General features: G+C 48.8%; 1 protein-coding gene across 1 annotated transcript; it reads left to right on the forward strand.

Moving 5' to 3' along the window:
• Positions 1-32,864: 32,864 nt before the first annotated feature.
• Positions 32,865-115,016, forward strand: LOC134413705 (olfactory receptor 14J1-like; the record flags this gene model as incomplete). The annotated part of the gene is made up of 4 exons (XM_063147745.1): positions 32,865-33,326; positions 35,434-35,458; positions 114,714-114,767; positions 114,943-115,016. Coding segments are annotated over 4 exons (615 nt in total), but the record flags the coding sequence as incomplete, so codon positions are not given.
• Positions 115,017-144,179: the final 29,163 nt, after the last annotated feature.

Genomic DNA, 144,179 nt, shown 5'->3' on the forward strand with positions numbered 1-144,179 from the left:
CCCACTCTGTGACCTCATGCTACCAGATGATCAATTGTCTACACCAGGTGAGCACACACAATGCTGATTCTCCAAAACGCCAGGCCTATGGAAACCACACAACGCCCATTGTGTGAGAAGGGGAACTGAAATTCACCAGCCTCAGTGTCCTGCCAGCTCAGCCAGGCCCACTGGAACATTGGGGTCCATGAGCACCAGGGACCACCAGAGAGACCCCCAGGACAGGAGAATGCATGGGTAAATGCGAGAGGAAATATATTAATGACTTTGGGGAATTGATTATCATATGTGTGTTTAGCCCAGGACAATCAATGAATTTGTATGCAAAATACAGAATATAAATATAAACTTTCCTGTACTCAGCATGTACAGCTTTGGGAGGAGCTATCCCCCCATGCCTCTGGCCAAATAAAGAATGTTGCTTCTTAATGCTACATTGGGGTTATGGAGTTTTATTATTTTGCCAAATTTCTGGTAACACTCCCACTCCCTAGCAAAGCTCTGTCTGCTGCTGGTCACAAACAGAGAAGGGCTGGTGGGAGATGTGGTGGTTGGAGGCTGCCGGGGCACAGTGACCATGAAATAATCAAGATTCCAATATTCTGTGAAAGAAGGAGGGGCAGAAACAAAACTTCACCACTGGAATTATGCAGGGCAGACCTTGGATTCAGGATGCAGGTTTGGAGAGTACCGAATCAGGTACTGATTTTTTAAGGGAAAAAAACTTAAAAACAAAGGTGTCCAGGAAAGATGGACATACCCCAAGAAAGGAATCTTAAGGTGGAAGAAGCTGTCTGTCCGTTTGTGCCAAAGTTGAGCCTAGGAGGAAAACAACTGTCCTGGCTGGGCATGAGCTTTTGTGGGAACTCAGAAAAAAAGAGAGTGCGTCACCATTGGACAGTAGGTCGGGCATCTCAGGAAGTGTTTAAGGATGTTGTTAGGTTGTGCAGAAGGAAAAGTAGAGTGGTGAAAGGTCAATTAGATCTTAACCTGACCACTTCTGTTAAAAATAATAATAAATGTTTTTAAAAATAAAATAATAGCAAAAGGACAGATAAGTAGAACATCTACTCTTTATTGGATGAAGTGAGGAATAGAGTAACTAAAGATAAGGAAAAGTGGAGCTGCTTAACACCTTCTTTGCCCCAGTTTTCAACATTAGGACAGGTTGTCCTCAGGACAAGTGTTCTCCTGAGCTGGTGGATGGGGACAGGGAGCAGAACAGCCCCCCTACAATACAGGAGGAAGCAGCTGGGGACCTGCTGAGCCAGGTGGGCAAGAAAGCCAATGGCACCTGGACTGGATCAGGAATTATGTGGCCAGCAGGAGTACGGCAGTGAGTCTTCCCCTGCACTCGGCACTGGTGAGGCCACACCTTGAGTGCTGTGTCCAGTTCTGTGCCCCCAGTTTAGGAAGGACATGGAGGGGCTGGAGCATGTCCAGAGAAGGGCAACAAGGCTGGGGAGGGGTCTGGAACACAAGTCCTGTGAGAAGTGGCTGAGGGAGCTGGGGTTGTTTATCCTGGAGAAGAGGAGGCTCAGAGGAGACCTCATCACTCTCTGCAACTCCCTGACAGGAGGGTGCAGCCAGGTAGCGGTCGGGCTCTTCTCCCAGGGAACAGTGACAGGACAAGAGGACAAAGCCATAAGCTACAGTAGGGGACATTAATGCTGGAAATGAAAAATATTCTTTACAGAAAGAGTGATTGGGAACTGGAAGGGGCTGCCCAGGGAGGTGGTGACGTCTCCGTCCCTGGAGGTGTTTCAGGAAAGACTGGATCTGGCACTGAGTGCCATGGTATGGGTGACAAGCTGGTGTTGGGTCACAGGTTGGAGTTGCTGATCTCCAAGGCCTTTTCCAGCCTGGTTAATTCTGTGATTCTGAAGCTCTAAAGCAGATAGCCTTCCAGAAGTAATGGGTTAAAACATGGAATGAGAGGCATGGAAAGAAGGGCCTAGCACTAGAACACATGGAGAAAGCACAGCACTAGGAAAACAGAGCAACAAATTAGATAAGAGGTAGAGCATCATGACAGGGGAAGAGATAGGTATAGGAGAAACTAATGGGCTAAGCAGGTGTAGAGCCAGCAATGTCGAAACGACCCTAAGGGTTTTGCCAAAGCCACGGGATCTAAGCCAAATACACCGGGAATTGACCAAATTAGGAAAGGAGTTCAAAAGTTTAAAGAGGAAGACTCATCGGAAAGACCCCGTCTAGGATGAAGGCAACAGGAACGACCACCTGAAAATTCCCCAAAAGAGATGTCTCCACCTACGCTCCGCCCACGCTCCGCCTACATCACGCCCCATATGAATATGCATGATTATGTATCTGATCTGATGTAATCCTATACCCAAAAATGTATATAAGGCTTGCTTTTGCTATGTGAACTCAGAAATCCATTTTGTGATTTCTCCGACGCGTCGCTAATAAAAATACCTCCTGCTTAATTGACTTAAGTTGAGTCTGATTAGGCAGTCACTCTGCCTGTTTGGGGCAAAATTCGGCATCATTTCTGGCGAGCCAGCCAGGAGATATGGCACCAGACAGGAGATCCAAGCCTTAAGGGTCCTCTCCCGAGCCGGGTCCGGGGCCGGGGTCTTCTGGGCGCCCCTGACGGCTTTTCGTCGGGAGAAGCTCCTTCCCTGGACCAGTGCTCTCGGATGGACGCTGGCTGCATCTCCTGCTCAATTAAAGAGGTATTTTAATTGCCTATTGGCTTTAAGAGGTATTTAAATTGTTTGTTGGTTTTGGGATAAAGCGCTTTGTTTGGAAAACGAGGGTCAGACGTGACCGCTCGCAGGGTAAGCCGGAGGGACGCCTCGGTAAAAATCCCTGATTATACGGGTTAAAGTCCCGTAAATACGGGTTAAAGTCCCGTAAACGCGGGTTAAAGTCCCGTAAATACGGGTTAAAGTCCCGTAGACGCAGGTTAAAGTCCTGCTACTGGGTTAGAGTCCCAGAAATAAAGACGCAGGTTAAAATCCTGCTACTGGGTTAGAGTCCCAGCTACTGGGTTAGAGTCCCAGCATTTGGTTTTGTGAACGTAAAAAAAAAAAAAAAAAAAAAAAAAAAAAGAAAAAAAAAAGAAAAAAAGCAAGGAAAAGAGAAAAACGCAGGTTAAAGTCCTGCTGGAAGGAGTATTTGTTTATCTTGGTATCTTTGGTCTGTTTTTACTGTGTGGGCAACTGTTTTCAATATTGTATTTAATGTTATAATACTGTGGATTAAGGGTTGAAAACTAAGATTGCTTTCTGAGAGGTCTGTCAGCCGGTGATCCTTTTGCGTCTGTTCTATGTGTCCGTTGTAAAATCTTATAGGGGACGCTTTTATTACTTTCTATGTAAACAGATTGGAAATGTATGTGCATGAACTTGGGAACCCGGTATTTCACGGTCTATCGGCGACCTCTTGTGACCAAACCCGGTAAAACAGCCTGTTCTGACATAAGACCATAAGGTAGGAACCTTTCACTGTACGGGTGTGTGTGTGGAGTGAGTGAGACGCAGCATCGCTGCGAAACGAGAGCGGAGTCCCGATCCGCATTTCTTGGACGAAGCGAACGGAAATTGTGTGAATGAAGTGTTAAGGTATATTGGCATATAGTACTTGTGGAAAAGAGCACGAATACAGAGAATAGCCATGGGAAGCCAACAGAGTAAAGATATAAATATGAAAACCCCTTTAGGATGTATCCTAAGACACTGGAAGGACCTGGGAGGGATTCCAGGGGGAAACATAAGTAAAAAGACACTTTTTAAGTATTGTACACAATGGTGGCCCCTGTACCGTCTTGATGACGGAGAAAAATGGCCACCAGAGGGAACAACTAATTATAACACTATTTTGCAACTAATACTCCTCCTCCGCCGGCTCAATAAATGGGATGAAATAATGTACGCAGACATGTTCTTCACCCTAAGGAATAAACCTGAGTGGCAAAAAGAATGTGAAATTAACGTAGCCCCTCAGGATCCCCTAGTACTAGCCCTGGAAAGGGATAAGAAGGGTCCAAAGCCCAAGGAACGTTGCTGTGATGCATGTAGTGGAAATGAGAAAAAGAAGGGTGTGGGACCTACCTGTTTTTATTGTCATAAAAAGGGGCACCTGCAAAGAAATTGCAAAAAGAAACAGCAAGATGAGAAAACTTCTCAGGAGAGTCAGAAAGGGCAAGGGTTTTGTCTAACGAAAAAGATCGAATTACACCCAGAAGAGCCCTTGATAATAAAGCTAAGAGTAGGTCCTCAGAGTGAAGAATTTGTATTTTTAGTAAACACAGGAGTTTCTCGGTCAACAGTGACAAAATTACCCCAGGGATGTGAAGTGAGTTGTGAGCAAGTTTCAGTAGTCGGAATTACAGGAGAAGCTTTCCCTGTTCCTATAATAAAAGGGGTGAAGATTGAAACAAATAACAAATTTGGAGTAAATGATTTATTGTTGGTACCAGAGGCCGAGGAGAATATGCTAGGCAGAGATCTAATAGTAGCCCTAAATTTACAGATAAAACCCTGTGAAGGAAAACTTGAAATTTATTCTTTACCTAAAGAAGATGATCTAGAAATTGATGACATGGGTTGGCTTTCAAGTGAAGTAGAAAAGTTTAGAGTGAAGGAGTCTAGTCCCTTTAGTCCCTCCTGGTCAGCGCAAGCTTGTGAATTTTAAAAGGGGACTAATTATACAGACTCCAAACATGCTTTTAGTGTAGTACATACTTTTAGAGAAATTTAGAAGGAAAAGGAGACTTATAAACACTCAAAGGAAAAGGTTAATATATGGGGGGATAGTTCATATAAAGGAACACCAGAGGGGGAGGGATATTAAAGTCAGAGAAATAATTTGGCTAGTAAAGAAACAAAAAGCAACCTTAAGAAAGAGAGATATTGAAATCATGACCTCACAAAAAATAGAAATTCAGCAAGAGACTCTTTCCCTTCCGCTAGTAGAATTGGCAGCTATAAGGAAATTAGGAGCAACATTTAAGGAGGAGAAGTGAGTTTTTTTTCCTGATGATAGAATTATGATGCCAAAACCAGTGGCACATTAAATCTTAGATAACTTGTATAGACGGACATATTGGGAAGCAAGAGCCTTTGTGATAATTTTTTTTAATTTTTTGGATATATGAAGATATTTGAAATTTAAAAAAAAAAAAAAAAAAAAAAAAAAAAAAGCAAATTACCCAGGGGTGTCTCACCTGTTAAAAGGTAAATAAGAAAGTGCTTAAGAGCCCTCCCTCTGGAGAATGCAAAACAGCCTAGCGGCTATTTCAAAAGATCCAGGTTGATTTTGTTGATTTGTTTAAAGTAGGTCGGTGGAAATATTTGTTATTTATAGTAGATCAATTAACTCAGTGGGATAAAGCACAGTTTAAACAGTACTTTTGATTAACACGGGAGCAACTGTTTCAGTTTTAAATCAGGAATTGGTACCTAAAAGTGATGGATTTATACAATTTGTGGGAGCTGGTACCTAAAAGTGATGGATTTATACAATTTGTGGGAGCAACAGGCCAACCAGAAAAGCCTTACTTTCTGAAACCCATTAAATACAGTATTAGGAAACAGATGAAATTCATCAGTTCTTATATTTACCAAATTTACCAAAGCCCTTATTGAGAAGAAACCTATTGGAGAACTTAGGAGCCATAATAAAATTCAATAAGGACAAATTGGAATTTCAAGTAAACGAGGAACAACTGATTACAGCTCTAAGCCTAACAATCAGTTGTGTGGAACCTTTACCTGAGAATCACAATTATTACAATTTCAAGCAAATCCCGAGCGAGACTTACCCATTAGTCTGAGCTGAAACAGCTGTTAATTTAGCAGTAACCTAGAACTCGCTCTTTGGAGTTTTAAAGGAATAGAGAATAGAGAGAGAAACGGAGCAAAATGCAGACAAAAAGTCAAGGCTGATACCTAACGGGGGCTGAAGTAGAAGGGGGCTCTGATGGGGAACTCAGTGAAGAAAGTTCGGATGCCATGGGAGTTACCTGGCGTGCTGCCAAGGCTTCTGGGAAAGCTGCCAAGGCCTTGGGGAAAGCTCCTTATCAGTCTCTTCTTCTTACTTCTCACTCCTTTAGCTAACAGGCCCACTGCTAGCCCCTTTCACAATCCCCCCCTGAAATCAAATAAGCAGCACCGATTGTTGTTGAACTTAAAATTGGAGCAGAATCAGTGGTAAGAAGACAATACCCTCTGAAGATAGGAGAAAGGAGGGGATTGAGCCCATAATCAAAAGGTTTTTAGAACTGGGGTTATTGATAGAATGCGAATTGGATTTTAATACACCAATCCTGCCAGTAAAGAAACCCAATGGAATGTATAGGCTCGTTCAGGATCTGAGGGCAGTAAACGAAATAACCAAGACATTACACCCGGTGGTTGCTAATCCATATACGCTTTTAACTAGGCTAAAAGATAGCCTGGCCTGGTTCACCATTTTAGATTTGAAATACGCATTCTTCTGCCTTCCCTTAGCCCCCGAGAGTCAAAAGATTTTTGCCTTTGAGTGGGAATCAGTAGATAGGGGGAGAAAGACCCAACTTACCTGGACGCGGTCGCCCCAAGGCTGGTCTAACTCGCCCACGATCTTTGGGAATCAGTTAGCCAAAGAATTAGAACAATGGGAAGGGCCGCCGGGAGATGGCGCCCTCCTGCAATACGTAGACGACCTCCTAATAGCGACAGTGACGGAGGAAGAATGCATTGAATGGACTATTTCCTTGTTGAATTTCCTGGGTTTAAGTAGATATCGAGTCTCTCAACAGAAAACACAACTGGTACAAAAGGAAGTGGTGTACCTGAGATACGAAATCTCCAGAGGACAGCGATCCCTGGGAGCAGCTAGAAAAGAGGCCATCTGCCAGATGCCCAAACCAGAGACGGTGAGAGATCTGCGCGCCTTTCTGGGGATGACAGGTTGGTGTCGGCTATGGATCTACCAGTATGGGATACTCGCTAAACCATTGTATGATTTGCTAAAGGAAACCAAGAATATCCTAGTTTGGACTCCCGAGGCGGAAGGGGCCTTTAAGAGGCTGAAGGGGGAGCTGATGAGAGCACCAGCCTTAGGTCTCCCAGATGTGTCAAAACCATTCTGGCTATTTTCCCATGAGCGGCAAGGGATGGCCCTAGGAGTACTAGCACAGCAGCTGGGACCACACAAGAGAGCTGTGGCCTACTTCTCCAAGCGATTGGATGAAGTAAGTAAAGGATGGCCAGGCTGTCTGAGGGCAGTGGCCGCAGTGATAATTAACATAGAAGAGGCCAGGAAGCTCACGCTGGGCCAAAAGGTGACTGTGTTAGTATCCCACACTGTGTCAGCCGTGCTGGAACAGAAAGGCAACCATTGGTTGTGGCCTTCCAGATTCTTAAAATACCAGGCCATCCTGGCTGAATCAGATGATATAACCATTCAGGTAATTAATATTGTGAACCCAGCTTCATTCTTAGAAGGAAGAGCCCCAGCAGAACCCATCGAACATGACTGCCTGGAAACAATTGAAGCCGTCTACTCCAGTCGCCCAGATCTCAAAGAAGAGCCATTCGAAGACGCGGACAACTGGTTCTCAGATGGCAGCAGCTTCGTGAAGCAAGGAGTAAGAATAGCTGGCTATGCAGTCACCACTACAGAGAGGGTAATTGAGTCAAACCCCCTGCCTGCAGGGACTTCAGCTCAAAAGGCAGAGCTGATAGCTCTGACCCCAGCCTTGGAATTAGCAGAGAACATGCAAATTAATATATGGACAGACTCTAAATATGCCTTTTCTGTTGTACATGCTCATGGAGCCATCTGGAAAGAAAGAGGACTGTTGACTACACAAAGAAAAGCAGTCAAACATACAGAGGAGGTTCTGCGACTGCTGGAAGCGGTCCAACTCCCAACACAGGTGGCCATAATGCATTGCAAGGGGCATTTGAAAGGCAATACTATTCCAGAAATAGGGAACAGGAAGGCAGATACAGAAGCTAAATTGGCGGCCACAAGAAATAGGGAAGCGGAAATAGCGGCCCTAATACCAGGGGAGCTGGATATCAATATCCAGCCAGATTACCAAGAATCAGATCATAGGTGGATTCAAAGGAATAAGGGCAAAATACTAGAAAATGGTTGGGGTCGATTAGAAACAGGACAGTTAGTGATACCAGGAAACGTGATGTGGCAGTTTGTGAAGGCAGAACATGAGAAGGCCCATTGGGGCCTAGATTCGCTTTACCAATATTTGCAGACCAGAATAGCAGGACCAAAATTATTTACTACTATAAAACACGTTACGTCCCAGTGTGAACGGTGTCTGAAGAACAACCCGAATACAGGAACCAAAGTACACCAAGGAGCCATAAACCGAGGTAAATTCCCAGGTGAGGTATGGCAAATTGATTTTTCTGAACTCCCAAGAAAAGGGGGGTTTCGGTACTTGTTGGTATTAACTGACACATTTTCTGGGTGGCCTGAAGCATTCCCCTGTAGGACAAATAAGGAAAGAGAGGTAACTAGAGTACTGTTGAATGAAATTATTCCACGGTTTGGGGTACCGAAGAGCATTTCTTCGGATAGAGGTACACATTTCTGCGCAAAAGTAGTGAGAGCAATAAGCAAAGCATTACAAATCAAATGGCAATTGCACACGCCCTACCGTCCACAGGCCAGTGGGCAAGTGGAAAAGATGAATCATCTTATCAAACAGCAAATTGCTAAAATATGCCAAGAGACTAATTTGCAGTGGTATCAAGCTTTGCCTATTGCTCTGCTGAGACTGAGAGTCAAGCCAAGATCGAAGGAAAAGTTAAGTCCTTTTGAAATTCTGTATGGTAGACCTTATTCAAGTTGTAAATGGGGACGTCATAGACCAGATTGGTAATCAATACATTTACGATTATGTAATTGCGGTGGGGAAACAGTTTGATAAGAATGCTACTGTGATGATCAAGCACCAACCTAAACAACCTGATTGTAAATTGCATCTGTTTAACCCCGGTGATTGGGTGTATGTTAAGAACCTTTTAGGAAAACCCCTACAAGAAAAGTAGGAAGGACCTTTCCAAGTGCTGCTGACTACCTTCACCGCGGTTCGGAGTCGATGTCCCTGGATCCCTGGCTGGCCCGTGATCCGCGGATGCACAAGGTCAGCGAAGGCGCCCATCCCGGCCCCTCCCTGGCTGGGGCCAAGCTGGATTTGCACCACGCCCACGCCGGAGTGAAGGTCAAGCAGAAAGGGCTGGATGATGATAAAGAGGACTCGGAGAGGGAGCTAAGGGAACGAGCCTTCCTCATTCCCTTGGAGCCTCTGCCGGGCGTCACGTTACGGGATCCCCGCTCCCAGCTGCGGCAGTTTAGCCACATTAAGATAGATGTGACCCTGATGAAACCCAACTTTGCCAAGCACATTGTGTGGGACTAATTGGATTTCTTTGTGGAGGTTGTGATAGAAAATTTTGGAACGTACAAAGTTGTTTACTAGACCTCCAATGTTATGAGTGTAGCTACAAAGAAACAAGGGAAAACGACCACTATTTGGCCTTAGAGAAATTCGCCAACAGACCCATTTTAGAGGCTAGGGAATTGTTTGAAGCTCCTGAACAAATTGTATTAGGGTGGTGCCATTGGAAAGTACACCGCTGGTTACAATATTGTTTGAAACTTGTTAGTGGATGTCTAAGGTTTTATCAACCTGTTGCTATTCTTCTGTCCCACGACATCCACTAACAAGTGACCAAATTGGACCCTTAGAGATTTAGACACTGAACTAGAAAAGGTTATTTTACGGGTAGAACAAATTCACATCAAGCAACGAGAGCGCCAAAAGAAACAAAATTGACAGCTAGACATCATGACCCCGACTCCACCTCAAACCTTTACAAATAGGGATGGACGTCAAGATTCTCAAAGCAATGCTTGCACACCCTGAAGTAAAGAAATTAGTGCAAAAGGTGAATCAAACAACTAAACGAATGGTATGGCAGATAGAACACAATTCAGAAAGAATAAAGAATGTCCTGACTGAAGTAGAACAAGTAGGCCAGCATCACTGGTGGGACATCTTTACAGGATATTCCCCAACAGCTACACAGGTCTTCCATTACCTGGTGCACCCAATGCTAATAGTAATTGTAGCTTTGTTATTACTAACTCTTACAAACATTTGTTTGTGGTGGAGACTAAGGAGCATAATGAAAAAGACCCAAATGATTTGGGCAATGGTACGAGCCTATCAGCGTCCTGTAGGACCCGAACTTGACGAAAGAATTCGTAAGTTACAAGAAAAAGGGGGGAAATGAAGCTCTAAAGCAGATAGCCTTCCAGAAGTAATGGGTTAAAACATGGAATGAGAGGCATGGAAAGAAGGGCCTAGCACTAGAACACACGGAGAAAGCACAGCACTAGGAAAACAGAGCAACAAATTAGATAAGAGGTAGAGCATCATGACAGGGGAAGAGATAGGTATAGGAGAAACTAATGGGCTAAGCAGGTGTAGAGCCAGCAATGTCGAAACGACCCTAAGGGTTTTGCCAAAGCCACGGGATCTAAGCCAAATACACCGGGAATTGACCAAATTAGGAAAGGAGTTCAAAAGTTTAAAGAGGAAGACTCATCGGAAAGACCCCGTCTAGGATGAAGGCAACAGGAACGACCACCTGAAAATTCCCCAAAAGAGATGTCTCCACCTACGCTCCGCCCACGCTCCGCCTACATCACGCCCCATATGAATATGCATGATTATGTATCTGATCTGATGTAATCCTATACCCAAAAATGTATATAAGGCTTGCTTTTGCTATGTGAACTCAGAAATCCATTTTGTGATTTCTCCGATGTGTCGCTAATAAAAATACCTCCTGCTTAATTGACTTAAGTTGAGTCTGATTAGGCAGTCACTCTGCCTGTTTGGGGCAAAATTCGGCATCAATTCTATGATGACTGTGACACTGCAGGGCCCTGGGGAAGCAAGGGGCCATTGTGACACTGCAGGGCCTCGTGGAACTAAGAGGATCACAGTGACACTGCGTGCTGAAGGCTCCACAGAACCAAGGCCCCATTGTGACACTGTGGGCCTGAATGGAAGCAAGGAGTCCAGTGTGACACTCTGGGTCCTCGTGGAACCATGGAGGCCACTGTGACTCTGCAGGGACTTGTTGAACTGAGGGGCCATTGTGAAACTATGGAACCAAGGAGACCCTTGTGAGACCCTGGGGCCCAATGGAAGCAGGGGGCTGTCACAGACATCTTTTGTGGAAAATCTTTTCTTTAGGAGTTTTTCCTCTTCTGGGAAGCTGAGGCCCTAGAAGAAAAATGTAAGCAATTATTATCTGCTGCTGTGGAATGTAACAGGTGCATCTGTGATTGGTCTTCTGTGAGTGTTTGGATTTGCTGACCACTCATGGGAGAGTTTGTCCTTGCTTTCTACCTGGACACAGAATGTTGTTATTGATTCATTTCTATTCTTAGCTTAGCAGCTTCTGCAACTCTTTTCTCTCTATTCCTTTTAGTATAGTCATAATGTATTACATATCATAAATTAATAAATCCAGCCTTCTGGTCATGAAGCCAAGATTCTCCTCTATCTCTCTCACCCTGAGGAACCCTTGCAAAGCCATGTAACATCTGGTGGACCCCTCGTGTAAGGACAAAAATTAATTTGATAAGACCAGAGGAGCAGATTGCTGTACTGGGTAAATCCTGTATGTGCAGCATTTGATGGTTGCTTTAGAAGTGACCACGGAAGTGGATTCAAGCCAGGAGCTGAAGAACTGAAGATCCTGATTTAGGCAGAGTTCACAGCCAAGGCTGACCACAAGCGAACCTGCAAACCCTTCAGGAAGATGATTGAAAAGAGCAGCAGAACCGTGGAGCGGGCCAGAGCATGCTGGACTTTTTCAAAAGGTACTGTTGGCTTTTCCCTTCCTGATGAACCAGACTTTCGTAGTTTCTGGCTGTTCATATGGGGAACATCCCCTTTGGACAATGAGGTTTCTTTTTCTCCTTCAGAGGAGAAAATTATTGCCCTCTGGCAAAAATGGAATGAAGAGGATGGACTTTTCCTGTCAGAAACAGATCTCTATGAGTTCTTTCGATGGGCAAAGCTTTTTGGATTCTTTACTGATGTGCTATAGGCCCTCGATGTTTTCGTGTGGGAGTACATGGACTCTATTTTCCAATTTATTTGGGGCCAGGGGTGCAACTTCCCTAGCATTTACCCAGCATTTAGAAAGCTCTTTCCAGTTTTGAAGCAGAGAGCAGCTGTTTATCCAATGATTGCTAATTGCATTGGGCAAGCTTCGTTCTCCCCAAATTCAGCGAGAGAAGACCTTTTGGGGGATGAGTTGCTGCTTCCCAGCCCCCCCTGCTTCCTGGCGGGGGCGGGGGTGAAACTTCGCCACGAGAAGAATTTTTTTTCACTCTGTGTCAGGAGCACAGATGGAGCAGTGCACAGATGGAGCAGTCTCTTCCCCCCCTTCTCTCTCTCCAGGGTAATGGGAGTGGGCGGTGTCTCCCCAGTTGGCCTCTCAGACCCTGCCCCGCTCAGAGATTGGGGTGGTACTGGTCCCCGAGGGCTCCCTGCCCCTACCAGCACAGCGGCTGCCTCTCTGGGCGATCCCACCTCCGCCTCTGCTGGCTTCCCCGCCTGCACCGATGTTGCTGAGCAACAGCAATCCACCGCCGCCCCTCCCAGCTGTTTTACCACCACTGCCCCTCCTGGCTGTTTTGCCGCTGTCCGTGTGCACTCCGCCGGCGACTGCATCTCCGCAGCTGACCTCCGAGTCAGCGGCAGAAGACGGCGCCAACCCCGCGCCATGCCTGCCGCCGCTTTCAGAGGCAAGGGTCAAAGCAGCGGCATGTTCCCGCACATCCCCGCCGTTTCCTGCAGCTGAGCCACTGTTGCTAGGCGACGAAGATGCGTCTGCAGCTTCCGGCTCAGCGGAGGAGGGATTCTCTCTGGCTCCGCCTCCCCCACTGCCTGCACTGGCTGCCCCAGCAGTTCTGCCGCTGTCGGAGATTCTGTCCTCCATGTCTGCGTCAGAGGCTGCCCTGGAACCAGCAGCTTGTTCGAGCTCGGAGCGCCCCGGGCCGGTTGCCTTTGCAGCAGCGGGCCCGGCAGCTGGTCTCCCCTTCTGTGGAGCAGGAAGTGCTCACCAGCTGACGGCGGGAGCAGCTCGTCTGCCTGCTTTCAAGATCAGCATTCTTGGCGGGTTGGGGGGTGTTTTTTCGGGGATTGCCCTGTGGAGGTTGCCATCTCTGCCGCCCCACTTGTGCCCAAGTGGGAGGGGGCAGGTGCATTCAGAGAGCTCTGTCTCTGGTCCCCGGCCCAGAGGGGGTGGGGTGGTGCCGGGAGGCAGATGGGAGACACGCCTGATGCATTTGCATTGCAGAGGGAGGCAGAGGGAGGGGGCACAGCTGGAGGAGACCATGGCTTGTTTGCTGTGGGGAGCAAACATTTCCAGATCCGAGATGAGGATTTTTGGGGCTGCTTCTATTCCCTCACTGCTGGCATGCCTCAGTGGTTTTGGGGAAAGGAAGCGTCTCACCACCTGTGCTGCCATTGTACTGGCAGCAGGGTGCGGGCCTGTGGGAATGCAGAGCCTGCTTCGTGGGTTTGGCCTGGATTGTTGGGCCAAAGTTTCTGGGCCAGGGCCATTGCCTGGCCTCCTGATGTCTCTGGGGGTTGTGATTTCTGCTACCAGTCCTGGCCTGCCCTTTTGTGGGCCAGCTTTGGGGTCCGTCATGGGCCGGGACCCCCAGGGCCTTTCTTTCTCTGGCTCTGCTCTGCTCTGCTGCTGCTGCTGCTCTTTTCGATCAGAAAAAAAGAAAAAAAAAAAAAAAGAAATAGCTGGTAGCAGCTCTGAAGCACTGAAGCATTGAACGGCCAGAAGAAAAGGACATTCCAAAATTGTTCAAATTGTTTGAAATTCTTTGAAATTGTTTTACAGCAAGTCTGTTTCAGGACCAAAAAGGACTCTCAGATATGTCCAGGAAGAAGGTCTTCAGCCCATGGACTGTTCCTGAAACTCAGCTGCTTGGACTTGAATTTTCTTTGCATTGTTTTTTGCATTTTCTTAGATTGTAAGATTGTTTCAGTGATATGTTAGTATTGTATGTTATACAGGTGAAGAAATTTCCTGTTCATTTCACATCAGCATTTTTTCTTTTCAATTTATTACAGTGAAAAGGGTGTAATGTCACAGACATCTTTTGTGGAAAATCTTTTCTTTAGGAGTTTTTCCTCTTCTGGGAAGCTGAGGCCCTAGAAGAAAAATGTAAGCAATTATTATCTGCTGCTGTGGAATGTAACAGGTGCATCTGTGGTTGGTCTTCTGTGAGTGTTCGGATTTGCTGACCATTCACGGGAGAGTTTGTCCTTGCTTTCTACCTGGACACAGAACGTTGTTATTGATTCATTTCTATTCTTAGCTTAGCAGCTTCTGCAACTCTTTTCTCTCTATTCCTTTTAGTATAGTCATAATGTATTATATATCATAAATTAATAAATCCAGCCTTCTGGTCATGAAGCCAAGATTCTCCTCTATCTCTCTCACCCTGAGGAACCCTTGCAAAGCCATGTAACAAGGGGCCATTGTGACACTGCAGGGACTGGTGGAACTAAGGTGTGGTGGCTTCAGTGCTGGCTAAATGCCAGTGCCCCCAAAAGAACATACTTACTCCTTTGCTGGTGTGAGATAGGATTAGCAAGAACGCAAAGCAGGCTTAGACTTTAAAAGGGTATAAAGAAAATTTTATTGACAGTAACTAAAAAAAAAAAAAAGAGAATCAGAAGAAAACTTTTAAAACACTTGTCCTCCCTCCTACACCTTTCTCACTAACAATGTCCAGAAACAATTCAGTCAGTTTATCACCTCTAGAATAGTCTTCAGTTCACTTAGGGAGCCGAGTGCCTCTTGTCATTTTATGGAGACTTCTCCACAAGAAAACTGTTCTCTCATGGCCTTTAATTTCCATGAATAGAAATTGCCTAGGATTCTGCAATTGTGAAATGTCTCCCATCTTTTGCAGCCTTTCCACAGCTGTGTTTATGGGCTATGTCAAATTATGGTGTATTAATTTAAGGAAGAGATGTTCAAGAGCAAAAATTCTCTTTATCTGTCTCTGACATTATCTTCATCTCCAGGAACAGAGATATTTTTCTTCTTTCCCTGAGGGCAAAGGATCTTCATCACTCTACTCCCTCTCTCTCTCTGTTAAAACTTCTCATGGGATCACAGCTACTTCACCATTTGCTTGCGTTAGCATAAATGCCTTTGCTCATATCTACAATTTGAACACTTCATCCTCGCATACTTTCAATGAGTTTCAGGGAAAAAAGAGCCTGATGTATCAATTATATTTTCTCCGTAGCCTTACAAGAGAATTTCAGCCCAGGACTGAGGCATCTCCTCAACCCTTCCATCTGGGACTTGACTTCTTCTTACTGACCTTCATGTCTCATCTTGTTCTCCTAGGTGTCTTCACTCTGTCCTTTTCTCTCACCCAAGGGAGGACTGAAGGTCTGTAAGCCTTATCTATGCACTGAAAGAGTCAATATCTGCCCCAGGGCCTGCAGATGCTCATGTGATTCCTGCCATGTGGTGGCCGAAGCAATCACGGTGATAGATTTTTCAGGCTGCCCTGGTGGTTGTGTCAGGATCAGCCCCATGGCTGGTCTCTGGCCCCTGCTGTGTTCAATTCCAGGCACAGGGCCACTCTCTGTGTGGGCTACAAGGCCGCCTCTGGCCTCAGCCACATGATCTCGCCCAGCAGCCACACTGGGGGGAAATGGCTGAGATCTCAGCTGGAACACGCCATGGGCTGATGGCCTCCCCTGCCCCTGCCTGGCAGCTGCTGGTGCCCGGCTCTGCTGGGACAGGGCTTGGCAGGGTCCCTGAGAAGGGGCCTGGCCCCACGGCAGTGCCCATCCAGCCTGGCTTGGCTGAGACAGGAGCCAGGCTGGCCTTCTTACTTGTTCCAAGGCTGGAAGGGAGAGAGCTTTTCCTGGTGTTTGTTCATTTTTAACATGCGTGTTCATGGAGGTGTGTTCACCTTTCTAGTGGTTTAACAAGGTGTCAGTATTCAAAACCAGTCACTGATTGGTGCTGTTAGGCACAGAGGAAGCTCTCAGCAGCTCTTCTCAGAATAATCATTTCCATTGGTGGCTTCTTCTCTCCTCACAAAGTTTCAATTAATGAAAAACCAGCATATAAGGGAACAGTTGTGACACTCTTGTGTCATAAAACCAAGGGTGCCTCGTGACACTGCAAGATCTTGTACAAGCAGGGGTCCATTGTGACACTGCACCACCATGAAATCCATTGGGGCACTCTGGGGCCTCATGGGACCAAGGGACCACTGTGACATTGTGTGATCTTGTGGAACCATGGAGGCCATTGCGACACTGCAGGACCTTGTGCAATGATGGGGCCATGGTGACACTGCAGGGCCCCATGGAACCAATGGGCCAGGGTCGCTCTGCAGGGACTTATGGAATGAAGGAACATCTGTGACACCATGGTGCCCCTTGGGACCAAAGGACATTGTGACACTGTGGGACGCAAGGATCCAAGGGAGTTCCTGACACTACTAGCTGCCATAGACCAAAAAGGCTGTTGTGAACCTTTATGGACTCATGGAATCATGGAGGCCACTGTGACACTCTAGGGCATCATGGAACTGTGGTGACCAAATTGACTGCAAGTGTGGATCTCCTGGAGGATAGGAGAGCTCGAGTGCTGTGTCCAGTTCTGGGCCCCCAAATTAGGAAGGTCATGGAGGGGCTGCAGCGTGCCCAGAGAAGGGCAACAAGGCTGGTGAGGGGTCTGGTGCACATGTCCTGTGAGGAGTGACTGAGGAAGCTGGGGTTGTTTATCCTGGAGAAGAAGAGGCTCGGGGGAGAGAAGGCAGTGTCAAGGCACAGGTTGGACTCGATGATCTCCAAGGACTTTTCCACCCTTACTGATTCTGTGATTCTCTGAAGCTACCCTTGGAGCAGTTGCAGGAGGAGCCCTGGGCCTCCTCTTCAGGAGCTCCAGCAGCCCAGGTCCCTCAGCTTCTCCTGCCAGCCCCAAAGCCCATCCTGTCAGTCCTGCAGAGCCTCTGCAGCTCCTCCTCACTGCCCAGAACAGGGAGCCCCAGAGCCAGACACAGCAGCCCAGATGTGCCCCCCTGGCCTGGGGTGCCTCTGGCAAGGGAGCAGCACCAGGCACTGCAGCAGCCTGCAGACAATTCCTGCAGCACTTGTAGGATGATCCTGTGCCCAAGGGACGTTCCCATGGGGCCAAGTCAGGAACTGCAATGGGGTGTGGGGCCAGAGAGGAAAGGTCAAACAGGGATGGGCTGTTTGCAGGGTAAGGGACAGCAATGGCAATAGGAAGAAATCTGGACCAGGAAAGAGGAAAGAAAGCAAAGGTGAAGCCAAGGAATTGCTCAGGGCAGTTTGGGGGTGGCTGCCAGGCAGCCCTGGCTCTGAGCAACAGCGTCTGCAGTGGTACAGGAAACACCCAGCTCATGGGAACAAACTTTTTGTCTGACTGCAGAGGCCAGGACAAATCTGAGTGATTTCCATGCTGTCCCCCAGCCCTTGCTGGCCCCAGGGGCTGATGGCATTTGTGCTCCCTCAGGTTCATGTGCCCACACAAACAGCATGGGGGTGCTCCCCCTGCTGTGTGCAATGCAAACAGGGGCTCCTGAGCCAGTGCTGCTGTGTCTGTGCCTGCAAGGATGGGGCACCTGTGTGAGCTGGGGGAGAGGCCAGGGCTGCAGAGGGGGAATGTTGTTGGCAGCTCCATGAGGACACTCTGGGACGCTGCCCTGTCCTGTGCAGCACACTGGGGATGGATCAGCCCCTGCTCTGCTGCTCCTTCCCGTCTGCCCAAGGGCCCTTGCAGAGCCCCAGCCCTGCTGTTTGCCCCCAGCCTGCCCACAGCCAGCCTGGGGCTGCTCACGGGGCTTTTCTGTGCTGAGCATTGGCCTGAGCATGTTCTTGAGAGAGCCTGGGCAAGGAGCCCCAGCAGCCCCCCGGCCCTGGGCTGAGGCGTCAGGGCTGTCCCAGCAGTGCCCATTGAGACAGGGTAGAGATCCATTCTGAATTAGGTGAAGTGTCTAGGAGAGGTGAAAAGTCTGTGTCTAGGAGAGGTGAAAAGTCTGTGAGGCCAAAGCTGAAGGAAAAACTGCAGGGCAGAGACAGTGAGGAGACAGAAGAAAAGAAAACCAGAAACAACCACAAGGTCGATTTGCCCTGACCTAAGAATTTCTTTGATAAAGAACTGGCGATAAATGTCACGCGGAATGAATATGCATGAACCTATTCTGAAACTGTATGCATATGCATTTGGAAGGGGGATAAAAGGAGACCTGAAATCCTCAGGGGTACGCATGCCTTTTGAGAAGGATTTGCTCTGCATGCATCCGACGCGTGCCGTAATAAAAACATAGCGAGCTTAACAACTTTTATAAAGTTGTTAGGTTTCTTCTTTTCTCCGCAAAGCATTATGGCGAGCCAAGCCAGGAGTTCTCTGTCCCCACAGGGGCAGGGGAGATAGATGGACCTCCAAGGCACGCCCTAGGATTTTTTCCTGGTGGGGCTCCGCTTGTCTCAACTTGCCTCCTGCGAGGACAGACAAGGACCTGCCGGCCTGCGGTGGGGAATACGGTATGTACTGAGGGGCCCCCAGGGGAAAGGACAGGAAGGCAGAAAATGACTCAGAGACGTCTGAGTTCAGCTGTTCGAGCAGTTGTATTAGAGACAGGGTTCATCGTTTTGATAGGGCGGAAGTGCTAGTGGCTCTGGGGGTGAGCCGGGTGAACCCGTGTATGTGTGTAGCGGGGTTCATTGTTCTGATAGGGCAGAGCTGCTGAACCCACCGTGTTTTGTTTGTGTGTGTGTGTGTGTGTGTGTGTGTGTGTGTGGCGTCTGGACACTCTGTCGCTGTATGGTTAATGCAGTGTGTGGTCAGTGCAATGTGTTTGTAATCGTGCAAGTGTACAAGTGTATGGTGTATAAAAGTGAGTAGATCTACAGGGCTCTACAGTGCTGGGGGGGTGAGTACTACCCATGTTTGAAGCAGCCAAGTGAGGCCTGAGGCTGCAGCAGGCTGTGGGGGCAGGGAGAGAAGTGCCCCGCAGAGAAGCGAGTGGAGGAACATCAGTGATGGTATTTATTGTGTTTAAATATAGTGATTTGTGTAGATCTGGTACATTTTAACCGTGAGTATGAGCTCAAAGAGTTCCTTTGCCCTGGATGTTTGGACTTGATCTCTAGACTGTGTGCTGTTATTTTGACTGTGTCCAGGAAAAAGTGATGTGAGTAAATGCTGAATTATGTTATGCTGTGTTGTGATGACAAAAGTGAGCACTTTGAGAGATATGCCCTTTCCCAGTGATTTTGTGTGGTGATTTTCTTCCACTGCATTGTGGTAATTTGATTCTCAGATTGTATAGTAGTGTTTGTGGAGATTTTAAGATTTTGTTTGCAACAAGAGTAGTATTTTACACAGGAGAACTATAGTATGGTGATTTATGCTTAGCTACGATAAAGCGAATTAAAGGAATTCCAAGAATTCTCCATCTCACAGCAATTCAAGCCTTGGCTCTAGTGAATTGTAAATAAAGGAGGGGGGGGTACATGTGTGTCTGTGTCTGTGGGCATAAGTGGAGAGCCTGGTTCAAGCATGGCTTAAAGAAAGAGGCCATGAAGGTATACAGCTGATGGGAAAGTAAAAGGTAGCTGTAAAGCAGCAGTTCCCAGGCTTAATTTTGTAAATAACTAGGTTCTCAGGCACCTTTTTTATAAACAGCAGGATTCTCAGACAGTCTTCTTATAACAGTCCTTGGCTGCTCTGGGAACAGATATGAAGGTTTTGAGAATTTTTCATATCACAGTGAGAACACTAATTTTGGTTTCAATAAACAACCACGGGCATTGTAAACAAAAGGAGGAGTTAGAGTTTTCTCTGTAACCTATCTTGAGCTCGGATTTTGCAATATGCATGAAGTTAATTAACACTATTATAAAAGATGACTGATTTGATCAATAAATCAGAGTCGATGCTGATCAACAAAGATGGGTCGTCTCCCTTCGCTTACAACAGGCATATCAGAGTTTTGGCTGTGACAAGCACAGCCTTTTTGCAAGGCAGTAAAACAAGTGTAAGTAGACACAGTGCTTAATTAGATTGTGCAAGAAGAGAACTAGAAAAGACTGATATTTTGTAAAACAGAGTTTAGATAGAAGCGATGAATTAGTTAATGAGACTTCAGCTGGTACCATAGCAAGTCTGGACTGGGAACAGTCTGCTGTAGGGATTGAGAGTTCTCTGTAATAAACAGAATAGCCTGCCTTTGCGGACAATTTTGGGGAGCCTTTGGTGCATCAAGAGGCTGGCACACTGCGTGAAGTGACAGTGGCTGTCCCCTGAGCACAGGGACAGCTCTGGCTGCCCTGTTTCCCCAGGGAACATGGGAATGACCTGTGGGCAAAAGCTGGATGTGCAGGTATTATTGCAGTGCAGTGTTTGTGAGAAACGCTGGTATTGCTGTTCTAATATTCGTCAGAGCACATGCCCTGAGTGTTAATCAAAGGTTTCAGATCAAGCTGATTCAGAACCTAAGATCTTAGAGCTTGTGTGTGGGAATCACATCTGATACCTGACACCTGGAGCTGTGTGTGTGTAGGAGGAAGACTGAGAAACTGGAAGTAAGATAGGGCAAGGAGAAAGAGATAATGAGAACTGACCAGAGCAAAGAGGTTCCTAAATTAGCCCCTTTTGAGAGGGGCTCATTGGGAGAAGGCTGCCAGTAGGAGCAGCTCAGAAAATAAAAAGATTTATAATACTTCATTGCAGTTAGTACTGTTTTAAAATGGGAAGGTAAATGGAATGGGGTTTTTGTTTGCTGATATGTCTTTTTGTTTTAAGAAATCACCCAGAATGGCAAAGAGACTGTGAGATCAGACCACCCTCTGGTCTTGGCCCTTGAAAAGGTAAACAAGGCAAAGAGAAAGCAAATCAAACGTGTTGTTCAGAATGCAGCATAAGATAGCAACGTATGAAGTCAAGCAAGATTATCATGCTGAAATGAAAAGTGATTACAGTTCGCAAAATGAGTACATATGATTTGTTAAAGGCTTCTCCTAAGGTAAGGGAGGAAGGATAAAGATGACCTACCCAAAAGGGAAGAATTTTAGTCGATACAAGGGACATATAATAAGTTTTAAATAAAGCTTTAGTACCTGTGGAGAATGTTTATGTTGTTGTGTGGGGAACAACTGAACAACTGGCCAGTCTGAGAAGGCATACTTTTGCAAACCTTTAAAGTAACATGTGCACTATGTGCACTTAGAAGCTTTTGTACAATTTGCTCAATTCACTAAACATGCTCAAATAAGAAGGGTTACTCTGGAGGCAAATGAAGATGTTAGGCTTAACATTAACAGACATTGAAATTAAGAAAGACATTAGTAAGGAGATATTAGAATAAGTAAAAAAGTGTTTTCAAGGGTATGGGCCTCTGCTGTACCAGGGAGAGTGAACAATGCCCCCCCATGGCAATCAAGCTTAAGAAAAGAACATAACCAGTGAGAGTTGAGTAGTACCCTCAAAAGGATGATAAGGAAGGAATAAGCCCAATAATTGATAGTACTGGAGTAAGGTCTGTCAGTAAGATAACACAGAATTTATACCCTGTGGTAGAAAATCCATATATTTTACTAACTTGTTTAACACCTGAGCTAACCTGGTTCACTGTTTTAGGCCTAAGAGATGCCTTCTTTTGCCTCCCTATCCACAAAGCCAGCCAGAAAATTTTTGCATTCAAACTCAAGCTCACATAGTCCATGTGCCTGAAGGCTTCAAGATTCCCCACTCCGATTGGAGAACAGCTTGCAAAGATCCAGAGTCCTGGGAAGCTCCACAAGAGGAAAGAAGGCTGTTGCAGTACGTGGATGATCTTCTAGTAGCCACTTGGACAGGGAAGCGAAAGAAGCCTGGACGGTAAACCTTTAGAATTTCCTAGGACTCCAAGGATGCAGAGTCCCAAAGAAAAAGGCACAGGTAGTGAAACAGAAGGTAATCTACCTGGGGTAAGAAGTGAATGCTAAGCAGCAGACTTTAGGGCAGGGAAGCCATATGCCAAACCCCGAAACCCCAGACAACAAAGGAACACTGAACCTTCTTAGGCATGGTAGGGTAGTGCCAGCTGGTGGTTTATAATTATGGACTGCTCGTCAGACCCCTTTATGCTCTTATTGCCAATAGAAACTGAGATCTCCAGTGGACAAAAGATGCCACACGGGCCTTTCACCAGCTAGAGAGTGCCCTCATTTCAGCTCCAGCATTGAGACGTCCAGATGTAAGTAAACCATTCTTTCTATTTTTCCATGCAATGAATTGCCCTGGGAATATTGGCTCAGGACTTGGGTCCTTACTGAAAGGCAGTTGCTTACTTCTCTAAGCAACTAGATGCAACAGCCAAAGGGTGGCCAGGTTGACTCAGAGGTGTAGCAGCAGTTGTGCTGAATATTCAAGAGGCACCCAAGTCTACCCTGGGACAAAAATGACATACTAGTGTACCACACAGTGTCCCACAGTACTGGAAGGGAAGGGTGGCCACTGGCTTTCACCACAGAGGTTTCTGAAATACCAGGCCATCATGGTAGAGCAAGATGATGTAGAGATAGTGGTGACTAATATTGTCAACCCAGCCTCTTTTCTCAGTGGAATCAAGGAGAAGCAGTACACCATGATTGCCTAGAAACCATTGCAGCTACCTAATCCAGCCTCCAGCCACCCAGACTTAAAGGACACTCCTCTGGACAATGCAGAGACCTGGTTCACTGACAGGAGCCACTACATTGCCAGTGGAAAGCAACATTGCAAAGTACACAGTGACTACCTGTAGAGAGGTAATAGAGTCTGGACCCTTACCAACAGGTACCTCTGCACAGAAGGCTGAGATAAATGCATGGACCCATGCCTTAGAAACAGCAAAAGGCATTCAGAGTCGTGCATGCACGTGGAGCCATCTGGAAGGAGAGGGGACTGCTGACCTCACAGGGAAAGAAGAGACAATCCAGCTGCTGGAAGCAGTTCAGCTACCTGAAAAATCATATTAAGGCACACCAGAGAGTGAGCTTAAAATTGGAGGAGGGAAATGAGCTGGTGAATGGAGAGGCAAAGAAAGCAGCAAAGGGTGAGGTACAGATTTTCCTCGAAGGTATGCCAGAATACAATAATACTAATCAAAAGAGACCTACAACTGCAAGGGGTGGGCTACCACTTAAAGAGAGCTAGTAATCCCTTCCAATTTTCGTGGTTACTAGTGAAGGAAGAGCACTAGAAAACACTCTAGGGCCTAACTACTTAAAAGCTTTTTATAGAGTGTGGCTCCTTTCTCAAAATGACCAAGGCTGCGAGTGATACAGAGTGCATTGAAATTAAGTGTTGACTTTGAAGTAGTAATTTCCACAGGCTTTCTAGAACATACATCTGATTGAAAGAATCGTTGTCAGGAATTTACATGCCACTATCACTCAGGTAAGCCGACAATGTGATCCTTGCCTCCAGACTAACCCCAAAAATACCTCCCGGCTGAAACTCGGTCAGACTGGGAGAGGCCATGGGCCTGGACAGTAGTGGCAAATTGACTTTTAAGAACTCCCAAGGAAAGGGGGGTATCAATATTTACTGATATTGATAGATGCATTTTCAGGGTGGCCAGAAACATTCCCCACCAGAACTGTCAAACTTCCAGAGGGGACCAGATTATTTTTACAAGAAATAATACCACGCTTCAGAGTTCCAGCCACGATATCCTCAGGTAAAGAATCACATTTCATTTCCAAAGCAGTGCAACAGATTAGTGGCCACCTGGAGATAGATTAAGAACTTCACACTCCATAATGCCCCAATCAAGTAGCCAGGTAGAGAAAATGAATCATTTGATTAAGCAGTAGATTGTAACACAGGGGCAAGAAGTTAATCTACCCTAGCCCCAAGTTCTTCCACTAGCACTATTGCAAATTCGAACTAAACCTTGAGCTAAAGGAATGCTGAATCCTTTTGAGATGACCACATAGAATACAAAGGGAATGTCCAGAATGTCCACCTACATGGTGGCTTTAAGCAAACAGCTCAGAGAAATTGAGAAACATGTGGCTGGAACTCAAAACAGGGAGTTAGATAGCCTGGGGATGATGTATATGTTAAGTCTCTTACAGAGAAGACTTTGGAACCACAGTGGGAGAGACCCCTGCAAGTACTTCTCACCACCTTCACTGCAATCAAAATCAAGGAGCAGGATGCCTGGATCCATCACTCTCGAGTGAAGAAAGCCCTAGAAGTCCCTTGGAGAGTAATACCAGAAGAGAATGAACTGAGACTAAAACTTACTCGGGCAAAATGAGTATATTGCGGTCTGGAGTAGTTCATACTTTAGTTTACAGAATTGTTTTGTATGTAATTGTAACTGAAGTCTCAGAACTAAAGAGTACCTCTATCCAAAGTAATGCTGAATGACCTTGGTCCCAGGCTTTTAATCAGTATACTGGATCCATGGGAAAACCTTCTGAGATAAAAGATTTAAACCTATCCACTGTAGTAATTCATGAGAATCAGGTATATGAGGAGCAAGAACAGCAGGAATGGGAACTGTGGGCACTTAAAGGAATCAGAGAAGAAGAAATCAAAGTAGAGTGCCAGGTCATCAATAGGACGGCTTATGAGAGACCAGATATAATTCGTGTCTTAACCTCCCCTCGTGTATATGAACACCAGGAAGACTGTGATAGCCTAAGTGAATCAGACTGTTGGTGTCATTTCACCTTGATACAGCCTGTAGAAGTGACCTGCCTTTGAGCTCAATTTGCTATCAGACTTTCATTTAAATTCAAAGTAGACACTGCACTTTTTACCACAGCAGGACCTTATACAACCCCTACTAGTTCAGACTCTACCCAAACTTGAACCTAAAGTGTATGAAACAGGCCCCTACGTAGTAAAGAATGTGAGTGAACAAAAGCTATTATTCACTCGAGAATGGTCTCTCAAATGTGTGGAGTTGATACTGCAAATTAACATCTCAAAAATCCAACCAGCATGCTCCTCTATTGAAGTGAAGGGGAGACGACCATCCTTTAATGCATCGAACTCCAATTTATTGATCGATCAGTCACTTTAAATAACAGTGCTAATTAACTTCATGCATATTCCAAAATCCAGGTTCATGATAGGCTAACAGAGAAAACTCTAACCACTCCTTTTGTTTTACAATACCTATAATTGTTTATTAAAAATAAAACCAGTGTTCCCACTGTGATATGAAAGGTTCCCAAAACCTCCACATCTGTTCTCAGGGTGCCATCTTTTCCCAGAGAGGGTGTTTCGCTTGTTATGGGAAGACTGTCTGAGAACCTTATTGTTTATAAAGTGATACATGAGAGAGTCTAATTGCTTATAGTAATCAGCCTGGGAACTGCTTTTGGAACTGCTTCACAACTACCTTTTACTCTTCTCTCAACTGTATGCCTTCATGGCCTTTTTCTTTAAGCCATGCTTGAACTAAACTCTCCACACTCCTCCTTCCTAAAGACATCCTTTGAGGGCTGGACAACATGGTTACAAAGAAAGGCATATCTCAGGAGCAGAATAAGAAAGGATCTAACTGGCATGTTTGAGACAAGATTAGGAGTTTTAAATGGAATTGATTCAGAAATACTGATGAATAAACTGGCCACTGCAGCAGGTAGCCTAACAAAATTGAAGCAGCCTTTATAGTAATCTCTATTGACATTAGGAACTAGTCAGTGACAGATTTCAAAAGTACTGCCAAAGTAAGGAAGTATGAAAAGGCCGGGGACCAAGACCACAACTTAATAGTAGAAGCACTTAGTACTGTCCAAGATAATGTGTCTTTAGCTTTCAGTTGTATACAAGCACAGTTATGGATGCAGGCAACAGCAGTTCTGATCATATGGGAAGGGGGTGAAGGTAATTTTCCAGCTGAAATTTGGAAAATTGTGTGGGATAATGCAATTGATTTTGAAAGGAAGCTTCAATCCTGGTGGACTATGGTGAATTTCACCTATGATCCTGCTTGTAATGCGGCCACTGCCTTTGTGCTTACCATACACAAAGCCACTGTTTATGTTATCCATCCCATCATTTCCCTAGGATTAAACCATGAATAAACAATACTCTATCTTTCAGAACATAGAGTATGGGTGCGAAAGATGAATGAAAAGTGGCAGACAGTAAACTTAGAATCCTTCATTACTAGAGAACAGATGGGATTCATTTGTGAAAGCAATACTATTAATGCTCAAGATGTGTGTTTGGACACTGAACAGAGTATTTGCCACTTTGAAATTCCTCCAGTCGCTGACCAGAAAACTGTGCTCGTATATACTGGAAAAGAGTGTGTATGCCTGAGAACTGCCTGTGCTGCTGTAAAAAGTGATAGCAATGATGTTATTCTGTCTAGTAGAAATCATTCTAATTTCTGTATTTGTAATTTTGTTAAGATTATTGGGCGTAATTTTTCGTTTTCGGTACCAGTGACATCCCACCAGCTGATTAAAGCCAATTACACACTGTATCACAGACTATCACCTACCCCTATTGGGATGAACCTTACATTAGTAAAACAATTAATTAAGCACCAAGACCTATTGGAAATCTTGAAGGAAATCCAAGAAAGTGGAAAGAAATCCTAAATTACTGTCCAACATGATACAAAGGAGATAACCAGAGTTCTACAAAGAATAAAACAAAATATGGATCATCACTGGTGGGATGTGATCTTTGGATGGTCACCTACTGCAAATGGAATCTTTAATAAGTTGTGCCACCCCATTGAAGTTTTGTTAATATTAGTTGGGATAAGCTTAGGATTATCTATTATATTGTTAATTTGTAACTGGAGAATACTACAACGAATAGCTGTACTAACCTCTTTGTCAAACGTACATGGTGAAGCATTAAAAGACACTTTTTGTCATAAGGGTTTGCATTAAGTAGAAGAATTTACTTATTTCCTAGGAAAGGGGGGAATGAGACAGACCAGATATCCATTCTGAATTAGGTGAAGTGTCTAGGAGAGGTGAAAAGTCTTTGAGGCCAAAGCTGAAGGAAAAATTGCAGGGCAGAGACAGTGAGGAGACAGGAAAAAAAAAAACAAACCAGAAACGATGACAAGATCGATTTGCCCCGTCCTAGGAATTCCTTTGATAAAGAAGAACTGGCGATAAATGTCACATGGAATGAATATGTATGAGCCTATTGTGAAACTGTGTGTATATGCATTTGGAAGGGGGATAAAAGGAGACCTGAGATCTCCAGGGGTACGCATGCTTTTTGAGGAGCATTTCCTCTGCTTGGTCGTAATAAAAGCATACCGGGCTTTACAACTTTTACAAAGGTTGTAAAGGTTTCTTCTTTTCTCTGCAAAACAAAAGGCAGAGGAGAAACAGCCCTCAGGAAGCCAAGGCCAGCCAGACCTGTTTCTCCTGGAAGCATTTGTCTGGGAGAAATCCCTGGAAATAGGGATTTCTGGAGGTGGATTCCCAACTTTGGCCATGGGTGCCTGGATGTGAAAGGTGCTTTTTTGCCATAAGAAAGAAAAGCACATAGTCCCAGTGTTTCAAAGGCAGATGAGATGTGGCCCCTGGGTGGCCAAGCCAGGCAGATCTGTCTGTCCTGGACGATTTCATCTGGGAACAATCCTTGCATATATGGAAATTTGGAGGAGGAATGCTGATTTTGGCCATGGGCACCTAGAGGAGAAGGACAGTTCTTTCCAAAGGAAGGAGAGCCCAGAGCCCCAGTGCTCCAGGGGCTGATGGGCAGCAGCCCTCAACATGCCAGGGGACAGCTGGACCTGTCAGGTGGCCCCAGGTGGCCCAGCCAGCCAGGCCTTGATGCCTTGAGAGGCTGCCTAGAACAGAGACTGGACAGTGTTACAGGAATAAAGTAGGGATTTATTAAAAGGCCTTCAAAGGATAGACCCAGGGCAGTACTAGAGCCCGGCTGAGGGTACACCCAAGATGGACAATGGGTCACACATTTTAACATTTTTACAAGTTTTGGACCATTTCTATTTTGGGGTTAATTGTCCAATTACAACTTCAGGTTATGAAGTCCCATCCTCCCTGCCTGCTCTCCTCAAATCACTGTTTGCACTTCTTGGGCCTGAAGCTGCAACACTGTCCTTGGCTCTCCTAGGTTTCTAGGTCTCCTTCTGCAGTTATGGAGAAATATTTCAAAGAGCTTCTAAAAAATATCCACTCCTATTTTAAAGGATGTATTTTATTACTACTGTCTTTGGAGCAGACAATTGCAGCATTCTGTGATTGATGTTGACCCAGGGTCTCTCCTCAGCAGCTCTGGCCTGCTCACAGAAGCTGTGCCTGGAGCTCTGACCCAGTGTGGACAACCTTGCTCCACATTGCCCAGCCCCATTCTGTGTGTCCTCACTCCCCTGGGACCTGCTGTGCTTGGAGAGCTGGCTGCACTCAGCCTAAGAGGGGTTTGCCCTTTGTGTATTTTTTGAAGCAACTTAAAACTCCTGAGTTTCCCCACTGAAATCAGACACACTGCTCAGGTGTGTGCCAAGACTAAGCTGCCACCAATAATGTTCCATTCACCCAAGGCAGAACTGTGCAGGAAATGTTCTAGACCTTTGCACTCCATGGTTCCATGAGGCCTTGCTCTGTGGCAATGGACTTTTGGTTCCATGAGGTTCTGTACTAAACAGTGGTATCCTTAGTTCCAAGTGTCACCATGGCTCTTTGGTTCCATGGGGCCCTACTCGGTCACAATGGGCTCCATGATTCCGTGATTAATGCAAAAGCTTTGCATAAACAATGAGCAACACCATGGTCTCCTTGGATCCGCATTGTGGCAACAAACAATGTGTTCCATGAGATCCCAAACTGTCACAATGGATATTTGGCTCCATGTGGCACCTCTGTGTCACAAACGGCCCTTGGTTCCATCAAACCCCAAAGTGTCACAGGGTTTTCCTTGGTTCCATGTACCCCAAAATGTCACAGGGTTTTCCCTTTTCCTGCAGCAACCAGTCCAAACCCCAGTGCCAGGGTCAAATATTTGGCAAGAAGCAGCAAGGAGGGACATTTGGAGTAATGGATTTTGCCTTCCCAGGTCACAGTGATGTGGGATGGGGCCCTGCTGTCCTGGAGATGGCTGAACACCAGCCTGACCATGGCAGGGGGTAAGAGAAAACAGCCTCTGTCCATGGAACTGCAACAGCAGAGAGGTCAGGAGAAGGCTGGGTTTAAAAGACTCTCACCAGCACAGGAAACATCTACCTAGGACATTTTCTTGAAAGGTGACATTTTAGAGCATTCTTTTATACAGACATGGACCACCAAATACCAAGTAAAACAGTTTTGGCTTTCTCTGGGCCCTGAGACCAGCTGGAATCTTTTCAGTAGTCTGTGCGGTTCCATCCTATTTCACATGATCAAATCAAGAGCCAAACTTATAAGAAAATTTAGCAAAGATTTATTAATTTGTCTGTGAGACCGAAGTTCGGTCGTCAAAACCACCTCAGCCAAGGGTCAGCGTTGAGCCCAGGATCGGCGCTGGGTAAACACAGATCTGACCTCCGAATGTCAGAGTCTCCTTGTGTTCACGAATGCTGCTTCGTGCACCAATTTCGTGTACAGTTTATTCTTCCCGAGGCAGATATGACCGAATGTTCTTTGCGTCTCTTCACATGCATAACTGTGGCTTTACATGTGCAGAGGTAGACAAAGACTCAGTCCAGGTGTCTCGATGTTGTCAGTCAACTTCGAGAAAGTCAGCATTCACATGCATCATGGTGACGTTGTCAATTATCTTGTAGATGTAATTGTCAAGGTGATAATCACTCTTAGGTGGACCCAGCAACCCAGGAAGCCAGCGATTATCAGCCAGGAAACTTCTATTCTTACGTTAAAATCCTGATGTTTATCTCAACGAATATCCAGGAACTGGATATGAATAAGACATCTGAAAACACCATGGAGAGGGCTCAAAGATCTCCCAAGCTGAGGTTTGCAGGCCTAAAGAATATAACCAATATATGGAGGCTGATGTGCCTAGTCTGAGTTGTGAAGAGACTAAGGACAGAACAGGAGTGGCCTGGTAGGGCTTAAAAGGTGGATTCAGAAATGGTGGCACTTTTTCCCCACAGTGGGAAAGAGCCAGATAGAGAAATAGTAGCACAAATGCAGCTGGGGAGATCCAGGCAGGACATGACAAGACAGGAATTTCCCTCTCAGACAGGGCTATGGTGCAGAACATCCCCCATAAGGAGTCTGAGTCAGCCCCAGGCTTTGTGTGGGCAGGCAGAGGCAGGCAGGAGGAAGAGCTGTCAGCAAAGGAAGGGCCCAGCCAGGTGGGGCAGCCGGGGGATGCTGACAGCCTGCAGGGACAGAGGCGCAAGGCAGGGACACCGTGGGACAGCCTGGGCTGCACAGGGCACAGGGATGGGCAGCAGCTGCAAGATAGCCCTGACAGAGCCAACTTGGGCAGCACTTTGGCCATGGCTGCTGGGCCTGGGCCTGAGGCAGGAGCAGGAGACAAATGACCCTTGTAGGGCTGGGGCCTCATTGCCTCCTTGTCCCTGCTCAGCAGCCTGGCAGGGGCCGCCCCATGCTCCTGCCCTTGGCATTGCCCATCCCCACATGCCAGTGCCTATCCCGGGAAGAGCCCTGAGCAAGGAGGGAGGGACAGGATCTGCCTGGCCAGGGGCTGGGGCTCAGGCCTTGTCCCTTTGCATTCCTCAAACACATCCAGCTTTGCTCAGCACCAGAGACACCTTGGCCTTGTTTGTCCCCAGCTGTCCTCACTGCCTCCAGTGTTCTGCTCTAACTGGAACCTGGGGACACTTTCTGAGTTGCATCCCTCAGTGGTATCCATTAAAACTTGGAAAACTTCGGAGTTTCAATTTAAGTTTTAGTTCTTGAGAAGTTTTTTCAACACTCCCTCAGGGACTGAGTCTGATGTAAACAACACCAATGCCCAAAGAGGCTCATTAAAGTCCTTGTGCTGTGTCTGTGCTCAGCTTTAAAGGAACAGGTCTTCCCAGGACCAGCTCCTCTCCCAGCCCAGCAGGGTTGAGGGCTCTGCCTGCAGGCACTGAGGGGACAGAAGCCAGGCAGAGACAGGCTGAAGGCAGTCAGGATTGGGAAGACATTGAGCTGAGACTTCACTTGGGGAAACATCTTCACAGCCCTCTGCATGGTGAGTGTGTGGGTGCAGGGCATTGTCCCCCGTGCTCCAGGAGGATCTCCTGAAGGCAGCACACCCCACAGCCTGGGGGATGTGTCAGGAGGACTCTCCCAGTTTCTCTGTGGCACAGGAGCAGGAGGAGTAAAAGGACGTGCTGCAGAGCAGGGCTGCCCTGGGCACGGTCAAAGGGACAGGGCAGGACGTCTCCTGCTGCCAGGGATGGCTGCAGGGGGTGAAGCTGGGGCTGCAGCCAGGACTGCCCAGGGCTGTTGGCCAGCCCAGGCATGTGCCATCTGCCAGGGGCAGCTCTCAGCCTGCCTGGCAGCTCCCCATGGATGCTGCAGGGGAGAAGTTGGAGGTGGAAGGAGCCACCCCCATCAGGGCAGATTCCTCCTGCTGTGGAGATGGTGCTGCATGGTCAGGGCTAGCCTCAGCTTTGTCCTAAAGGGAAGGGAAAGGGGCTGTCAGCTTTGGCTGTGTCAGTGAAACTCCTGCACTGTCAGCCTGGGCATCAGCAGATGGGCCTCTGCCCTCTCTCAGAATGTGCCTCCTCAGCCTCCTCTCCCTACAGACAGCAGCAGCAGCACCTTGGCTTGCAGCATCTCTCTTTTTCTGGCCTCCCCTTAAGGCCCCGCTGCCAGGGAGATGCCCCTGGGCAGTGCCCTGTGCTGGGAGGTGTCTGCAGGGCAGAGCTGAGCCCCCAGGGCTGGGCTGGGCTCTGGCAGCACTGGCAGGGACAAAGCTTGGACAGAGAGAGACAGCTCCCGGTAGGCACAAGTTCAGGCAGCAGAGAGCCAGAGCAAACCTTGGTATCCATTCCTGTCCAGCTACAAAGGGAAAGAGCAAAGAGTTGGAGAGATTGATTTTGAAACAGGAGTCTTCAAAAAGGCCACATTATTTTTAAATACAGTTTTAAATTTGTACATCCTTACTAGAGGGAGGTTAAATGAGCAAATGGCACCTGTGTGGGAACAGCAGGTCTGACTGCACTGGGGCACAGGGAGTCCTGTTTTCCCTCTGGGCTCCCCAGTGTTCAGCCTGAGAGCAATGCTAGAACAGGACTTCTGACCCTTCTAAAAACCACACAGCTACTCTAGCAGCCCAAATCTACACTTAAATAAAAAAAAAAAAAGGGAAATGAAATTTTCCCTAAGAAAAGGAAGCAATTTTTAGTGCTTGTGTAAGAAAATAGCATAGGATTCACTGAAGGTACTTTGTCCAAATTGTCAATGTTGTCTTTGAACAGCTCACAATGTTCAGAACGAAGAAATGTCCAACAGCAGCTCCATCAGGCACTTCCTCCTGCTGGCATTGGCAGACACACGGCAGCTGCAGCTCCTGCACTTCTGCCTCTTGCTGGGCATCTCCCTGGCTGCCCTCCTGGGCAACGGCCTCATCATCAGCGCCGTAGCCTGCGGCCACCACCTGCACACGCCCATGTTCTTCTTCTTGCTACACCTGGCCCTCAGCGACCTGGGCATGATCTGCACCACTGTCCCCAAAGCCATGCACAATTCCCTCTGGGACACCAGGAACATCTCCTACAAAGGATGTGCTACTCAGGTATTTCTGTTTGTATTTTTCTTTTCAGCAGAGCTTTCCCTCCTGACTGTCATGTGCTACGACCGCTACGTGTCCATCTGCAAACCCCTGCACTACGGGACCCTCCTGGGCAGCAGGGCTTGTGCCCACATGGCAGCAGCTGCCTGGGCCAGTGGCTTTCTCAATGCTCTGCTGCACACAGCCAATACATTTTCCCTGCCCCTGTGCCATGGCAATGCCCTGGGCCAGTTCTTCTGTGAAATCCCACAGATTCTCAAGCTCTCCTGCTCACACTCCAAACTCGGGGAAGTTGGATTCCTTGCTGTTGGCTCCTGTTTAGCTTTTGGTTGTTTTGTGTTCATTGTTTTCTCCTATGTGCAGATCTTCAGGGCTGTGCTAAAGATCCCCTCTGAGCAGGGACGGCACAAAGCCTTTTCCACCTGCCTCCCTCACCTTGCCGTGGTCTCCCTATTCCTCTGCACTGGCACATTTGCCTACCTGAAGCCCCCTTCCATCTCGTCCCCATCCCTGGATCTGGCCCTGTCAGTTCTGTACTCGGTGGTGCCTCCAGTACTTAACCCCCTCATCTACAGCCTGAGGAACCAGGAGCTCAAGAATGGTCTGAGGAAAATTATGACAAATGGTTTTCAGAAGCAATAAACTCTCATTCTTCCACATAGCTCTATGGTGTTACTCAATAATTCTCACTCTGTGTCCTGTATTTTTTGCTGTTTACACAGGTGTTACACTTTTGTGAATTTGTTCACACAACAATTTTTGACTCTACTGTTTTTATTTTAGTATTTTTCTTTAGTATCGCACCCAGAGACTGTATAAACCAGGATCTGTACTACCTCTGTACTACCTATGTGCTTACACAAAATAAAGATCTCTGTATTGCTACGTGTGCCTGACCTCTTTCCTCCCTGGCTTCTCTGGAGCTGCAGGGTTGGTGCCTCTGGGCAGACCTGGAGGAGAAAAGGGAACCCCAGTGCTCCTCCCTGCCAGGGAGGCCCCGGGCTTCTCCTCCATAACCTCCCCTTCCTTCACTCCCACACTCCCCTTCAGTGCCCCTGTGCTGGTTTTAGGCCTCAGGGCTCTTCCAGCTCAGTCCCTGTCCTGCTGCGTGACTGTCCAGGGAGTGCAGGCAGGGACAGAGCGTGGGCACTTCTGGGACAGAGCTGGCTCTGCAGCAGCATTTCCATTGTGCAAGGGCCTCTCTCCAGTGCAGGACCTGAAAGCTGCAATCCTCTTCCCAGTTTGCTCTCAGGGATGTGCCCAACACAGGGTCCTGAAGAGGAAACCAGCAGTGACCAGCAGAAGTGTGGCAGTGATCAGGATGGGGCTGTCCCAGCAGTGCCCTTGCAAAGCCAGCACTGCTACAGCAGTGGCCTCTCACCCCAGGTCACAGAGGTAGTTCTTCCCTTCATGGAGGGACATCAAGTGACGGGGTCAGGAGTCCGTGTTTGCAGTTCAGGCCATTCCACAGCCCTGAACATCCTGTGTGTGTGAGGGGACATAAACCCTGTGAGCACAAACACCTTCAGCTGCTCCTGGAGCTTCCAGAGAGTAACATCCCCTGGGAACCCCTGAGGGCAGGGCTGGGATGAGCTCCTGATTACAGAGCTCCCCATGTTCATCCTTTTGGCCATGGGGCACCTCAGGAAGGGCAGGGCAGGGCAGGGCAGGGTGACACCCGCAAGGCTGAGGTCCCTGCCAGGCTCTGGCACTGACAGTGGAGCCCAGGGAGCTCCTGCCCATGCTGCAATGAACTCTGTGTGTGTGTGTGCAAGGGAAGGACTTGTGTGCCTTGACAGCCCTGGGGCTGTGAGCAGGGCATGAGCCCAGCTCAGTGGTGGGCACCTGACAGAGCACTGACATTGCTGGCTGTGCCCATAAGAGAAGAGTTGGTCAAGGTGACTGCGGTTAAACCCCCCTGGCCATCAAGTGACAGCCAAGTGTCTCTGTCACTGTCCCTCCTTCATCAGAAAACAGGAGAAAATAAGGTGAAAACATTGGGGGTCATCATAAAGGGAGATTAATACTGGAGGGACTAAAAAGCAAAGGCCACATTCAGAAGCAAGGAAAACCACGGGAAAAAAAGAGTTCAGCACACATAGTGGTTGCTTTGGAAGACAAATATAATAATACAGAAAATCCAGAGACCTTCTTGACCCACTCATTTCCCTGCTGATCAGGACATCACATGGAATGGAAGAGCCCTGGGGTCAGTCCAGCCCAGCTGTTCCATCCCTATGCCCCCAGGAACACCTGCTTCCCCCAGCCTACTGGTGGAGGATTGCAGAGATGCCTCATGTGGGGCCAGCCCTGCTCAGGGACAGGCAAAGCCTTGGGCTGGGACCGACCCTGCTGCAGCCACGAGAGCCAAGCACAGCAGGACAGGGGTGTCTTGGCAAAGGGAACTCCATGCCAGCCACACCCAGGCCAAGGGGGCTCAGGGGGCTCTTCTCACCTCTGCTATTCCACAATTCAATGAATCTTTTCCTTGGAGAGCTCTTTGAAAAGAGAATTGCTAGAGAGGCAGAAGCAGAGCTATAAAATGCACCAGTAAAAACACAGCAGCTCCTGTGAGGAATGAACCCTCCCAGGGCAGTGCTGTGGCAGGAGAAGCACCCAGAAGGAGGGGGCTGAGCTCAGTGCATGTGTGTGTCCCCAGGCACAGAGGGTGAGCGTGGGCAGAGGTCAGGGCAGGGCTGGCAGTGGCAGGGCAGAGCCAGGGGGCAGCAAGATGGAAGTGTGCAGCCTGCAGGGGCACAGCAGCAGCTGTGGGATAGTGCAGGACAAGCTGTGCTGGACATGGCCAAGGGCCCTGGCAGGGCTGGCAGTGCCCAGCAGAAGCCAAGTCTTGGTGCCCTGGGGCACAGCAGGGTCTGTGCCACCAAGGGCTGTGAGGAGACACCTTGTCCTGAGGCCCTGGGGCCTCCTGGCACAGCCCCAGCCAGGCTGGGCACTGTCACCCCCTTGTCCTGCCCTCAGCATCCCTCCACATCCCAGTGCCCCCAGCTGAGCCCTGGGCACACAGGAGGGACAGGATCTGCCTTTCCCAGAGCTGGGCTTAGGCCTTGGCCTTTCTGCTGCCTCCAGCCAGCCCAGGCTCTACTCAGCATCTGAGCTGCCTGCACAGAGCCCCTGCCTCCCTGCACTCCTGGCCTCAGGGATCTGCTGGGATGAGTCCCTGGGGAGCCTTGCTCAGGAATGGCCCTGGGGGCTCTGTAATGCTCCCAGGTACTGCAGGTTTTTCAAAGGACTTCAGGTTTGGCATTTGCCTTGGAGTCTCTGAGAGGTCTGTGCAGTCGTGGCCTCCAGTTCTCTAAAGAGTCCAGGAGGAGCCTGTGTTGGTGATGGACCTCACTGGGACTGACACTGAAACTGCATGAAAAACAGAAACTCCAACATCATCTTCTCAGTGTTACAGAATTTTGGCATTACTTTATTCTTGCCAGGATGTTATTGTGGGCAGCACGTGCAATAGAAACCATTCCATCCACACATGTCCGGGTTGCACAGTGAAAATCATTCAATCACACATTGCTTTTTACTATGTTTCTCATATGCTTAGACAGACAAAACTCAAAGAAATTAATGTTCTTTGCTCTTAAATTACACAATTCTTAGTATTTGATCTCCTATTGATGATTGCTCCATTCGCCTCTGATGTCAATTAAGTCCTCATTCTTTGATTCCCTTCTCAATCTTTTCCCAGTCCAGGTGTCTCACCACACTGGGGGTGATGTTCATTAATGTTCATTTGCCTCCTGTGCATCTTCTAGCCACTCCCAATCTGTATATGTTAAGATTATCAGGTCTCCCCCAACCTTGGTGAACAGAGTCTTTTGAAGAGAAACTTCAATTCCCCTCCACCTGGGCGAATGTGCCTGGGCCAGTCTGACCCTTGCTGCTGGGCCAAAGGCACCAACTGTGGTGTTATCACCCCAGAGATACCTTTAGCTTGCTGGTGGTGGCAGCTGGGCACTGAACAAGTCCAGGCTTGTTAGGAACTCCTTTCACCTCAGGAGGAAAGCTTCAGGCGATGGTGAAGAGGAAAAGGAGATGGATTCTACTGGAGGGTTTATATCCAGAGGTTTATTCCATGGTTACAGAGGTCTGAACGTGAGCAACTGCTCCAACAGAATCCCGACCACATGGCCTGATCACCTTTTTAAGCTCAGGGACAGGGGAAGGGGAGGGAACAGGTGAGCCACCCAACCAGGTGAGAGGGGCAGGGTCTCAGGGGGGGATGACACCTAGACAGGCCAATGACCTCTGGGCATAGGGGCATCCTTTGAACTTGACCAACCACACGACGCCTTGCTGGAATGTTAAACTTGATTGACAGCCCAGCAGGGGGCGAGGGGGGAAGGGGAAGAGAGGTACTGGCATACCTGGGGAAGGAAGTTTACAACACACTGCAAAATCTCCCCCTAGTTTTGTTTAAAAAGAAGAGGACTGTGTTTGTGGTGCAGAATGATTGCCAAACCATGGTTGGTAAATCAGTTCTTCCTCTACAGGAGGGTCAGTGTTTTCCACTGAGGCTTCCAGGTCATCCATTGGAGCACTGAGGGCTTCCAAATGGTAGACCTCAGGAGGGGGAGATGAGCTTGAAATTAACTTGAGAACCATGTGTTTGATTAGTCCAAAAACAATGCTAACAACTACAAAACTATAGAAAAAATAAACAGCACTAAAAACACAGTTTTCAGAATAGATCCCAACCAGCCCGAGAGTCCCCAGCCTTTGAACAGTCCATTTAGCCAGTTGTCAGTTTCTCTGTTGATGTCCGAGAGCCTTTGTCAAGGTAGTCCATATGTGGTTTGGGCTGTGGCACTATGCAGGAGATCGCAGGAGGGATGATCACAAGTAGGACGAGAAGCAGGCTCGGTCTCATGGCGTCTCGAGGCTACACACGAACAGTGGGATCTAAACTGGTACAAAAACTTGAAACAAACATATATTACAAACTATTCCAGATAGGAGGCTTAAATGGAATTTCCTCCAGAGAACGCGTGCGGCGTTTTCTTCTCCAGGCAGCATGAGCAACCTGGGGTGCTTCTGTAGATTTCTCTGACACCTTGGGAACATAGGGCTTTACCCATTTGGAAGGAACCCACCTTAAACCAGAGGGGGTGGGCACACAGGCATATCCACGTCCCCAAGTAACCAATTTGTAAGGTCCCACCATTTTCCAAGTCTCAGGGTCCTTTATTAAAACTGGAGGTTTTTCTTTCATTAACATATGATTGCTCCCCCCAAAGTGGCGTAGGATGGGTGGGTTCAGGCTGTCAAAAGAACAATTCAGAAAATTTATTGTGAATAGCGCCCTGGATAACCGGATGTGGGGAGGTTCTACCTTCAGAACCTGTTGTTGCTGGTCCAGGACCCTTTTTATATCACAGTGAGTTCTTTCTCCAATGGCTTGACCTGTAGGGGAGTAGGGGATGCCAGTTTTGTGCTCTACTCCCCATTGCTGCAGGAAGCTCTCGAATTCCTTGGATTTATAAGCAGGCCCATTATCAGTTTTCAGCTCCTTGGGGATGCCCATGAAAGAAAAAAGCACCTGTAAGAGGTGCTTAATACCATCGATAGATGATTCTCCTGTGTCGGTAGATGATTCTCCTGTGTAGGCAGAAGATGGAGGACTCTCCGAGTTTCTCTCTGGCACAGGAGCAGGAGGAGGAGAAGGATGTGCTGCAGAGCGGGGCTGCCCTGGGCACCGTCACAGGGACAGGTCAGGATGGCTCCTGCTGCCAGGGACAGCTGCAGGAGGTGAGGCTGCAGCCAGGACTGCCCAGGGCTGTCCTGCAGAGCAGCTCCTGCAGCCCTCAGAGCTCTTGGCCAGCCCAGGCATGTGCTACCTGCAAGGGGCAGCTCTCAGCCTGCCTGGCAGCTCCCCATGGACACTGCAGGGGAGAAGTTGGAGGTGGAAGGAGCCACCCCCATCAGGGCAGATTCCTCCTGCTGTGGAGATGGTGCTGCATGGCCAGGGCTGCTCTCAGCTTTCTCCTCAAGGGAAAGGAAAGGGGCTGTCAGCTTTGGCTGTGTCACTGAGACTCCTGCACTGTCAGCCTGGGCATCAGCAGATGGGCCTCAGATCTCCCTCAGAAAGTGCCTCCTCAGCCTCCTCTCCCTACAGACAGCAGCAGCAGCAGCACCTTGGCTTGCAGCATCTCTGTTTGTCCGGCCTGCCCTTAAGGCCCTGCTGCCAGGGAGGCCCCTGGGCAGTGCCCTGTGCTGGGAGGTGTCTGCAGGACAGAGTTGGGACCCCAGGGCAGGGCTGGGCCCTGGCAGCACAGGAAGGGACAAGGCTTGGATAGAGAGAAACAGTTCCCAGTAGGCACAACTCGAGGCAGCAGAGAGCCAGACCAGCCCTTGGTAACCTTTCCTGTTCATATGCATAGGGAAAGAGAGAAGGGTTTGGAAAAAAAAAATTCAGCTGGAGAATTCAAAAAGTCTACTTCATTTTTCAAAAAATATTAAAGCGTGATCACGGTGAAATAGAGAGAGGTTAAATGAACAAAGGGCACCTGTGTGGTTCCAGCAGGTCTGACTGCCCTGTGGCACAGGGAGCCCTGTTTTCCCTCAGGTCTCCCCAGTATTCAGGCTGAGTGCAATGCTGAAAGTAAAGCAGTAACTCAGAAGGAGCACAAGCCTGAAATCAAAAAGGAAATCTGTCCAAGCTTGTCAATGTCTTTTTCAACAGTGCACCATGCCCAGAGTGAAGGAATGTCCAACAGCAGCTCCATCAGGCACTTCCTCCTGCTGGCATTGGCAGACACACGGCAGCTGCAGCTCCTGCACTTCTGCCTCTTGCTGGGCATCTCCCTGGCTGCCCTCCTGGGCAATGGCCTCATCATCAGTACCGTAGCCTGAGGCCACCACCTGCACACACCCATGTTCTTCTTCCTGCTGAACCTGGCCCTCAGCGACCTGGGCTCCATCTGCACCACTGTCCCCAAAGCCATGCACAATTCCCTCTGGCACACCAGCACCATCTCCTACAAAGGATGTGCTGCACAGGTGTTTTTCTTTTTGTTTTTCCTCTCAGCAGAGTATTTCCTCCTGACTGTCATGTCCTACGACCACTACGTGTCCATCTGCAAACCCCTGCACTACAGGACCCTCCTGGGCAGCAGAGCTTGTGCCCACATGGCAGCAGCTGCCTGGGCCAGTGGCTTTCTCAATGCTCTGCTGCACACAGCCAATACATTTTCATTGCCCCTGTTCCATGGAAATGCCCTGGGCCAGTTCTTCTGTGAAGTTCCCCAGATCCTCAAACTCTCCTGCTCCAAATCCTGCCTCAGGGAACTTGGGCTTCTTGCTGTCAGTGTCTGTTTAGCATTTGGCTGCTTTGTGTTCATTGTTTTCTCGTATGTGCAGATCATCAGGGCCGTGCTGAGGATCCCCTCTTAGCAGGGACGGCACAAAGCCTTTGCCACCTGCCTCCCTCACCCGGTTGTGGTCTCCCTGTTTCTCAGCATTGCAGCATTTGCCCACCTGAAGCCCCCCTCCATCTCATCCCCATCCCTGGATCTGTCAGTGTCAGTTCTGTACTCAGCGGTGTCTCCAGTCCTTAGTCCCATCATCTACACCCTGAGGAACCAGGAGCTCAAGGCTGCAGTGTGGAGACTGATGACTGGATGCTTTTCAGAAACATTAAACTGCTGGCCAATTTCCAAGTTCTTAAATAAAAAGACTTATAATAAAAATCATCTTTGATACTTGTTGTTGGTTTGGTTGCGGGTGTTTTTTCCTTTGGTTTTTTTTTTTTTTTTTCCTATTTTCTACAAAGGACTGTCATTCCTTGTGCCATTTCTTCTTTTGTTTCCCTCCACTTTAACCGTGGCCCCAGACTGCATCAGTGAGGAGCTGGTCTCTTGGTGGCTTTGAAGGAACGAAACGATCTCCCAGCATTGTTTTCACCAGAGATGCCCCTTCTGTTCTCTTCTCTGGAGCTGCAGCAGCAATGTCTGTGTGCAGAGCTGGGGGCAGATCAGTGCTGGCCCAGCAGCTGTGCCCAGCAGCAGCAGCCGCACTTGGTGTTGCCAGTGCTGTTGCCGTGGCCCTGCCCCGCTGCCCTGGTGGCCCTGGTGTTGCTGTAGGGCCTGAGTGCTCTCGGGGCTGGGCACAGCCCTGGGGGTGGCAGTGCCGGGGCTGCAGCAGGGACAGGCCATGGGCACTGCTGGGGCAGCACTGACGCCTCAGGCCACGCCATGGTGGCTCCAGGCTCCTTGCCCAAGCTCTCTCAAAAACACACCCAGGCCAATGCTCAGCACAGAAAAGCCCCGTGAACAGCTCCAGGCTGGCTCTGGGCAGGCTGGGGGCAAACAGCATGGCTGGGGCTCTGCAAGGGCCCTGGGGCAGTTGGGAAGGAGCAGCAGAGCAGGGGCTGATCCATCCCCAGTGTGCTGCACAGGACAGGGCAGCATCGCAGAGCGTCCTCATGGAGCTTCCAACAAGATCCCCCCTCTGCAGCCCTGGCCTCTCTCCCAGCTCACACAGGTGCCCCATCCTTGCAGGCACAGACACGGCAGCACTGGCTCAGCAGCCCCTGTTTGCATTGCACAGAGCAGGGGGAGCACCCCCATGCTGTTGGTGTGGGCACATGAACCTGAGGGAGCACAAATGCCATCAGCCCCTGGGGCCAGCAAGGGCTGGGGGACAGCATGGAAATCACTCAGATTTGTCCTGGCCTCTGCAGTCAGACAAAAAGTTTGTTCCCATGAGCTGGGTGTTTCCTGTACCACTGCAGATGCTGTTGCTCAGAGCCAGAGCTGCCTGGCACCCACCCCCAAACTACCCTCAGAATTTCCTTGGCTTCACCTTTGCTTTCTTTGCTCTCCCTGCTACAGATTTCTTCCTGTTGCCCACCCCTTTTTTCTGCCCTGCAAACAGCCCATCCGTTTGCCCTTTCCTCTCTGGCCCCACTCCCCATTGCAGTTCCTGACTTGGCCCCATGGGAACGTCCCTTGGGCACAGGATCATCCTACAAGTGCTGCAGGAATTGTCTGCAGGCTGCTGCAGTGCCTGGTGCTGCTCCCTTGCCAGAGGCACCCCAGGCCAGGGGGGCACATCTGGGCTGCTGTGTCTGGCTCTGGGGCTCCCTGTTCTGGGCAGTGAGGAGGAGCTGCAGAGGCTCTGCAGGACTGACAGGATGGGCTTTGGGGCTGGCAGGAGAAGCTGAGGGACCTGGGCTGCTGGAGCTGCTGAAGAAAAGGCACAGGACTCATCCTGCAACTGCTCCAAGGGTGGTTTCAGAGAATCTCAGAATCAGCAAGGCTGGAAAAGGCCGTGGAGATCATCAAGTCCAACCTGTGCCCTGACACCGCCTTGTCTCCCTAAGCCTCCACTTTTCCAGGATAAACAACCCTAGCTCCATTAGCTGCTCCTCACAGGACTTGTGCTCCAGACCTCTCACCAGCCTTGTTGCCCTTCTCTGGACACACTCCGGCCCCTCCATGGCCTTTCTAAATTGGGGACCCAGAACTGGACACAGCATTTGAGGTGTGGCCTCACCAGTGCTGAGCACAGGGGAAGAATCCCTGCCCTGCTCCTGCTGGCCACACCATTCCTGATCCAGGCCAGGAGCCATTGGCCTTCTTGCCCACCTGGGCACACTGCTGGCTCATGTCCAGCCTGCTGTCCATCAGTACCCCCAGGTCCCTTTCTGCCTGGCTGCTGTCCGGCCACTCTGTCCCCAGTCTGTAGCACTGCAGGGGTTGTTGTGGCCAAAGTGCAGGACCCAGCACTTGGTCTTGTTCAACCTCACTTTGTTGGATTTGGGCCCTGGATCCAGCCTGTCCAGGGCCCTGTGCAGAGCCCTCCTACCCTCCAGCACATCCACACTCACACCCAGTTTGGCGTCATCTGCAAATTTGCTGATGCTGGACTCAGTCCCCTCATGCAGATCATCAGTGCAGACATTGAAATCCACGCTGGCTGGCTCTGATCCCTTGGCCATCCTGTGGGTGCCCTGGGATGGCACTCAAGGTGATCTGTTCCATAACCTTGCCGGGCACCCAGGTCAGGCTGACAGGCCTGGAGTTGCCCAGCTCCTCCTTCCAGCCCTTCTTGGGGATGGGCTTACATTGGCACCTCCAGTCCTCTGGGACCTCCCTGCTGAGCCAGCACTGATGGTAAATGATGGAGAGCAGCTTGGGGAGCTCATCCACAGCTCCCTCATCCCCCTGGGATGGATCCCATCTGCTCCCAGAGACACCTGTGAGCATCTGAGTGGCTCAGCAGGTCCCCAGCTTCTTCCTCCTGGATTACAGGGGGCTGTTCTGCTTCCTGTGCCCATCTACCAGCTCAGGAGAACACTTGTTTTGAGGACAACTTGACTTATTCTTGAAAATTGGAGCAAAGAAGGTGTTAAGCAGCTCAGATTTCCTTATCTTACTTATTGTATTCCCCACTGCCTCCAATAAAGTGTAGATGTTCTACTTATCCCTCCTTATGCTATTAGGAACATTTTAGAACAGTTTTTATTATTTTTCACAGAAGTGGCTGGGTTATGTTTTAATTGACCATTTACCACTCTACTTTTCTTTCTGCATGACCTAACAACATCCTTAAACACTTCCTGAGATGCCTGATGTTCTGTCTGAAGGTGATGCACCCTCTTTTTTCGCTCAGTTCCCACAAAAGCTCCATGCCCAGCCAGGACAATAGTTAGCTGGCTCAACTTTTGCACAGAGGCACAGGCTGCTCCTTCTCCCTCAAGTTTTCTTTATTGAGGTGTGCCCATCCTTCCTGGACACTTTGTTTTTAAGAACTGTTTCCCTTAAAAAGTCAGTATCTGATTTGGTACTCTGTAAATCTGCACCCTGAATAAGCCAATGTCTGCCCTCTGTAATTCCAGTGATGAAGTTTTGTTGCAGCCCCTCTTTCTTTCATAGAATATTGGAAACTGTTGTTTCATGGTGACTTTGCCTCAGGCAGCCTTCAACCACCACATCTCCCACCAGCCCTTCTCTGTTTGTGAACACCAGCCCTTCTCTGTTTGTGAAAGAGCTTTCCTTGGGAGTGGGTCTGTTACCAAAAATTTGGCAAAATAATAAAACTCCATAACCCCAGTGTAGCATTAAGAAGCAGCATTCTTTATTTGGCTGGATTCACAGGGGGATAGCTCCTCCCAAACCTGTGCATTCTGAGTACAGGAAAGTTTCTGTTTATATTCTGTATTTTGCACACATATTCATTGATTGTACTGGACTAAACACACATATGATAATCATTTCCCCAAAGTCATTAACATATTTCCCCTCCCCTTTACCCATGCATTCTCCTGTCCTGGGGGTCTCTCTGCTGGACCCTGGTGCTCAGGGACCCCAATGTTCCAGTGGGCCTGGCTGAGCTGACAGGACACTGAGGCTGGTGAATTTCAGTTCCCCTTCTCACACAATGGGCATTGTTTGGTTTCCATAGGCCTGGGGTTTTGGAGAACCAGCACTGTGTGTGCTCACCTGGTATAGACAATTTATCATCTGATGACATGAGATCACAGAGTGGGCTATGACATCACAGAGTGGGTTATGCGAGGTCACTGAGCAACTATGGCATCATAGGCTGTCTCTGTGACATCACAGAGACAGGTGTGACATCACAGGGCAGAGGACTGACATCACAGAGCACATTATGACATCATAGAGTTGGCTGTGACATTAGAGACCAGCTATCTGACTTTAGATAATGGGTTGTGACATCACAGAGCTGGCTGTGACATCAGGGGAGGGTGGCTGTGTGACATCACAGGAGGGCTTTGTGACTTCACAGAGTGGGTTGTGGCATCAAAGACCAGCATAGCGATATCAGAGGAAAAACTATGTCATTACTGAGCAGGCTGTGATGTCACAGGAGGGCTGTGTGAGGTCACTGGGTTGGTCACTCTGCCTCAGGCCCCCCTCACAGTTTCCCCCCAGAAGTCCAAAGCTGTTCATGTCCAGCAGGGTCCCCTATCCCCTGGTATCCCCCTGGCCCACCTGGAGCCACAGCCTCCACCAAAGGATGTTCCACAGGATCCACCCCAGAGACTGACATGGAGACAAGGGGCTGGGCTGTGTGACCAGGACATCAAGGACGGGGATTATCCAGGTCGCTGGGGCCTGGATTGGGGTCCCAGGGCAGGAAAGATGTCTGGCAGCTGGAGCAGGGTCTGGGAAGGGCCTTCAAGGTGGGGCTGGAGCCCTTGGGCTGTGAGCAGAGGCTGAGGGAGCTGGGCTTGTCCAGCCTGGAGCAGGGAAGGCTGAGGGGCTCCTCATCCCAGCCTGGCAGTGCCAGTGAGGAGGGGATGGAGAGCACAGATCCCCTGTGTGTCTCAGGCAGTTTCTTCTGCAAAAAAGCAGGTGGGAGTTGATACCAAGGAGCTGAAAGCTGCAGATGCAGCCTTCAGTGGAGGAAGCTCAGATTTGCACAAGGCTGCTCATGGCCCCAGGGGTTGGATGAGGGAAATGGTAGGGAGGGGTTCGGGAAAAAGTCTGATTGATTGTCAGCCACAAAGGGTCCTGATGTTCATGTCTATTCACACTGCATTAGGATGTGCAAAGATCAATATCAACAGGAAATTGCTGATATCAATTAACAAACAGGAAAAGAAAATTAACAAGAAAAAAGAGTATCTTTGCATTGTTTTCAATATAGTAGATTCAGTTCAAATATGACTCTGAAATCCATCTAATTACCACAAAAATTTGTAGACCTTAAATTAAATTATTCACAAGGTCTTGTCTTGTCAGAGTGTTTTAAAATGTTAATGACCCCTCCAGCTCTGAATTCCTGAACTGAAAAGCTGAAGGCAGAACAAGCCTCTGGAGAAGTAAAATTCATATGGGAAACTTCAAGGTGCTGAGGATCCATCCTGATCAGAGCAGCAATGAACAGAAACGGGCACAGCTTTGTGGCTGCCCCAGCTTTGGCATGGGCCCTGGGCCTGGAGCAGGACCAGCTCTTGAGGGCACCAAGGCCGGGGCTCTTGTGCTGCCCTGGGCAGATGGGATGGCAGCAGGGGCTGCGGAGCTCTCAGCACCTCAGCCCGAGGGGAGCAGGGCACCCAGGGAACCTCGGTTGGCCTTGGCCAAGCACCTTCCCCCATGGCTGGGGCTGAGTCCTGTGGCAGCTGCAGCTGCTGCTGTGCCCTTTCCAGGGGCTGAGGCAGTGGGCCAGTGCCCAGAGCAGCCTGGCCTGAGCAGAGCTGTGGGGCCAGAGCTGGCTAGGCTGGGCTGGGGAGAGGCCCTTGGTGCTGCCCAGAGCTCAGGGCAGCTGGCAGAGCTTGCAGGGAGCTGGGCTGGGCTCAGAGAGCCTGGCCCAGAAACCATCAATGTCCATCTCAGCCTGGCTGAGCGTGCAGGGGCCAAGAAGAGCAGCCCAGGGTCTGCAGATTCTCTGTGTGGGAGCTGAGCTTGTGAGCCCTTGAGCCCTGCCAAGTGCTGGAGCTGCACCTCCAACTCCAGAGAAGATGGGAGCAGACACAAATCATTCCTGCTGCATTCTCTCTTTTGTTTGCATGTACAGGTGACCTGGATCCATATGTAGAGGAGGGGTTTTGTGTCAGATAACACTGGTAGGGTGAGAAGAATAATATTATGTAGCTGAAAATAATATTTCATGCATAATACACACTGAGGAAAAAAAGACACATATGATCAGAATATCATCTGAGTTTTTCAGAGGATGAGAGACCCACTGATGTTCCAGTAGTCAAACCTGTTCAAATACTTTCCTCGGGGCTTCATTGAGATGAGAGGTGACACCAGAGGCCAAAGCCAGCCAGAGCTCTCTGTCCTGGCGGCTTTTGTCAGGGAGAACCCTTGCATATAGGGAATTTTTCAGGGGGAGTATCAATTTTGGCTGTGAGAACCTGGGAAGACAGATGGCTCTTTTCCATAGGAAGGAAAGCACAAAGCCCCAGTGCTCCAGGGGCTGATGAGAGGCAGCCCTCAGCATTCCAAGATCAGCTGGACCTGTCAGGTGGCCCCTGGGAGGCCAAACCAGCCAGACCTGTTCCATCTCCCCTTGGTTCCATGAGGCCCTGCAGTGTCACAATGTTCTCCTTGCTTCTGCGGTGTCACAGTGGCCCTGTGCTTTCATGAGGCCCTGCAGGGTCACACTGGCCCTTTGGTTCCGTGGGGCCCCACAGTGTCCCAATGGTCTCCATGATTCCATGGGGCCTTGCAATTCCACAATGCTCTCCATGGATCCACGGTGCCCTGCAGGATCACAACGGCTCTTTGTTTCCACAAGGCCCTGGAATGCAGCAATGGCCTCTTGGTTCCACAAAGCCCTGCTGCTCCACACTGGCCCCTTGGGACTGTGCAGCCCAGCAGAGCCACAGTGATGGCCTTGGTGCCACAGGGTCCTCACAGTGTCACAATGATGTCTGCATTTCAGAAGGCCCCATAGTTTCACAATGATCTCTTGGATCCATGGTATCCTGCAATGTCACAATGGCTCCTGCATTTCCAATGGCCCAACAGTGTCACAATGTTCTCCAAGGTTTCATGAGGCATGTGAGACCCAGGTCTCAGGAAGCCAAAGGCAGGCAGACTTGTTGGCAATGGCGGCTTTTTTCTGGGAGCAATCCCTGGATATTGGGAATTTTGGAGAGGGAATCCCATTTTGGCCATGGATGCTTCAACGAGAAAAGCAGTTCTTTTCCATTTCAAGGAAAGCCCAGAGCCCCAGCGTTTCAGGGGTACAAGAGAAGAGACCCTCAACATGCCAAGGGCAGTTGGACCAGTCAAGCCAAGCCAACCAGACCTGTTCCCTGTTCCCTTGTTTCCATGGGACCCTGCAGTGTCACAGTGGTGGTGTCATATTGGATCCTTGGTTCCATGAGGCCCAGATGTGTCACACTGGCCTCTTGTTTCAATGGGGCTCCAGAGTGACCCAATGGTCCTTGCTTCCATGAGGCCTTGCAGTGTCACAGGGGTCTCCTTGGTTGCCGCAGTATCACAATGGATGTTTGGTTCCATGGGGACTCACAGTGTCAGAAGGGTCTCCTTGGTTCCATGAGGCCCTGCAGAACCCCTTGATTCAACAAGGTCTCCAAGTGTCATCATGGCCTCCAGGATTCCATGAGGCCCCACAATGTCCCAATGGACCTCTGGTTCCGTGGAGTCCTCCACTGTTCCATGGATCCTTAGTTCCAGGGGCCCTGCAGTGTCACAATGGACTCCTTGGTTCCATGGTGCCACACAGTATCACAACTGCCCCTTGGCCTGCCAAGACCCCATAGTGTCACAATGGTTCCTTGGTTCACGAAGCCTTGCTGTGTTACAATGGACTTCTGGTTCCATGAGATTTCACACTGCCAGCAGCAGTCTCCTTGGTTCTGCAGTGTCACCATGGACCCTTTGTTCCATGAGGTTCCGCCGTTGAACACGGTCCCCTTGGTTCCATGAGGTTCTGCAGTGTCACAATTGACCCATGGTTCCACCAGGCCTTGCTGTGTCACAATTGCCCCTTGGTTCTAAGAGGTTTCTCAGGGTCACAATGATTTCCTTGGATCCACAGTATCACAATGGACCATTGGTTCAATTAGGTCCCAATGTGCCAAAATGGATTTTGGTTCCAGGGGTTCTGCTGTGTCACAATGGACCCTTTGTTCCATGAGTTTGCACAGTGTCACAGCTGACTCCTTAGGTCTGTGAAGCCCCGCTGTCACCATACTCTGAAATATCAGAAGAGGCTTCTTAACACTAATTTGATATTTCAGAGGGTGTTATTTATTCACGCCAGAGCTCTATCCCAGTGAGGGATAACTCCTGACCTTACACGGACCTGTAATTCTACCAGTGTGTTGCATATGTACAGTTGCTAAATGTGAATTACAATTTATCCATTTCCATAAAACCCACCACAAGTTCCCAGATTCAGTCCTTGTTTTCTCTATCCCTGCACCCTTGAGCCAGATGTCTTCTTCTTCTCTTCCAACCATCCTTGCTGGGAAAGCAGCCCCTGCATGCCTTGTTCCTGTACTGAAAGTCCACAGGAAGGGTAAAAATGAAATGAACCCTTTTGGTATCAGCCCAAGGCTCTGTGTGGGCAGGCAGAGGCAGGCAGGAGGCAGAGCTGTCAGCAAAGGAAGGGCCCAGCCAGGTGGGGCAGCCGGGGGAAGCCGACAGCCTGCAGGGACAGAGGCGCAGGGCAGGGACACCGTGGGACAGCCTGGGCTGCACAGGGCACAGGGATGGGCAGCAGCTGCAAGACAGCCCTGACAGAGCCAGCCTGGGCAGCACTTTGGCCATGGCTGCTGGGCCTGGGCCTGAGGCAATGAGGGGACAAGTGACCCTTGCAGGCCTGGGGCCTCATTGCCTCCTTGTCCCTGCTCAGCAGCCTGGCAGGGGCCGCCCCATGCTCCTGCCCTTGGCATTGCCCATCCCCACATGCCAGTGCCAATCCCAGCAAGAGCCCTGAGCAAGGAGGGAGGGACAGGATCTGCCTGGCCAGGGGCTGGGGCTCAGGCCTTGGCCCTTGGCATTCCTGAAACACATCCATCTTTTCTCAGCACCAGAGGCCCCTTGGCCTTGTTTGTCCCCAGCTGTCATCACTGCCTCCAGTGTTCTGCTCTAACTGGAACCTGGGGACACTTTGTCAGTTGTGTCCCTCATGTGGGACCCATTAAACCTCAAGAAACTTTGGAGTTTCAATTTAATTTTGAGTTGTTGAGAAGTTTTTTAAAGGCACTCCCAGGGATTGAGTCTGATGTAAACAACACCAAAACCCTGAGAGGGTCATTAAAATTTTCCTAGTCCAGTGTTAGAGAAATATTTCAAAGACTTGTAAAAAATACACTTTCCTATTTTAAAGGATTATTTTATTTTATTTTATTTTATTTTATTTTATTTTATTTTATTTTATTTTATTTTATTTTATTTTATTTTATTTTATTGTATTGTATTGTATTGTATTGTATTGTATTGTATTGTATTTTATTGTATTGTATTTTATTGTATTTTATTTTACTTGGAGAAGAGGTGATTGCAGTATTCTGTGATTGATTTTGACCCAGGGTCTCTCCTCAGCAGCTCTGGCCTGCTCACAGAAGCTGTGCCTGGAGCTCTGACCCAGTGTGGACAACCTTGCTCCACATTGCCCAGCCCCATCCTCTGTCTGTCCTCATTGCCCTGGGCCCTGCTGTGCTTGCAGAGCTGGCTGCACCCAGCCTCAGAGGGGTTTTCCCTTTTTTGGGATTTTTCGAAGCAATCTGAAACTTCTGAGTTTCCCCACTGCAAACAGACACAGTGCTCAGGTGTGTGCCAGCCCCAGGTGCCACCAAAGGCACTGCAGAGCTGCCCTGGGCCAGCTGTGAGGGTGGATCATCAGCCCAAGCTGCACTGGGCCCTGCAAGGGGCTGTGGCCATGGGCACTGCACTGACCTCACTGCTGGGTTTGGCTGCCACGGCCACCGTGAGAAATGAAACTGTCCTTGGAAACACTGGGTAGGCCTGGGACATACTGGGGAACACTGGGAACGCTGTGGGAGACACTGGGATATACAGCGAGTGACACTGGGGAGGACTGGGACATACTGGGGAACACTGGGAATGCTGTGGGAAACACTGGGACATACTGGGAGTCACACTGGGGGATACTGGGACATAACGGGGACACTGCGGTTATTGCAGAGAAGATTGGGGACACTGGGGCATCCTGTGGATGACACTGGGATGAACTGGAAACAACTGGGAATCAACTCGGGTGTATTGGGATGGACTGGGCTCTACTGGGAGGAACTGGAGGGGCACTGGGGTTGTACTGGATTGTACTTGGGATGAACTGGGCTTTACTGAGGGTTTACTGGTCTGTACTGGGAATGAACTGAGCTCTAGTGGGAGGGACTGGAGGAGGGTGAATAGGCTGTTACCGCCTCCACCGCGTCCCATTTGCCGAGGCTCCCGCCCATCACCAGTTGCAGTCAATCAGCACCAGGGATCCGAGTCTGGGGTTGGTGCCTAGATGGGCGCCATATTTTATTTTTGCATACAACTCCCGTCATGCCCCGCAGCCTGTTACAGCCTCATTGGAGCCGGGCCTACAACGCCCGTCATGCCCCGGTAGAATCCCGGTATCCGCCCACATCTTTCCCATAATTTTCCCCCAGACCCTCCAGGATCCCTCCGTGCTCCCTCAGCACCCATTCGGGACCCCTCAAAGTGTCCCCGGACCCCTTGAGTGCTCTGAACCACACAGATGCCGGGTACAGCCACTTCTGGGAATTCATTTCCTGTCATCCCCACAGCTCCACGGCCCCTCAGAACACAGTCCTATGCCTAAAACTCCTGCCGTGCCCTGCACCCTAAAGAGCCCGGTTAGAGCTCCCCAAGCTCCCGGCAAGCGCTCCCAAACAGTTTAAGTTTCCCCAAGGACCTCAAGTCGCGGCTTGGAAACAAAAGTGTCCCCCAAGAGCCTTCCTGGACCCCAAACATTGTGTTCGAGCCACTTCCAGGACTACAGCTCCCATCATGCTCTGCGCCCCACCGAGAGCCAGAGCAGCTGCGCCCAGAACTCCCATGATGCTCCGCGGCCTCTTTAAACCGTTTGATACCCGCGCCTAAAAGTCCTGTCACCTCCTGCGCCCCCGAGAGCCCCGTTTGAGTCCCCCAAGGGCCCACCCGGACCCTAAAGGGCCCCAAATTCCCCTCCCTGACCTCCTAGGGCCCCCCTGGACACCCAAGTTTTGTCCCGGACCCTGAACTGTCCCTCAGAATCCCTGAGTACCCCTCCAAGTTCCCACCTGGCTCATCCAAGTGTCCTCCAGACCCTCAAGTTCTCTCTGAATTCTCTCACCAGACCCAAAACTGCCCCAAATGTTCCCCAGAAATGTTTTAAGGGACCCCAAAGTGGCCTCTGTGAGATGCAAAGCTGTATTTCATGTCAGGTACAAACAGGCAATATGTGCATTTGTGAATGCGAGATGTGTGGACCCCGACAATGGGAGAGCTGTGAATTCTAATAATAACTGAGGAAAATAAAGCATGGAAAAAGGCCTTTGAACCTATCTTTTGTTTGCAATTAACCCTGGTTGATTTAGGAGCATTGGAATTAAGGTGTTAAGGATGTTGCTTTTTGCCTGCATTTAATCCATAAAATGCTTTGCAATAATAACCTTTTGAAGTATAATTTTAGAATATTACTTGTATCCTGGAAACTGTAGCTTTGGAATACATATAAAGGAAATATGCTTATCTCACGCCTCATTGAAGCAGAGAAAAACAGCTTGAGAAAGGAAGATGAACATCACCTCAAGGATTTATGGCTTAGACCAAAAGTAAGCAAGACATCACTGTTATTAGATTTATAGTCTCAGCAATTAAAAGGTGGACACACATCTGGGGAGCTGGACCCCACCAGATGGGATTTGTATTTCTTCTTTCGGAAAATGCACCACCACCATCTGGGGATACTCCTTTGAGAATACATCCTGAGAAATTAAAATCACAATTGTGATGTAATAATGTGGAATAAAAATTGCTGATGAGTAAAAAAAATTGGAAATAGAAACTGCTGAAAAACCTGATGAGTACCCTTATAAATACCTGTAAGCCTCAACTATCAGTATGCAGTTGGAGGGAAAACTTCCTCCATTGTACCCAGTGCTGTATTGCTCATACTTTACCATATAAATAATAAATTGATTGCTGTTTGAATATTGGCCTAGTCAAGCTTCTTATTTATAACACTGTTAGCTGTATGGGCTGGCCATGGAACTTGGTAATTCATATGCTGTCATGCTGTGAACTGAATTCACACCTTATATGAAATAAACAGGGCCAGGAGACTTCTGCTCCTTTTTAATGCCTTTATTATAAGTGATCAGCTCAGGATTGGGCAGTGCGGACGGGTCTGCAGCTTCCCGTAGTCTCTCCCAGGGCGACTCCAAGGAGGAGGATATGCGCAGCTTTATCCATTAGGGGCAGAGCTGGGGATCAGGTCCTTCTGGGAGCCTTTTAGGGCGTGGTGATCCCTCTCGATGTTACTTTTGCTGGCTGTCTTAGCCGGCCCTCAGTGCCAGGGACAACTCCCGTGCTCAGGGCGAGAGGGACTCCGAAGGTGTTCAGCATCTCTGCAGGCCCAGCACTCTGCTCCTCTTGTCCAGACATCACTCCAATCTCTCAACTCTTAGGTGGCTCGTTGTTTTTGGGGTTTTCTCCGTGCATTTGGAATAGGGGTCCCACACAGCATGCTGGTCCTTAGAGTTATTTTGCATATCCCTCCCCTCCAAAATCTCTTCTCCTCACTGTTCCGGAGGTACCCCATCCTTCACTGTCTCAGACAAGGGCCATTAACTCACCCCAGCCAGGGCTTTTACTGATACCAAAACAACTATTAACAACAACGACCCGTAATTACCATAACACAAGCAGCAGCCCAGCAGCATACAGTGGTAACTTTTTTCTCACAAAAATAAATTACCAGAAGTTTTTGTTTATAACAGTCCCCCCTCTTTTTCTTTGATCGAGCTTAAAGTTTAAGCTCGCATCAACTTACAATTTTGGACTCATGGGCTTCATATTTAATTTTTCAAATTGACTATAAATTTCTTCTGCACTTTGGTAATCATGGTTACTTAACTTTGTTACTTTCCTTGGTTTCCTTAGGTTGGTCTGCACTGCAAATACTATTTTAATGAAACAGATAAATAAGCATAGTAAAAAGAGCAATCCTCCAAGTATACACACAGTGAGAAAAACTACCTTTTCCCATACATCCTTTTTGAAAATCTCCAGGTTCTCCCACCAACTGGAATCAAGTGTAGGAGTTTGTTCTTGATTATTTACACATACTAATTTTTTATTTCATTTGAAATGTTTCTAATAATTGCATTCTTTATTTTTAATACTGCCTGGAGCCTGATGACTTTGTTTAACATAAATATTGGGGTCTGAACGTGTCCTTTACAATTTTGAATTTCCTCAATTTCTATTACACTTTGCTTAATCTGTTTAATTTCTCCCAAATCATTATATATAGGAACTCCTAAACTTGATCCAGTTTCTTTGGGTAATAATAAGAAAATTGGTTTTATCATTCTAGCGGTGCATCTGCCAGACCTGACAATTTTGTGTGTGCTGTGTTATCAGAGACTAAACCTTGGGGTTTTGAGCTCCCCTGAAATGTGTTTTCAGCTTCTGTTGGGCATTCCCAACATATACACAGTTCTTTCATTTTCCAAAAGGGGTTTATCTCTTTTTCAGTACACTCATGACATTCATAAACTTCTTGGTGATCACACTTGTCTCTTTCTTTTTTTTTCAACAGACTCTAATTTGTTTGGATCTCTTGGGATCCACTGGGTGGCTGAATACTCCACTGCTAAATACTTGTTACAAACAATTTTTCTTACCATTTTCACCATTTCTTTTCTTTTTACTAGATCTACTGAGCTTGTTTCAGCAGCATCACATTCAAAGCACAACCAGGCTTCCCCTATAGGGCACTCTCCTAGGAGTGGCTGCCTAAAAGTGGCAGTATTGTATGCTCTCCAATACACTCTCTTATTTTTCTGATAAAGGACCAATTGGGAGAGGTTAACACAATCAGGGTTAGAACTGATGTGGACTCTGTTGGACAAGGAGCTCACTTCCTCCTCACAGAGGAGTTGGTAGCATTCACTGCACGGCTCAGCTGGGCTCCCCAGAGCACCACCAGCAATCAGAGCCATCAGTACTACCCTTCCCAAGAGTCCGGTATGGGTCATCTTGCACAGCCTGCCCACCTGGCCTTGCCTCTTGGGGAATTTTACTGAAGAGAAGCTTCCAAGCTCTTTAGAGTCCCTTCTGCCTGCTTCTCTGGTTAAACCTCTCTTGGTCTGTTCCCTACCAATTTTGGTTTCCCCTCCCAGGGGAGTTTTCTGTAGAGGATTAACCTGGAGTCTTTAGAATTAACTTGGGGAACTTAACCATAATTACTTATTCACAGTCTTAAATTTTTTACCAACATAGTTTACACAGAATCATCTTGAAACATTTTAAGCAATGTTAGAACTCTGATACCAATTATTTTCCCATACAGTTCAGTCTTTTTGACTCTTCCTTCTGAGAGTCAACTTTAAGTCACAGTATACTCAGCTGAATTAACTTGTGATGTGGTTGAATCCTTATCCAGTGCCCGGGGGTGAGAGTGGTGTGGACTCTGGCCCAATGCCAGAAGGAAAAACTGGGAGTCTGGCCCAATGCCAGAAGGAGAATGGGGTGGAGTCCGGTCCAGTGCCAGAGGGAGAATGGGGTGGAGTCCAGTCCAATGCCAGAATGCCAGAGGGAAAAAAACTGATGCTGAATCCTGGTCCAATGCCAGGAGGTGAGAGTGATGTGAGTCCAACCTCTTTCTTTTGGTCTGCACAGTCGAATTAGTAATGAAGAGTACCTGAAACAGGCTTTCAAACATAAGCATTGATGGTCTGCTATTTTATGATTTTATCAAAACTCAGTTTCTCGGTTTAATGTTATTGGTTAACCTCTCCATAGCTTGTATGTTTCTCTTACCAACTTCTGCACACTCTGAATTTTGCAGGGAGTTGTATTTCGGTTAGCTAACTTAACTCCCAGAGTGCTTTTATTCTCTTATTTTTCTGTGTATTTAATTCACTGGTTTTCTGTTCTGTTTTCAAGATCTTATTTATTTATCTCTTTCTTCTGTTTCTTACTTTCACTTACAGCTTAAATACTACTTTTCTTTCAACCCCTTACACTTAAATTTTTAATTTTTTTTTCTTACACCATTCTTCTACACAATACTCTCCCCTCTAAGGAGATGTGGTAAAACTTGTAATGCACAATCTACATTACCTCTATTCTAATTCGTCTATATTCACTGTCTTTTATTTCTCATTCACTATCACACATTCCTTCACACCCTCAAGACACAAACTGGATCATTATTGCTAGAAAATCACGGGTCCCTGTAGCCCCCCCTCACCTTGGGGTTGGCCCACAGGTCTCAGTATCTCTGGGCCTCTTGGAAGGGCCCTGACTCTGGTTGCCTCTGGTGCACATTCACCTGTGAGGCTCTCTGCGTGTCACTCACGCTCTCACAGCTACGGCTCCCTCACACATCTGGGGAGCACTAGTCTGGTTTGCAGGTCACACACACACTTTAGCCACAGCCCCCACCTTCCCAGGGGACACAAGCCTGGTTTGCAGGTCACACAGACTTCTACTGCCCCCTTCCCACCAGCCCGGGAAGTTGAGGCTGACTTTGCTTGTGACTCACTCTCACACACACAGCAAGAAAACAATAAGGTACCTTTTACTTTCACATCACTTATTACAAGTTTAGTGTTACTGGCCAGTTTTGGTGCTATTGGATATCCTTTCTACTTAGCTGTTTTTGTCTAACTTCAGATGTTACCTTGTTGAGAAAGGACTTATCTGCTCCTGTATCTAGTCAAAAAATTCTAATTCTTCATTTAGGGGTCCCACCTCAAAGTTTACCAAGGGCTCTTCTAGATGTTGCATCAGGTGCCCTAAAGTGTAAAGCCCCTGACCCTCTAATTGTCACCTCTAAGGATCTTCCCTAAATTATCTTGTTCCCTGGCTATTGCCGCATCGAGACTGAGCTTTCTACAAAACCTCCTGATGTGTCCTGCCTCTCCACAGTAAGAGCAATGTCGTTCTCTCAAAGAGCCTTGAGGTCTCTCCATCCCTCTTGTACCTGACAGTACTGACCTATCCTTGCCTTCTCCTGGTGGTGGACCCTCCCACCCTGCACTTTCTATAGCTACAGCAACCATGATCTTAGCCTTGGCCTTTGCTTTTTCTTCCTCCTTCCTTAAATACACCTTCAATGCCTCTCTTAATAACTCATTAATGTCCTTCTCTTGCCAATCTTTCATCTTTTCCAATTTTCTCCTTATATCAGGCCAAGATTTGGTAACAAATTGGACTTTTAGTAGCATTTGACCTTCTAGGGTGTCTGGGTCTATTCTAGAGTACAACTGGAAGTTCCGCTTTAGGCGGTTAAGCCAGGCAGAAGGAGCTTCATCCTTCTCTTGTGCACCCTCAAATGCCAATTGGGTGTTAGTTCCTTTGGGAACTGACTCTTTGATCCCCCGAATTATCAAAGACCTATATTCCCTCATGGCCTTCCTCCCCTCCTCCTGATTAGGGTTCCAGCTGGGATCCATTAGTGGCAATTTCTATTCACCTGTTGGCACCTGGGGTCCTGGACCGTTATCTTTCTCCCATATTCTTATGCCAGCCGCCCTTATCATCTGGACCTCTTCTGGGGATAATAATATACTCAGGATGGAATTCATCTCCCCCCAAGCGTAGATATTTGGACCTAGAAATTGATCCACTTGGTTGGCTATGCCCACTGGGTCCTCAACTAAATGCCCCAACTCCTTCTTGAATACAGCTTAAATACCTCAGAAGCAGTTAGGGGAGCATTCACAAAGCCAACACCTCCCGCTACTCCTCCCATAGGAACCTCTCTGAGGGGAAAGAGTCTCTCCGCCTTGGAGGTCTTGGATCTGGTGCTACAGTACGGCCCATCTTCAGATGCCAAACTACTTTGAGGGGTATCTGAGTTACCCTGAACTTTCTGCCCATCAGCAGGTGTATTTGCTGATAGCTGTTTACTGGACAAGGAGACATTTGTGTCCCAACTAGGAGGAGGTAAAGGGACAGCAATAGGAGGGGGAGAAGAGCCTGGGTAGATATTAAGCAGAGCTAGAGAAGGGGTGGAGAATGCAGCAGGTGGAGTAGGCCCTTGTGGTGGTGCAGAAGGGACTGGAGGAGATACTGGGTTTATCATAGCGGAAGCTGAAGAGGTAGAAGGAGGAGTTTGAGCAGGTGGTAATGAGATGGAAGCTGGGGGAGGAACCGGACCTGCCATTTGAGGTGCTTGAAGAAGAGGATTATAAGGTGGAGGGGCAGAAGGAGGCAAATAATCCAGGGGGTCCCATCTTTTACTAGTCCTATCATCCCCTCCTTTATTCCCCTCTTTCTTACTTTGTACCTTACAAATTCGCACCCCTTCATCCTCAACAGTGCTCTTTACCCAGCAAGCCACATACAATAATTGCTCAGGATCAGTATCCCCTCGAGCTGTCAGATAATTATTTAATTGTTGGCACATCCACTTATCCTTTGTCCCACATGAAGGCCATCCTCCTTGCAACTCTAATTCTGGCCACGCTTCCATACAATAATGGATCATTTTCACTTTATCTAATCCCTCCGTGGCCTCTATAGAATCCCATTTTACTAACAGTTCTCCTAAGGGACTACTGGGAGGTATATCCCTCAGTCTCTTGCCGGTCTTTTTACTATTACAACATCCCATTTTTCAGGTCTCAATAAAAAAAGTCCCAAAGGTGCCTCTACTGACCAGGAATTTCAAAAAAACCTTGTTTGAGGAGCTTGAGCTTCCTCCACTGAACTTTAAATTTCTGCCTGATGCTCAGGACTTTATACTGAAACAACTGCCCGATCTCTTGATTGCCCAACTTCCCAACGCCAGGTCTTACATCTATCGGGACTTGAACACACGAAGCCTCGGCCAAAAATCCGGGTTGTCCCTGACTCCCTCAGTCAGGAAAAATAACTGCCTGATTTTTAGTTTGCCTAACCTGCCAATTTTTAGGCTTCACCATAGTAGGACTTAAAAGCAAACCACAGCCTCCTTCGCTGGGGTTTGTGCCTGACTCCTTTGTCAGGACTTACTTTGCCTTGTGAAACACCCGAACCCTTCTCGGGACTGCCAAATCTTACTCGGATCCTTCTCGAGACTTACAAATCTGCCTGACCTCCCTCTGTCAGGACTTACTTTCGGTGCGTGCCATTCATACACAGTAATTCCCTCCGCACGCCCGGAGAGGGGGGCCCTTTATTCCCCTTGGGAGATGACTTCACTCACACTAATTCCACTCGTTTCCCCCTGTTTCCGGCCTGCCCCTTCGCATGAGTCAGGAAACGCGGTACTAAGGGGTCCACTCTCAGATCGAGGGTCCGGCTGCTGGCCCACGTCTCACTCACACACACATGCGCATGTCTCCCACTCCCGCCACCGGATTTCTCACCAGTCCGGTGCTCCGGTGCTCCTCTGCATCACTGCTCCGGAGCCGATCTCTCTGGTCCTGGTAGCCAGCTGTCCTCTGAAGATCCAAGATGGCCAGTCCTGAGTCCTCTTGCGGCGTGGCTATCCCGGACGAGCGCCCCCAGCTGAAATAAACAGGGCCAGGAGACTTCTTCTCCTTTTTAATGCCTTTATTAAAAGTGATCAGCTCAGGATTGGGCGGCTCGACGGGTCTGCAGCGTCCCGTCATCTCCCAGGGTGACTCAGAGGAGGAGGATATGCACAGCTCTGTCCACTAGGGGCAGGGCTGGGGGATCCGGTCCTCGTGGGAGCCTTTAGGGCGTGATGTCCCCGTCAGATGTTGGTTCGGTCTGAGTCTCGCTCCCTCCCAGACCTGGCTCGGGGGATCTCGAAGACAGGGTGAGGAACAATGAAGGTTTCCAGCATCTCTTGCAGGCCCAGCACTCCACTCCTCACACCCACACATCACTCCAGTCTCTCAACTCTTATTTGGCTCATTGTTTTTGGGGTTTCTCCGTGGGTTTGGAGTCGGGGGTCCCACAAAGCATTCTGGTCCTTGGAGTCACTTTGCATAACCCCTCCTCTCCAGGTCTCTTCTCCTCACTGTTCGGGAAGGTCACCACCCGTTACTGTCTCAGGAGAAGGGCTATTAACTTGCTCCAGCCAGGGCTTTTACTAATACAAAAACAACCATTAACGACAACGACCCGTAATTACCATAACACAGGCAGCAGCCCAGCAGTAGTGGTAACTTTTTCTCACAGAAAAAATATTAACCGAATTTTTGTTCATAACATCAGGTATTTCACTCTGTCTCTAACCTTAATTAGCAACAGAAATAGAAACTATATAGCAAAGTTATTTTAACACCACAGATATAAAATCCATTTTTACATTTTTGAAAAGCCAGTATTATAATATGTATCTATACTAGGGGCAGCAGGGCAGGGAGAGCCGAGCTCAGGATCCCAGGCAGAAGGTGATGGGTCCCTCTCTCAGTGAGGTGGGTGTTAATAAGGTCCCAGTGCAGTCTCACAAGCAGAGGCTCACCCTGATTAGCAGAAAAAAACCCACAATTTGTAGAAACTATACAGCCAGTATGATCAGTTTCCGCACTCAATGGTGCTCCCTAAGGATATAGGCACCCCTGAAAATTCCCAAGTCTATTTTACCTCTTAACTTGTTGCATATGCATAAAAGACATGTACATATGAGAGGAACAGCCGATTTGTCTTTACAAACCTGCTGTGGGTCTGCTGCTAGATAAAACCAGCACTGAGAGATAAAAGAAACAATGGGAAGGATTCCACTGATCAATGGGAAAAGATATTTGCTTTTACAAATAAACCTTAGGTTTACTGATAAATGAAATTGTACATTGCAAGATGAAAGAAACAATGGAGGAAACCCCTAAATTCCATATGATTTAAAAATTAAAAGGGGGGGGTTATACGTTAGAAGGAAATCTTTGGTATCAGGTATTTCAGGAAGTCTGTGCCTCTCAAACACCGCAGCCAATGGGGGAAGAGAGAAGGGAAATTAGGATAAAAAGGAGGCTGCATCCTCCAAAATTTTAGAGACCCCAGGGGAATGCCCCATGGTCTCTCCCTTTATTCAAATAAAGTCAAAGGACTCCTCTGTCTCCTTTCTGGACATAAACCTCTGATGTTTGTGGATTCATTTTCCTGGCACACACGTATTAAACTGTCTTATAAATTTTATGAGCCTGCCAGTTGTTTAGTCACATAGTTGTAACCCAGATTCTGTTTTTCCATCTGCTTCAGCCCCAGGGTCAATGCGGGGGCCCACTCTCCTTATCTCTCTTCAGCTTGGATGTTTGCATTCCTTTCTAGGTATCCTTGAATCTCCTTTGTTTTCTCTGCAGGCTTTTTTGGGAGCACACAAGTTAACAGACTACAGGAGATTAAACAGCAGACTTCAGCTAAATCTAAAATTGGTTTCTACCCCGAGTTAAATTTCTAACCCACAGCTGGAGAAACAGCTCTGGGCTGGGCTCAGGAGAAATAAGAGAAGTGCAGCCAGATGCCCTCCTCCCTGAGCTTGATCACATCTTTTGTTTTCTTAAGTATCCAGTTGTTAGTGTTTCCTAGCAATTCTCTAAGTAAAAAGGAACAAAAGGACCCCCCAGCATACCTTTGCAGCCTAAAAATTCTGCTCTGTTGAATCGTTTCTTCTGGTGGCATCGAGCATAGCTGGATAATCCTTGGAGGTCTTTCCCAACCTAATTATTTTCCATCTTTATCCCATCAAAACACCCAAAATGGAGGTAACAATAAAGAAATTAAACAAAGAGATCTAAAGCTGCACCACTTCACTGGGATTTGAAGGTGAATTTGGGGTTCAGAGGAATATCTAGGAGGATGTGGGTGTTGTAGGGCTGTGGAGCCACAATCTCCCACTGCTGTGCTGGCAGTTTGTCCCCCTGAGCCCATCTGTTCTCCAGGAATTCTGGTTCTGTCCCAGTCTCTGGCCTGGCTCTCCCCATTTGGGGTGTCCCCCCAAAGTGCCCAAATCTCTGCTGAAGTGCCTGAGCTGCCCCTGGCTGGGGATGTTCCTGCCCACCAACCTCTCCTGGTCAGTGCCGGAGGAGTGGGAGGGAGTTTGGGGGGTCCTGGGGGAATGGGGAGAGGCTTCAGTGGCTCTTGGGGTGTTTGTGGTGCTGGGCAGGGGTTTGGGGGGCTTTTGTGGCAGACTGTGGGGGGGGGGGGGTTGAGGTCCTGGCCGGGCTGTGTGGCTTGGAGAGAATTTGGGTGGGATTTGGGGGAGATGGGAAGGGGATTTGGTGGCTCTTAGGGCCATTTAGATTGCAGGGAGTGTCATGGACATATTTTCTAAAAAATCCTTTCACAAGGATTTTTCTCCTGAGGAGCTGAGAAGCCTCAGAAAAGAAATGTAAACAATAACTATGTGATGGCTGTGGAATGTGATCTGGAGATGGTTTACCAACAGGTGCATCTTTGATTGGTCTCATGTGGTTGTTTTTAATTAATGACCAATCATAGGTCCAGCTGTCTCAGGACTCTGAGCAGTCACAAGATTTTATTGCTTTCTTTGCCAGCCTTCTGATGTCTCCTTTCTCTTTCTTTAGTGTAGCTTTAATATATCATTTTCCTATGTATCATAAAATAATAAATCAGCCTTCTGAAACATGGAGTCAATATTCTCATCTCTTCCCTCATCCTGGGGACCCTCAAACACCACCACAGACGGAGTGCTTTGGGGGAGTCCTGGCCAGGAGCTGTGGGGTGGTTTGGGGGGTCTGGGAGGGGTTTTAGGGCAGATTTGACCCCCCAAAGCAGACACCAGACCCCACCCCCCAAGATGCTGCCAGGGCTCTGTGGCTCCATGTTGGGGTTCATCCTCCTGGTGCTGCAGGAGAAGGTGAGGAGGGGTCCCCAGGGGCTGTGTGTGTCCCCTCATGCCAGTGTCACCCCCTTGTCCCTCCTCACAGGGCTCTCCTGCCCCAGCTCCTGCTCCCCAGAGGGAATTTGGGGAGGGGGCAGAGGGGGTGCACAGCCCCCATCAGGAGATGACCCTGGCCCAGCCCCTTTGTTCAGCACGAGGCTGGGCTCGGGGCTGATGGGAAGCAGATCCTGCAGCTGAGACAGTGTCACTGTGATGTTTTCTGAAAAATCCCTTTGCCAATGTGAAAAACGCCAATCACTTGTTTTTAAAATTTTAAAAGTTGAATAGTAATATAATGCTTATAACAATAGTAATACAATAAGGGTAATAATAATTTGGACAATTTGAATTAGTACAATATGAGACAATAGAGACAAAGAGTTACAGACGTCCAGGTACCTTTTTCTGGGCAGCACAAGCCCAAAAAAGAACACATGTTAAGAAAGGATTAACCCTTAAAAGCAATGACCTGTTGCATATTCATACACGTCATACATGATGCGTAAATTCCATTCAAACACAGGATTTTGTCTGGTCATCGTCAACATCTTCCTCTGAATCCTAACAGCACCTTAGAGATGGGAAGAAGTTCCTTTCTTCTGATAAGCAGGCAATAAATTCTTTTTCTCTGCAAGATTTAGGGTGTCCTGTGGCTGCTATCTCGCTGTGAGTCCTTTCTAAGAAAAAGAATCCTACATAGCATAGTTTCTATTTTAACAATTTTTATAACCTAAAACTATATTTAACACACTACTAAAGAGAATTAATAGAGCATTACTTTATAACACAACACACATAATATTCATTTGAATATTTGCGAAAAGCCAATCATAAAATACACGCATTTTTCACAGCCAGGATTTCTTCTCCTGGGAAGTTGAGAAGCCTCAGAGAAAAATGTAAATAATAATTATCTCATTGCTTCTCCTTGTGTTCTGCTGCTTTAGAATGTGGCAGGTGAGTCTTCCATTGGTTCCATGTGAATTGTGTTTTCTTAATGACCAATCACAGCCAGCTGTGTTGGACTCTCTGCAGAGTCACGGGTTTTTATTATTCATTCCTTTCTAGCCTTCTGATTTAGCCTTCCTTTTTCTTTAGCATAGTTTTAGTATAATGTAATGTAATGTAATGTAATGTAATGTAATGTAATGTAATGTAATGTAATGTAATAATATAATATAATATAATATAATATAATATAATATAATATAATATAATATAATATAATATAATATAATATAATATAATATAATATAATATAATAATATATAATATAATATAATAATATATTATAACATAACATAACATAACATAACATAATCAGCCTTCTGAGAACATGGAGTGAAATTCTTTTCTCTCACCTCGTCCTGGGAACCTCACAGCACCACAGACTCCCTGTTGGGAAGGATGAAAGTTTGACAAGAAAGTCTCACAGATATGTGTGCTTGGCAGAAGGATCTCTGAATGTAGAACCTGAGAATGGAATAGAGATGGAAGCAAGTTTTGATAGAGAAGAAAAGAATTGCTGAACCAGTCTCACTGGATAACCAAGGAGGCAAAGGATGTGTTAGTTAAAAGGGGTTTTTATGGCTTAGAGCAAAGGATAAACCCACCTCAAACAAGAAGATGTTTTTACCAAGCAGAAGGATACCACAGGCAAACAAGACATGTGGCAAGTAGAAAAAAGGTCTCAGAATTTTCCACTACAAGGAAACTGAAAAACAACTTCTAGCTTTAACTGTAATGTACTTACTTTTAGTGATTGGAGAATAGTAACATTGTTGGCCGATTGATAGATGACACAAAACTCGGATAAGTTTTGTGGGTGCTTTATTAAGGGCCCGGGGAGCTTGGGGGACTCACGTCCCAAAGTCCGAGCCCCCAAATTCACGTATGGGTGCTTCCCTCTTATACATGCGATTCACAACAAAGTCTCCAAGAAACAGTTTCCCGTTCCCCTTGCCTAGTCTCTAAGAAACAGTTCCCCGTTCCCCTTGCCTGGTCACAGACCCCTTATGATACATTCCTTGGTTCACAAACAAGATCATTAATCCTCTGCTTATCTTATTCTAAGAGCATTGTATGCTGCCTCCAGACAGGTTAGCATTCTTACTTTCCTGCACTAGTTTAATTATTTATTAAATCCCTAAGACTACCTCTTAGGTTACACACAAAACTCAACACACTTTTCAACGGCTACAAAACTACTTTTTAACAAACCAGTTCACACACAACTCACTATAATTAAATATTTTGCTAAATTTCATTTCTTTTCCAACCACATGAATATGGTAATTATAGTAGTTATGATATAGGTATCATTATGATATGATATGATATGATATGATATGATATGATATGATATGATATGATATGATATGATATGATTGATACAGTAGTTATATTATCATATGATACGACATAGTAGTTAGGCTATAGGTAAAAGTTAAGGTATAGATTGGTTGTGCTGTATTAAATTATTCGTATACTGCAAATAAAGGAATACAGGCTCCCTGGGAGAGTCCTGTAATTTTACCTGCACCCTAAAATCTGAAATTTCTATACTCACACCATATCACAGGATAAAATAATGACACTTGGCTTCATAGTGCTCTTTCAGTCTGTTATGTATTTCATCATTTAAGGATTATCCAATTAAGCTCTCCAGTTAGTGAAAGAAATCTTTATGCTCAGCAAAGAAAAGTATATAATGCATTGTAACCAAAATTAAAGGGTGTCCAGGCCTGTGTGCAGCTGGAGCTGACAGCTGTAGGCACAGGCTCTGTCACCCATGACCCTGGACTGCTGTAACCTCTGGGATGGAATAAACTGCAGTTTGTATACAATAAACTGCATTTTGGAGAGCCGCCTGGAGTCCCACATCTCTCATTTAGGCTCTTACAACCTTCCCCTTTGTCAAGTCCTCAGCTGTTGTACAGCTCATTAGAGAGGGTTGAGGGCTGGAGATGAAGGCTGCAGTGCCCACTCTGAAGAGGTGATAACAGCACTGTGCAGCTGGCACTGATCCAGGGTATGCTAAGGAGACCATGCCCAGTGGAAAAACAGCTCCTCAACATGGGATGGACAATTCTGCCCATCCCCTCCAGCCCCAGCCCTTTGTCTCAGTGGCCACCTGGGCCCTGCCTCACTGTCTGTGACATGACACTTGCCCACTGGATCCTGTTACAGCTGCTTTGCACCAACTTCCACCTCCTTTCACCCTAGACCTGGCTGTGAACAGGCATGAAAAGGTTGCTGCTAATTATTTAAAAATAAATTATTTTAATTTTTAAAAAATATATATAAAGTAATAGCAACAAGAATAGCTCCCTGCCTGAAAAATACATATTACATGGTTGGCTCTTCACATATATTAGAAGGAATAATATACGTGTTCTATTGTATTAATTAGTAGTACTGTATTTTTTAAGTAGTGTGGTAAATATAGTTTTAGGCTACAACATATTATTAAAATAGAAACCATGCCATGTAAGATACTTTTAACTGGCTCAAAGAATGGATAAGATAATAAAGAAATTCTTTGCACAGAAATAACAGCAACAAGACCCCCAAAATCCCAAAGAGAAGAATTATTGCTTCCTTATCAGGAAGAACCAGGCTTTTCCACCTCCTTTCAGACTCCGTGGAGCCAAACCGTGATTTACAAGATGAAGGGGGAGAAGTTGACAATAAACAGAAAAAACCTTAGTTTGAAAGGAATGTTTGCATCATGTATGAGATATTTTAATGTGCAACAGGCTGTGGCTTTTAAGGGTTAATGCTTTGTTAGCATGCCATGCTTTCCAGAGGAAAGCATCCAAATGTCAGTAATTCTTTGCTTTTTATTTTCTTTATTGTTATGAACAAAAATTTGGTTAATATTTTTTTCTGTGAGAAAAAGTTACCATTCCTGCTGGGCTGCTGCCTTTGTTATTGTAATCACGGGTCGTTGTCGTTAATGGTTGTTTTTGTATTAGTAAAAGCCCTGACTGGGCGAGGTAATGGCTCTTCTCCTGGGTGGGGACCTTGCCCGAAGCTAAGTTTTACCTTTCTCAGAATAGGGAAGACACCTGAGAAGGTGGTGGGGTTATGCAAAGTGACTCCAAGACCAATGCAGCATGGTCCTCCACTGTACTGAGAAGACCCCAAAAACAATGAGCCAAATAAGAGTTGAGAGACTGGAGTGATGGACGTGAGGAACCGAGTGCTGAGCCTGCAGAGATGCGGAACACCTTCGGACCCTCTCGCCCTGACCATGGGAGTTGACCCCGGCGGTGAGACCAAGCTGACAGAGTGCGAGGGGCACCATCTTATGGGATCAGGAGACCCAAAAGGCTCCCAAGAGGATCTGATCCCCAGCTCTGCCCCTGGTGGACAGAGCTGTGCATATCCTCCTCCTCTGAGTCGCCTTGGGAGAGACGACGGACGCTGCAGACCCGTCGAGCCGCCCAATCCTGAGCTGATCACTTTTTAATAAAGGCATTACATAGGATTAGAAGTCTTCTGGCCCTTTTTTGTTTATTTCATTTATTGTCTTAACTGTCCAAATTCTTATTGCTGTAATTTTTATTACTATTTTATAACCATTTTATTACTGTAAAACTTTTAAAATTTGAACACAAGTGATTGGGGATTCTCACACCAGGAGCCCCTCAGAGCCCCACGGGTCCTGGCCCCAGTGAGGCTGACAGCTTCCCTCCCAAAATGCTGCATTCAGTTCTGACCCAGCACTAAGAAATCCAAGAACAAAACAGAAATCTGATGACAGAATCTTGCAAAATCCCATACAAGAACATTCTGTTATAAAATCACAAGTATTAACAGAAGCTGAGAAAGTCAACAACATTAGAAAATGATGCTGTAGATGAATAATGAGATGGATGGTTGGGTCTCACAATTAAAGAGTGAATATTAAATATATGTTAAGAGAAGTTTTGTAGATTTATAGTTATGTGTGTGTGAAAAACGCCAATCACTTGTTTTTAAAAATTTTAAAAGTTTAATAGTAATAAGGTGGTTATAAAAATAGTAACACAATTAGAGTAATAACAATTTGGACAAATTGAATTAAGACAATATGAGATAATAAAAACAAAGAATTACAGATGTCTGGGTACCTTTTCTGGGCATGATGAGCCCGAAAAAGGACCCCTGCTAACAAAGGATTAACCATTAGGAACAATAGCCCGTTGCATATTCATTCACTTCATACCTGATGCATAAATTCCATTCAAACACAGGATTCTGTCTGGTCATTGTCAACTTCTTCCTTCTAATCCTAACAGCACCTCCAAGGTGGGAAGAAGTTCCTTTCTGCTGATAAGAAGGCAGTAAATTCCTTTTCCCTGAAAGATTTAGGTGTCCTGTGGCTGCTATCTCGCTGCAAGCCCTTTCTGTTAAACAAAGCATCTTACATAGCATCGTTTCTATTTTAACAATTTTTATAACCTAAAACTATATTTAACACAGTACTTAAGAGAATTAATACAGCATTTCTTTCTAACACAACACATATAATATTCATTTTAATATTTGCAAAAAGCCAATCGTAAAATACATGCAGTTTTCAAAGGGGATTTCAGGTAGCTCTGGGGTGAATTTTGGAGGGAAGTGGGGGGGTCTGAGAGTCCTGGGATGTTTTGGAGGTCTTGGGGAGGGTTTGGGGGTCCAGGGTGATTCTAGGCCAACCCTGGGGGGCTCTGGGGGGTTTGGGGTTCCTGGAGAGGTCTCGGGGGAGAATTGGGGGTCCCGGGGGGGGGTCCCAGGCCCATCCTGAACCGAGGTCTGGGGGTTTTGGGGGGCAGGGGCACAGCAGAGGTTCCTTCCCCCCCCCCCCGGATTCTGGGGGGATCTCCCATGGTGCCCCCTCCCCAAAAAGCTCTGAGGGCCCCCTGAAGTGGCTCCTGTTCCACCGGCCAGTGCCCCCTGATCCAGGACAGCCCCACTGAGTCTGGGGGGTTCTGGGGGGATTTGTGGGGATTTTGGGGTTTTGCGAGGCTGTTTGGGAATTTCAGGGTGGCTTTTTTGGGCTTTTGGGGATTTTGTTGGGAGTATGGGGGGAATTATTGGGGGTTTTTGGGAGAATTATTTGGTTTAGAGATGCTTATGTGATTTTGGGGGGTTTTGTTGATTTGGGGGGTTTTGGATTTGGGGTGATTTGTTGGGGTTGTGGGGGTTTTTGGGGGGGATTTATTGAAATTTTTAGGAGTTTTTTAAAATTTTGGTGAGTTCCACTGGGATTTTTGGTGATTCTCTGGGGTTTTTGAGGGTTTTCTTGTATTAGTCCAGTCCCTCCCAGTATGATCCAAAGATAGCCCCACTGTGCTCCCAGTCCCTGCCAGTAAGAACCAGTTGTGCTCCACATGGTTCCAGTTGCTCTCTTTCACCCTCATTTGTTCCAGTCCCTCCCAGTATTGTCCCAGTATAGCCCAGTTCCCTCCAGCATGTTCCCAGTCACTCCCAGTTGCTCCCAGTTGGGTTTTTGGGGGGATGTTTGGAGAATGAAGCAGTCCAAGGCTGAGTGGAAAAGGCCCCTTGGGGGGACATCGGGGGGTGCTGATGGCAGCTGCCGGCAGAGGCAGCCTGGAGGAGCAGAGCCCTGTGTCCCCCAGGAGCCCAAAGTGGGGAGCCCACAGAGGGGGGAGCGCCACCATGGGTGGGAGCCTCAAAAGCCTGGAGAGGGGCAGGGGGGACTCCTTGGAGCCGCTGCAGCCCAGAGCAGAGAATGAGGGGAGAAGGGAGTCCGGGAGCCCAAAGAGCCCTGGCATCCCGAAATGGGGAGAGCGAAGAGGGGGAAGCTTTTGGGATTGCTGGGACTGCCGGCAGCCTGGGCAGGGCGGGCACCGAGGAGAAGGGGGACCCCCAATCCAAGCGTGACCCCAGCAGCTGGGACAGGGGGGAACCCCTGAACACCCGAGGGGAGGGACCAGGGACAGGGAACTCCTGGGAGGCTTTTCCAGGGCTGAATCTTGGCGTTTGGGAGGTTTTCATGAAGCACAGATGGCCGGTGATTTGTAGAGATGGACTTGGGCAGAGGGACCTTCAAACTCAACATGCTCATCCCTTGTTTTCCCCAAACCAGGATTTCCCATTGCCAGCCCCTGGGAGTCTTTGAGGAAGATGCCCTGGGGCACTGAGGCAGATGAGGAGGAGATCAGTGCCCCTTTCCCCTCTGTGCTGCTCCGTAGCCCAGCCCAGTATGGCCCTGGCTGCAGCACAACCCTGGGGGGATCTCCTTGCCCTTGCCTGTGGCACGGAGGCAAATCCCATCCTGTCCTTGTCCTTCCTCCCCCAGAGCAGGAGCTGAGCATGGAGAGCAGGGAGGACAAATCCCCACAGCAGAACCTGGTGGAAGAGGCCGTTTTGAGCAGCTCCACGGCGCAGGAAGCCAACGGGGCAGAAAAGCCCAGGAGATGCCGCACGAGGAGGGGCTGCAAACGCAGATGGCAGGGATCTGAGGAGGAAAGAGGCAGCCTGGGCTGGGAAGGTGGCCAGAGATCAAGCCAGAGCTCGGAGATGGTGCTCCATGAGCAGCTCTATGATGGGGAGAAGCCCCACACATGTGTGGAATGTGGGAAGAGCTTCAGGTGGAACTACAAGCTCATCAAGCACCAGAGGACCCACACTGGGGAACGGCCCTACGAGTGTGGGATGAGCTTCAGCCGGAGCTCCCACCTGACCAGCCACCAGAGGACCCATACTGGGGAGAGGCACTACAAGTGTGGGGAGTGTGGACAGAGCTTCAGGCAGAGCTCCAGCCTGATCAGCCACCAGAGAACCCACACTGGAGAACGGCCCCATGAGTGTGGGGAGTGTGGGAAGAGCTTCAAGTGGAGCTGTGACCTGATCAAGCACTGGGGGATCCACACTGGAGAACGGCCCTACAAATGTGGGGAGTGTGGGAAGAGCTTCAGGGGGAGCTCTGACCTGATCAAGCACCAGAGGATCCACACTGGGGAATGACCCTACGAGTGTGGGGAATGTGGGAAGAGCTTTAGGGACCATGACACCCTGATCAGGCACCAAAAGATCCACACTAGGGAGAGGCCTTATGAGTGTTCTGAGTGTGGGAACAGATTTCGGTTCAACTCCCATCTCCTCCTGCACAATCTGAGTCACACAGAGGAGAGGCCCTTCTTCTGCCCTGAGTGTGGGAAGGGATTTAAGTACAACTGCCAACTCATCACCCACCAGTGCATCCACACAGGGGAGAGACCCTACAAGTGTGGAGAATGTGGGAAGAGCTTCTCACAGAGCTCTCATTTGACCCGACACCAATACAGCCACCGGTAAGGGAAGCCCTGCGAGTCCCCCGAGTGCAGGAAGAGCTTCGTGCTCTGCTCCAGCTCCATCCCCCACTGGAGGAGGCACTTTGGGCACAGCCCTGGTGACCCACATTCCCTGTGATCCATGTTGGGAACACACCTGGCTTCTTATTCTTTTGGTTTGGCCTTAATTTTCTTGTCTTTTCCATCTCTTTGCAGTCCAAAAGTGAAGAGGGATCGATCTTTCACCTCAAAACCACTCAAATCATACTGAAAACAGCTCAATCTTAACACAAAAGGGCTCAATCCTACCTCAAATTGCTTGTTCCCACCTCAAAATCTCAATCCTATGCCAAATTCACTCCATTCCACAGGTACCAGGGTGAGATGGGGTTGGAAGGAGATGGGAGAAATGGGATCCCAATTTGGGAGCGATAGGATAGGATGGGAGCGTAGGAGCGATTGGATGGGGGTTGTGTGGGGCTGGGTGTGTGGGATGTATTTGATAGCAAATAAAACTCTCAGACTTATTGCTTTCTCTCCCGTTCATGTTCAGTCCATTGCAGTTCTGTTTGCAGAGTGCTGCCTCCCAGAGTGCCCCCTCACAGTTGCTGCCCTTGGCCTGAGCCTGCCCCTTTCCCCTCACAGTTCCCGCCCTTTCCTTGCCCCCTTTCCCCTCACAGTTCTGCCCTTTCCCTGCCCCCTTTCCCCTCATGGTTCCCACCCTTTCCCTGCACCCTTTGCCCTCACAGTTCGACCTTCAGGAACGGGGAGGGAGGAGGAGGGAGGGAGGAAGAGGCTGAGCGGCAGCCGAAGCAGCTGGAGAAGGGGAGAGGGAACCCTGGAGTCGCCGCAGCCCCGGGAGCATCTCCCCCCATCCCACAGGTGCCCGGGGAAGGGGGAGCTCGGCCCAAACCTGCTGGGGGGTGTGGTAGCTAGGGAAGAGGCGCTGCGGAAGATTTCGCGATGTCACGGGAAGCTAGGACCTTCGGTTCCCCATAGATAAGACCCTCAGGTACTCATAGATAAGAAATTAACATAGGAATGTGGTCCCACTAACAATAGGAATGTTGCCCCACTGAAGCCAGTAACTTTCCATCCCTTACCCAGTACTTTTCCATTCCCTACTAACCCTAGGTAAGAAGGACAAACCCCTTTTTTGACGTAGAGACCCCTAAGACTATAAGACCCCATGAGAAGAAGTAATAAACGCCTTTTGACCGTCCACCACATTGGTGTCTGCGTATGTCATTGGCCCGAACGGCCCTAGAGAGAGGGCTGTCGAGCTGTACCTCAGAACCAGGTCGCCTGCCTTGGCATAGAAGGCAACAGGGGGGTGCCTGGGTTTGGGGTTTTATTCAGGGGAAGTTTGGAGCTGGCAGGGCTCCAAAGCCGATCTGCAGATGGCCCTCGGGGGGACATCCGGGGTCCCCAGGAGGTGTTTTTGGAGGGTCCCAGAGCCAGCAGTGGCTGCTCCCAGTATGAGCCCAGTCCCTCCCAGTCATTCCCTATGATGATACAATTTGATCACAGCACAGTCCCAGTTCTTCCCAATTTCATCCTGCATGTTCCCAGTTCTCCCAGTTGTCCCTAGCATAGTCCTAGGCACTCCCAGTATGATCCCAGTCTCTCCCACCAGGTCCCTAGTCCTTCCCACTTGCCCCCAGCGTGTTCCCAGTTCTCCCAGCACATTCCCAGTGGCTCCTAGTCCGGTCCCAGTCAACACCCATATGGCCTCAGACACTCCCAGTATATCCCAGTTGCCCTGGACATTCTCATAGTCATTGCCAGGCACTCCCAGTTACCTTAGGGTGGTTCACTTGCCCCCTGTTTTATCCCAGTTGCTCCCAGTTCCTCTAATTATGTCCCCCAGCATGGGCCTGGTAGCTCCCAGTAACCCCCAGTCAGGGTCCAATCACACCCACTCTGATCCCAGTATGATTGTAGCCACTCCCAGTATGATCCCAGTCACTTGCAGTCTAATCCCAGTTGCTCTCAGACACTCCCAGTACGATTTCAGTGCCCCCAGTGTTATCCCAGTTGCTCCCTGTCAATGCCAGCATAACCCCAGTAGCCTCCAGTATGATCCCAGCGTCTCCCTGTCTCTCCTAGTTTATCCCAGTTGCTTCCAGCTTGTTCCCAGTCACTCCCACTTCTTCCCAGTTGCTTTCAGCATCATTCCAGTTGCTCCCAGTCAATCCCTCCATGATTCCAGTCCCTCTCAGAGTGATCCCAGTTGGTCCCAGCATGGGCCCAGCTGTTCCCAGTGTGCTTCCATCACTCCCCTATGGTTACAGACACTCCCAGTATGGTCCCAATTGAACTCAGTTGTCCCTGGTATAGTCCCAGTCACTCCCCATATGATCCCAGTCCCTCCCAGCATGGTCTCACTCACTCCCAGTTACGCCCAGTGTGGTCCCAGTTCTCCTCAGCATGGTCCTGGTTGTTCCTGTGTGGTTCCAGTCATCTCAGTATGGTTACATATTGAGAGTTTTTGCAGATTGAGGAGATTTTGTTAGACAATGGCCATATTCAGCCGAAGCACAATCCAGCCTGCTTGTACTAATGGACAATGGACACATGCACAAACAATGAATAATGGACATATTCAGAAATGGGGTTGGTATATCCTTGAAAGAGATACAAGAAGAAGAGTCATCAGGACTCAGCAAGTTTGTCAGCAAGCTTGGGAAAGTAAGAAAAAAGAAAGTAATGGGTGGGTGTCCTGGGTTGACTAAATGATGCTTTTATCCCCAATTGTCTCATTCTGTTTATGCTGAATAATAAGTTTTACACCTGTAAGACTTGTTCCAGAGAGTGAAGGGGGGAGAGAAGAAGCGGCAGGTTTTTTTCAGACACTGCACTCACTCCTCCACATTCCTGCTCTGGACTGTGTTGTCTGTGGATGTACAGACAGCAGCACAGAGCTCTCTTTTGCTTTTAGTTAGTTAGCTAGCTGAGGCAAAGGAGACAAAGAAGTTCCCTGGACTGTGGGGTTTTTTCCCTTTTCTTTGGAGCTGTTCAAACCTGCTCTGGACTGAACACCAGAAGAGCACCGGCAGCTACACCTGTGGCCACTGGGCCAGGCCTGGCCTGCGACACTTCCAGCACCAGAGGGACTGATCAGAGACTGAGTGAGCTGAGCTGCAACCCAGGGAGGGGACTTTCTCAGTTTGTCATCTCTTTTGGAGCGGCAAGGGGTTTTATTGTTTAATATTGTTTAGGTTTTATTGTTTAATAAACAGGTTTTTTCCACCTTTCTCCAAGGAGGTATTTTCTCCAGGACCGGTTAGGGGAAGGGGCTGATTTAATCTGCTTTCCTACTGGAGCCCCTTTGGGATTCTCTTCCAAATTTGAACCAGGACAAATACATCTATTGGTGCCCAATGCGTGGCTCAAGAAGGTGGAGAAAAGCTCTATTGATTGTATGTTGGTTGTGCTCACTCTCTAGTGAGTTAAAGCAATCAGTAGCCATGTTGCTTGAATTCCTAATGTCTCTTGGGGTGGAGGCCTTCACGTGGTTCTGGTCTCTAGAGCTTTTTGAGGTTTCAATACCTTTCTGGTCACTAGGATTATTGTCCATAACCCGTAATTTTTATGGTAGTGCGGCACGGATTGGAATAGTTGTTGTGCTGGCCTTGGTGATAATGATTTATAGGGCATTTACAAAGATACTGGAGTCAGTTTATGATATTTATGGTTTACGGTTTCTTCGTCCTACCCTGCATCCCAGTTCCAGTAGTATGTTTTGGGAATTTATTAGTAATTGCACCCAGTTTGTTAGAGGAGGAGCAGGGAATGAGGCTTTCCAGCCTTTCCTTTCCTTCTTCTCCTTTGAATCTGTTATGTCACTTTTTGAGAATGTTCAGTTTCCCCTGAATGTTAAGGAGACCATCTTTCTGGTATTTAATCTGGTATTTAATCAAACTTCCTCTATATGGTCTGCAGCTTCTCTAGAATGAGGGCTGAGATATCCAGAGGAGTTGGTGAGACCATTGACCCAGAAGCAGATGCAGGCGTGAAAAATCCTAAGTGGTGTGGAGAATGGGAAAATACAGGCTAAACCCTGAAGGAGTTTTCTCATCCTGTAGACTGGGATTTTCCACGGGAACAAATTCAGAACCCAGCTGAGGTGGGGAAATACCTAAAAACAAAGTGCCATGATCATTCTAAAGAGAAAAGGCTCATTGCAATAAGCTGGGCCCTGGCCTATGCTTATCCCACTCTGTTAGATACTGTCGGGCAGCAGACAGAGGCAGGGGGGCAGGGAGATAAATCAGCAACTATCCCAGTCAGGCTACAGCTAACAGCCCAGGCTCAAAGCCAGCAGCTAAACCAGATAGTGAGCCTAAGCCAGCAGCTAAACCAGACAATAAGCCTCAACCAATGGCTGTTGCTACCAGCACTAGAAGTGGGAAATGCACGGACAAGACCGACCGACCAGTGGATGATGATGATGATGATGATGATGATGATGATGATGCAGCAGGAGAAGGACCCTCAGTGCCTCCTGACATAAAATCAGGAGTCAAACCAGCAGGCGCAAGATCAGAAGCCAATATTGTGTCCTTTTCTCTGAAGGACCTTTGTGGCCTACAGAAGGATTACACCCAACGACCTGATGAATCCATAATTAGTTGCTTAGTCCATCTCTGGGATGCTGCAGGTGAGGCTGCAATTCTGGACAGCACTGAAGCCAGGCATTTGGGATCCCTGTCACAGGATCCTGTCATTGACCAAGGAATGATGAGGGGGACTACTCCACACAGCCTCTGGGCACGGGTCTTGGAAAATGTAGCACAAAGATACCTGTGTGCAGATGATCTCTATATGCAACAAACCCAATGGAAGACCATAAAGCAAGGGATCCAACACCTGAGAGAAATGGCAGTGGCAGAGATTATCTTCTCAGATGATGTAACAACTAGGAACCCAGACTTGGTACCATGCAGGTCTGTGATGTGGCGGAAACTTGTACGACTTGTGCCACACAAATATGCTTCTGCTTTAGCCATCATGAAGTGGGATGAGAGGGATGAGACTGTGCTGGATATGGCAAAGAAGCTCTGAGCATATGCAGATGCTGTGCATGGCCCAACACATGCCAGAATCGCAGCAGTAGAAACATGTCTGCAGAAATTAGAGGACAAGATAGAGGAGAATCATAAGAAGTTCAGAGAGGAGATTAAAGAAGACCTTCTCCAAATCTCAGCAGTACAGATCAGAGGTTCTGGTAGCCAACACAGATGTTACCCAGATGGCAAGAGAAGGTACACCCCACGAGCTGAGCTGTGGTTCCACCTGCGTAATTGTGGAGAAAACATGAGGAGATGGGATGGAAAATCTACTGCTGCTCTGGCACAACGGGTGCATGAACTGAAGGAAGCTACCAGAAGGAAAGCAGCTCCAGTTGCCTATAGCCGAACTGCCAGGTATGATGATGATGATGATGACATGTCCGATCCCCTTGAAGGAACATCCAAGACATATGCCCAGGGAAAGAAAGATAAGCAGGCTTAGAGGGGCTCCGCCTCTAGCCAGGTAGAGGCTAGGGAAAACCGTGTTTTCTGGTCTGTGTGGATTCGTTGGCCTGGCACATTGGAACCACAAGAGTATAAAGCTTTGGTAGATACTGGTGTGCAATGCACATTAATCCCATCGAGACATGTGGAGACAGAGTCTGTTTCTATTGCTGGTGTGACAGGGGGATCCCAGGATTTCACTGTGGTGGAAGCTGATGTGAGCCTGACTGGGAATGAGTGGAAGAAACATCCTATTGTGACTGGCCCAGAGGCCCCATGTATTTTGGGCATAGACTTCCTCCGAAGTGGGTATTTCAAAGACACAAAAGGACTCAAGTGGGCATTTGGGATAGCAGCTGTAGTGACAGAGGGCATCCAGCAACCGAACACTTTGCCTGGACTGTCTGAGAATCCATCTGCAGTAGGAGTCCTGACGGAAGAAGAGCAATAGGTGCCAATTGCCACTTCCATAGTGCATCGACGACAGTACAAGAACCACTCGAGATGCTGTGATGCCCATCCATAAGATGATCCAAGAGCTGGAGAGCCAAGGAGTAATCAGCAAGACTCACTCACCCTTCAACAGCCCCACTCGGCCTGTGCACAAGTCTGACAGAGAATGGAGATTGACTGTGGACTATCGTGGCTTGAATGAAGTGACTCCACTGCTGAGCGCTGCTGTGCCGGACATGCTGGAACTCCAGTACGAGCTGGAGTCCAAGGCAGCAAAGTGGTACTCCACTGCTGACATTGCTAACGCGTTTGTCTCCATTCCTCTGGCAGCAGAATGCAGGCCTCAGTTTGCTTTCACCTGGAGGGGCATGCAGTGCACCTGGAACCAACTGCTCCAGGGGTGGAAGCACAGCCCCACTATCTGCCATGGACTAATCCAGGCTGCACTGGAAAAGGGTGAGGCTCCAGAACACCTGCAGTACATGGATGACATCATTGTGTGGGGGAACACGGCAATGGAAGTATTTGAAAAAGGAGAGAGGATCATCAGGATTCTGCTAGAAGTCGGCTTAGCCATCAAGAAGAGAAAAGTCAAGGGATCTGCTCAAGAAATCCAGTTCCTGGGAGTGAAGTGCCAAGACAGATGGCGTCAGATTCCCACTGAGGTCATCAACAAGATCACAGCTATGTCCCCACCAACTAGCAATAAGGAAATGCAAGCTTTCCTGGGTGCCATAGGTTTTTGGAGGATGCACATTCCTGAATACAGTCAGATCATGAGCCCTCTCTACCTGGTTACCTGCAAGAAGAATGAGTTCCACTGGGGCCCTGAACAACAACAAGCCCAGATCAAGCAGGAGATCGCTCATACAGTAGCCCGTGGCCTGGGCAGGACAGGACCAGAGGTAAAGAATATGCTCTACTCTGCAGCAGGGAACCATGGCTTGTCCTGGAGCCTTTGGCAGAAGGTGCCTGGGGAGACTCGAGGCCGACCACTGGGATTTTGAAGATACAGAGAGTCCAAAGCCAACTACACTCCCACAGAGAAGGAAATCTTAGCTGCCTATGAAGGAGTCCAGGCTGCCTCAGAGGTGATTGGCATGGAAGCACAACTCCTCCTGGCACCCCGACTACCAGTGCTGGGGTGGATGTTCAAAGGCAAGGTTCCTTCCACCCACCACGCCATTGACGCTACATGGAGTAAATGAATTGCTCTTATCACACAGCGTGCCCGTATAGGTAAACTGAATCACCCTGGGATTTTGGAGATAATTACAAACTGGCCAGAAGGTGAGAACTTTGGTCTGAATGATGAAGAGGAACAAGAACCAGTGACACGTGCGTAGAAGGCTCCTCCCTATAACCAACTGCCCCCAGAAGAAACACGCTACGCTCTTTTCACTGACGGTTCCTGTCGCATCATAGGGATGAACCAGAAGTGGAAAGCAGCCATATGGAGCCCCACACAACAGGTTGGACAAGCTACTGAAGGAGAAGGTGGATCAAGTGAACTTGCAGAACTCAAAGCTGTTCAGCTGGCCCTGGACATTGCTGAGACACAGAAATGGCCAAAACTCTATCTTTATACTGATTCATGGATGGTAGCCAATGCTCTTTAGGGCTGGCTGGAAAGGTGGAAAAAGGCCAACTGGCAGTGTGGGGGAAAACCGATCTGGGCTGCTGATGAGTGGAAAGACATTGCCACTCGGTTAGAGAAGCTACCCGTGAAAGTCCACCATGTGGATGCTCATGTCTCCAAGAGTTGGCTAATGTGGAACCCCGAAACAACGAGCAGGTAGATCAGGCAGCAAAAATGGAGGTGTCAAAGAGAGACTTAGATTGGCAACATAAGGAGGAGTTATTCCTAGCTCGATGGGCCCATGATGCCTCAGCCATAGGGCAGAGATGCCACCTAAAAGTGGGCACAAGACCGAGGGGTGGATTTAACCATGGACAGTATTTCTCAGGTCATCCATGACTGTGAGATGTGTGCGGCCATCAAGTAGGGCAAGTGAGTAAAGCCCCTGTGGTATGGTGGGCGGTGGTCCAAGTACAAGTATGGGGAAACCTGGCAGATTGACTACATCACACTGCCCTAGACACGCCAAGGCAAGCGCTACGTGCTGACCGTGGTGGAAGTCACCACTGGATGGGTGGAGACCTACCCTGTGCCTCACGCCACTGCCCGGAACACCATCCCGGGCCTGGAAAAGCAAATCCTGTGGAGACATGGCACCCCCGAGAGAACTGAGTCAGAAAATGAGACCCATTTCAAGAATGGCCTTATCAACACCTGGGCCAGGGAACATGGTATTGAATGGATATATCATATTCCTTATCATGCACCAGCTGCCAGGAAAGTTGAATGATGCAATGGACTACTTAAAACAACCCTGAAGGCACTCGGCAGGGGGGACTTTTAGAAATTGGGAAATGAACCTAGCAAAAGCCACCTGGTTGGTCAACACCAGAGGGTCCATAAATAGAGCTGGTCCTGCCCAGTCTGAACCCCTGCACACAGTGGGTGGAGATAAAGTCCCTGTTGTACACATGAAAGGTATTTTAGGAAAAACTGTTTGGATTACTCCCACTTCAGGCAAAGACAAACCCATGCATGGAATTGTTTTTTCTCAAGGACCTGTTTACACTTGGTGGGTAATGCAGAAAGATGGAGAAAACCGTTGTGTACCAAAGGGAAACTTAGTCATAAGTGAGAACTGTGTGTAAGGTTTCATTTGATGCAGATGGAAATAGAATAAGGGGTGGATAATGTTCCAGATTGCAAGGCAAGATGCATTCTATTACCATCTGTATGGCAGCTGTCTTTTGTCAAGTGGGCAGTTTGCCTTATCTCTCTTTCTGAGCGCTCACTCCCACTCCTCCCTGGAGAGGAGACATCTGCTGATAACAGGCTATTGAATGTCACTGCATGACTGATAAGAACTATAACATCCCATTGTGAGATGTTCTGCCCAGAGGGAGGAGCCAAGCATTGCTACCCAGATATAATCCAGAGGTTTTTGAGACACCAGCATGGCTTTCTCCACTGGATTCCCCAGAGGAACAGCAGCTCTCTCTTCTTCTACTGGATCTTCAGAGGAAGAATACATCCTTCTCTACAGATCCCCCTTGCTCCAACAGAACCACACCTGACACTTCAGGAGGGCTGCAGCCACATTTTCAATTGGATTGCCACCAACACCCCACAGGGTGTCAGGTTGGGTTCTGACTCTGTCAGTGTTGTTCTAGTGTAATGCATTGTTTATTTTATCCTTTTTTTTTTCCTTACCTATTAAAGAACTGTTATTTCCTGCTCCCATATTTTTGCCTGAGAGCCCCTTAATTTAAAATTTATAGCAATTTGGAGGGGTGGGGAGGGTTTACATTCTCCATTTCTGGGGAGGCTCCTGCTTTCCTTAGCAGCCCCCTGTCTTTCCAAACCAAGACAAAAACCTTTGACTATACAGGATCTTTTGGATCCACTGTCCCCCAAACAGGTCAACAGGTGACCCCGTTGTAATGCCAAGTAACAAAGAGCAGCACAAATGACACAAAAAAAACATGGCCAAAGAGGAAGAGGAGAGGCCCAATGAGGAAAGGATGTGGTGAGACATTGGCACATCGAGTGAGCTGCACTCCCATAATCTCTAGGCTAGCAGGTCCTGGTCTCACATTCTTCTCTTGGTTTATTTAAAATTTATTTATTTATTTATTTATTTATTTATTTATTTATTTATTTATTTATTTTTCATCTTAAAATATATATACAATTAGAAATATGTCATCAAATTTTAAAGATACAATCAAAACACATTAATTCATAACTACATCTGAAGATCAGAACGTATGTACAGCTGTAATTATGAAGCATAATGCATCAATCCTATTCCTCAAACACTCTTCATACAGGTGGCAGCTTCTTCCTGAGCTTAGAGGACAGAGAGCTCTTCTGGACGGGAGGTGAGGACTTTGTGGGTGAGGGAACATCAGAAGTGTCCAGAGAAAACTTCTTGGTAAGACTGTAACCAGTCAGATCTGCAAAGTGGAGACACAAAGTTTGACAGAGGCCACCATGCAAACCTAAAGCATCTGAAGCTCCATATTTCACGGGACACATTTCCTGGAAATGTCTAAACAGCTGCACAGGGAAACATGCTCCTGCTGGCAGACACTTGAGGCAGGCCAGGGCACAACACTGAGCCACTCGCCCAGGGCTAGCACAGGCACAGCCTGGCCTCTGGGCTGCCCTGGGACAGTAGGGAGCCCAGAGCCCTGTGCTCTCCAGGAATGGCTCAGCTGCACATGCAACCTCGTGCTCCTCTGCCTGCCCCACAGCTCAGCAGCCCTACAGCTCCAGAGGCACTGGCAGCAGCACAGCTCATTGCAGGGGCACGTGCAGGGCACAGCTGTTCCCTGGCAATGTGCACAGCCTCTCTGGGCTGCCACAAGACCCTTCCTCCCAGCAGAGATTGGCCCAGCTCCCCCCTCACCTCTGTGTGAGGCTGAGCCATGATTGCCTTCACCTTGTCCTCCATCTGGAGTTGCTTCAGGCCTGCCATGCCATGACTAGGAAGGGCAATGGAGAGAGTGGGAGCAGATGCACACCGTTCCATATGATTTCATCATTTTTGGCACAGCTCAAAAGGAAAATCCAGACATGTCCAACTCAGTGCTTCCTCAGCTTTCTGGTGAACATCTCGCCTTCACCAGCCCAACATTTTGGAGAGGTTTTCCCGTAGATGTGGAGGCTTGCTGGCAGCACATTTCTTCAGCTGGGTGCCCATCACCTTGTAGAGGGCAGAGGCGAGCTTGGTGGCCACGGTGCGGACGTTGGCGCTCCGCACAGGCAGCGCCTTGTTCCCCAGGAAGGACCAGAGCACAGGCAGGGCATCACGCTGGACGACTTCAGGGCTCCTGGCATGAACCCCCTGCACAAGCACTGCCGGGACAGAGACACAGCTCCTTACCCACCAGCCTCACTGCAAACAAGGATCTACCTCTGCTTTTGCTTCTTGCAAGCCTCTCTGGCCAAGATCAGCAAAATAGCACCCACAGCCCCTTGATCCAGAAAAGGGCAAAACAGCTGATCAACCTGGGAACAGAACCACCAACCCCTCAGGACTAATTGCTCCAAACAGAGCCTTGTCCCTGTGGCTGACTTCCTACCTTTACTAAATTATTTCACAATCTCTTTCTGTATGAACAATGAATGAAATGTCCAATTGCCTTTGATTTCCATTAAGAAGTTGTCTAAACGCACACATGAATATTTGGAAATGCACCGTAGAGAGGAAATGGAGAGATTTCTAATAAAAGGGATGATTCCATTTTTGTAACTTTGATGTCAAGTGCCAAATGTCTAATCTGGCTCTTCTCTTTGCTCAGTGGCACACAGCAAAGGGCAGGATTGGAACACACCTCAAAACTCCAGCCCACCAGAGATGGCTGCTGCCTGACAGTTGGATGAGAAACATCAGTGACCAGCTGGTGTCTTTGGCGGAATGCTTTTGGGGCTTCCAACAAAGAGCTGTTTCAAACCTCAGGGTGTCTTAGAGAATTAACCAGACCCCATTGCTGTGGCATTTGAGCATCTCCACATTTTAATGCTATTTTTCCTCTCAATGTTAATGGCATTTTCTCTTATGTCCACTGAAATAGGGGCATAGAGAAAGAAAAATGCTACACAGGGGACTGAAATGTAACCAAAACATGAGTGTTTTCTCAATTTGTCTCTGGAATCTGTCTGCCCATTTTTTGAACTGAACTGTATCAAACACAGACAAAAAGTTACTACCAACAGGCTTCTTGCATGGCAGATTTGGCTGAGAGATATGAAAACCTGAAATGCTCTGGAGACCATTCTTATTTTCTGATCAGACAAAATGTTGTCTAGCAGCCATTAAATATTCTGTGGTGGAAGAGACTTCATTTTCTCTATGCTGTTAATCCACCAGTTGTCATCAACATTGAAACAGCTCCTGCAAGTACCCAAAACCAATTCTGCTAAGCAGGAAAGGGTTATGGTACCCATTTTAAAATGGGAATTCATTTGAGTTTAAATGCAATTAAAGACATCGGTGACTACTGAATGTGAGGAACAGCTGTCTGTTCCTATTAAATCGCAGAGAGAACATCTGCTTTTTCTAAAGTAGTCCTAATTTATGGTTAATTCCTTTATTTGAAAAAGAGATCAAAAGAACTGTTAAAATAAATTCCCTGTTCCTGGAGATCTACTTTACTCAAATGCTCTTTAAAGGGCCTTTGACATTCCCAATCTCTGAACATGCCCTTTTGAGATTCCTAATGAAGACACAAAGCGTATTACACCTTGCATTCAAAGACGTTGGCATAGTTAGAAGTGGATTTAGCCCCAGTTAAAGCAAGGCTATCAATCGTCTTTTCTACTATATATTGAGATTATCATTTTTCCATTCCTTGACTCTTGCTGGCATAGCAAGCTCCTCTGAGGAATCAATTATCAGCTGCATTTGTAGCATTGTGGACAGCGCTGACACAGGCAGACACTGTTTGCACACCCTGAAAGGCTCAGTCCAATGCCACTGTGACAGCACAGGCAGGGAGCCTCAGCACTCTGCTTCTCTCCCTGTGCCCCCAGAGGCTGCCTTGCACTAAACACGTGCCTCTGATACCTCTGTTGAGTTCTGGCCTAAGCTGTGACCCCCAGGCTCTGCATGGTTCAGCCTCAAAACTTTCCAAGAGAAAACCAAGAATTCTGTGAGGACAAAACAAACTGATGCCCTGAGACAGCATTTGCTACCATTTCCCCTCAAGGTCACAGATGTCCCTGAGCTTCCCAGAGAGGAGCCAGCTGGGGTATTTTAGCCCTCCCTTTGCTGGAGGTGGTTCTGAGATGCCCCAGTGAGATCTTAGCCCCAGGCCGAGCGCTGCCCCCATCTCAGATGCTGCCCAGCTCTGCAGCAGCCAGGGAAAACCTGCCAAACCCACCTGCCTTGGCTATAGGGCAGCAGGGACAAGCTCAGCACCTCCTGGTTTGGAGGAGCTGCTCTGCTGTCTGCTCACAGGCATTCCCTGTAAATGCTCCCTGGGAAGAGCTCTTGGCTCAGAAGGGGAGGCCATACCTGTGATACACTCGGTGACATCCAGCAGAGCTTGGCCACTCAGGTGATTCCATTGGTAGCTGAACTCTTTCAGCAGTGACACTTTATCTACAAGGAAAACACACATTTCTGCTCACTTTTCTCAGGTCATAGGAGAAAGGACAGTGGGGAGGGAAAGGGCAGGGCCAACCCCATTTTATAAAATCATGTACATTTCTGCTGATTTTTGAATAGTTTTCTTCTTTCCTTCCAGCCTACTTGGCAGGGTTTTAAATTCCAAAAGAATAGCTCTCCTTTCAGTTTTGGAAATCCAAACATTTCTGCTGTAGCAGGAGCTGTGTTAAAACATTTCACATCAGGGACCTCAAGAGTTCAGTCACATGGAAGCAGTGAAAAGGTTCTGCATTCCGGAGCAAAAAGGAAGAGCCCCATACTTGGGGCACAGAAAGGCACTGAGTCAGGCAGTTCCTGAGTTCACAAAGCAGCTGGGGAGGAGAAAGTAGAAACTCCTCTTGAAGACCTGCCTCTTCAACACTCCTTTTTTCAGGCATATTTCCCTAATGCAGCATTTTCAGAGCTGACATAAATCTGTGTGGCAAAGGAATTTAGAGCAGCCCTTGCCTATGTAGTTAATTGCTGTAGCCATTTTGCCCCATGCAAAACAACATGTGGAACAAGGCATCATTGACAGCTGGGTTTATACCTGTTTATTCTGAAGAAATGAACTTGGTGAATCATAAGTTCCACTTTGAAAATAGAAGACAAAGAAGAAAAGTGGGAAATAGGCAGCTAATGCCACTAATGTAGAGCCTTGCAGGTGGCTGCCCTGCAGAAGCTCTGATGGGTGAGTGTCCCTTCATGCCAACAGCAAAGCTGTTCATTTGGGAAGTCAGACGGGGCCCAAGCAAACTCCAAACCCCCTTTGCCTCTGAACTGTAGCAGAGCTGTAGCCCAGGACTTGCTCTTCAGACAAGCAGCACAGAGCCAAGGGCTTCTGAGACTGTTGGGAAATGCTGATCCCGTTCCAGCCTGTTGGAGATGGTGCATAAGGACTGCACCTGCACAGCTTCTGGTGGGTGTCAGCTGGAGGGTTCCACAGACAAGAGCAGCTGTCAAGGCACTCAGCGCTCTCTTGTGCAGGAGAGACAGAGACAAAGTTGAGGAGAGTCCCTGCCGGGGCTCAGCCTTACCCAAATGAGCAATGGATTCTTCCAGTGCTTTCACAGCTGCCCCACGAACCCTGGGATCCTTTGAATTCAGGTTCTTTGTTATTCCTTCCACTAAACCAGTGATCACCGGGTTCAAGGCATCTTTCAGGGCTCCTGTGATTTCAGCCAGCACGTCCAGCGCCCTCTGCTTCACTTTCTTGTGGCTGTCAGATATTCTCAGGACAAAATAATCAAAAATCTGTAAAGAGAACAAGCAATGTGAAAGCTGGGTTCAAATGTCCTTGTTTGAAGAGTGGATGTAGCAGTCAGCAATGTCAAAGATGAAAGTGATCCTTTCTGTCAGGTCAGCCCTTGCTTGCACAATTTCACTGTTTTCCTGTGGGCCACTCACTGGAATGGTGGCACAGCCTCATTCTAGTTGAAAGATTTTCTTCTGTTTTCTGGAGGTTTGGCTGGGGACAGAGTAGTTCCTATGTTATTTCTCTCCATCTTTAAATCATCAAATCAATTCCATTTATTAATGCTAAAGAGTACCTTTGCTTTGAATGCAAGCAGATGTTTACAATGCCTGGTTTTCCATACAGTTGCCTCAAGTGCTGAGGGCAGTTATGATTTTGCCGAAATTATGGCTGGAGGAGATCTAAGTTTTCTTTTGTTTGTCTCAGAGCCAGTGTCTGGAGAAGTGCAGGGCTCTGATCAACTCTTCCAGGATCCAGAGCATTTCTCTAAGTAACAGGTGGACTTCTGAAATGTAATGTGCTGTTCAGTGCTCATTAGAGCAGGTTCAGTCCCTTGACAGCCACATTATCAGGCGCCTTTCCCTGGAAAAAGGGAAAAAGCAGCTACTGGGAGGAGAAGGCAGAGATGAGTCCTTAGCTGTTTTCCTCCTTTTCCAAAGAGAAAAAAAGACCCCCAAGAAGGGTGAGCACTGTCTTTACCAAGAGGAATAGAAACAAGGATGGAAATGAGTAGCCAGAGCTGTGCCTGTGTAAGACAAGATGGAGTATATAGGAGTGTTGTTTTTGAAAAAACAACTGGGTCTAAACCAACCCAGCCTGATACTTCTCTTCCCTATGCAAACCCATTTTTGTCTAGAGAATAATTGCCATGCTTTCAAGGGCTGGATTCCCTTCACTTAACCCAGCAGGGAGTAGGAGAGAGCAGCAGTTACACCAGCAGAAAATTCTGCCATCATCTGATGAACAGCAGCAATAGGCACCTGCCAGACATAAAACAGCTGGACTGAAATAACTTGTCCTGAAGCCTGGACCTGAATTACATTTGTCTGGGTAAGAGGGATCAGCGTGTCCCAAACAGCCAGCACAGAGTGCCAAGACACACTGAATTAACTTTGCTGCTACAGGCTCAGGAAAGGAGCTAAAGGAAAGGAGTAGTGGAGATACCCTACATACTTGGGCAATGTTAGTGGAGATGAGCTGGGGGCTGGTTTTGCACAGGTCTCGGAGGAGTTCCACTCCTTCCATCCTTTTCTGAAACCCCTTGGCTTCCAGGAGATTGTAAAGCTTCTGGAGCAGCTCCGTTTCTCCCACAGCTGGAGGTGACGTGACCTGGGCTTGTGCACGGTGTAGGAGGTGTCCATCAGAGGGAGATTTCACCCTGGGAAATTAAACCAAATGAGTACCTGGTGGTGATAATTATCGTAGCATGGCATCCCTGTGGAGGAAATAATTAGCATTGATTCCAGAAGGCTGATCAATCACTTTATCATACTATACTATACTATACTATACTATACTATACTATACTATACTATACTATACTATACTATACTATACTATACTATACTATACTATACTATACCATACCATACCATACCATACCATACCATACCATACCATACCATACAGAAACTCATCGCCCTTACAGACAGTCTGATACAGACAGACCAGATTGGTCAATTGAATCCAAAACACCATCATCAGTGGCCAGTTAAGAAATCACCCTTTGGTAAACAAGTCTCCATGACACATTCCACATGTTCACAACAACAGGTGCAGCAAGTGAAGATAAGAATTATTTCTCACTCTTTTCTCTGATCTTCTCACAGCCTTCCCCAGGACAATGCCTGGCAAAGTTGTGCCTGCTGCTATCTATGGAGAGAGCTGCAGCCACAGACAATACCTTCAGTTAATTGTGAGCAAAACATCTTGAGCAGCTTTCCTAATTATGTGATTTCAAGCAGGAAAATCATGAGGCTCTGAAGAACAACGTGGACCTCATGGCAATCATTACAGGAGACAATCTGCCAGTGACATTCTCTCCAGTGCTCACTTAGGAAAACCAAGGATGAGATGCATCTGATCTATCTTCAGATGGCTGCCAGGGCACACAGGTCACATTGCTTTGTGGAGAAAGAGAGACACTACTGCCAAGTTTAAATGCCTCCTCATATGGGACGTGTGTGTCTTAGAATAAGGAAACTCATCACTCTGGAGAAGTGTCTCTGCAACTAGGCATGCCAATCTGGAAAAGTAGCTCAGATGCACCTGAATAGATGAACAGGGCCATATTTGAAGGATTCAAAAAATCAGGAAGAGAGATAAAAACAGAAGTCAGACATCCCAGAACTACACTCACATTTCATTTGTTTCCCTAGAGACTAGATGTACAGCTTAACAACCCCACTGGGAACAATTCCCCTATCAACCTGTCTCTTCCACGAGCACGGGAAGATGCTAGCTGTGCTACTGAGGCATGTGGTCACTTTCCTGCCACTGCTGAGCAGGACAGAGCTAAATAAATCCCCTCTGCTATCAGAGGAGAACAGATACAAGCTGCTCTGCAGCTGCCATGAAGAGACAGCAAGGAGCAATATCAAGACAAAAAGTCCACATTCAGACACCTGTTGACTGAAGTGGTTCAGGAATTGCCTTGCTCCTTGCTACTCAAACTTGGTACTGTATGAGGGTAAGAAAACCATGATTCAGCCAGGCCAAAGCACATGGGTGAGAACTGCATCTTTGTGGAACGGCATCTTGCTTCCAGACTGAGATTTCTCATCACAACACCCATCCGAAAAAGACTCCACTCAGATGAAAAAAAAGCCCTGGTTGAATTTACTTGTCCCAAGTCAGGCAGCAGAGACTTGACCCTCTCACAACCTCGACAACACTGCCCTTGCCACTTCACTGGATCGTCTGAGCTGCAACCAATGGGTGTCTTTTTGTATCTCAATTTTTGTGGAAAGCCCTCCAGAGAAGTTGTAATCAGCACAATGCAGAAGTAGACATTTTTTTATCCTAGAGCATTTGTAGGGAAAGGAAACAATCTGTGGCATTGGTCATCTCTGCCAGAAAGATTTTCCTGAGCAAGAGACATGTAAAGCTTGTCATGTGCTTTGTCACATCTGACAAAAGTGCTCAGTACCGTTTGCTAGAAGACAATGTGGCCTGGGGCTCCTTTGAGCCATCGTTTCTCTCCTTCACTGGCTCCTTGACAGATGGGCCTTCAGCCTTCTGGTTTTCCATCCCCTACAAAGACATAGAGAAACCCCATCAATCTTTAGAATATAAACCAGGAAATTCCCTGTTGAAAACACAAGTTAGAACCAGGATCACTGCTACCAAGGCTTAGGGAAACATTTCCTAACTTACAGATGGAAACAGAGCAGAGATTCAGTGATGCCAACTCTTTGTTTTCAATAGCCCAAGGCAGGTTATGGATGTTGCCAGTCTGAGCAGCAATCTAAAATCCCAAATTCCGCAGTCTTGAGCATAAGTGGGAGTAATGCAAACTGGAAGGCAACGAGTGTTCATGAAGGAAGCAACAGAAATCACTGGACTCTCTGGGGCTTGGCCCTCTGTGTTGGAAGTCAATTTGGTTCAACACTCACTCTCCTTGTGCCTGTACAAAGGCAGGCTCCCTTCTGTAATGTCGATTAAAAAAATAAAATCCTCCCCCCAAACAAACAAAGGATTTTCCAGTGGATGCGGCTGAATTCAACAAGCTTCTTCCAGCTCCACAGGGCTTGACAGCAGGGCAGTATTCACAAAAGACAGACCGTCATTGTAGGAACTAGGATTGACTTGGACATCTTTTGTAAATTTGGGAATTTTCTTGGCACTACTACTTCCAGTGTCCTTTGCAAAGACTCTGTTATCTTCAGAAGCACAGTTCTCACTTAATTTCTTTACAGGGGCCAGAGTAGGGAGAGCATGGTGGGGGCTTACGCTTAAATGTTAACCCATTTTCTCCTCTTTCCCTTTCCTCTTTGTGACCAATATTGAAAATATTCAAAACCCCACCTTTTCCCTAATAATATCAGTTCCTTTGTAGTCTGCAGATGAAAAGGCTGAGGATTAACAGCTCATTCCCAGGAGCAAAATGATTCAGCAGAAGAGGAATGAGCTGAAGACAGATTGGATATGTTCGCTCTCACATTAGCAGTGGCAATACTTGCACAAAGGAGACATTTCTCCTGCCAAGCACTTACTTTCTTCTTAATTCTTGTCAGAATATCTTCCAGGTCACGGGGGGAAAGAGATTGTTCCAAAAGCATTTTAAATTGTTGATGATTGAGCAACATCTTCACCATCTCCTGTCCATAATGCCTAAGGAAGGAAGGAAGAAAGGCAGGAAGGAAACAAAACAAAAGTCAACAAACACAGGAAGAGTGTCAACAGAAGAGGCTGATACCTTAAACACATCAGGTGCAATCCCTGCATGAGAAGGCATTACCTACTCAGCAAAGAGGGAGATTTACCTCACTTGACACTGCACAGTGAGGTACAGAGCTGAACACAAGAGGCAAGAGGAGAATGTGGGGCAACAGAAAAAAATCATTTCACTCTGAAACTGAGGGTGTGCTTCTGTGGCATCAAAGGATCCCAGGCAGCAAGCAAAACACATCTGCTTTGTTGTCAGAGCCTATTAGCAGTGTCTTGCTGCCATTGCACAATAATTTGCCTTTCTTTAACTGGCAGGGAAGCCAGGACAAAACACCTCATGCACCCTCTTGATTATTCTATACTATGTGTATGCACAGGGACAGCTAGTTAGTCTGATGTTCTTGGCAGTTATTATATAATGGCAATTTCATCATCAAGGAAGGGGATTTTGGTGGTTTGGGTTGATTTTGCCACTAGGAAACCACAGTTTTCTTCAAGAAGAAATGTGGAGCTCACTGAGCCACAGATAACATCATTCTAGAAATCTACAGAACAGATTTGGAAAGACTGAATATGTTGGCTAAAGACCCCTGACATATTTCTAGGATAGTCTGAAGTTGATGAGAAATGCATGTTTGGGATCCTTCAGTGATGAACATTAGCCAACACTTTGGCTTTGTGTTGTGCACCTAAGGCAAATCAAAACTGTTGGACTGGCTGATCTGAGCTCTTTTGATCTCAGTAAAGAATCCTTCAAGCCACAGGAAAAAGTTGGCAATGTTCCTTTTTGCTGGCCAACCTCAGATTACCCAGTACAGCCATTTGCCCAGGCAATCCAGACCAAGCAGTGGTCACAGTGCCAAGGCTGACAGAGCTCAAGAAGAGTTTGGACAATGCTCTCAAGCACATGGAGTGACTCTTAGGGTCACTGCACATGGCCAGGAGATGGACTCAATGACCCTGATGGGTCCCTTCCAACTCAGCATATTCCATGCTTCTGGAACCCTTATTCACACCATGAGGTCACTTCTTATTCCCTTTATTTCCACTCTTGTGTGGTTTCACCTTTATAGCCAGACACAAAACGGTTTTCCTGTTTTGGGAGGTGAAATGAAGATCATTACCTTGTGTCCTTGTGACAGTCCTGAGCAAGCTTCCCTGCCACGTGTGGCAGCCTCTCAGCCCTGGGTGTGCCTGCCAGCTGGGTGACTCCAATTCTCTTCATCAGAGACAGGAGGAGTTGGGCCGCACACTCGCGCACCGGGGCGTGGCGGTTGCTGGGGAGGAGAGAGCGAACCCTGGGCACAGGGACAAGGAGCAGCGGCAGCGCCGGCCTTGGCCAGAGCCTGGTCCCTGCCCTTGCTGGGGGAAGGAGCCTGGGCTCTCCCTGCACCTTCAGACACCTGCAGAAGGTTCTGTCCTCAGCTAAACACAAAGTTAGTACTGTACAGAAGGCCTGTCTGCACGGAAGAGGGAGGAATTCAGTCTCCCTGCACTGTCTGATACTCAATTTCTTTCACAGTATTTACTCTGAGAAAGATTAAAGAAATGGATGATATATGAATAATTTAGAAATTAGAGACAATTGATGCTGACCCATCCGAGAGCACCCAGAACACAGAGCTGCAGAAGGATTGAGGCTCTTTCCACCCATTTATCCCCAAATCTGCAGACCTTTGGAAAACAACAAATGCAGGGAAAACATATTGTGGGCCATGAAGTTGCAGAATATCCAGCAATGCAGCCTATTTCTTCTGTGGGGCTTGGCAATGGATCCATCTGAATGTTTTACCCTATTGCAAAGCTGAGGAAAGGGTGCCAGGCAGTTTAGCCAGGCTGTCCTGTTCTAGAGAGTGTCTCTTGGGAACTATCAGGCCCAGCACCAACATTTAAGGCAGCATTTGCTCCAACTGTCCCATGGCAGTCAGCCTGTGAAGGTGCCTGTAAAGTGATTCATCATCTCAAGGCTAACATGAAACATCAGTTTGAATAGAAAGTAGAGCTCTAAGGACAGGACAGTCATACATGACTCCTTTGGAAGGAACTGCACCTGCTGTGCAGGCTGTGCCACACCCAGCAGATTGTCCCCCATGTGCTCCACACCCCAGCAAGGACCCTCCTCATTTCTCAAGTTAATGGCATCATGAGGAGATATCGTTTTCCCAGGGCCTCTGTGCTTAGCACTGTGAAATACCAAACACTGCTCACAGCTGCAATTGCAATTGTCCCTCTTCCCACAAAAGAACAAGGCTCTATACTTGGCCTTTGCAGGCACTTTCCCTTCCCCACTGATCATCACATCTAGGAAACTCTGACAGACTGGGAGAACTCCAGGAAGCAGCAGGAAGCTGAGTCAGAGGAGCTTTAGTTTGGATATCAGGAAAAAGGGGTTTTCACCCAGAGGGTGGTTGGGCACTGGAACAGGCTCCCCAGGGCAGTGGTCACAGCACCAAGCCTGACAGGGTCGAAGGAGCATTTGGACAACAATCTCAGGCACTTGGTGTGACCCTTGGGCTGTTCTGGGCAAGGCCAGGAGCTGGACTCGATGGTCCTGATGGGCCCCTTCCAACTCCCCATATTCTACACTTCTGTGATTCTGAGAATTAATGGGCTGCAGGAGGGCAGAAATAGGTGACAAGAGGAAAGAAGTGAGGTTGGTTGGAGAATCAAGTCACTGAGTTCACAGAAGATGCAGGATACAGGACCCTTCCCTCCCAGCATTCCCATTCTCTGTCTCACCCCTTCTCCCTCTCACACACACGAAAGTGAAGAATATCACTAAAAGAAAAGAACCTACTTGGCTCCCATGTCCATGAGAGCAGTCATTGCTCGTGCAGGAGTCACATTCTCCACCATGATCCCCAGGGTCTGACTGGCTGCTTTCTGAACAAATTCTGGGGAGTTGGACACCATCTGGAGAAGGACCCGAGCAACCTCATCCACCTCAGAGTCCATGTCCTTCTTCAAGGTCACAAAGAGCTCTCCCAGAGTGACAACTGCAGAGTAGGACACCTTGGACCGGAGGTTGGTCACCTGGGGAAGTCATGAGGGGAAACATAGGAATCACCTTGAAAAGAAAACCAGTTGCCTTCAACAGAAGTCCCAGGAAATGACAACACATCCCACTGTGTCCAGAGGAACATAAAAGTACAAGAAGAGCAGGAGAGCACAAGAACAGAAAAGACACTTACTCTGGCACCAATTTCTGGCCTCAGACCTGCTTACTGCAGGCCTAAAATAAAAATTTCATTGGATGCTTAACCGTTCTAAAATGTCCAGAGCTTTGATTTTAGGCCCTTTTACCAGAAAATTAAAGCAAGGGCTGCTTTCAAATCATAAAGGCAAAAGTCATAAAGATAAAAGAGTCAGGTGCTCCTGTTCAAAAAAGCAACACCAGCAGCTGAAGCACTCAGCCAGGAAACAGAAAACACAGGCTGAGGTCTACAGAATAATTTACAGTGTTGAATTACAACTTGGGCAGAGACTGGGACTCTGGCAAATAATGCCACTAGTGTCTCAGTTTCTGCATTTGCACATTCGATTATAAAGGCACCACACTCAAAGATGAGTGTCAGATACCCGACCTGCCAGTAAATACAGCTGCATGTACCCACAGATCCTACAGATAGCAGATAGACATTAGAAATATCAGGTCTAAAACCAGAAATGAAGGCAGACCATGAGCACACATGGAGATGAACAAGCACATACCTACTCTACACACCGTGTATGAAGTATGGGGGCAATTCAGAACAATGTTCTCACCTCGCTGGTAACTGCCAAGCAAATGTCACGAAGTCGACAAAGCAGGACCTCTGAATGGGACCCAGCCAGGTGTTGAATGGTGAAGAGTCCCTTCTCCTTCAGCTCCCTGAAAGGTAGAAGATTGATTTTTCTCTCCACCAAGGCAGCACCCTCTGAAATGACCAGGCTGGCAGCTCATGTGAACAATGGGAGGTTCTTTTCAAGGAGTGCTTAATGAAATCGGGGAACGCGTTGCCCCAGGATGTTGTGGCTGTCAAAAGCATACACAAATCCAAGAGGCAAAGAGAGGGGTTTCAGAGTGGCCATTTAAGAGGACAGCCTTTCTGAAATCTCTGGCACATGAGGCCCCTCTGTCACTGCTTCCAAGAAGCTGTGAGACCGGGCCATGCTGCTGTTTGTTGTCACCTCCATGTACCTGTCCCTGAGACATAGTGCCACCAGGCTGTTATTGGGGCATTTTCCTTCTTTGTCAGCCCTAGCAGGCATTCAGCAGGGAGAGCCTGCACTGCCACTCTGGAGCTGAGTTTCCACTCTATGACCTCGGCCTCTCTGTCACCCCCTCCACTCCACATCACACATTCCCCAAAAAAGCAGCAGGATGTCCTAGGCGATTCCACCCCTGGGCAACAGCTGTTGAAACTCTGGCTTTTCCCAAAAACCCCTACCTAAAAAAACCCCCACAACAGCAACAGGATATTTAAAAGGTGCAAACAACTCTGTCTCTGAACACTTGCTTTGTGCAGGCCCTCAGCTACAGGAAGGTCTGTGAGGCATCAGGGCTGCAGCCCAGGGCTGGTGACGGATCCCACGGGCACCCTGAGTGTCATCCGGACCCCCCACACCTGCAGAAGCTCTCTGCACCTCACAAGACACCAAAGAGAAATGGGGAAGAGAAAGCAGAAGAGAAAGGGCAAAGCAAAGGTGACTGCACAAGGAGATGCATCATGGCAGATTTTTCATGCTTATCCCAGTGGGAATGGATTCCTTGCCCCTGTGTGAATGAAGCATCCAGCAGAGAGTGACCAAAAAGCCATCAAAAAGAAAACCAGTATCAGCTGACATTTGTATGGTTATCACCTCTGGGCCTCCTTCTGCCTGTGTACAATTTTGGGACACATAGTGAGTATTGACAAAACATCTCAGGTCCATATGAAGCAGTGAGTAGGAAGAAGTTGAATTCCAAAAGTGCAAGATACCTAGAGGATTTTCTTTCTTCTTCCTTCTCTTCTGACATGAGCCCTTCAGGAGTAATGGCAGGCTGAGGGACTTGAAAGCACAACTCAGTCCATTTCTCAGAAAAAGGAGCTCCCTGGAGCTGCTTCTGGGACTGCCATGCAGGAGGTCATGGGGAGACCCTGTCACCTGCCATTGCTGTCAGCAGTGGGAGCAGAGAGGATCTTACTCAGTCCCACTGGGCCAGTGGCCCAAGGCACCCAAATCTCTACACTCAAAACTTCTGCCATCCTGCTTCTGCCTGATTTGCCTTCAGCCAGCAAATCATCTCCTTCCAGAGCTTTCTCTCTTCCCTCAAGGTTTCCTTTGCAGCTCCATGGAGCAGCAGGCAAAGCAAGGAAACAGCACAGAGCTGCTGCAGCTGCAGCACTGCTGCAGAGCAAGGCCAAGAAAAGGCTGCTCTCCAATCTTCATCCTCTCTCTACTCTGGAGTGGTTTCACCAGTGCCCTTTGGCCCTCTGGGCTCTCGGGGCTCCGAGGCACGAGCAAGACACGCTTCTGACTGACCTCAACACTGAGAGGGACGCAGAGGGAATGGGGCCTTTCTTACCAGTCATCGCTGCCCAGCAAGGAGAGTGCCTCCTGCAAGGACTGCTGCGGGTCTGCAGAGGCTCTGTCCTTCCGCCCATGCCCACGGAGCGGCTCCTCTCGGCGCTTGGCACCAGGGGCCCTCTGCAAGGTCACTGTGAGGAGAGGATTGGCCATGGGCGCTGCAGCCCCGGGCAAGGCCCCGTCATGGAGCGGCCTCAGCCGCATCTCCCAGCCAGGGCTCCGTGTGCTACAAACTGGCACTGGCTCAGAGGCTTCCCTGCTCTCTGGCCCCTGGGGCTCCTTGCTTGCTCCCAGCCTCCCCCAGCTGGGCCCAGCTCCAGGCTGAAGCTGACAATTGCCTCGCAGCGCCAGCTCCCCAGTGCCACAGGTGCCACAGCCAGCGGCAGTTCCTGGGCCGCAGAGCTCCCACTCCCTGCGAGGCAGCGCTGACCAGCAGCACTGGCTGCCCACAAGGGAACCCCTCAGGTGCCCCTCTTGTCTCAGCACCCTGATTGCCCCCAGCCTGAGGACAGGGGCACTCTGCAACTCCCTGGGGAGAGCCCTGCAGCTGCCTGGAGACAGCACCAAGCCAAGCCTGAACAACCCAGCCCTGCTGGGCCTGGCTCAATCCCCACGGAGCAGCTGCCAGGGAACAGCCACACCTGACCCTTCCCACCTGACAGCGCCTCTGTTCCCATTGACTGCAAATATTCCAGACAGAGGCAGCTGAGTGCACACATATTTTAGTCTGCTATGGGGAAGGGAGTACTTTATGGATTTTGCTCTTTCCAAGCATCATTAACCTTTTTCAGAGGTACACACTGCCTGTATTTCAAGGATGCTGAGGTGAAATTTATTTGCCATCTAATGGACATGTCTGTAAACACAGCAGTTTCTAAGCTTTCTCTTATGTAAAAATGCAATTTCCAGACTAGACAGTTGATAAAAAAGCCTTCCAAATGTACTCTGAGGATAAAAATATGCAAATACAGATCCACATTGTTGGCAGATGCACTCTCTTGTTAATCAGTTGACCTGGGTTTGCCTTAATTGAATTTTTTTGTAAGGAAAAAAATTTTACAAGCTATGAGAAAAATCTGATGATAAAGGCATTCCTTATGAAACCCATTTGTCATCAAAAGCACTGTCAATCAAAAATTTCATGTTGTGCACTCAAAAGCTCATTTTCTAATGCGTAGATTAAAACATTTGAGATGTTTAAAAGGATGGAGTATAAATATTGCACAGAATCTAGATGAACTGCTCTGGACTCTGTAGGGTTTTTGTGCTACCTTGCATGTTCTCACAAAGTATGGAGGAATGACAACTTCAAAAATATTCAGAGGGGAGCTAATCTGGATTTTACTGAGGTACCCCAGCCACTGACACCAGTGATGTAGACACACACATCTAGATTCACTGTGAATGGAGAGCCACGTCAGGCTAGTTCTGGTCAATTCTGAACATGGAAGTAGCATCACTAGAGAAGAGCATTCACGTATCACTCCTAGCTCCCTTCTTCTTATCTCACCCTACTTGGGATCACAGCACAGGCAAGGGCTACCCACAAAGGAGGGACAAGAGCCACTAGGGACTCTCTGCTGTCTATTTGCTGCAGGCAGCAAACAGCCTGGGAGCAGCAGGCAGCCCCTCCTGGCTGCCATCTGCTGCACAGGGGTGCGGCATTTGCTGGCTGACACAGGAGGCACTGCTTGTTCCCTCTTGGTTGGCACTGCAGGCTCTGGGATGGCGGCAGTGAGGAGCCATCAGGCACTTCTGGGAGCAGCAGCAGCACGACTGCACCAAGCCACTGACTGCCCTGCAGACACAGCCCTTGCTGGAGAGCAGAACAGCTGGCTGCAGAACTGGACAGCAGCACAGGCGCAGGGCCCAGATGGTGAGTGAACAACTGTTCATGGTGGCTCTCGTAGGAGCACAGTGAGCACAGCAGCAGACTGCCCTGCAGCTCATCCCTGCAGTCACAGCTGCCTCCTGGCACCAGTGCTGTAGTTTGGATTCTTAGGGCAAAAGCCAGAGATTAGGCCTTTACCACAACTTTATTCAGTTCAACTTTCCAATGGATCTCTAAGAACCAACTGCTCCAGTACGTCCAAGCTGGAGTAACTCAAAAGTAGATTTGCTTTTCACTCTCAGGACAGACTATGGAGCCAAGATCCCAGCAGTGCTGGCTGAGGCAGGAGGCAGTTTGTGCTCCTTGTGCAAGGAAAAACCCAAGTGGGAAAAGCTGCCTTTTCAGGAGCAGGCTTACCTGAGGAGCTGCATGGGAAGCCGCCATCCCCATGGATGATGGGTGTATTGGGCAGTAAGGGCATGTTGTCCTGCTTCCTCAAGACCTTCTCCTTCAAGGCACTACCAGGGTGTTTTCTATGCCCTCTAGAAGCTGTGTCATCAACAGGTCGTAGGCTAAAGGCTGCAGGGACCAAAGAGGAGCTTGTAAGGGGAGAGTGCTGGACAGGGTGACAATGCAAGGACCAGAAAACTTGCTGGAGCTGGGTAACATCTGCTTGTTACCCCAAAGAACTTCAAGTATAACAATGAAATACCACTTTATACCAAGTATAACACTAACATGGGACAATGGTCACAGAATCTTAGAAGAGTTTGGGTAGGAAGGCACCTTTAAATATCATCTAGTCCAACCCCTGTGAGGAGGGACATCTTCATCCTGATCAGGTTCCTCGGAGCCCCATGTAAGCTGGCCTTGAACACCTTCAAGGATGGACCAACAACAGTTTCTCTGGGAAAACCTTCCAGCTTTTCATCCCCTTCATTATAAAAAAATTTCTCCCTTATGTCTAATCTAAATCTACCTTATTCTAGCTTAAAACCAAATTGCAGTGATGCTTCCTCTAAGAAACAAGGAAACCCAGCATTGCTTTGCCTTTGTTCTCCTGTTCCAGAGGCTGGCAGGGGCAGTTGCCAAAGGAAAGTGCAGATAACCCTGCGTGCTGCCCTCGGGCTGAGTGCTGCCTCCTCAGGGCCCCGCTGCCACCCTCAGGCAGCGCTCACAGCCCTGCAGGCAGAGCCCCTCAGCCGGGATCCAGTTAGGAATGCTGCTGCTCCTGGGGCTGCAACAGAAGCCCTGGCTGGGGCTTCAGCACAGCCCTACAGTGCCAGCTCCTCAGCAGGGAGTGGCAGGAGAAGGATCTCTGGTGTTTTCATTACAAGGAGCTGAATTTTGTTTCTTCCAGGCTGCAGCCTGGTTAAAAAGCACTCTTTTGGACTCCCCTTCCCTGGACGTTGCTCTCCAGGAGAGAGTCTGAAGCCCCAGTGTACTTTGCAAGACAGAATTTTCTACTCTGAAAGACTTTAGAGGTGAAGGAGGGAAGCTGATATTCTGTTACTGACTCAGCGAGGCCGTGGGCAAGACACTTCATGCCTCTGTATTTTTCTTTGGGAAACAGAATTAAATCCCAAGCAAGCTTCCACTCAGATGCAAGCTGAACAGCTCCCCAGTCTGATTGCAACACTGCGCAAAGGGCAAGCAAGTGGTCAAAAAGGACCACCACAAGTGTAGCCACTACTTACTTGCTTCAGCTGCATGCCCACGCTTGACTGTCTCAGGAATAGGTGGCAATGATGTTTTCCTTTGTCTCCTTTTCTTCATCTCTCTCTCCAAAAGCTCTGTGTCCTTCCGCCCCAAGGTCTTTTGAGCCAACATGCACAAAGCAGCACGGATCTGGGTGCAATGGAAATACATCATAGACTGTAAGCAGAGATACACAAACCACACACAACATCTCATCAGGAGCACAGAGTCCACAGAGTGCCCTAGGCTTCAATGCAGCTCCATCAACATTCCAACAGTTTCAGAGTAATGTCTCCTGTCCTCACCTTGGCAATTACACACAGTGAGGTGGAACACTTCAGTGCCACAACCTTACACTGCTGCAACTGCAACCAATGTCAGGAAGCGCTGCTTGAAGCATAAAAGTCATAGGAGTGCTCCAAGGAAGAGGAAGAGCTGACATGGCCAGGGAGCAGGCAGTTCAGTTCCTACAGGCCATGGCAGGAGAATAAAATCCATGTGCAATACCCAGCAAGGAGGGCTAATGAGCTGTTGCTTAACACTCATGGCCAGGAATTGCAGCTGTTTCTCACTTCCTGGCTTCTGAAAAGCCTTCTGAAAAGTCCTTCAGCTCTGAAGGACTCTGAAGGACTTGATCTCTGAGACCAGGAGACCAAAAGGAGGAGTCATGTGAAAACAAGTTGCAGAAGCATTGATGTTCATGAGCAGAAAACTTGAGAATGAGAGGGCTGTGAGATACAGCCACAAAGGTAACCAGGAAAAATCAACCTCTCCCATTTTCTTTTGCAGCCTTGCTTGCACCCAACATTAGAATCTTTGCCTCTCTGCTTCCAAGGATGCACTTTGCCCACATTCACTGATGTGTAGCTTGCTCTGTCATTCAGAACTTCTCTAAAACAGCCTTTGCACAAAAAGAATGCTTCTGGCATGACCTTAGCACCATCTCCAAATCAGGGACCTTGGCACCACTGGAAATAGCCAAGCAATGGTTCTGTAGCTGTCCAATATATTCCCAAGGGAATCCCCATTCCCCAAGAGTGGAAGATGATGATTTTCAGTGACATTTTGGGCCAAGCACTAAACAGCCACTGGAAAGGAAGTTCGCTCATCCCTGTCCTTATCCCTTACCTTTCCAAAGGCATCCTGCAGCTCTTTGTCCCTCGTAAGACCAGGACTGGTGGGATGATCTGTCTCCTTGGCCTGGCTCAGTGGGAGGCCTGGGAATGGAAGCAAAGGTTCCTGTATACCTCTGACAGACTTCAATCCCCCAAAAACACAATGCTGGGCAACAGGCAAGGCAGGTTCCAGAGTGCAGAGCTCTCAAGACACAGAGATTGGGATTGAGAGCAGCAAGGTACAATGCCTAGACCCTCTCCCAAGGGATGGGCTACTGGCAGCAAACATGACATGACTCTGTTGGCCAGCAGACTGACACCTGCTGCTTGATGAAGGCCCCAGCCCCTGCATGCTGGAGAGCCTTTGTGTGTGATAGAGAAGGGCAGAAATGGAGATTGCTCTTGACAGAGATTCTTATCTGCCCTTATTCGTGCTGATTGTAATAAACATCATCTTTCCGGTTCCTGAAAGAAGCCCCAGGTTCTAATACCTGGATGCATTTAGACCAACATTGTCTTCTCTTGGTTAGAATATTTCAGAGGACATTCAAAGAAAATCTGAGCATTGCAGGAGTGCTACCCAAGCGTGAACTGTGTTCTTGACACTAGATATTTCATTTTCCCCAAGGATTTTCATTCTAAACTGTATGAGATTGGGCCACTTTCAGGCCAGGCTGACTAAAGGCTCATTTTCTAGTTGCAATTCTATACAATAGCTTCACAGAGGATAAATTAGGTGGCAATGCAGTAAAAAAACCCGATGTCTTAAATCAGGTTTTTTTGCTCCTGCAGAATGGTCAGCAAAATAATAAAAAAGCAGACTTAGATAGCAGCTCTGTGAAAGGAGGGCCTTGGAAGGTAAAAGAATTTGGGATTTGGCAGGGAAACTACAGATCCCAAGGTAACCTCCTTGGGACCACTGCTGTCAGTCAGGCCAGCAAAATGGACACACAAAATGTAACAGAGGCGGAGATGCAATATAAAGCATCTGAAGCTCCATATTTCACGGGACACATTTCCTGGAAATGTCTATACAGCTGCACAGGGAAACATGCTCCTGCTGGCAGACACTTGAGGCAGGCCAGGGCACAACCCTGAGCCACTTGCCCAGAGCTAGCACAGGCACAGCCTGGCCTCTGGGCTGCCCTGGGACAGCAGGGAGCCCAGAGCCCTGTGCTCTCCAGGAATGGCTCAGTTGCACACGCGCCCTCCTGCTCCTCTGCTGCCCCACAGCTCAGCAGCCCTACGGCTCCAGGGGCACTGGCAGCAGCACAGCTCATTGCAGGGGCACATGCAGGGCACAGCTGTTCCCTGGCAATGTGCACAGCCTCTCTGGGCTGCCACAAGACCCTTCCTCCTGTCAGCCAGCAGCCCAGCTCCCCCTGCCCTCTGTGCTTGTCCTCCCTGCAGTGCCCCTGGGCCGGCGCTGCCCCGCGGCTCTGCCGGGGCTCCTGGGCCAAGGCCCCTGAGCCGCCCGCGAGCCCAGACCTCCATTCCCAAGGCCGGGCTCCAGCACAGGAGGCTCCAAGCCCAACAGCTCAGCCGGTTTCCTTGGGAACAGAGGCATCCCAGCTCCTGTCTTGTACCAAGAGCTCTTTCCCTTCTTCCTCTGACTTTTTGCTGTAGGCTCAGAAGAAGCTGACATTCAGGTACAAGAGAAGAAGTGAGTTAATTGATCTCATGCCTTTACAATCAATCCATCTAAGGGGTGAGGAATTCAAAGCGTATTTTAGTTACTGAGAAGATTGCTTGGTTTTTCATTTTTCATTAAACGAGCATCAGTTTAATTTTTCTGGACAATATGGAGCTGGCAAGCCAAGAGAGAAGGGTTCTACTAGTTTATGTGGTGCCCATTGCCTCCCCACTACTACAGGATGCCTTTCCTTCCAAATAAATTGGAAACTCACAGTGCTCTCTAGAATCTGACACTGGCAAGGAAGTAATTGTTTTCAAAAGTAATTTTCAAGGCCTTTGTTTCTGTAGGTCCCACTCAATTCCAGGTCGGGTTTTGCATTTTTGGGATTTTTACATTACTCTTTACAACAAAAGAAGTGCTGGGACATAAACAATGGCACCACGTTTTAGATAAAAAAGAAGATTTGCTTTCTGCATTAGATGTACCCAGTATTCTGTGAGCCTGTATTGGTAGGGAGCAAAGTGCTCATCCCAAAGTTCCAATTTTGCTCTACTTACTTGTTCCAGGGGTTTATTCCCTGCTGTCTTTTCAGCAGAGACACCCAAACACAACATAAACATGACCTGCCTCAAAACATTTCTGATCTTGGCTAATACTGTCAATTCAAAATATTCCTAATGGAAATAGCAGAGGGTAGGTAATTTTGAAATATTCTCCAACAAAGCAGTTAGAATTAGGAGAACTAGTTCTTTACATGGCTGCACAGAGAATAAAATCATATGGCAGCCAAGCAGGATGAGTGTCTTAAACCTGGATTTCTTCATCCTGTAGAATGCTATAGTCAGTAATAAAAGTGAGACAGGTAAGGTTTAATGGGTTAAGTAATTTCTAGTACAGAATTAGTCCAGAAAAAATGACACCTTACTTACTGAGCAGTACTATTCCCTAGCTGCATTAAGCATTCCAGCTTCATATCAGTAATTAAGGAGTCATTCCAAAGGGGCCATAGCCAGGATTTGGCAGAACTAACCCTGACCCCCAAACGGACCAGGGGATCTGATCCCTTGTTCTGCATCAGCAGAATTATTTTTCCAAGTCTCATCTCTCCTATCATTCATTACACACCCAGAGATGCCAAAGGAACAACAGCAGCGTCATTGAGGCTTTCAACTTGAAAGCACTGCCTGACCCAGATGCACCAGAGACTGCATTTTGTCTGGCACAATTCCACTTGTCAGGGATCAGGCAAGGCAGGGACAGGGACAAGGCAGAAGGCATCTCCTGCCCCAGCCTCAGCCTGCAACACTGACACAGGCAGAGAGAGCCAGGGAAGAGATTTGTCACTGTGAACCTGCCATAGGTGGCTTTGGGCTTGTGCTGTCACAGGATGACAAACTCACACCCTGCGTAGGATGCATCCCTTTGGAAGGTTCTTTCTCCCTAACTGGAAAATTTATAAGGACATGCTGTCAGAGGTGGTTTCCCTATTTCTGCCAATACAATACCAGGCAATGTCCATGAATCTCCTTCACATCTCAAAGGGCTCTGCTCAGAAACTGCCCCAGTGAAAGATTTTCTGCTTCATAAGCAGAGGAAGGAGTGTGAGTATCTCTCATTTCATGCTAAATGCCTTCTTTATCCTACTAATTGTGACACTAGAAAGGCTGCAGGGAGATAAAAAGAATGAGCAGGATGGAGAGGAAGGTATCCTCTTCCTGCGCTGCATTTCAGGGGCCCCCAGGTACCACTAAACACTTCACCCTGGAGGAATTTTCACTGTGCCACCAGAGAACATTCCCAGAGACTGGGCTCTGGGAGAGTCCACTGAGCCCATCAAAGAACTGAAATTAATTTGAAGAAATTTTGAAAAGAATTGGTTTTAACCCAGCTTTCCAAATGTCACCTCTGAGTCAAGAATGCAATGGTCATTTTAGGACAGACATGCCCTGTACCTACCTGTATGTTCAGAGTTCTCTTTGCTTCTGCAGCTGGGTCTTGGCCTGGAGAAAATGGAGGAAAAAAGAACATGTGAGGAGGTAGAAAGAGAAGGGAGGGAAAGGGTGTACCATGAAAGGAGGCAAAACTTTTAAACATGGTCACTGTGATGAAGGGGGAAATGAAACACACAAACCCAACAGGATGCAAAGCTGATTCATTGTCCTTAAGTTTGCCATTGCTGGAGTCACACAGAGATGGCTAAGCTCCAGCTAAAACACAGCAGTAATTCTTCTACCTGCATCAGAACTCCCCAGTTCTGCTGCCTCTCCTCTTGGAGCCAAGTGGCTCCTGAAGCCTCTCTGAAGCAGCAAGAGCTGCTGAGCTGAATCATGACTCTGAATGGAGGGCAGCTACTTTTGTACAGCTGCCAAAGCTTGACTTTGCCTGCTTTGCCTTACCCTGGTGACAAGCCTCGTGCTACATGTGGTCAGAGCACTGCTGTCTCCTGAGAATGATATTACACCTGCTGGCTCTTTCAAGAAAACAAAGGCTGGTTTCCAACTCAGCTGCTAGGGAAGGATGTTCAGATCACACCTTAAAAGCCCCACTGAAGATTCGCAATTGGCATGATACTTCTGTGACTCCCTCTTTATTGTTAGCTCTTGCATAAGGGTAATAGCTACATTTTCTTTTGCATATCCAAGCGAATATTTTTCCATAAGGTACAGTCCTATGCCTCTTCTATAGCACCTTTCCCTCTTTCATCGAAAGCCCAGATCAAAATATTAAATACCAATCGGATTATACATCAGATTTTACATCTATACTGCAAAATTTATCTGGAATCTTATTTCACTGTGGAGCCACAGGCACAGGCACACACACACCTATCCAATGCAGTACAGTCCCCAAATGTCACCACAACAATTACAGAGGAATTCAATAGCAAAGGTCCAGCAGATGACCCATCTTGAGGTGCTTTGAAGCCCTGCCTCTTCTTCCCCACCACCACCTCTGCTCTTAGGGCATTGGTGTTGCCTTTGACATTGTGCTGGATCATCATAGATGGCCAAAATGGAGAATACACAGAGGTTTGCCTAAATACATGGGACACCTGACTGGGCAAAATGACCCCACGAGATGCCAAGAGAGAGCTGAACAGCACACTGCAGCAGCAGACACCTTGACTTACCTCATCTCCTGGGACCCCTGGAATTCCAGCTGAGGAGAGCTTGGCAGGGACCCTGCAGCACTGCCAAGAGGGGGACTCACTGCCCTGCGTATGGGGGGGATCAGAGGTGGTCCCAGTGACCCCTTCTTCATATCCCCTCCACTGGAATACAGCAAGGAAGTCTGGAAAGAGTAGAACATAGTGATCAGATCAAGCATCCAGCCTTGCCCCCATTCATGCCTCAAGACATTTAGCCATGCATCTAACTGGGACCTGCCAGGAAATGTCAAACTGATCGTCCAGCTTGGCCCAGGATGGGGAAGGGAACATGAAGTGGTGAGGGAGAGACCATGTCACACATTTGCCACCTCTGCCCTCGTGCTCATCCTCTGCAAGTGTGGCTGCATTCCCAGCTGGCATTCACATGTTTGACATCAGGATGTTCTGGTGTGCCACTGCCTCCACTGCCCTTTTGGATGGCATGGCAGTGGCTTTAGATCACTGTTCTCTCCCTGCTCCTAAGGTGTCTCACAGCCAGTGCTGATCTCCAGCCAAGACCTCACAAAGCCATTCTGCAGGATGTCAAAACCTGCTTTTCTCAAGCCCCTCATTTCTTCTGCTGCTGCCCTTCCCTTCTACACTTCCCCAGCAGCCTTTGAGCCCAGGTGCTGCTGAGCTTTCAGCATGCTGGCTGCTCTCCTGCTCCCACACATCCATCATCTCAGGCTCCCTGGCACTGAGGAAGTTCAGCAGAGCTCCCCTGCCCTGCTGCTCTCTGCAAGCTCTCTGTCTGCCCAAGGTGCTCCAGGGCCCCCATGCCATGCCCAGGAATGGGGCTGGAGACAGCAGGGGCAGGTGCACACTCATTCTCAGTATCCCATCATTTCTGGCCCAGCTAAAGAGACAAACCAGAAGCTGTTCGAACTTCACTGAAAGGGTCAGTTCCTGTCAGGGAAAAGTTCTCCGAGCTCTGCCAACAGCACATAAACTGAACACTTGCCACACAGGACTTTGCTTGGTCTCCTTACCTTATATCCTTTTCCCTCTGGACTCAGCTCCTGGTTTTTTCTCCTCTCTTCATCCCAGCCGGTGCCATTTTCCCCATTCTCCTGCTCTCTGCTGCATGTTGGGCTTGGCTTGGTACGAGGAGAGCTCTTCTGGATGGGAGGCAATGGCTTGGAGGGAAGGAGCATGGAGGAACTTGCCAGGGAAAACCTCTTGGCAAGACGGTAGCCGGTCAGGCCTGCAAAGTGGAGACACAAAATGTAACAGAGGCCACAATGCAAACCTAAAGCATCTGAAGCTCCATATTTCATGGGACACATTTCCTGGAAATGTCTATACAGCTGCACAGGGAAACAGGCTCCTGCTGGCAGACACTTGAGCCAGGCCAGGGCACAACCCTGAGCCACTCGCCCAGGGCTAGCACAGGCACAGCCTGGCCTCTGGGCTGCCCTGGGACAGTAGGGAGCCCAGAGCCCTGTGCTCTCCATGAATGGCTCAGCTGCACATGCACCCTCCTGCTCCTCTGCTGCCCCACAGCTCAGCAGCCCTACAGCTCCAGGGGCACTGGCAGCAGCACAGCTCATTGCAGGGGCACATGCAGGGCACAGCTGTTCCCTGGCAATGTGCACAGCCTCTCTGGGCTGCCACAAGACCCTTCTTCCCAGCAGAGATTGGCCCAGCTTCCCACTCACCTATGTGTGAGGCTGAGCCATGCTCGTAAGGGGAGAAGTCAGTTAGGTGAACTCCCAGCCTTACAATCAATCTCTCCAAGGATCGATTAGTTATCCAAGTGTTTTTTACTATTCAGAAGACCACTCTGTTTTGTTTTTTTTTCATTATATTAGCATTACTAGAATTCCTCTTAACTGTATGGAGCTGGCAAGGCAAGACAGAAAGCCTCTACTGCTTTGCTTAGGTGCTGCTCATTTCCCATCCACTACTTTGAAATCCCTTTCCTTCCAAACAGTTGGCAACCCACAGTGGTCTCCAGAATTTGACAATTACCCCTAAGAAGTAATTGCTTTCCAAAGCTAGTTTTCATGGCCTTTGCTCCCACTCAGTTCTGGGTTAGGTTTGTTTAGTTCCAAACTCATTCCATTTCTCTTCACAAGAAAGGAAGTGCTGGTACATGAACAACGGCACCCCATGTTAGAAGTAAAAGAAGCTTTGCACTCCACATTACAAGTCCCCAGTATTCAAGGACCCAAATATGCAGGGAACAAATTAGCTTTCAAATATTTCGGTTTTGCTCAGCTTCATTGCTCCTTGGCTTTATTCCGTGCTGTCTTCCCTGCAGAGACCCAAACCCAACATAAACATGCCTGCTTCAAAACATTTCTGTTCATGGCAGTTTATAACAATTCAAAAAATTTTAGTGGAGATTACATAGGGCAGATCATAAAATGAAACCCATTCTTAAATATGTATGTTTTTATCCCTGAAGAATGGCTAGATCATTTCTAAAATTGCAACTGATAAGGTGTAATGAGTTAAGTAATTTCTAGTACAGAATTAGTCCAGAAAAAATGACACCTTACTTACTGAGCAGTACTATTCCCTAGCTGCATTAAGCATTCCAGCTTCATATCAGTAATTAAGGAGTCATTCCAAAGGGGCCATAGCCAGGATTTGGCAGAACTAACCCTGACCCCCAAACGGACCAGGGGATCTGATCCCTTGTTCTGCATCAGCAGAATTATTTTTCCAAGTCTCATCTCTCCTATCATTCATTACACACCCAGAGATGCCAAAGGAACAACAACAGCGTCATTGAGGCTTTCAACTTGAAAGCACTGCCTGACCCAGATTGCATTTTGTCTGGAACAATTCCACTTGTCAGGGATCAGGCAAGGCAGGGACAGGGACAAGGCAGAAGGCATCTCCTGCCCCAGCCTCAGCCTGCAACACTGACACAGGCAGAGAGAGCCAGGGAAGAGATTTGTCACTGTGAACCTGCCATAGGTGGCTTTGGGCTTGTGCTGTCACAGGATGACAAATTCACACCCTGCGTAGGATGCATCCCTTTGGAAGGCTCTTTCTCCCTAACTGGAAAATTTATAAGGACATGCTGTCAGAGGTGGTTTCCCTATTTCTGCCAATACAATACCAGGCAATGTCCATGAATCTCCTTCATATCTCAAAGGGTTCCGCTCAGAAACTGCCTCAATGAAAGGTTTTCTGCTTCATAAGCAGAGGAAGGAGTGGGAACATTTCTCATTTCATGCTAAATGCCTTCTTTATCCTACTAATTGTGACACTAGAAAGGCTGCAGGGAGATAAAAGCCATGTGCAGGATGGAGAGGAATGTTTTCTTGCCTTGCACTGCATCCCTATGGCCCCAAGGTACCACTCCAGCACCTGCCACTCAACACTTCACACTGGAGGAATTTTCATTGCACTACTGGAGCACAGGCCCAGTAACTGTGCTCTCAGAGAGTCCACTGAGCCCATCAAGAAATTGAAATGAATTTAAAGAAATTTTTAAATTTAATGGGTTTTCACCAAACTTTCCAAATGTCACCCCTGAGTCAAGACTACAATGGTCATTTTAAGACAGACATGCCCTGTACCTACCTGCATGTTCAGAGTTCTTTCCCTTGTTTATGCTGCTGGATTCTGGCCTGGAGAAAATGGAGGACAAAAGAACATGTGAGGAGGTAGAAAGAGAATGGAGAGAATGGGCGTACCATGAAAGGAGGCAAAACTTTTTAGGATGGTCACTATGATAAAGGAGCATATGTAACCCATAAACCCAACAGGATGCAAAGCTAATTCATTGTCCTTAAGTTTTCAGTTGCTGGACTCACAGAGAGCTGGCCAAGCTCTGTATGAAACAATGGCAAAGGTCCAGCAGATGACCCATCTTGAGGTGCTTTGAAGCCCTGCCTCTTCTTCCCCACCACCACCTCTGCTCTTAGGGCATTGGTGTTGCCTTTGACATTGTGCTGGATCATCATAGATGGCCAAAATGGAGAATACACAGAGGTTTGCCTAAATACATGGGACACCTGACTGGGCAAAATGACCCCACGAGATGCCAAGAGAGAGCTGAACAGCACACTGCAGCAGCAGACACCTTGACTTACCTCATCTCCTGGGACCCCTGGAATTCCAGCTGAGGAGAGCTTGGCAGGGACCCTGCAGCACTGCCAAGAGGGGGACTCACTGCCCTGCGTATGGGGGGGATCAGAGGTGGTCCCAGTGACCCCTTCTTCATATCCCCTCCACTGGAATACAGCAAGGAAGTCTGGAAAGAGTAGAACATAGTGATCAGATCAAGCATCCAGCCTTGCCCCCATTCATGCCTCAAGACATTTAGCCATGCATCTAACTGGGACCTGCCAGGAAATGTCAAACTGATCGTCCAGCTTGGCCCAGGATGGGGAAGGGAACATGAAGTGGTGAGGGAGAGACCATGTCACACATTTGCCACCTCTGCCCTCGTGCTCATCCTCTGCAAGTGTGGCTGCATTCCCAGCTGGCATTCACATGTTTGACATCAGGATGTTCTGGTGTGCCACTGTCTCCACTGCCCTTTTGGATGGCATGGCAGTGGCTTTAGATCACTGTTCTCTCCCTGCTCCTAAGGTGTCTCACAGCCAGTGCTGATCTCCAGCCAAGACCTCACAAAGCCATTCTGCAGGATGTCAAAACCTGCTTTTCTCAAGCCCCTCATTTCTTCTGCTGCTGCCCTTCCCTTCTACACTTCCCCAGCAGCCTTTGAGCCCAGGTGCTGCTGAGCTTTCAGCATGCTGGCTGCTCTCCTGCTCCCACACATCCATCATCTCAGGCTCCCTGGCACTGAGGAAGTTCAGCAGAGCTCCCCTGCCCTGCTGCTCTCTGCAAGCTCTCTGTCTGCCCAAGGTGCTCCAGGGCCCCCATGCCATGCCCAGGAATGGGGCTGGAGACAGCAGGGGCAGGTGCACACTCATTCTCAGTATCCCATCATTTCTGGCCCAGCTAAAGAGACAAACCAGAACCTGTTCAAACTTCACTGAAAGGGTCAGTTCCTGTCAGGGAAAAGTTCTCCGAGCTCTGCCAACAGCACATAAACTGAACACTTGCCACACAGGACTTTGCTTGGTCTCCTTACCTTATATCCTTTTCCCTCTGGACTCAGCTCCTGGTTTTTTCTCCTCTCTTCATCCCAGCCGGTGCCATTTTCCCCATTCTCCTGCTCTCTGCTGCATGTTGGGCTTGGCTTGGTACAAGGAGAGCTCTTCTGGATGGGAGGCAACGGCTTGGAGGGAAGGAGCATGGAGGAACTTGCCAGGGAAAACCTCTTGGCAAGACGGTAGCCGGTCAGGCCTGCAAAGTGGAGACACAAAATGTAACAGAGGCCACAATGCAAACCTAAAGCAACTGAAGCTCCATATTTCACGGGACACATTTCCTGGAAATGTCTATACAGCTGCACAGGGAAACATGCTCCTGCTGGCAGACACTTGAGGCAGGCCAGGGCACAACCCTGAGCCACTTGCCCAGAGCTAGCACAAGCACAGCAAGGCCTCTGGGCTGCCCTGGGACAGCAGGAAACCCAGAGCCCTGTGCTCTCCAGGAATGGCTCAGCTGCACACGCGCCCTCCTGCTCCTCTCCTGCCCCACAGCTCAGCAGCCCCACAGCTCCAGGGGCACTGGCAGCAGCACAGCTCATTGCAGGGGCACATGCAGGGCACAGCTGTTCCCTGGCAATGTGCACAGCCTCTCTGGGCTGCCACAAGACCCTTCCTCCCAGCAGAGATTGGCCCAGCTCCCCCCTCACCTATGTGTGAGGTTGAGCCATGCTCGTAAGGGGAGAAGTCTGTTAGGTGAACTCCCACCTTCATCATCAACACATCTAATGGGTGTGGTGCTCAAGGGGAATAATTTTTAATTATTGAGAAAATTTATTTGGTTTTATTTCTCATGGAACTAGCCTGCATTTAATTCCTCTTAGCAGTATTGAGGTAACAAGTTTGAAGGGAAAGGTAGAAGGCTCCAATTATAAAAAAGGGAAAAAGATTCCTTCTTGAGGCTGGCCTGTGAATCCACAGGAAAACTCTCAGATGTTGTGATGTTATTTCTGCAAACCACAAAGGTCTCCAATCAAGCAGGCAGGCCTTATTGGCGTATCTGTAGCACTGTAATCCCACCCTCACGCTCAGACCCTATCAGCAAGCAGAGGAAGAATGGGAAATTTATCTGCAATGAGACCCAAAATTGATGGCAAAGAAAACAACAGAATTTGCATCTCACGACCATGTCCAACCTGTGGTCAGTTATGGCCACAGTCCCTCTCCTGGCTGACAGTAGGAGTGATTTGGCTACTGTCAAAAATGAAAAGACAGCATAAACTAATGATAGAATGTTGTGATGCCTCAGGGCATCCTTGCAGCTTCCTCTGTAGCTGTCAGGCACCTACTCTGACACAGGGTCAGCATTGACCACCATGGACCAGTTTTCTTTGAAATCTGGGGGGATTTTTTTCCATTTGGCTCTGGCCTTCCACCTCCCTTCTATCCTCACCTTTTCCTTCCGTTGTCTTTCCTTTTCCATTAAAATCCATGTTTGAACTCGTGCTTCTGCCTGGCAGAATTGTCTGCGTTTGAGTTTAGGAACACTCTCAGAGCAGTCAGCGCCAGGAGCTTTGAGCGGCCTTTGAGCAAAGGCTGGGTTACTCCAATCACCGTCACTCGGCACAAAGAGGCAGAGGCAGACGTGTCTGCTGCCACTGGCGCCGTGTCCAGCACAACCTGCACCAGCCCAGCGTGGGGCTGCCCCTTTGTGACACGCTCACCATGGTTCTCTCGTTTCCATGGCTGCAAAACCCCACCCCAACTCCATCCCCTTCCATTCCTTTGCCAAGGGCAGCCAGCCCTAAGCCCAGCCGGGCCAGGCCTGAGCGTTTCACACTGTCTAGGTGTTATGAATATGAATGAGACCAAACTTCCTCCAGAAAAAGAGGTTCTTGTTTATCAAAATAGCTACAAGGACAGAGTACCCAGGATAAGCCCAGGCACCCACACAGCAAGCCAAAAACAGAACAGTGCTCTAACCCCAAGTGCACTGGGTTGTCCCCCAAAAAAAACCAAGCAGCCAAAAAGAAGAACCATGACCAAACAGAACTCCCCCCCCATTTATAGCCCCTTTTGAGTCCAGGATTGGTCCATTTTGGATCTGCATGACGATTGGTCCATTTCCAGGCTTCTCATTGGTCCTAAACACTGTTCATTCTGGACCAGTCGTTTCTGCAGGGCTTCGAATGATTGGTCAGATCTTCCATCCAATCCATCTTTGACCTCGCCTTGCCCCACCAGAGCACTGTTCCACCAAACCCTGCACCCTTCTCCTAGCACATTCTAATAAACCCCTCCTTTTAACATAATACAATTAATATAACATAATTAATACAATATAATTGAACTATACCCTTATTTAACTTAACTTTTACCTATAACATAGGAAGGAGACCCTTTCCAAAGCTACTTTTCAGGGTCTTTATTTCTGTAATTCCTACTCAGTTCTAGGTTGCAGCTTGTTGGTGTGGGATTTTGTTTAATTCTCTTCACATCAAACAAAGTGGTGGGACACAAACAATGGCACCGGGCTCTCAGGACTCTAGCTGGTCAGAAGACCCCAAGATAAGTTAGAAAGTCTCTTTTCCCAGACAGGCAGTTAAAGAAGGAGTCAGAGCTCTTCATTTCTTGGTCTCAAGATTGTTTTTTGTATCTTATCTATAAACTTCTTTCTCCTGACCTGCTGAGGTCTGCTCAGCAAGAATGTCAGAGGCACTCTACCTGCCTCTGAGGCGGTGTTATCTTTTTTTTCTAAAAACTATGTGTACAATGTTTACAATTACTTTCCAATACCTATCATCTATGTTAGACAATTTTTTACTCTAAACCAGTCTAAAAGTGCCAACATCACAGCTGAAGATTGAGGCTAGGAAGAAGGAAAAAGGACAAGGCACACCCAAATTCCTCCATCTTGGGACTCCAAGCCCTCATTCTAAAAGCTTCAAAAACCTATTTTTCACCCCGTGACAAGCTATTATTCTACTGAAAATTTCATGGCTTGTAATTCTTCATATAAGGTTGGTAATCCTTTTTTCCAAGGGCTAGATCAAAGGCACAGGGGTCTTGGGCTCTGTGCCAAGGTCTCTGAGACCCCTGGGCAGGGGCTCCAGTCCTCCAGGGCAGCCGGAGGAATTTCCTGGGTTCTGACACCGGGCAGTGGAAGTAAAAGCAGCTTTGCACTCCCCAGTAGATGACCCAAAAATCAGTTGGCTGAGAGCTGTAGGGAACAAACTGACCTTTCAAACGTTCCTCTTTTGCTTTGCTTCATTGTTCCCTGGGGTTTCTTTCTCTGCGTTCTTTATTGCACAGACACCCGAACCCAACATAAACATGATCTGCCTCAAAACATTTCTGATCCTGGCAGTTCCTGAAAATTCCAGATTTTCTTAATGGAAATGGCAAGGGGCAGTCATTCTGAAATACTCTCCAACAGAGCAGGTAAAAACAACTCATCCTTGACATCCTTGATTTGGCAGAACTAAGTCCAGTCTATGGGACCCCTGGGCCTGATCCCTTTTTCTCAATCTGCAAAATTATTTCTTCAAGTCTCATCTCTCCTATCTATTCAAAGAAGCTTTGCACTCTGCATTAGATGCCCCCAATGTTCAGTGGGCCGATATGATCAGTGTATCTGTAGGGTGTAAATTGGCCATGCAGAGTTCTCCTTTGTTGTTCAAGGCGTTTATTCTCACTTTCTTTCCTGCAGACACACCCAAACCCAACATTGCAACACAAAGCAATTCTCATTTGGACTGTCCCTGAAAATTCAAACTTATGCTCAGGGTGTTTCCCTGTCCCCAGGGACAGGCTCCAAGGCTGGGCTCTCACCTGCACAGAATGAAGAAGAGCTGCTGCCCTTGCCAGCGCCTCCGGGGTCTCGCCATCAGCGCTTTGAATGCAGCTTTTGTACACACTCTGCCTCTCTGAGCCCAGCAGCATTCCCAGGCATCAGCAGTGCTGCTGCAGGCCAACATCCCCCAGACACAGCTGCAGCAAGGAGATTGCAACAAGGCCTGGCTGCAGGAGTCTCCAGCCTGCAGCAGCTCTTCACCTGTGGTGGAATCATCTTGCGCTGCCATGGGGGAGCAAAGGGGTTAGGAGCTCTTTGCACATGAGGGTCTCCTCCATGTGCTGCTGGTCACTGGGCTGACATAGCTGCTGGTGCCCTCCTCCACAGCTGTACCAGGAACCTGTCTGGGAAAATAACACTGCCAGTGCCAGTGCCAGCCACCCATCCCTGCCATGGCCCTGCCCACAGGGCGTCCTGCCCACCAAACTGCTCCAGTCAGGTGATGTCAGACACCATCAAAATACATTCAAACAATGCATTTTCCACACTCTGGCAAAATCATGGCCATACAGGCCACATGCTGGAGGCAGACTGCTGTTGGCAGAATGGGGGAAGCTCCAGCAGCTGCTCTTCCCAGGCTGGATGGCCATGGCAGCAGAGGCAAATCTCTCACCATGCCCACTGCTGTGGGATCCAGTGCTTTGGACATGTTCCCACTGAACTCAGGCTGCAGCTACAGCAGCACCATGGCTTCACAAACCATCAATCATTTGATTACAAAGAGCAGGAACGGCATACAAGACTGCTCCAAGAGCTGCAAAAAAATGGGGTGAGGGAGGGGACAAGTGAGTTAGAATAGCTCATTCCTTTTTAATACAAGCAGAGATTTAAGCAGGGGTACTGGGCTAATCATACTGGGCCCTGGTTTGTAAGCCTTGTCTCTAGCAATTCCCAGCAGTTTGCAAGCATTTTTCACTACAAAGGAGTACATAGGATTTTACAGCACATGCATGAGCAAGTCTGAGCCAGAACTCAAAGTACAAGACAAATAGTCCCAAATCAGCCACCCATGGGGAAAGGAAGAAGAAAAGCAGATGAAGCAAGTGCCATTGTGGCTGAATTGCCTGCATTTATCCCATGGTCAAACCTTTCTGAATAAAAGCACCTCAGTTTAAACACACAGCTTAAGATCAAGGAATTCAAGTGTTCTGAGAGCATTAAAAGCCTGATTTCTATGACTTTCAAGGAACGGTAGATGCTAAATTCCTTAAAAACACAAATGTGGGTCTATTTGGGACTGCATCCTTCAAAAGCAGGAATGCAGGTTTAGAATTGCAGAACTGTTTCCATTGGAAAAGACCTTTAAGATCATAGAGTCCTCCCAATAACCTGAGACCACTAACACTGCCAAGGCCACCACCAAAGCATATCCCAGGAAATGTCGTGGGATGGGACATCCTTCTTGTCTCCTTTGTTCCCCAGGAGCCCCTTGGAAAGAAAAATGCCCACACAGGCTTTATCTGACTCCTTCCCAGCCACCCTTTCCCTCACTCCTGGGTCTCATTTGCTCCACAGGCTTCACCATCTCGCTCAGCTCAGAGGAGCTCTCAGAGGAGAAAACGCTGCCTGGTGTGGGGTTGTCTGATCCCTGTCTCATCTTCATTCCATCTGCCCTGCTCCCTCTCCCATCAAAGGGACCAAAGGATCCCCCCCAACCCCACGGTGCTGCACCAGATCCTGGGTACGTTCCCTCCTGTGCTTCTTGGTGGCCCTGGGGAGGCTCCAGAGCCCTCCCTGTGTGCAGGACAGCTGCAGCAGCACCGCTGCGCCTGCCTGCAAGCAGCGCCTGAGGAGCAGCTGCGCCAGTTCAGAGTCTGAAACGGAATCCTCCGTGCACACAAATGACAACTGGCATTTCAGGGCTGGCAGGAGAAGCTAAATCCATCTGCTCGCTGTCCTTTCTAGCCATGGCCATTGGAAGAATTGCCCCTGCCCAGGAAGCTCTCAGGTGCAAGAGAGAAGCAAAAGCCAGGTGTTTCTGAGGTGCTAGCTGCCAGTGCCTCAGGTTTTTCTTCCAAATTCTAAGGGGTTTGGACTATTTTTACCATTTCAACACTTTCTGTGCATCCCTGTGAGCAAGTAAGCGCCACACCCTCTCCCTCAAAGCCTTGAGGTACTGCCAAAGCAGAACTTGTTCATGCTCTTTTCTCCTGGTGATTTTATAATCCCATTATAATCCCATGCAGACTCTGATAGCAAAGCAGTGCTGTAGAGAAAAGATTGGAATCCTGGGGTACTTTTTGCGTGGGTGTTTGATCCTGCTTTTCCAGGCCTTGAGCTGAGCAGGGTGAGGCTGAGGCCTGGGGCCCTCCAGCTGGTGCCGGGAGCCCCCGGGGCAGCGGCGAGGGGCGGCCCTGAGGGCGGCACAGGGAGTGTTTCCCCGAGCGGGCGGGCGGGCGGGTGAGCGGCGGGGAAAGGCGCCCTGAACGCAAGGGCAGGCACAAGGGCCCCGGCTCTCTGCAGTGCGGGCGGCCCAGCGCCAATCACTGCTCCCGGAGCCGCCGCCAGGGCCGTGTCTCCTCCCCACCGCTGACCCTGCACCTGCAGCGCTGCCGCCGGCTCTGCCGGGCTCCCCGGCATGGACGGCAGGGACGTGGCCGTGCTGCAGGGGGGCCCAGCAGGGACACCCAGATGGTACCAGGGCTGCAGCTCCTCTCCTGCAAGGAAAGGCTGACACAGCTCGGCTTCTTCAGCCTGGCAAAGAGACTCAGACTTGATCGAGCTGTGGCCTTCCAGTACCTGAGGGCAACTTACAAGAAAGCTGGACATGGACTTTGTACAAGGGCAGGCAAGGACAGGACAAGGGAGACTGGATCCAAATGGAAAGAGAGTAGGTTTAGGTAGGGATTCAGAAAAAAGACCCTCCTGGAACAGTTTGCCCAGAGAAGGTGTGGATTTTGAGAAGAGGAAATCAGGAGAAGAGTGAGAGGGAGAGAAAGATCCACAGTTGGCCTTGGATCCAGCACCATCTCAGCTGCTCTGAGCTCTGGGGCCATGGGAGGTGTCATTGTTTTCACATCCAAAAACGCATTCAGTAATGGGTTCCCCCTCCCTTCATCATCCCCGAACTTTGGCTGTCTCGTTTCACACCCCAGCTCCCCAGTCCCAACCCCAACCCATCCCACCCCTGCTGGACATCCAGACCCACTTCCCAAGCCGTATTTCCCCCATTTCACACCACCCAAACCCCATCCCACCTATCCCATCCCACCCAATGCCCATCTCACCCCTCCTGATTTGCAGCACACTTCCCCCAATCCTCTTCCAACCCCATTCCACCCTGAGGGGCTGTGGAATTGAGGAATTTTGGGCTGGGATTGAGTAGTTTTCAGTGGCATTGAGTGGTATTGAGGTGACAGATTGAACCCTCTCATCTCTTTGAGTGCCAAGAAAGGGAGATAACCACATCAAATACTCCCAAACCCCCCCAAGTATCTCCCTGAATCCCAGATTCCCCTGAAACACTTGTAAAAAATGAGGCTTTAGATGCCTTCAATGAATTTGTTGATTTTCCCCCCAATTTTGACTGTTGTAAGGGATGAAGATCAATCAAAAGAAAATTAGGGCCTTAACAAAGGGATAGCTAGCCAAGTGTCTTCCCAACTCAGGTCACTGGAAATGTGGGTCTGAAGGGCTCTGACCAACGTGGACCCTCCAATGGGGTATGGAGTTGGAGCAGCGCACGAAGCCCTTCCTGCAATTGGGGCACTTGGAGGGCTTCCCTTACCAGTGACTCTGCTGGTGTTTACTGAAGTTAGAGCTGTCTGAGAAGCTTTTCCCACACTGGGGACACTCACAGGGCCTCTCCCCGGTGTGGAAGCGCCAGTGCCTGACGAGGGTGGAGTTGTGCTTGAATCCCTTCCTGCAGTTGGGGCGGTGGAAGGGTCTCTCCTCCCTGTGAATCCGCTGGTGAGCGAGGAGATGGGAGCTGGTCTGAAACCTCCACTGGCACTCGGGACACTCGTAGGGCCTCTCCCCAGTGTGAATGCATTGGTGCCTGATGAGTTCTGAGCTGCAACTGAAGCCCTTCCCACACTCCCCAGACTCGCAGGGCCATTCCCCAGTGGGGATCAGCTGGTGGCAGATCAGGATGCTGCTCTGCCTGAAGCTCTTCCCACACTCCAAGCACTTGCAGGGCTTCTCCCCATCATGAAGCTGCTCCACAGATCACCAGCTCTGAGCTCTGGCTGAAGCTCTGTCCACCTTCCTGGCACAGGATGGCTCTTTCCTCCTCAGAGCACCCCAGGCTGGGTTTGCAGCTCCTCCTGCTGCAGGATCCCCAGGGATTTTCCTCCCTGTTCAATTCCTGTGCTGTGGAGTTGCTCAAAACGTCCTCTTCCATGAGGTTCTGCTGCCATGGGGATTTGTCCTCCCTGGTCTCCGTCCTCAGCTCCTTGTCTGGGGGAGGAAGGACAAAGAGATGGGATTTGCCTCCATGCCAGAGGGAAGGAGATCCCCCCTGTGCATCCCTGGCAGGATGGCATCGGCAGCAGGATTGTCCTGCAGCCAGGGTCCGTGCTGGGCTGGGAGATGGAGCAGAAGAGAGGGGGAAAGGGGCACTGACTTCCTCCTCACCTGCCTATGTGTCCCCAGACATCTTTCTAACAGCCTCCTTCTCCATCCAGCCAAGGTTTGGGAAAGAGAAATCCTGGTTTGGTGAAAAATACAATGTATGAGCACATTGGGTTAGGGAGTTCCTACTGCCCAAGTCCTGGAAGTCACCAGGAATCTGCCACCCATCTAAGCCTCCAAAACACCAAGATTCAGGCCCCCAAAATACACAAATGACCAAGATGCAGCAAAAACACCCAACCCTGAGTTTCCTCTCTCTGGTCCCTCAACTTTGGGCTCCTGGAGGCCCCCCCTGTCTGGGTTGCTCCAGGTCAAGTTTGTATTGATGTTCTCCCCTGTAGAAATGTGGATACTCATTTCTGCAGGCACCTTTTCGCAACCACGAGCTCCCCCCCGGTCACATCAGGGTTCACCACTTGTCATAACCAGCAGTCCCCAAAGGGGTAATAATTAGCATTGACTCCATGATTCTCAGAAGGCTGATCAATCACTTTATTATATTCTACTTATTAAGAAACCCATTGCCCTTACAGACAGTCACCATACAGGTGGACTCACTTGGTCCTTGAATCCAAACACCATCACCAGTGGACAATTAAGAAATTACCCTTTGGTAAACAAATCTCCATAACACATTCCACATGTTCACAACAGCAGGTGCAGCAAGTGAAGATAAGAATTGTTTCTCATTTTTTTCTATGATCTTCTCACAGCCTTCCCCAGGACAATGCCTGGGAAAGTTGTGCCTTGCTCTCTGTGGCCAGAGAGCTGCTGCCACTTGTCTGCAGACTGCTTCCAGTCGGCCCTTCCCAGGTGCCCAGGACCCTCTGGGATGGCTCTGGCCTTTCCAAGGGCTTTGAGAGAAGTCTCACAGTGACACTGCCCAGCCTTCTCAACATCCCTGACACCAAAGGCCTTTTCCACATCCCTCAGTGCCAGCTCAGTGCCCAGGACACAGTAGAGCCCTGTCCAGGTCCTCAGAGTGGTTCAGAAGGGAGGCAGCTGTGATTGCTCCCGACAGAGCCACCACTCCAATGTCTCTCTGCAGTCCATGGTGGTCCTGAGCATTTTCCCTGGAGTCTCCCTGCCCTGGATGTTTCTCTCCATGCAGTCCTCAGCACAGCCAGGCAAAGAATTCAGGTGGTTTCCCAGAGGACAATCCTCTTGAGTGAAGTGGCCTCAAGGCGCTGTTTGTGCCACTGGAATTGTGCCACCCCTGGGTGCTGCTGATGGTGTTTGTGCTCACTGGGGTTCATCTCCCCACACACACACATGATGCACTCTTGAAGTCTCCTCAGTACAGAGCAAACACAGACTGCTGGCATGGTCACTTGGTGTCCCTCCATGCAGGGACAAACAACCTCCTGCAGGTGAGGGCAGAGGCCAGTGCTGGCAGTGGTGGTTGCAGGGGCTGGTGTGGGACAATTGCCCTGGGGCACCTTCCCAGGCTGTCCCCAGAACAAAGACACAGCCCAGGCCCTGCTCTGCTGCTCCCTAAGGGCCATCCCGGGAGCTCTGGCTGTGCTAGGACACTGCTGTGAGCCCCCCCCTGCACACTCCCCCCCTGCCCCAGGCACTGGGCTTTGCTGTGCCAGGGCATTCCTGGGGCGCATTCCTGGGGCACATTGCTGACAGCAGGAAATGGAGAGAGGGCAAAGCCTCCCTGCTGTGCCCTCAGGAGATGCCCTTTGCTGATGGAGCTGCTGTGCTTGAGCCCAGCTGTGTCCCAGCAGTGCCCATGGCCTGTCCCTGCTTGTGGTCACAGCATGGACACGCAGCAGGACAGTGACCAAGCTGCCAGAGCACTCTGGCCTGGCACCCACGGAAGGGCTGGGAAAGAGAGTGTGGACTTGGGCAGAGCAGCTCTGAAAGGACCAAGTGCTGCTGCTCCCTGGCAGTGCTGCTGTGCTGGGACCCTTCCCTTTCCCCCCTATAACTTCATGCAGGTCCCAGAGCTGGGATCCCAGAAAAACAAGGCACTGCAAGGTCGTTTATTTTGTTCAAACAAAGCAATAGTACAGATCCTGGATTACAGAGCTTCTGGGTCCAATTCAAGAGGCAGACAGGGAATTAGGTGAGGGGTGAATAGAAACATTTAATTGAGGACATTATGTCAAGAACAACCCATAGGCATCACCAAAGACCTGAGAAGGCAGAGACTGGGCCGGTCATGAGTTTGGGTCTGAAAACTAAGCAGCAGAAAACAAACGCTTTTTTGCTTCTAAAAAGTACCCAGTCATCTTTGTTCTCAGGGCATCCTTGAGCTCCTGGTTCCTCAGGCTGTAGATGAGATGGTTCAGGGCTGGAGGCACCACCGAGTACAGAACTGACAGTGCCAGATCCAGGGATGGGGATAAGATGGAGGGGGGCTTCAGGTGAGTAAATGTGCCAGTGCTGATAAACAGGGAGACCACGCCCAGGTGAGGGAAGCAAGTGGAAAAGGCTTTGTATTGTCCCTGCTCAGAGGGGATCCTCAGCACAGCCCTGAAGATCTGCACATAGGAGAAAACAATGTACACAAAACAACCAAATAACAGAAAAGCACAAACTATGAGAAGCCCAAGTTCCCTGAGATAAGAATTGGAGCAGGAGAGCTTGAGGATCTGTGGGATTTCACAGAAGAACTGGCCCAGGGTATTGCCATGGCACAGGGAAAATGTATTGGCCATGTGCAGCAGAGCATTGAGAAAGCCCCTGGCCCAGGCAGCTGCTGCCATGTGGGCTCAAGCTCTGCTGCCCAGGAAGGTCCCGTGGTGCAGGGCTTTGCAGATGGACACGTAGCCGTCGGAGCACATGAGGGTCAGGAATGAAAGCTCTGCTGTGATAAAGAACAAAAAGAAAAAGACCTGTGCAGCACATCCTGTGTTCCTGGTGTCCCAGAGGGAATTGTGCATGGCTTTGGGGACAGTGGTGCAGATGGAGCCCAGGTCACTGAAGGCCAGGTTGAGCAGGAAGAAGAACATGGGCGTGTGCAGGTGGTCGCCACAGGCTATGGCGCTGATGATGAGGCTGTTGCCCAGGAGGGCAGCCAGGGAGATGCCCAGCAAGAGGCAGAAGTGCAGGAGCTGCAGCTGCCCCATGGCTGCTAATGCCAGCAGGAGGAAGTGGCTGATGGAGCTGCTGTTGGACATTTGCTGTGGCTGCATGTGGGGACCTGTTCATGGAGAAAAGGACAGTGAAGGGTTAGAGGAGATCCCTGTAACCAAAATCAAAGCCATTTCCCACACACCCTCCTTTGTAACACACACAGACGTGCTCTTGTGTTTCAGAGTTCTGATGTTTTCTTTTTAAGCTCCTTCCATGTACTTCCTGGTGTTCTTGGATATCAGAAACCCTCAGCACTTCTGCTGCCCTCTGGTAGAACAGAGTGATTTCCCTGAGGCAAGACAATGAGTGGAGACTGGGGGCAGATGATTTGTCACTTCATTCTGTTTGCAGCTCCTCTGGGCTTTCACTTTTCTCAGGTGGAGGATGTTCACACTCCCACATTTCTCTTAAAAACCTCCAGGTACTGCAGAGAGCAGATGGATCCACCACAGCCCAGCTCCACCTTTGTAGCCAAGGACTCACGTTGCTCATTCCACTAACCCAGCAGCATTTTCAGTGTCACAACACCTCTGCCTTTTCCCCATGGATCTTATCACTCAGAGATGCTCTAGGACAGGTTTGCATGCTGGGATGAAGCTTCCAGCCCGGACTGAAATCTCAGGGAGACTTCCAAGTGTCCTTGTGGTGGCGCTGGATTGAGGGAGATGCAGCTCCTTCCCTGGCTGCCCTGCCAGCATTGCCCAGAGCCGGGCACTGGGGACAGCATCACCCTGAGCCAGCTGTGCCCCCTCCAGAGCCCCCAGGGCCAGGCAGCTGCTCCCAGCCCTGTGCTCTGCAGAGGGAACTGGGCCTGGGGCTGCAGAGCTGCCCCACGGCTCTGCTGCAGCTCTGCCTGCACAGGAGGTGCTGCAGACTTTGGAGCCCCGGCCCTGAGGGCAGAGGCTTGCAGGGGGCACAGGAGGGAGGGGGCTTGTTCAGAGGGAGGGGCTGCACTGGAGGGGATCCTGTGGACATCTCTAAACTCTCCCTGCCACAGCATTTCTGTATTTTGTTTTCTCTTCTTCCCTGATCTTCTCTCTGCTTCCTCGAGATTTTCCTCCTTCAGGTGTTTCCCTGTGCCTGATCTCCCTGTGCCAGCACTCACAGACCCCAAATCTCTGTGCACTCTCCTTGGCCTGACAGAGCCCTGCCTGTTTGCAGGGCACTACCTGGGGGCAGGTTCTGTTTGCAGCTTGGGGAAAGGACAGCTCAGACTGAGCCTGATGGCTCCAGCAAAGGTGCTGCTGCTGCTGTCCATGGGCAGAGTGGCTGAAGGCATATTAGGGTTCTCCTGTGAACCTGCTGGTCACTAAAAGGAAAAGTTTGGTCGTCTCAGGCACCACTTGTCAAAATTCATAACTAATAATTCATAATCATCCTTTAATATTTATCCCCCCTCCCTGTCACTCTCCAGTAGTAAGAATCTGAAGACAAAGTCTTAGAAAATTGCCTCATTTTGATTAAAATCCTTGTCTTGGAAATATTCTGAGACTAATCAGAATATTCTGTGCCCTGGGCACTCCTGGCTGCTCCTGCTGCACAAGAGACAATCAGAGAATGTACTCACAGGGTCTGTAGGCATTGGGATGTTCCAGCTTTAGGAGATCCCTGCAGGAGCTGCAGCTGCATTGTCCTGCAGCCAGAGGTTCCTGTGCCAAGGGCTGGCAGTGATTGTGCCCCAGGCATTTCTCAGCCCCTTCCCAGCCCTGACTGATTGAAGCTCTCTGTGCCTCTGTGCTGTGCCCAGGGTGGCTGCAGGCAGTGCCCCAGCCCTACTGGGCTGGCACAGGAGATGCTCCTGGCCAGAGCTGTCTCTCTGCAGCGCTGCCCTTGCCAGGAGCTGCCTCTGGGCCGGGAGCCCAGCCCAGCTCAGCAGCACAGACACAGCACAAGGACTTTAATGAGCCTCTGGGGCTTTGTGCTGAGGCCCTGAACATCAGTCCCTGAGAGGGAGATGAAGAAACCTCTCCAGAGCTCCAAGTCACAATCCAACTCCAAAGTTTCTTGGACTTATAATGGGTGCCACTGAGGGACATGACAGGGAAAGTGTCCCCAGGCCCCAGGCAGAGCAGAAAACTGGAGGCAGTGATGACAGGTGGGGACAAAGAGAAGCCAAGTCTTGGTGCCCTGGGGCACAGCAGCAGGGTCTGTGCCACCAAGGGCTGGAGACACCTTGTCCTGAGGCACTGGGGTCTCCTGGCATAGCCCCAGCCAGGCTGGGCACTGTCAGCCCCTTGTCCTGCCCTCAGCATCCCCCCTAGCCCACATCCCAGTGGCCTTAAAGATCTGTTGGAAGGAGTCCCTGGGGAGCCTTGTTCAGGAATGGCCCTGGGGGCTCCTGAATGCTCCCAGGGACTGCAGGTTTTTCAAAAACCTTGGCTTTTTGCTTTTGCCTTGGAGTCTCTGAGAGCTTTGTGCAATCACGGCCTCCAATTACCTGCTGTAATTAGTCCCTGGAGAAGCTTTGTCAGTAACAACACTCAGTGGGGCTCACTAATGCTTCAAGGCACTTCAGTTATTTTAAGGTACTTAAAATAAAAAAGGTGTTTCCCTTTGGATACAGACTCTGGGAGAGGTTTGTGCAATCATGGCCCAATTATCTGCGTTAATTAGCCCCTGGAGAGCTTTGCACTGGCACTCAGTGGGGCTCATTAATGCTTTGAGACACTCAAGGTGTTGAAGGTACTTTGGATTTTCCTTTCCACACTGGGTGTCTCAGAGGTTTTTGTGCCATCCTGGCCACCAATTCTCTCCTCCAAGGAGTCCATGAGGAGCCTGTTTTGGAGAGGGACCTCAGTGGAAGCCATGAATGCCTGGAGAGACTTTGGGGTTTTCTTCTGCCTTTGACTCCTGGCAAGGTTTGTGCAATCTCCTCCCAGGCCCTGAGGTTCCAGGGCTCAGCTCCAAATGCACAGTGAGGCTCATGAGGATCAAGCAAGTCCGGACAAACCATGGCTCTGCCTTGATTTCCCTGTGTTCCAGTGCAGTTCTTTAGGAGGTTTTCCTTTGACAGTTATGGAGTAATAGTTCAAAGAGCTTCTAGGAAATATGTATTCCTAATTTAAAGGGTGTCTTTTATTGCTGTTCTTATTACAGAAGAGGTGATTGCAGCATTCAGTGACTGATATTGATGCAGGGACTCTCCTAAGGAGCTCTGGCCACGCTGGGGAGGGGCTGGGGCTGCAGGGGAGCTGGGCAGGGGACACAGGCAGGACAGGGGACCCCAACTGACCCTGGCATTCCCTGGACCAGGGCACCTCATGCTCTGAGTATGAAGGGGGAGAACAAGGAGGAAGGGGGGATTTTGGAGCAGCGCAGGGCAAGGGCACTGTCCCAGGCGGCTGCGGCGGCGAGAGGGCAGAGAGCTGGGAGGCAGCTCAGCCAGGTCATGCTGGCCTTCAAGCTCACCTCCACAAGGAATGCCAGGGCAGGGAAATCCCAGTCTGGCATCTCTGTGCTGAGCATCTCAAGGAGGCAGCATAAGATGCTTTTACACAAGGGCTTGGATGCATGGCGCATCTCCCTGGAAGGCAGAAAATGGCACTAAGACCCTGAGCCAGGGGGGAAGCCTCTCCCAGCACTGACTCACACAGTTCTTGTCTTTCCCCACCATCCTGCCAGGGAACCTGGGCCCTCTGAGATGTGGCCACTCCTGGGCACCCTCCTTTCCCAGCCTTTTCCAGTCTGCTTGGCTGTCCCTCGTCCCTTTGGCCCACCGCCACGGGGACCGTGTGGGACAGCCCAGGCACAGGGCACAAATGCCAGGAGCAATGGGGAGAAGGGAGGTCTCACCCGGCCAGCAGAGCCACGGCAGAATGGTGGGTATCAACACAGAGCAGCGTGTCCCAGCCACGCTTGCCTTCCATTGACACCACCATGTGCTCACACTGGAGAAGGCAGAGCAGGGACTTCAGGGTCTGCACTGCAAACCTGTGTGCACAGCAAAGCCCAGGTCACACTGGTAGCACTGGCTCCTTTGCGGGCCACGTGGCAGGGACAGGAGGACTGGCATGGAGCACCTGTTGGGGCTGGTGGCAAGGCCATGCTCTTCCTGGCATGCCATCCAGAAGGTATCCACCTCCTCTGGCATCTCTTCTGTGCTGAAGAACACTTGGAAGAGCAGATGAACAAATAGGTAGGGGAAATACAGCATCACAACACGTGGGACAGAGGGCTCCTGGAGGATCTTCCACATCACCGCGGTTGCCTGCAAAGGACAAAGCCCCCAAGACAGCATTCATTGCCAAGGTGTCCATGTGGCAGGGCCCGAGCAGGGCAGGGAGAGGCCCCGAGAGACGTTGGCAGGGGGAGCACAGGGCCTGGTGGGCCTGAAGCTGCCCCTGGGCCAGGCTTCAGGCCAGCACCTGAGGGGGTGCTCCACCTCCTGGGGGAAGGAGGATGGAGAGCTGCTGGAGAGGAGGCCTTGGGGCCAGCAAAGGCCAGTTGCAGAAACTCACAGCCAGGCCAAAGACACCCGTTTTGTCCCCATCGGAGGTGTACGTGCTGCACTCTGGCCAGCTCCCCAGCACATCCAGGAGGATCAGCTGCACTGGCACCACAATCCTGGGCAAGCACATGATGCTCTTCCACATGGTGATGGCAGCTCTGCAGGGTTAGAGCTCTGTCTTAGGGGCGTCTCAGACACAGCACTGTGGCCTGGGCATCCCTAGGGGCCTGGGCTTAGCTCACCGGCCCTTGCCAGCAGCACCCAGGCAGCCCAGCCCTGTGGGGATAGGCCCCTGAGGGGCAGCAAGGGAGCATGGCAGCAGGCTCGGGGACTGACGTGCCAGGGCTGGAAAAGGCAGCAGCCAGGGGGCCCTGGAACTCTCTGTTGGTCAGACATCTGGGACAGGCAGGACAGGGTGATGGGCTGGGAGGCCTGAGCCCTCTGGGCACATGGGCCCCATACCTGTCACAGGACGGGGCCACACGCAGGAGCATCACCACTGCGTCATCCAGGTGTGCTTTGGTGAGATTCAGCAGGGCCTGGTCCAGCCTGTGCTCAGCAGAATCATTGGCCACGAGCCACTGGTGGATGTACCTCACCATGGCGGGCACCTGGAGAAGGCAGGGGAGACTTGGAAAGCTGCCAGAGGGAGTCATGTGCCCAGCTGCCCCAGAAAAGTACTTGCCTTGCCACCACACTGCCATGGCCTCAAGGCTTACAGTGAGCAGCAGGTGTGGCTTGGGAAGCCAAGCAATTGCTGGGAGGATGGAAGCCAGGCCACAGGCTGCTTACTTGCTTTGGACTGGAAGGACCGTCCTCCACAAGCATATCCAGCAGGGCAGCCCTGGTGTTGATTTTGAAGATGGGAGGGTACGCTCTGACCATGGTGCCCATGACGCTGGTCTCTTCCTCCCAAATCCTCTTCATGAATTTGACAACCATCTGTAGCAGAAGGGCAAGAAGCCAGGGATGTTGCATGGAGCGTTCCACAGATGGTGCTGGGCTGAGCAGGGACAGCAGGCCCAGCCCAGGAGGGGGTGGCTGCAGGTACCTGTGCTGTTCTTTGGAAGAGGCCACGGGTGTGTTCTTGCTCTTGTGTGAGTTCCAGGGCTGCATCTGGCAAAGAGCAGGTGCAGCCTGAGCTGAGGGGCTGCAGGAGAGGCCGGAGAACACAGCCCAGCTCTGTACTCCCCAGGCAGGGAGAGCCCCAGGATGCTCCAGGGGGATGGAGCACGGCCGCTGCGGGGTGTCTGCCCGGCCCCTCTTCCGTTCTTCCGTCCTGTCTGTCGGCATTTCCCCAGGGGATGGCATGGGATGGGATGGGATGGTATGTGGGATGGGATGGGATGGGATGGGATGTGGGATGGGATGGGATGTGGGATGGCATGGCATGGCATGGCATGGCATGGCATGGCATGGCATGGCATGGCATGGCATGGCATGGCATGGCATGGCATGGCATGGCATGGCATGGCATGGGGCCAAGCTTGTTGTAGGCCCCAGCCCTGCAGCCCAGCTCCGCCACTCACCCTCCTGCGGTGGACTGAATGCCACCACCTCTTCAGTCTCCTGTTCTGGGATGTAGCTCCAGGGCCTTCTTCATCCTTCTCCTCCAGCCAGGCCAGCTTGGGCACTCTTGGGGCTCTCTTCTCCATGGCTCTGCCTGGAGCGCGCCCCAGCAGCGAGCCCAGCCGGTGCCGCTCCTGCAGAGCCTCCTGCACTTTCTCTGAGGGTGGGACGCGGCTGTCAGCACTCAGCCCGGGGCCAGCAAAGGCCCCTGAGCCCCCTCCTCCGCCTTGGGCCGACCATGCCCAGGTGTTCACTCTTTGGAACGCGGCACAGGAGGCTCGGGGCCGGTGGCCGCGCTGCCGAGCGGTGGAGCTCGGGCTGGAGAAGCTGCAGCGGAGGCAGCGGGAGGGGCCACGCCGCGTGTGTCCTTCGCGGGCCCCAGGAGGAGCCAGGGCCGGGCTCGGGACTGGACCCTGCCTCGGGTCTGGGGCCACGCTCAGGCCAGGCGGAGGCAAAGGGCGGCAATGCCACCCCAGGCACTGATGCCCACCCAGCAGCGCCACCGCCAGTACGGCCAGAGCCGGGCGGAGGCAAGACCATGGCAGAACGGCCAGGGCCGGGCACGGGGCAGCCCCGCCCAGGGCCAGGGACGGGCCGGGGGCATGGCCCGGCCCATCACGGAGGGAGGGAGGTGGGGAGAGGAGAGGGACACCGGGCAAGGGACTTTGAGAGAAGGGTGCCCTACTGCGGGAAAGGGGGGGAGAGAGAGAGAGAAAAGAAAGAGCGGAAGAGTATTCAAAAGTATCTCTTTGCTGCCGCCACTTCTGCTGCTGCCACTGCTCATGCCGCCGCTGCTGCTGCCGCTGCTGCTGCTGCCGCCACTGCAACTGAAGCACCGGGGCCCCACAAGCCCCACGTTCAAGCCCCACGCGCCCCGGCGACAGCCCCCTTGTCTGTCCAAACACGGGAACTTTGCAGCCTTGAGCCCACATGCAGAGCTTTGACTCCTGCACACTGGCACAGCGATCCCCGCACTTGCTGCTGTGCATTATCCTTGCTGACGGGCAGACACTGTCGGGCCACCTTCCCTTGGGGTAGGATTCCTACCTGAGCCCAGCACTGCACTTACATCTCCAGTGTTGCTTTCCAGTAAAAACAGGGGAAGGAAAACTTTGTGTGGCTCATGGTACTTTAGAGTATCCAAAACTTGCTAAGTCACTGATTTTAGAGATGAAGTGCATTTGGAATGAATGGGATGGAGAAGTAGTGCAACATGGAAAAGGGGAACATAGAAATAGAGGAAAATATCTTGGATTGTTTCTTTAATTTTGGTATAAATGAGAAGCTTGACTAGGCCAATATTCAAGCAGCAATCAATTTATTAATTAATACAGTAAAGTATGAGCAATACAGCGCTGGGTACAGTGGGGGAAGTTTTTCCTCCAACTGCACACCAATAGTTGAGGCTCAGAGGTATTTATAGGGGTACTCGTCAGCTTTCTCAGCAGTTTCTCTTCCTAATTTTTACTCATCAGCATTTTTTTCCCCAATTTTAAATCACAATTCTATACACTATTGTGATTTAGTCTTTCTATACACTATTGTGATTTAGTTTTTCTCAGGATGTATCCCTGTATCCCGTGTATCCACCACCACCCAGATGGTGGTGGTCTGGTTTCCAAAAGAAGGAAGAAGTATCCCATCTGGAGAGGTACAGTTCTCCAGATGTGGGTCCACCTTTTGATTGCAAGGCCTGTAAATCACGTAACAGTGATGTCCAGCTTCCCTTGGTCGAAACCATAAATCCTTGAGTTGATGTTCATCTTCCTTTCTCAAGCTGCTTTTCACTGTTTTGTCAAGGGGTGAGATAAGTGTGGAGAGCTTTGTTCAGACATGGCTTATAGAAAAAGGCCATGATCATATACAGCTGGCTAAGCAGTAAAAAGCAGCTGTAAGTAGTAAGTTCTCAGCCTTTTTCCTTACGAGAAAAACAATAACACTGTGTCCTTGGTTAAATGATGAGAAAAACACGGTGGAAAACATGGAGTCCTTGAGGCTGGTCAATAACAGTCAACAGCAGGATGTGGAAAACAAGTATTAGCCTCAACAAGAAACCACAGGTATTAGCAACAAAGGAGGGGTTGGCATGTAATCTGTAACCAATGATGAGCTCAGCTTTTGCAATATGTATGAGCTTAATTAACACTACTATAAAAGTATGTAAGCTGGATCAATAACTCTGAGACCGATGATCAATAGGATGTGCACGTCTCCCTTCACTTTCGTCAGATAAGCATGTTTCCTTTTTATATATTCTTAAGCTATAGTTTCAAAGATCCTTACTACAAGGAATATTCTATAATTGTACCTCAAAAGGTAATTATTGCAAAACTCTTTAAGGCTTAACTGCAAGCAGAAAATTCCTGACAAAAAGCAACATCCTTAATGCTTTAATTCAAATGCTCCTATATCAACTTAAGACTTATAAAGGTTAATTGCAAACAAAGGATAGGTTCAAAGGCCTTCTTCCATGCTTTACTTTCCTCAGTTATTATTAGAATTTGTCTTTATAACTGTCCCATGGTTGATTTCCACACATATTACAATCACAAATACACATGTTGCCTGTATGTACCTGACACAAAACACAGCTTTGTATTTCACAATTTTCATTTCACTTCTGGGAAGCCATTTCAATTTTTCAGGAATCTTCTCCTGTCTGCTCTTCCCAAGAACCTCTCCTGGAGAACAAGGTCAAGCTTCTGTCACAAGATTTGCCACCAGCTGCAGCTTCTCTTGGCTTTCCACACTGCACAGTGTGTGCAGCAGGACTTTTGCAGCAAAACAGGACAAATGTTTGGAGCACTTTACATGTTCTTTCTTTTCCTGGTGGGCTGGGGATTTGTGCCACTGGTGAAGTTTTCATTGTGACTGTTTGTGCTGGTTTCGGGTAAATTTTGGGACGAAACCTCCAAAAGGGGTCCGTCTAGAAAGTAAGTTCAAGCGGCTCCTCCCCTTACTAGTTCAAGAAAAGACTTCCCTCGAGAAAAGTGGAAAATATACATTAGGAGTCAATGTAACTTACCACCAAACTGGCAAGAGTGAGCACAGAGTCCTTTCACTCAACTCTCAAGAGCGGAACCACAAAACCAGCATCCCAACTTTGTGGGGAAAAGCCCCGCACATTTTCAGGGAATGTGCAGAAACTTCTACTTTGGGAAAGTTTGGTGTAGCTTTAATAGACTGTGAAGTAAAGTGTCTGTCAGAAATTCCAGCTTATCTTTCCACAATCTTGTTTCCAGAGCAAGATGTTTATTGTCAGCTACAAGTGTCACTCTTTAGTGATTTATTTCACCAATTAGCAAGGCAGGGAACATGTCCTGCTAGACTGGCCCCAGCTGGATTTAGTTCCATTCCCCAGCACTCTCTGGGCTTGGGCATCAGCCAGTTTCTCATGCAGCAAACAGTTGCCCTGTCTAATCCATGAGCAGCCAGCTCCTCCAGTGCCAAAGCCTTTACTGCTGTCTATAAATATCCGTCCATGGCCCTTCCCTCATCTCCTGAGTGGGTCATTCTGTCACCGCCTCCAGCCCCTTGGCCTGGGCGGGAATAACCTGCGGCACTGGGCAGGGTGGCATTCCAGGGCCTCCCGTGGCTTTGCCGGCTTTCCCTGGCCCGCAGTCGCTGCTGGAGGTGAGTGTGGCCGCATTGCAGCTGGTGCAGGTGACCCTGGGCGTGCTGGAGCTGCTGCCAATGTGCTGCGCTGCCTGAGCCCACACCTGCGGCAGCTGCCACCTTTCCGCTCCCTGCACGGCCTCTGGGAGCTGAAGCTGCAGGCGCAGCAGCCACAGGGGATGCGTGTGGTCCCACAATGCTTCTTCCAGGGCCTCAGTGCCTTGCACTCGCTCTGCCTGTCACAGAACTAGCTCTCTGTCATCCCTGCTGATGCCTTCGGTGACCTGGCACAGCTGCAGGGTTGCAGCCTGAATAGCTGCTAGGAAAGTCCAGGATAAAGAAGCAAAAAGGGCCTGTGCATGGTATCCACAGATGTTTAATTCAGCCATGAGGTAACATTTTCGGGTTCCAGGCACACACACGTGGAGGGTCCAGGTTTTTCTCTCCCCAGGGCCCGGGGTCACCCTGGTCTTGGGGCAGTACGAAGATAAGGGCCAATCAGGGAATAGGGAGGGAGTGCCTCAGGGACACAGGAACAGCCACAGGAACAGGGGAAGGAGGCAATGGGGTCTGATCAGCTTTTTGAGGGAAGCTTCTTGTGTTTCCCCAAGCCAGGGGATGCCCCCAGGGTCTCCACACTGTAATACCTGATGCTGGCTGGCAGCATTGTCGGGATGGGCCACCTGCCCGCCAGCATCTTCAAGAACCTGAGCCACCTGCACAGCCTGACCCTGAGCTCTTCCACAACCTGACACGACTGAAGGAGGTGTGCCTGGCCAGGAACGAGCTGCGTACATTGGATGTGACTCTGGCCATGGATTTGCTCTTTTAAAATGTTTTACTTTCCATAAGTTGTCTGGGCTATGTTACACAAGAGGTCAGTGTTTCACCTTTTATAAATAATGAGATTACAATGATGCTACTTATTATTGTCCCTTGCAGCACATCTACAAGGCAGATACTTTGCTCTCAAGACTTTAACTTGTACAGAATTTACTCTTCCCTTGCTCATAATTTTCCTTTGCTGGGTGTGAGACAGAGCAAAAATCCATTTTGAATTAGGTGAAGTGTCTAGGAGAGGTAAAAAGTCTGTAAGGCCATAGCTGAAGGGAAAAACTGCAGGGCAGAGATAGTGAGGAGACAGAGAAAAAAAAAAGAGACAGCCATAAGGTCGATCTGCCATGACCTAGGAATTCTTTTGATAAAGAGAAACTGGCGATAAATGCCACGCGGAATGAATATGTATGAACCTATTGTGAAACTATATGCATATGTATTTGGAAGGGGAGATAAAAGGAGACCTGAAATCCTCAGAGGCGCACATGCCTTTTGAGGAGAGCAATCTCCGCATGCATCCAGCACTGTAATAAACATACCAAGCTCTACAACTTTTGCAAAGTTATCAGGTTTCTTCTTTTCTCCGCAAAACATTCTGGCGAGCCCAGCAGGAGGAAGAGATACCTTCCATCTCCGTCTCTGTCCCCGCAGGGGCAGGGGGAAACAGACGGACTCCTGGGCGTGCCCCAGGATTTTCCTGGAGGAGGCTCCGCTCATCTCGACTTTTCTCCTGAGAGGACAGACAAGGACCTGCTGGTCTGCGGATGAGAATACAGTATGTACTGTGGGGCCCCCAGGAGAAAAGAGAGCTAGGGAGTAAATCACTCAGAGACGTCTGGGTGTAGCTGGTGGAGCAGCTATATTAGAGACGGGGTTCATTGTTCTGATAGGGCAGACCGCTAGCAACCCTAGGGGTGGGTCGAGTGAACCCTTGTATGTGTGTATTGGGGGTTCATTGTTCTGAGGGGCAGAACTGCTGAACCCGTGTGTGTTTTGTTTGTGTGTGTGTGTGGTGTCCGGACACTGTGTCGCTGTATGGTTAATGCATTGTGTGATCAGTGCACTGTGTTTGTAATCGTGCAAATGTATAAGTGTATGGTATATAAAAGAGAGTAGATCTACAGTGCTCGACAGTGCAGGGAGGGGGAGTTTCCTACCTGTGACTGGAGGGGCTGAGTAAGCACCGGCCGGGGCAGGCTGCGGGGACGGGGAGCGCCCGGCAGAGAAAAATAGAGCGAGCAGTGGAGAAGCGTGGGTGAGGACATTCATTGAGTAAAGGTGGTAAATTGTGGTGTAGTTCGTGCACACTTTCACCGTGGCTAGATGAACCCAAGGGATTCCTCTGCCCCAGTGGTTTGGACTCGACCCCTGGGAGTTTGTGAATCCTGTGAATTATTGAATAGATAGAGGAGACAAACAAGTTTATTTAGAGGGGCTCTACCAGACTTCAGCTGGTACTATAGTAGGTCTGGACTGGGAATAGCCTGCCATAGAGGATTTAGAGTTCCCTGTAATAGACAGAATAGCCTGCCTTTGCGGGAAATTTCGGGTAGCCTTTGGTGCATCAAGAGGCTGGTACGGTGCGTGGGTATTACTGCAGTGCAGAGTTTGTGAGAAACGCTGGTATTGCTGTTCTAATAAGCGTCAGGGCACATGCCCCGAGTGTAGATTAAAGGTTTCTGATCAAGCTGATTCAGAACCTAAGATCTTAAAGCTTGTGTGTGGAAAATCACATCTGATACCTGCCACCTGGAATGTGTGGGAGGAAGACTGGGAAACTACTGTGAAAGCTTGTGAAAAGAAGTTTGGGTGGAAGCGAGATAGGGCAAGAAGAAAATAATGGGAACTAACCAGAGCAAGGAAGTCCCTCGGGCTAGCTCCTTAGGGTGCATCTTGGCCCACTGGAAGGAAGTCACCAGCAGGGGGGGCTCTGAGAATAAAAAGGATCTAATCCAATATTGCACATGCTGGTGGCCCTTATACAGGTTAGAGGACGGAGCGAAGTGGCCAGCCACTGGAACCCTAGATTATACACTTTACTGCAGTTAATGTTGTTTTTAAGACGGGAAGGTAAATGGGATGAGGTTTCATATGCTGATATGTTTTTTGTTTTAATAAATCACCAAGAATGGCAAAGGGACTGTGGACCTTTAAAAGAATAACAAGGCAAAGAGAGGGCAAATCAAATGCTGTTGTTCAGCATGCAGTATAGGGCAATGGTGTATGAGATCATATCATTCTGAGGAGCAAGAACGAGATACATTTGAGTGGATGAAAGCTCTTCCTCGAAGGAGGGAGGTTGAGGCTGAAGCTGAGGATGAGGATGAAGGAAACTTCCCCAAAAAGGAGGAGGACTCAGGTGGGGAAGGCACATCCACTAGAACCCACCCCACCTGTGGGAGTCCAGTTGCATCTAGAACCAGGAGGCAAGTAGTGTTGCAGGCCCCTCTGCGAGAGGCAGTGGGACTAGAAGGAGGGAAATTAATGATTAAAGTGCCATTTACCACTCTTGATTTAGAGGCATGGGGAAGGATTGCTAGGAATTATCGTGTTGATCCGATACTCACTGCCAAACACCTACGATATGTTATCAAACAACACAATCCAGACTGGGCTGACATCCAGCTACTGCTAGATGCTTTCACTGAAACAGAAAAACAGCTGATCTTAAAGACAGCAGGGAATTTGGCAGAGGATTACTGTAAGGCCACACAGCTGGATGTAAAAGAACATTTTCCCCTCCAAGACCCAGAATGGGATCCTAATGTGTCAGCAGAGGTAAAGAAATTAGCAGAGTATCAAGAGTGGATAGTAACAGGGGTGGAAAGAGCTATTCCAAAAACCATAAACTGGTCTGCCTTATATTCCCTTAAGCAGGGGCCTTCTGAGACTCCATCTGAATTTCTAGAGTGTTTAAGGGATACTATGCGTTGTCATACATCATTAGATCCGGAGTCTGAGATAGGGACAAATCAACTATTAATTCATTAATAGTTGATAGTTGATAGTAGTTAATTCATTTTTGGGGCAGTCTGTTGGAGATATCAGGCGTAAACTTCAGAAAATTCGGGGACCAGATGGGAGGAATCTTGAGGAATCTTGAAGTCTTGTTAGAGGAAGTCTGGAGAGTATTTAGTAACCGGAAGGAAGGATATAAACAAGGAATGAAAAGGTTGGTGGCAGTGGTACAGGAGGAAAGGCAGAGGAAATACAACCAGGGACCACCGAGACAAGGACCACCTCGGCTGGGCAGGAACCAGTGTGCCATCTGCAAAAGAACTGGTCACTGGAAAGATCAATGCCCAGAACGGAGACGGGGTGACCAACAAATGGCTGCACACTTACAAAACAACTGAGGAGGACCGGGGGATTCTGCCCCAGTGGATCCATTGGTTATAACAATGAGGCTGGGGGAGGAAGGGAAAAGGGTGGAATTCTTGGTTGATACGGGAGCTACATATTCAGTTTTAAATAAAGCTTTGGTACCTGTGGAAAATGATTATGTTGTAGTGCAGGGGGCAACTGGCCAGTCTGAAAGGGCATATTTTTGTAAACCTTTGAGGTATAAATTGGGAAAACAATGGGGTATTCATAAATTCTTGTACATGCCTAATTTACCAAAGGCACTTTTAGGCAGAGATTTATTGGAACAATTACAAGCAACCATTACATTCAAAAATGGGGAAATTACTCTGGAGGTGAATGATCAAAAGTACGTAGAGGTATTAAGTTTAACCCTAACAGCTATTGGCATTAAGGAAGAAATTGATGAAGAAATACTAGGTCAGTATTTCCCAGGGTGTGGGCCTCTGATGTGCCAGGGAGGGCGAAAAATGCCTCCCCCCATAGTAATCAAACTCAAGGAGGGAACACAACCAGTGAGAATCAAGCAGTGCCCCCTAATGAAAGAGGATAGGGAAGGAATCAGCCTAATAATTGAAAATTTTCTGCGGTTAGGATTACTGAAAGAATGCCAATCTGATTTCAATACTCCTATTTTACCTGTTCAGAAATCTGATGGGTCATACTGGATAGCACAGGATTTGAGGGCTGTCAATAAAATAACAGATTTGTATCTGGTGGTAGCTAATCCATACACTTTATTAACTTGCCTAACACCTGAGCTAACCTGGTTTAATGTTTTAGATCTAAAGGATGCCTACTTTTGCCTCCCCATCCATGAAGCCAGCCAGAAAATCTTTGCATTCGAATGGGAAAGCCCTAAAAGTGGGCGCAAAACCCAGCTCACGTGGACCAGACAACCCCAAGGCTGGAAAAATTCCCCTACTTTGTTTGGGGAGCAACTTGCAACAGATCTGGAGCCCTGGCAAGCTCCACAGGAAGAAGGGAGGCTTTTGCAGTATGTGGATGATCTTCTAGTGGCCACTCGGATGAGGGAAGCATGTGTGGCCTGGATGGTAAGCCTTTTGAATTTCCTAGGAGTCCAAGGATACAGAGTATCAAAGAAAAAGGCACAGGTAGTGAAACAGAAAGTTATCTACCTGGGGTACGAGGTGAGTGCTGGGCAATGGACTTCAGGGCAGGCTCACAAGGAGGCCATATGCCAAACCCCGAAACCCCAGACAATAAAAGAACTCTGAACCTTCTTAGGCATGGCAGGATGGTGCCGGCTGTGGGTTTATAATTATGGACTGCTTGTCAGACCCCTCTATGCTCTTATTGCCGATGGAAGCAGAGATCTCCAGTGGACAAAAGAAGCCTCACGGGCCTTTCACCAGCTAAAGAATGCTCTCATGTCAGCTCCAGCTTTGGGACTTCCAGATGTGAGTAAACCATTCTTCCTATTTTCCCATGAAAAACAGGGAATTGCCCTGGGAATACTGGCTCAGGACTTGGGTCCATACCGGAGGGCAGTTGCTCACCTCTTTAAGCAGCTAGATGCAACAGCCAAAGGCTGGCCAGGTTGCCTCACAGCTGTAGCAGCAGTTGTGCTGAATATTCAAGAGGCACGCAAGTTTACCCTGGGACAAGAAATGACTGTGCTAGTGTTCCACACAGTGTCCACAGTACTGGAAGTAAACAGTGGCCACTGGCTTTCACCACAGAGGTTTCTGAAATACCAGGCCATCATGGTAGAGCAAGATGATGTAGAGATCGTGGTGACTAATATTGTCAACCCACCTTCCTTTCTCAGTGGAAATCAAGGAGAAGCAGTACACCATGATTGCCTGGAGACCATTGAAGCTACCTACTCCAGCCGCCCAGACTTAAAGGACACTCCTTTGGACAATGCAGAGACCTGGTTCACTGACGGGAGCAGCTACATTACCAATGGGAAGCAACATGCTGGGTATGCAGTGACCACCTGCAGAGAGGTAATGGAGTCTGGACCCCTACCAACAGGGACCTCTGCGCAGAAGACTGAGATAATTGCCCTGACCCGTGCCCTGGAAAGGGCAAAAGGGAGGAGAATAAACATCTACACAGACTTGAGGTATGCATTTGGAGTCGTACATGCACATGGGGCCATCTGGAAAGAGAGGGGACTGGTGACCTCACAGGGAAAGAATATCAAACATGCACAAGAGATAGTCCAGCTGCTGGAAGCAGTTCAGCTGCCTGAAAAGGTAGCAATTATGCACATTAAGGCCCACCAAAAAGTGAGCTCAGAATTGGAAGAAGGAAATGAGCTGGCGGATAGAGAGGCAAAAGAAGCAGCAAAAGGTGAGGTAGCTACTGAAGGAGTCCTTATTCCAGATGGACAAATCTCCCTTGAAGGTAAGCAAGGATATAATAAGAGAGATAGGAAATTAATTGAAGATCAAAAAGGGAAGTATAACCAGGAAGGGTGGGCTACCATTGAAAAGAAACTGGTAATCCCTTCCCATTTATTGTGGTCACTAGTAAGGGAAGAACACCAGAAAACGCACTGGGGAATAAATGCCCTATACACATAGCTGATTGAAAGAATTGTTCCTAGGAATTTATATGCCACTTTTACTCAGGTGACCCGACAGTGTGATCTTTGCCTCCAGACTAACCCCAAAAATACCCCCAGACCGAAACTCGGTCAGACTGGGAGAGGCCATGGGCCTGGACAGCAGTGGCAAATTGACTTTTCAGAACTCCCAAGGAAAGGGGGGTATCGGTATTTGCTGGTATTGACAGATACATTTTCAGGGTGGCCAGAAGCATTCCCCACCAGAACTGTCAAAGCTAGAGAAGTGACCAGAGTAATATTACAAGAAATAGTACCACGCTTCGGAGTTCCAGCCACAATATCCTCGGATAGAGGATCACATTTCATTTCCAAAATAGTGCAACAGATTAGTAGCCACCTGGGCATAGACTGGGAACTTCACACCCCATACCGCCCCCAATTAAACGGCCAGGTGGAGAAAATGAATCATTTGATTAAACAGCAAATCATAAGACTGGGGCAGGAAGCTAATCTACCCTGGCCCCAAGCTCTTTCACTAGCACTATTGCAAATTTGAACTAAACCTCAAGCTGAAGAAAAGTTGAGCCCATTTGAAATACTCTATGGAAGACCATATGGAATACAAAAGGGAATGTCCACCCACATTGGAGAGGTAACACTAGCCACCTACATGGTGGCCTTAAAAAGCTCAGAGAAATTGAGAAACATGTGGTTTGAACTCGGAGCCAGGAGTTAGATGGGCCAGTACATAACATGCAGCCTGGAGATTATGTATATGTTAAGTCTCTTACAGAAAAGACCTTGGAACCACAGTGGGAGGGACCGTTCCAAGTGCTTTTCACCACCTTCACTGCAATCAAAATCAAGGAGTAGAACGCCTGGATTCATCACTCTCGAGTGAAGAAGGCCCAGAAACCCCTTGAGGAGTGACGCCAGGAGAAAATGAACTGAGACTAAAACTTACTCAGGCAAAATGAGTATATTGCAGTCGGGAGTAGTTCATACTTTAGTTTGTAGAATTGCTTTGTGTGTAATCATAACTGAAGTTTTAGAACTTGAGAGTACCTCTATCCAAAGCAATGCTGAATGGCCTTGGTCCCAGGCGTTTAATCAGTATACGGGATTGTTGTGGTGTGCTGTAATGTCCCATTTTGGACTTCCAGGTCACTTCCCCAGGTGTGCCTATACCTTTCTCCCTTCCCCCTTGCACCCATGCTGAGTGAGTCCTGTCGATCAGGCTTAACATTCCAGCAAGGCATCGTGTGGTTGGTCAAGTTCAAAGGATGCCCCTATGCCCAGAGGTCATTGGCCTGTCTGGGTGTCATCTTCCCCTGAGACCCTGCCCCTCTCACCTGTTTGGTGGCTCACCTGTACCTCCCCTCCCCCTGTCCCTGAGCTTAAAAGGTAGATGAGACCATGCGGCCGGAGATTCTGTTGGAGCAGTTGCTCACGTTCAGACCTCTGTAACCATGGAATAAACCTCTGGACATTAAACCCTCCAGCAGAATCATCTCCTTTTTCTCTTCATCCTCGCCTGAAGTTCTCCTCCTGAGGTAAACGGGGTTCCTAACAAGCCTGGACTTGTTCAGTTCCCAGCTGCAACCACCAGCAAGCCAAGGTATCTCTAGGGTGATACACCGCAGTTGCTGCCTTTGGCCCAGCAGCGAGGGTCAGATCGGCCCAGGCACAATCTAACTGGTAATATTGGGAGCCTTATTCCAATATTTGGCGTCCCTGAGGTGGGCTAAATGACTCTGCAGCCTGAGACGGACTCGCAGTCCTTCAGAGAAGCTTCTGGCAGCCATGCATCCAGCTGAAAAGGGCTTTGGTTGCATCGCCCTCAGCTAGAGACTTTGGGAATATTCCCAGAAGAAGTTTTGTGGACTATTTGGCACCTCTGGAAAGCCCAGCTCCTTTCTGGTGAGCAGATTTTCCAGAGGGAGGACAGGGTAGCCTCTCTCGCCCACAGAGAGGTCCTGTTCCGGTGAAGAGACCTGCCTGTACCCAGCCAGCTACAGCTTCCATTTCGGGTGAGTATCTCTGCTCTCGGTAGAGCAGGAGCTCAAAAACAGACTCTGCCGTGAGTTCTGTTCCTTTTTGCCTTTGCATTTTTGGCTGCGCAGCCCCACAGACGGGAATTCATTGCGTTCCAGCTTTTAGCTTTCTGCTGCGTGTGTTACTCTCTTTTGGAATTCGCGCCAGAGCGGGAGCTCTCTGCCCTTCCCCCCGGCTCAGCAGCGCAGCGTGCTCGGCTCTCTCCATGTGGTCGGGGGATCCCTCTCTCTCTCTCTCTCTTTCTCTCTCTCTGTGCGGGGGAGGGGGGGCTCTCGGCTCTCTCGCCGCGGGGGACTCTCTCTCTCTCTCTGTGCAGAGGGGGGGGTTCTCTGCACACGCGGCGCGGGGGGCCCGGTTTCGGCTTGCCACGTGGCGTGGCTGCTCTCTCTGCTCCGCGGGGGGGCTGCATTCCACGGCGGGGGAGGCTTTGTTTCTGCCTCAGCTCGGCAGGGCGTGCCCTGCTGCTGCTGCCGGGGAATTTTAAAAGCAGTATATACAGCTGCATTGTGAAGCTTTTGTCTGCTCGTTATCGCTTTCCAATCTATGGGTTTTTTTTAGAAATCGGTAGCTGATTTTGGCTTTGTTTTTGGTCAGGTGGGATTTAGTACTTTGCCTTTTTACATCTAACATGGGTTCGAAACTCAGCATTGTACAAAAAGGGATGTATTATAATATTGTTAGCATTTTAGACAGTGGTAATGTTAAGTTCTCTAAAGGAAAATTGAAACAGTTTATAAGATGGCTTTTCCTCCACTTCCCACAAATCTCCCCTGAAGAAATCCACAATATTCAATTCTGGGATAAAGTTGGGAATGAATTGATAACCTTAGGACAGTCTGGCAATGCACCCTCAGCTAAATTTGTGTTTTGGAGTTTACAAATTCGAACAGCATTGCTCAAACAAAAGGAATGGAGAAAAAGCCAAATGTAAAGCCATGTACCTCTGCTCTCCCTGTTTCTCCCTCTCCTAGCTCTAAAACCCCTAAACCTCTTACCCCAAAACTTGGTATTTTAAAGAGAGCAAACTCATTGGGAAGTCGACTCCCAGAGTCTGTTGAAATGCCTGAGTTGCCCTGTCCACAAGGCCCTGGCCAGGCTGCGTGGAACCTTTCCCAATCCCCTGTGTCCCCTCCTCTGAAACCCACAGCACGTGTTAGCTTTCCAGAGAGCAGTGATGCCCAAAATGGCCCCCAGTCCCTAGGGGGTCCACAAGATGGTGGATGCCACGTGGCATCTTCCCAAACCTGGTCTTCTTCTTCCCAAAATCCTCTTAACCATCCCAAAACTCCAGCCCCATCCCCCTCTCCTCCTGTTCCTCGTGATACCTTCCCCCCTCCCCCTCCCTTTCCTGCAATACCCTCAGCTCCACCCCTCTACTCCTCCCAGGGGGTGTCTGCTGATGTGATGTCACCAGGTGCCCCCACCTCCTGCTCACCCCCTGTCCCCGCCCCCTCCCCGGGTTCCCACGGTGGGGACACACCCACTGCCTGTCCTGAAACCTGTGTCTGTGATCCCAATGCTTCTGTTTCAAGGGATACAGAGCAGGGAACAGCAGATTCAATGCATAGTCCCATGTTGTCACTAGCTCCTGTTACCTTTCAGCCTGCAGCTCAGGGAGGAGCAAACCCAACTGCTAATTGGAGTTCTTTTGGACGACAATTGATTAAAGAGATCTGTAAGTCTCATAAAGAATATGGTCCACACAGTCCATATTTCCGTGGCCTTTTAAATTCTGAACTGAGTAGGACTGTAGTGATTCCACATGATTTAAAACAGCTTTTTTCCTGTCTCATGACCTCCACAGAATTCAAATTATGGGAAATAGCATGGAAACAAATGCTAAAAGATGCTCTCCCAGGCTTGCATGCTGATCCAAACACAGCCAAAGACAACAGTGGTAACCCTATCACCATTGAGCACCTCTGTGGTGAGGGCCAATGGTCTTCTCCCTCAATCCAAGCTACTGCAATTCCTGCAGAAACACTCGAGAAAGTAAAGGAAGCAGCTGAAAAGGCGTTCTTTTCCCTACAACCTGAGGGGCCTTTTGAGCCCTATAGTAAAATTAAACAGCTATCATCAGAGCCTTTTTTGAAATTTGTAGAAAGGTTAACTAGAGCCATTGAAATACAAGTTAAAAAACAGAATGCTAGGGAAGCAATTTTAGAGGAAATGGCATTTACAAATGCAAATGAACAGTGTCAAGAGGCATTCCTGAGCCTTCATATAGAACCTTCTCCTACCCTAAAAGATATGCTTCTAGTCTGTAACAGGAAAGTACCTCTGATGAGTGTAGCTGAAGACACCAGGCCAAGGCTGCTGCCCAGACCACCCCAGCGTGTCGCCGTTGCCAGCCATGCGCCTTTCCCCTCAGCACATCAGTACCCTGGGCAGCAGCGGAGACCAGCAATGGCTGAGCCCACAAAACCATGCCTGCTTTGTAACAACCTAGGGCACTGGAGTAACAGGTGCCCCCTGAAAAGGGAATTTGATGAATTCAGAAATGGCAGGGGAGGAGAACTACAAGCCCTCCCTGGGGGTCAACAACAACAAAAAAACTGAAAAGGGAGCGCCGGCCTGCCAGGCGTGCAGACACAAAAAGAGCAGGCCAAGGGAAGAAGGGTACCAAAACAAATCAAGCGCGCGATAATATTAATGTTTGTGTAAGTGAAGCAGGTGCTTCAAAGACTGTGTATGATTTAAGTGATCCTGTGTTAACCATGTCTTCTGTCAATGAGCCTTACAGGTTGCAGCTGACAGAGTCACTCCACCTGAAGGACACTGACTTGCATTTTGTCTCTGTAAATCCTGAACAGAAGGGTACTTGGAACTGAATTCGTTGTAAGTACATCGTCATTGGGGACACCAAACACACACCACAAGAGATCGAAATTGCTCCGGGAATGACAACATCAGATCCTGAGCAATTCGGTCTCGGCCTGCACTGTTTCCACCCACCCCTGTTTCTTCCCAAGGGACAAATTGTTGCACAAGCTATCCCTGTGCCATCTTTACCTGAAAATATCGAAAAACAAGGGCCCACAGTCGTCCGGGTCCAAGTTATTGGGAAAGACAAACCCAAATTATGGTGTAATGTCAGTGGGGGTGGGGAGTCTAAATGCATTGAGATGCTTGTAGACACAGGTGCAGACTGCACAGTGATTCCAGTACAAGACTGGCCAGCACATTGGCCTTTGCAAAATGTTGCCGGTCACCTTCAAGGTGTAGGAGGTTTGCAATTGGCAAGACAATCCAAAAGCACTATTCAATTTGAGGGACCAAACGGACAATTGGCAAATATCCGACCATTTGTGTTGGATTACTCGGAACCTTTGTTAGGGAGAGATTTAATGGCCCAGTGGGGTGTCACAATTGATATTCCAGACTCTCCACAGCATTTTTGTGCAGCAGTCATTGAAAAACAGTGCCCCACCCAAAAACTGAAGTGGAAAACAGACAAACCAGCTGATGTAAAACAGTGGACGCTCAGTAAACAAAAAATAAAGGTGCTTGAGGAACTAGTGGAAGAGCAACTAAAAAAGGGCCACATTGTGGAGACCATGTCCCCATGGAACTCTCCAGTGTTTGTCATCCAAAACGCTGACAAAAAGAGATGGCGACTTCTTCACGACCTCCGACAAATTAATAATGTAATTGAAGATATGGGTTCTCCCCAACCTGGTATGCCATCCCCAACAATGCTTCCCCAAGATTGGAAATTAGCGGTTATTGGTATTAAAGATTGTTTTTTCCAAATCCCCTTGCACCCTGACCATGCACCGCGTTTTGCATTCTCTGTCCCTTCCATTAATTTAGAAGCACCTATGAAAAGGTACCATTGGACCGTTCTTCCTCAGGGATTAAAGGTATCTCCAGCTATCTGCCAGTGGTATGTCTCTTCCCTGCTTTCCCCAGTATGTGCAGCCGCAGAGAAGGCCATCATCTATCATTATATGGATGATATCCTTGTGTGTGCCCCCAATGATGATTTACTCACACATGCGCTTGACCTAACGATCGATGCATTGATTGTTGCAGGGTTTGAGCTCCAGGAAAAGAAAATTCAAAAGATGCCACCTTGGAAGTATTTGGGCTTAGAAATTGGAAATAGCACCATTGTTCCTCAAAAACTAGAAATCAATCCAAGGATCAAGACCCTTGCGGATGTCCACAAGTTGTGTGGGTCTTTGAATTGGGTAAGACCATGGCTCGGTCTGACTAACGAAGACCTTGCCCCTCTTTTCAATTTATTGAAAGGGGGAGAGGACCCAGGTGCTCCTAGGTCTATTACCCCAGAGGCACGGAAAGCTCTAGAAAAGATCCAGATTGCAATGTCCACAAGACAGGCCAACCGATGCCGGCCTGACCTGCCATTCAAATTTATCATCCTAGGTAAGTTGCCACACCTCCATGGAATTATTTTCCAGTGGGAGGAAAAACAAACACCTAAGGCAAAGGACACACCAAAAAAGGACCGGGACCAGAGGGACCCTCTCTTGATCATAGAATGGGTTTTCCTCAGTCACAAAAGGTCCAAGAGACTGACAAAGCCTCAGGAGCTGGTAGCAGAACTGATCCGGAAAGCAAGGACCCAGATCAGGGAGTTAGCAGGATGTGATTTTAAGTTCATTCACATTCCAGTTGAGTTAAAATCAGGTCAAAATACTATGAAAATACTGGAACAATTGTTTCAAGAAAATGAAGTGTTGCAGTTTGCTCTGGATTCCTACTCAGGACAAATTTCGGTAGCGCAGCCCACTCACAAATTGTTCGAACAAGATGTTCAATTTACCTTAAAATTGAGAAGTGCTCTAAGTAGGAGACCTTTAAAAAGGGCTCTGACTGTCTTCACAGATGCATCCGGGAGGTCCCACAAGTCCGTTATGACTTGGAAGGATCC

The sequence above is a fragment of the Melospiza melodia genome, unplaced genomic scaffold, assembly GCF_035770615.1.
Source record: "Melospiza melodia melodia isolate bMelMel2 unplaced genomic scaffold, bMelMel2.pri scaffold_48, whole genome shotgun sequence".
Taxonomy (NCBI): domain Eukaryota; kingdom Metazoa; phylum Chordata; class Aves; order Passeriformes; family Passerellidae; genus Melospiza; species Melospiza melodia.